The sequence below is a fragment of the Amphibalanus amphitrite genome, unplaced genomic scaffold (genome assembly GCF_019059575.1).
Source record: "Amphibalanus amphitrite isolate SeventyFive unplaced genomic scaffold, NRLGWU_Aamphi_draft 000286F_arrow, whole genome shotgun sequence".
NCBI classification, from domain to species: domain Eukaryota; kingdom Metazoa; phylum Arthropoda; class Thecostraca; order Balanomorpha; family Balanidae; genus Amphibalanus; species Amphibalanus amphitrite.
Window position 1 is genome coordinate 150,645 of NW_024881781.1, and position 121,896 is coordinate 272,540.

At 49.9% G+C, this 121,896-nt stretch overlaps 6 protein-coding genes across 20 annotated transcripts; 4 read left to right on the forward strand and 2 right to left on the reverse strand.

Annotated features, from left to right (window-relative positions):
• Positions 1 to 8,121: 8,121 nt before the first annotated feature.
• On the reverse strand, positions 8,122 to 9,640 carry LOC122387445 (zinc metalloproteinase nas-4-like). Its single transcript, XM_043377639.1, has one exon. The coding sequence runs from the start codon at positions 9,638 to 9,640 to the stop codon at positions 8,303 to 8,305; it is 1,338 nt and encodes a 445-aa protein (XP_043233574.1). The 3' UTR covers positions 8,122 to 8,302.
• A 3,069-nt stretch (positions 9,641 to 12,709) lies between these two features.
• On the forward strand, positions 12,710 to 28,299 carry LOC122387431 (neuropeptide F-like). Its single transcript, XM_043377615.1, has 3 exons — positions 12,710 to 12,819; positions 23,909 to 24,093; positions 26,903 to 28,299. The coding sequence occupies exons 1-3, from the start codon at positions 12,817 to 12,819 to the stop codon at positions 26,982 to 26,984; spliced, it is 270 nt and encodes an 89-aa protein (XP_043233550.1). The 5' UTR covers positions 12,710 to 12,816; the 3' UTR covers positions 26,985 to 28,299.
• A 17,117-nt stretch (positions 28,300 to 45,416) lies between these two features.
• LOC122387446 (nicotinamide N-methyltransferase-like) lies at positions 45,417 to 54,891 on the reverse strand. The gene is made up of 5 exons (XM_043377640.1): positions 54,690 to 54,891; positions 52,215 to 52,338; positions 51,749 to 51,943; positions 51,380 to 51,500; positions 45,417 to 45,838 (listed from the first exon to the last, which is right to left on the reverse strand). The coding sequence occupies exons 1-5, from the start codon at positions 54,811 to 54,813 to the stop codon at positions 45,638 to 45,640; spliced, it is 765 nt and encodes a 254-aa protein (XP_043233575.1). The 5' UTR covers positions 54,814 to 54,891; the 3' UTR covers positions 45,417 to 45,637.
• Positions 54,892 to 62,136: 7,245 nt separating this feature from the next.
• Positions 62,137 to 76,618, forward strand: LOC122387432 (dolichyl-diphosphooligosaccharide--protein glycosyltransferase subunit STT3B-like). Of its 2 annotated transcripts, none has more exons than XM_043377616.1 (15): positions 62,137 to 62,250; positions 64,117 to 64,335; positions 64,842 to 65,019; positions 67,111 to 67,176; positions 68,718 to 68,916; positions 69,905 to 70,076; positions 70,538 to 70,716; positions 71,107 to 71,309; positions 71,541 to 71,728; positions 72,294 to 72,465; positions 73,122 to 73,218; positions 73,722 to 73,912; positions 74,245 to 74,369; positions 74,726 to 74,813; positions 75,482 to 76,618. In XM_043377616.1, the coding sequence occupies exons 1-15, from the start codon at positions 62,204 to 62,206 to the stop codon at positions 75,557 to 75,559; spliced, it is 2,202 nt and encodes a 733-aa protein (XP_043233551.1). In that variant the 5' UTR covers positions 62,137 to 62,203; the 3' UTR covers positions 75,560 to 76,618. The 2 variants fall into 2 exon arrangements, with proteins under 2 accessions (XP_043233551.1, XP_043233552.1); XM_043377617.1 differs by lacking the exon at positions 62,137 to 62,250 and adding an exon at positions 62,874 to 63,072.
• A 793-nt stretch (positions 76,619 to 77,411) lies between these two features.
• Positions 77,412 to 113,869, forward strand: LOC122387433 (myc box-dependent-interacting protein 1-like). Of its 13 annotated transcripts, none has more exons than XR_006257587.1 (11): positions 77,416 to 77,813; positions 94,492 to 94,627; positions 95,249 to 95,439; positions 97,824 to 98,023; positions 98,361 to 98,445; positions 99,435 to 99,562; positions 101,963 to 102,840; positions 111,640 to 111,708; positions 112,110 to 112,252; positions 112,667 to 113,508; positions 113,717 to 113,869. XR_006257587.1 is itself a non-coding variant. In XM_043377618.1 (10 exons), exons 1-10 carry the CDS (start codon positions 77,664 to 77,666, stop codon positions 112,745 to 112,747), a joined length of 2,061 nt encoding a protein of 686 aa, XP_043233553.1. In that variant the 5' UTR covers positions 77,416 to 77,663; the 3' UTR covers positions 112,748 to 113,869. The 13 variants fall into 13 exon arrangements, 6 of the variants coding, with proteins under 6 accessions (XP_043233554.1, XP_043233553.1, XP_043233557.1 ...); XR_006257589.1 differs by having other exon boundaries at positions 77,424 to 77,813; positions 102,422 to 102,840; XR_006257590.1 differs by having other exon boundaries at positions 77,424 to 77,813; positions 102,422 to 102,840; positions 112,667 to 113,507; positions 113,720 to 113,869.
• A 306-nt stretch (positions 113,870 to 114,175) lies between these two features.
• Positions 114,176 to 120,210, forward strand: LOC122387435 (RING finger protein 145-like). 2 transcript variants are annotated; one of them, XM_043377624.1, is made up of 3 exons: positions 114,176 to 114,504; positions 115,997 to 116,282; positions 116,577 to 120,210. In XM_043377624.1, the coding sequence occupies exons 2-3, from the start codon at positions 116,066 to 116,068 to the stop codon at positions 118,550 to 118,552; spliced, it is 2,193 nt and encodes a 730-aa protein (XP_043233559.1). In that variant the 5' UTR covers positions 114,176 to 114,504; positions 115,997 to 116,065; the 3' UTR covers positions 118,553 to 120,210. The 2 variants fall into 2 exon arrangements, with proteins under 2 accessions (XP_043233559.1, XP_043233561.1); XM_043377626.1 differs by lacking the exon at positions 114,176 to 114,504 and adding an exon at positions 115,514 to 115,571.
• The last annotated feature ends 1,686 nt before the right edge of the window (positions 120,211 to 121,896 follow it).

Sequence of the window (121,896 nt, forward strand, 5' to 3'; positions counted from 1 at the left end):
GCCTCTTCTGCCTGGTGTGATTATAAGGGCCTCTCAGGTCATCAGTCTCAGGGGCCTCCTCTGACTACAGTGTAGATGGATAGGCCTCCCAGACCATCAGTCTCAGGGGCCTCTTCTGACTATTGAGGATAGAGGGGCCTCCTCTGACTAGTGAGGGTAGGGGGCCTCGGCTAGACCGCCAGTGTCGGGGGCCTATTCTGACTAGTGTGGATGGAGGGGCCACCCAGACCAGTGTGGATATTGGGGCCTCCTCAGATCCACTAGGGCCTCTCAGGCCATCAGTCTCAGGGGCTTCGACTGATAAGTATGAACAGAGGGCCTCCTTGGATCCATCACGGCCCCTTGGAGTCCGTGCGTGGGGGTTCGTGGAACTTATTTTTACCGAGTTTGTTTATTCTGGAAGGTGACGACGTCCTCTCAAATCGAGACGAGGGGCCTCGAGTAAAAAGTGGGTGGGCCAAAACACATGGTTGGCCCCCCCACCTCAAAAAGTGGGTGGGCACTTGCCCACCTGGCCCCCCCTGTTCCTACGCCTATGGCGAAACCCATTCATAATTAGACAGGAGGGTCTCACTCAGCAGTCGGTGAGGCTGGTCAGCGCTGAGGCAGAGGTGGCGCAGTCTGGTGTGCACCAGTGATAACCGAGGCTGCACAGTGCTCATCACCAGGTGTCGCTTGGAGTTCCTCAGCGCTGCACCCAAGGCTGCCGCATTGTCAGTGACTGGGTCATGGGTGAGTTATCGCCTACCTTTCGGCATGGACATACCCATTACCTAGTTTATCTTAACGTCCAGCCTCTCCCTTGGAGCGAATCTGTAAAGTAGCCAGAGGCTCGACTCATAGCTTTCGAAATGTCAACAAACCACTCTACGGCCTGTCGAAGGACTGACGTTTTGCAATGCACACTGGTGTGCGGTTGTCATTATGCTTCCAAGTTCCAATAATACCATGCGCCAGGAAGCTGGCATGTAGCATACACCATCAGCACATCGAAATGCTGATGATGGTATTACAATACTACGACGGACTTTCAGGGTGAATTTCATTCCACATCAATGCACACATTCAGTTGCAATTGTTTACAGGCTATCGAGCGCTACGTTATTTTACTATTTAGCATCATTTGTCCGTCAAGGGGCTGATCCTTCTATGCCCAGTGTGACATTTCTTAGTGAAAGTGAAAATCAAATGATCAGAAAATGCAAGCAAGCTCACTGCGATATCACTGTTCGAAGAACTATTGTATATTTGATATTTCTTTTTTAGAACAATAAAGACATTGAGCTGTTCGATACAAATCCGATCTCTCCCGACCGGTGGCTCGTAAAAGGCAGGGTCACAGCGCAGAGTGCTATGGCGTGGTCATCCGCGCCGTCTGACAGGCATGTTCTCGAAAAAGGCACTGTAGCGAAGTAGTGTCATCGCTGGTGCGCAGTGATGGGAGATCGATGCAGATCAAAGGGCTCGCACCGAGTGACACATGCGTCTCTATTCTGTTCACAGCTTGATTCATGCTGGTTTAGCTGGACTCCGACTTATAATGCATAGACACGTATTCTACGTAGTGCTGCATTCGGACTACGCAGTGCTACGAGACATTCGGGGATAATTTGGGGTACTTAATACCGTAATACGTCTACCGAATTAGCCCTTGCACAACTGTTTCTTAAAAGATGGAATTTACTTTAATATTTTCTCAGTGTTTTCAATCGGGGCTTCATTGCCTTCTTCATCATTTTCAATTTCCTTCACTCGGCTACGTATTATTTACCTTAAATGTTTGATGATTTATTTCTGCTGCGATGACATAAAAAGAGATAATATTCTGGTTGTGATAAATATTCAATGGACACGGCTGAGACTTAATAATCAATTACATATAGTCACTTTGCACAATTCCATATTGGTGCTGCACGCCTCCCGTGGCCCTGGCTTGTGCTATATAACGATGTCCACCGGTTGCTGCAAGAGGTGCCAGAATCAGTCGAAAAGCCGCAAGAAGAAAGTGGAATTCCAGGGATGTGTAGAATCCTGGTAAATATAATGCATAAATGTGTGGGTTTATTATAAAGGTAGCTCACTACCTACGTAGCTACTAACTAAGCACTTGATGTAAGATAAAGTGTTAAATATTTCAGGCACCTATACGTTGTTTTGTTCCCCGTTTCGCTGGCTGTAGCCAAAAAGCCCAATTTTGTGGACGTGAGCTGGGCGGCTATTTAAATTTCTTCGTTTAGTTAGTATGCCGCCTTTTACTTTTGTAAAGGCCGTGACAAGTACCGACTGTTCCGCATCAATCCATCTGTGACGTTTGTTCAGCGAACTTCCGCAGGTGAGCTATATACATAAAATTTGTCACGCAAACAAGCCGTTATTTAACTCTTCGTTAGTAGGTGGGCTATTGCTGACCGTTATAGTAAGAACATTACCCTGCATTGGGTGCGGTATAAATTAATTTTTCACGTCGAAGATAACTATGCAGAGTGAATTGCTATTGCTCAACAACTGCTCGAGACAGCGCAATCAAACAGACATGCATGACTTTGACTAGTACCTATGTCCATTCGCTGGCGTCCTGCAAACAGCGCGAGCAGCCTTTTCCCCAAATACATAGCGCGAGCAAACACACAAACGCTCACTGATGGGCGCAGAGCTGTGTGGGTGACTGAATTACAGGCCAGTGCCGCCCGACCGACTGGCACGTTCTGACGGCGTGGTCAGCACCTTGTGACTGACATATCAGTCGGTCTGATCGCTTCGGGCAGTCGCAGTCAACCGGCCGAGTTAGTCAACCAGTCCATCAGTCAATCATTCCACCCAGTCCATCAGACTGGGTCAGTCAATTCAGTCCATCAGTCACCAATCGGCAGTTTTACTCATCGGTACTGCCAGTTTTGTTGCCAGTTGACCCATTTTGATATTTTAGAAGCGAGTTTGCCGAATTGAAGAGTAACTAATAGCCCGGGTAAGTTTGCTTTCTATGGGAAAATGGCAACATTTTGACAATATCAGATTTCGAAGGAGGGGTAATGTCCCGCGTTTCCTTTGGATCAGCCAGTAAAAGAACCATCTGATGTAGATATCTGATGCTGAACACTGCTTGTCACATAAGGTTTTAAAGACGTCACGGAACCGGGGCTGCCGCCCCATTTGATTTCTCCGCAGATGAGCTCGATTGCCTTGCTGCGCTTGCTTGCTCATTAATGAAATAAAGAACCTTAGATACCTACATAAGTGTGTTCATTATACATGTCGCAAGGAAATATCATGACCTTCGGCACTTTTCCGGCACACCGAAAGAACACATTTTTGCAACGTGTTTGCAACGACGCAGATCCTACTTAGCAACTGCTTCAGATTGAGATCAACCAGTCGAACAGCATGCACGGCGCATAATAAAGAACTGGTAGTTTAGATTTTAACTAATTTAGAACTGGTAGTTGACGTCACAGAGTCTTGTGATTAAGCGATGGATGCTCAGATCTCAGCTAGGTGCAATCCCGGCAGTTTAGATATTCTCAGAACATGACACCGATACCATTGCGGGGTCTAGACGGCTGGAGTATCCCTAATCCTTGTTCCGGCCTACTGCACTCGCATGGAAATTGATAGTTCACTGCTACAGCGGTTGAATGAAGACTTACATAAATGCTTCCTAAAAAGATTCACCAAATCCGCATTAGGTTTTAAATGGCACAGCACTGAGCTAATGGCTGAGTCATTAATGTTTAATGGGATAGTGGGAATAGTCTAAGTCGTGGGGATGATAATACAGGTAGTTGAGGTCACTAAAGCGTTGTCCTCTCTCCGCGGTGTCCTTTATTCATACCTATATTTGTTATTTGAGCTGAGAGTTGTGACGTCAGAGTGCTTCTATTATTTCATTTATTGAGCTTTGATTAATGGGAAATCAATGAAACATGATGCACTTCCAGCTTTTCGGATATGATTTACTTCTTCATTAATACCATTCTTTCAATGGCTGAGGCATATTGACTGTCAGAAGCTGCAGGCCAACAGAAGAAAAGCGCGGACGCTTTCCTTCTGTTGGCTTAGCACAGTCCTCGCCTCACTGCGTGGTAGACTGGAAGATATTCTTTCCCAGACAAAACCGGGAATGGTGTCGGTTGATGGGAGATCATAAAACAGGGACTTGCGATGTTCCGCACTTTCGATTGGGCCCATTAACTTAATCATACGCCCTGCAGTGTGTCCGCAAAAAGCAAAAGGTTGTTTTTGTCGAAACATTAACATTTGCCATGCGCGTCTTAGTATTATGATTTCCGAATGACTGATAACATGAGGAGAGACAATGTACAGTTAACTACAGAATGATGTTCCACTTTTCGCAGGTTGCCTGGAGTGGTAGGTTGTGCCGCATCACACGAACTGATTTAACAGTTTAATGCTGTGACTCAGCGCTCACAATAGACAGTAGACAGCTTTAATTACGTGATAAGCGGCAGAACTTAGCGTTCCAGGTAACTGATAGCTTTTGGGGAGCGGAACATCATTCTGTAGTCAACTGTACAATTCATTGTACATTACGGGATTACATACACAATACACATTCATACACGCTTCTCACCTACGTAGCTGCAGCCTGATTTTCATTTCAGGCTCCAAACATATAACTCATCGCATCGCATCTCAGCATCCACAGAAAATTAAGCCTTGGCACAGTAGTCGGCACTACGTCACGGCATTTTGCGGTCGGCGCTCCAACCGCAAACAGTGGGAGTGTCACGACCGGCGCCGCGTCCGACCGTCACCGCCGAGTGCCAGCCTTCTGAGTTCTGACCGTCACCGCAGTGCAGTCCGTCTGCCCGTGTCCTGTAATCCAGGATCAGACGGCTGACCCGGCAGCCGGGTAAACGCTTCCTGCCGGCACAATTTGTGTGGTCAGAGGCCTGCTAGTCCGAAGATGAAGCATGAGGCATGCAGACGGGGTAAGCAGGGGTACCGCGGATTTGTTGTGTGCGTGAAACTGCAAGCGCGGAACGAGCCAGTGGTTGGTGTGGATCACGTCGCATTTCAACAAACCAGGTATAAAATGACGATAATAACTCAAGATTATTGTAAAAGACAAAGCTTCCGATACGTATAGTATCTTGATCACTGTCAATGAGATGAAGAATATGGCGAAGAATAAAACTTGAGCTATTATCGTCATTTTATATCTGTCATGGATTCGCTACAAAACCAGATATTCTCACTAGGCTGGTTGAAACGCACATGATTGCCGAGAAAATCGTGGGAGCGAAGTGGTGCTGAGGTGCTGAGATGTATATGTGGACCAGAATGTCAATGGATCCAAAGCTTGGATGAATGTCGTCTCAGTGGGTAGGTAGTGCGACTAAACTGCAGGTCGGATCGCCATAAATCTCGTTGGATTCCATGAATTGGAGAAGTATGGCCAATACATGTATGTGATGTATGTTTTGAATTATGATGTTGAGTTATGAATGGAATGCAGCGTTGCGTTTCCTCGCAAAGTCTATAAAATAACAGTAATCTTCGTCGACAGACATCACAAGCTGCGAAAGGGAGGATTGTCAACGATTACCTACAGAAATAGTCATGACAACATCAGTTGCATGCACCTTTTTCACGTCAATTTCACATTCGCACAACTGATTCGCTCATAATGCTGAAATAGGCTGCGCATGCATAAAAACGAATTATCTCGTAGTCCTAAATAGAGAACTAGTTATGATGGATGATCTCAGGAAACAGTAATCTTATCTTCAGATCTGAATATTGCTGTGTCTTAGTGGCTTACAGATATGAGCTTAGCCCTAAGCGCCACTTCAAAAACAATCCCTATGTCGTCATACTCATGGGTGTGTCGATATAGGAAAGCCTCTGTATCCGGAATTTAGACGAATATAAACAGCGGCCTACTCTTAACCCACTTATGCACAGCCCTGACACGTATGCACCCTATGCTGCCATGGAATCCCGAGTTTTTTTTACGCCAGGAGCGTGGCTGTTTGAGTTACGGTGGAGGCGGCAGTGTTGGCCGCGATCTTCGCCCGAATGAACCGCTTACGTCTTCATCAGGCCACCGGTAATCGGCCTATACACGGCTGCTAAGCAGGATCACGAGCCGCAGTGCCGGGTGTTTTTGTTTTCGATGACGTCATTGGTTTATTTTCGGTGTCCAGAGCTGATTTTTCGGAGCCATTATGCCGATGCAAAAGGTGAACGTATTTGGTTTGAATTCCGCATTAATCTATTAGGAGTATTTACTGTTTCTCGTCCTGCAGACGATATTTTAAACTTCTTACAAGTACTGTGGACGTAGGAGGCATCATTAAAATAATATATACCTTGTTTATCAATTATTCATTTATCTCTCCACAATTCTGCGAGAAGTCCCTTCATGTCACCAACAGACAGTCCTGATAATCTATATAAGCTAGTTCAATGATATTATTTTTCATTTCGCTAAAACCGACAGAATTGCACGTTTGCTGTAGCCCCCATGCGACCAATTATGTAACATAACTTGTGCTGATTGACAATTTGTCGGCCAGTCTGATGACCTGATTGGCAGGGCCGTTATTTTTGACCATAGTTAAGAAGTTTCACCGACCGGGGCCGAGTTTCCGGTACCAAGATGTATTCAGTATTCGTCTCATGTGGGTATTGAACGATAATTGTTCAATCTCCGCCAATAATGACGTGCGTCTAATTTCTCGCCCCTAATTGATCGTGATCATAAGAGGGAGCGTTCACGCACAAAGTTGGTTTGTATAAAGCATGCTTTTAGTTATTTATAAACTCGAATGAAGTCAATGCTACAACTTACGATGGCTTATCTAGAAAAAAAATTAAATGTGCATGTGTTCTGATTTGTATTTCTTATACGCCGCTTAAGAGCACTTGCATGTATTTGTTTTTCTAATGACATTTCAGAACATTTGCCCTTATACGGATCAAGACGACGGTACATGATAACTTCTGAATCATTTTCAAGCAATGTAAAATGAACGTCGATCGTCAGAGTTTAGTATACCAAGCATACCAATACGCAGGACAGGCGACAAATTTCCAAATGCTGGAGCTGTGGCTGGAGGCATCAGGAATGATTGCCGTCATCGGCCGGATATGTGTTGGATCATATAAAGAGACGTGTTTCGGAAGTGGCGTCCGATCCCACTGATACCTGCCGAAAGGTCTGGTGGCATTGAGCGCACGCATGGGAATCTGAGCTCCATGGAGGGGCTGCAGGTGCTCTGGTGACCTCAGCCGTCCCTCCAGGGAAATCTGGGCTCACCTCGTCTTCCGCCGTCCCAGAGGAGCGCGCCGAAAACAAGATACCGTGCCGGATCGCCGCACCGCTACTAGTGGGACGAAATAAGAAGCGGTCATGTTCATCAATAGATTACCATATATGACCAATTTGGACCAGCGTGCTGTGTAATGGTTGCACCCATGTGCGTTCTAATTCAGGTTTAATCGCGAGGGAATATGGGAAGCAGCGACATTGGCCCTTGTTACACGCTATGGCAGGGACGTCTTACGCACTAGTGTGTGTAGTAACTGTGTATGTGCATGTAAACCTTAATCGAATTAAATGAAGTACGAATACTTAACACGGAAGCTGAAACATAACTGTAACGGATTATGCAGCATGTCAAGCAAAGTCAAGTTAAAACCAGTTCTTCTCAAACCACATTTATGATGAAATCAAACACACTTTACATTGATATCAAAACACATTTGAAACTTGCAAAATAATCAGATGACTTGCAAGCATGTTAAAAGCGTTATATGCTTAGATCGCGCAGATCCATCGACTTCTCGCCCTGCTTCTGGTCTCGAGCAAGATATTCAAGAAAATGGGTGGTGTCGCATTGGCTTTTGATGTTTTTTTGCGATTACCTAAATGTGTCATGTTTATAGGAAGTTGTTCTAGTTGCATAAGTACTATGCTGTATTTTGTGTGTATTTTTAATCGCAGTCAAGAACACCGTCTGTATAAAAGTAGAAATAAACATTATGTACGAGTCACAGTAGCTGGGAATTGGGATACATTTGCACTAAGCCTGTCTCTGCGATATACGAAACCGTACCAAATATCCAATTATGCATGGAAAGTTTGGAAAAATTTGCGAAGTCCAAGTTACCACATAGTCATGACGTACCGTGAAGCATCGCGTTCAACAAGGTCACACATCAATACCCTGAGATAAGTGGTAGGTGACAGGGCTACCGCCCTCTGGAACATCTAAAGGAACTACTGCAATGCCTCTGAGGGCATCTGAGGAACAGTTGCGCCGATCCCATGGGCGTATCAGCAGGCGCCACAGGCCTTCTTGCAGTCCTGCAGCATGAAGTCGGGATTGTTGGTGCACTCGCCGATCTCGGCCCAGTCGGCGCAGTACTTGTTCTTGTCAGCGCAGTGGGCGAAGTCGCTACCCAGGCAGAGACCACACGAGTCGCGGCAGTAGATGCTCATGTAGCTCCAGTTGTTGGCGCACTCGCCGGACTTGGCCCACGAGAGACAGTAGGTGTTGTGGTCGGCGCAGGCTTTGCACGTGCCGCACGACTTGGCGCAGTGGACGTTCATCCAGGTGGGGTTTTTGGTGCACTCGCCGCGGGCGCTCCACTCGGAGCAGTACTCGTTGTTGTCCTGGCATGCAGAGGGCTCCGGCGCTTTGGTGGGGCCCACCGCGCCGCCGCCAGTGCCCTGGCACTTGTACAGCTTGTTGAGCTTCTTGATGTCGATCTCGGAGAAGCCGTTGCGCTGTCCCATCTGGTCGGTGGGCTTGATGGGAGTGATGGTGCGCAGCTTGCGGTTAGCGGCGAACGCGTACGGCCCGTAGTGCATGATTGAGGTCACGTCATACGGCTCGTCCAGGCTCTGGATCTTGGTCCACTCGTACTTGTGGAAGTTGTAGTCCATGCCGGAGATGATGTTGCCCCAGTTGATGATGACGTGGTCACCGCGGTCTGGACGGCTCTGCTCGTGCCAGAAGCCGGCTGCGTGCATGAACTCGTGCATCACGACTCCGGGGTAGACGCAGCCGTCGGCGAGCGAGAGCTCCTGGACGCCTCCTACCACACCGACGGCGCTGCTGCAGCCGGAGCCCTTCCGCACGTGGATGTAGTCCTTCTGCGTGGTGCGCGGCACGATCCGGATGCACGTGTTCTTCTCAAACGCCGCCACCGCCTTGGCGATGATGGCCCGCTCGCGCTGCGTGTAGCTTGAAGAGATCAGGTACGGGATCTCCGAGTCCGGCCAGAGGCTGCCCTCCTCGCGGATGGCGTTGCGGACGAACATGTCGTCGCCGTCAAAGGCGACGTCTCCATCTAGCAGCACCTTGGTCGACTCCATGTGCGAGATGTCGCCCTCGAACAGGCCGGCCAGCTCGATGGGGTCCTCGGCTCCCGGCCCGGACTGAGGCACGTCATCGGGGATGTCAGCCGCCGCAGCAAAATCCTCCGGCGAGAGAGGCAGGCCGAACACGTCGTCACTCATCGGAACGGCTCTCTTCTCCGCCGATCGGCGCCAGCTGAGCGGCACCGGCTCCCCCAGAGGCTCCAGCATTCTCTTTAGCATCGGCGGCACGATGAGGGCCGAGCTGGAGGCCAGCCAGGCGCACAGCAGCAGGGCTGTCAGGCGAGGCATGGTGTGAGGGGCACGAGAGGGGCGGGGCAACGCGTCGGTGGAGGGAGGGGAGGGCTCAGAGGGGAGCCGTGTCGAGCCGCGTCGACTGATGCCCCCAGCGTCGAACGGACGCCATTTATACTCACTTGAAGCCACCATGAGGGTCGGCATGTGGGTGGAAAAAGTGCCGAATGTGGAAATTATGCATCGGAAAGCGGTCGCGGCGGGCGATGAACTAATAGTGGATCGATGCCCGACAGACTAGCGCCTGCATTCGGATGATGACGGAGGATGACGCCATTGCCCTAACGGGATCATGTCACTAGCATTTCATTGATTATGCTGTGATTCAGCCCTCGCTCCACTCGAGTTTGGTCGGCCCAGTTAGAGATTTAAACACCGCTGTATAGTTATGTCAAATGTGTAAATTAAACTGCCTACATCCGCTGTGTGCTGATATATAAGTAAGTAGATAGACGCAATTATAAATGTTGTTGTTCAGCTGGGACATAGTTAATGTATGAAATGTTGTTTTGACACCAGCTTTATTATTATTTTAGTGTTTTGTGTAACTTGGCTGAAGAAGGGGGCCGAAGTGCTCTTGAAAGCTTCCATTAACCCGCGCACCGACGGGGGTCTGCGCCAACTTAGTACCGACGGGGGGGGGCGGATGACCGCCCCCCCCCTGAGATCTCGAGAACGAAGCAAGATAGCGACAAGCGGTAAACGGCATCGGATACGCACGGTCAAGATCTACAATTTTTACTAAGGTCATTTTCAGGTCAGGTCAAAGATGACGTCACAGGGGTCGAAAAAGTCAAAATAGCGGCGCTAAATATGGAGAGAGTTTTTCTCGAATAACTTTCGAATTAGTCAAGATAGGAACAAACTAAGGGCATCATCGTGATCCTCTCGTCAATCCGCATCGAATGATATATATGTTGACCTCGAAAGGTCAAGGTCAAAGGTTGACCTCAGGTCACGTGACCTCGAGGTCATCATGTATATCGTCTTGACGAGCTGAACACAATGAGACCATCCACGCGTCTGTATCTTGTTCCTGTACGGAGTTATTGGCCAAAAACCTTTGGTGACCTTTGATGACGTTACATGACCTCACAGCTGCCCAACAGCAAAACAGACCTCAAGGTAGTGAAGGTTGATCGTATATGAAGTCATGTATGGTATATGGGGCCATTCCGACCCGTTTTAGTGGTAAAAACAGGGAGTTGATTTTTCCCCCATTGACTTATAATGGGGAGGTCGCGAAATTGACCTGACCTTAGGTCACCGATATCAAAATTCCGAGATATACAAATTGTAGCTACTAATGACCTAATAACATCCTGCGACTTTCAAAGGCCTCCGACATCTACTGTAGCTCTGGCACGGTGACAAAGTTGCAAAAAAGTGACGAGGTTGGGTCATTCAAAGTGACCTGGTGACCTGACCTTGAAAGGTAGGAGGTTCAAACTTGCACACCATGTGTAAAATTGATAAGGGAATAGTCATACCAAATTTCGCGGCGCTACGCGCCGCGGTTTTTCCGCTATTCGCGAAAAACCTCAGGGGGGGGGGGGCGGATATCCGCCCCCCCCCGTCGGTGCGCGGGTTAAAATAATAAAGGTGGTGTCAAAACAACATTTTATACATAATAAGTACATAGATTCCTATACACCTGTGTACTTCACAGTTGGCACTGATACCTACCTGGATACATTCAAGACAAACAAACAGTGCAAAAATAACCCTAAGCTTTTAGCAACCGCCAGCAATAAAAGTGGTTTTCTATATAAATCTACAGCATATTAGGCTCGCCATTACTTTACTCGGGTAATGACGTCAAACCATGCAGTTCTTATGATGCCAACAAGCCAATTAACTAATATGTATCCACTTTTAGTCACTAGCTATTGGGATATACGTAAGTACCAAACAGCTATGTACGCCTGGTAAAAGTAAAGAAAGATAAAAGGTGACAATGAAGATATAAGGAACTGGAAGTCAGGATAGCAAAGTGCACCAAAAGGGAAAGCTGCGGGACCTTCTCATAACATATGAAATGGGTAGACGCATTCCTTTTATATCACGCAATCACAATTCAAATGTCTATTCTGCAATATTGAATAGCTGTTTCGCGCTATTAAAATTTAACACGGACAAATATTTCTCGCATCAGAAGAGTGAGACATTTTGTTTTTCTCACAGACAATAACAATATTTGCATTGTTATTGTATTGTCATTGTCTGTGACATAGATAACATGATTTATGTTATGCCTGTGAAAAAAACAACATTCCACGCACCTCGTTGATGAGACGAAACATTTCAAATTATGTACAGATGATATGTAAATACTCGTATATCAAATCATCAATTTGGTGTCTACATGTATGTCGTGCTAGTTAGGCGCAAATGCACCGTTTTGTAGACGTATTTTGCTAAATGGAGGAAAATCAGCTCGAACTGTTGCGGCCTGCAGTGCTCGTAGCGAATTGTTCATTGATTCGAATGTCATACCCAGTACCTAAATCAATATTTCGATTGCGACAGCGTGTTGGTAAATCTTTGGCGAAATTTTGCACCGAGCCTCAAATCAAGTCCTATCCCGAGTCCTTTACCGAGTAGTCTACCGAGTTCTCTATCGAGTCCTGTGCTGTAACCTGAACCGTTTGCCAAGTCTTGTGCGAGTCACAACTCCGTGTGTTATGTATGGGTCTGTTCCAGTCGCACTTCCTAAGACCTCTAAACTCCTCCAAGAGCAAGATAGAGGAGGTTAGAGCAGGGCCCTCCTTGGCTTGTAAGGGCTAGAGCTGCCACTGGAACAGGGAAGCAATCTTGGAGGAGTTTAGAGGTGTTAGGAAGTGCGACTGGAACAGACCCTATGAGTCCTCTGCTCGACCCTCGGCCAAGTTTGGTTCAGAGTTATTAGCCAGAGTCCGTTCTGGAGTTCGCTCTGGAGTCCAGTCCGGAGCAGCCCGCCCAGCCCGGCGCGCGCGGCGCGGTGAAGCGCGCAGGCCGTGGGCGGGGGCGGGGGCGGGGGCGGCGCGCCGCGTGCCACCATGAGGGCGGCGAGCGGCGGCCGACAGAACACCGGTACGTCTTGGCCCGGCCACAGGCGCAGAGGGTCGTCTCGAGCAGCGCCGTCTCGATCGGAGGACCCACGGCACCGGCACCGCTCAATCGCCCACACAGCCATGGTGAGTGGAAGGCGGACAGACTGGAGATGGGACCGGCACCGGCGGTGCATCGGGGCGGCTTTTTATTAATGGCATTGGTGGCAGCGTGCTGAATGACTTATGACGGTAAATGCAAGCGTGCTGAGTTGCTCGCGAAGATTTGTTAGATATTTGGACGTTCAATATTGAATCAAGAACGAAGTTGGCAGCCCTAATTGTGTTATTAGTTGCATTGATCGACGTTCAATTATTAGTTTTATTGTAACAATATGCTGGCTATCAAAATGTGTTTGAGATCAGTATCGTAGCTCAGAAACTTTCATAAGCTTTCAAATTTATCATACTGCTTGCTTGTGTAAGATCACTTGCTTGTGATTGCTTGCTTGCTGTAAGATTGCTTGTGTTGGGCTCTAATCAATTGTTTTCTTTCTCTCGGATTGAAAACTTGTATTCTCATTTATGATTGTCTGAGATAATGCATGGAATTCTTCCTATATATCTTTCCTTGTAACTGGCCGTTGGATGCGTTATTTTCGGTCCATTAGCGGCTCCGCCATCAACTTGTTTGTCTTCCAAACCATTCGCTCCGAAATATTTGGAATGAGCAGTGAAATAAGATTTGCTGGCAATTGAGGGGGAGGCTCAAGGTTGGTGTTTTGGCTGCATCATCAACAATTTAAGTCATGCTTGAAAACGCCAGCACTTATTCCGTGCATGGAAGCAAAGGCCAGCGTAACAACTAAGTAAAAACTGTGCTGATAGTTGTTGTTTTTAAGTTTATACAAAAAGGCGTTGAAAAGGAAAATTGGGAAAACACTTTTCGTCACTGTCGTCTAATTGCAATGACAAAACAGACCTTAGCCAGCTATTTAGTCATTTGATACGTCACTGCTTTTGCATTTAGAACAAACCATTCAATAAGTTGATCGGTAAGCACGCAAAGTAGGTAATCTATTTTCTGGGGATCGATGAAATATCCATCAGCCTATTTGGTGCAGCGATGTAACTATCACCTCAGCCAGAGCCTCTTTGACATTTGCCTCCTTGCAGTTCCAGTCCTCTGACAGGGTATCTGCAGCGATCTCTGACCGGTATCCAGTGACCAGTGACTTTCGCACAAAGCGGCGCTTAGTTCGGCGCATCGTCGGAAGTCATTTTCTCACGACGTCGCCCGTGTTTCACATCTCTGTGTGAAACGGCTCACCCGAATGTGTTTACGTAACCGCAGTGACGTCAGTAGCGAGCGTGATTTTTACGTGATTTTCAGCCGATATCAAAGATAGCGTTCTTTTTCGAGCAGGTGTAGACGGAGATCAGCCGCCCGGATGGATTCACCCTCGTGCTCACGTTAGCCAGGTACTTACGGACGTTACGTCACTGCAATCCGAGATCTCACACCTGATCGGCCGACAAAACTGGAGCACTCGTCACCGCCAGAGATCGCTCGACGGATGGTCTGACATCACTCATATCATTGCGATCACAAGCTCTTACACGCTTCGCCTCAGGTCGTGCAAAGCTTGTTGCACTGGCTGTGTCGCTTCCTACATCAGAGTGGCTCGTAAAAAGGCTAGTGACGTAACGAGGGGTTTTTTAATATTACCGTTTCATAATTTGGTGGTAATCCTGCGGTGGTGTGTTTCTAGGCGAGGTACCGGGTGGAGACGAGACTGAGATGAGATGATACTGAGGGTCAGTAAGCTGCGATAACATAACTAAACGATGTTATCATTCTTTTCACGATGTATAAACTCTTAAAGAGCGTGATCCGTAGGACAGTCAAAAAGCAGGAAGCATTTCACAACAAAAGCTGAGTCACGAAATATACATAAGGTCGCCATCATGCCAACAAATCTGATACAAACACAGACGCAATCGCATTCCCAAGGTGAACGGAGTCAATCTAAATAGCAGCTGTCATTATCATAGATTGCCTGGGCGTGCAATTTATGGCACATTCATCTTATGTGGCATCACCTCCTCTTATTCATCTGCTGGAGCACGGTATGTCTTTCCGGGAGGATGGCATCCGGGGAACCTCGCTGTTATGCAGCACCAAAGAGCAAAGAAATAAGCTCGCTGAAAGTTAACACCATTTGCCTGAAAGCTCTTTGTCATATACGCTGATGGGAAAGGCTGGCAATAGTATCACCCCTGATACCTACGACTTGACTTCTCTGATCTCTGTTATATGCCGTATAAGGTTGCATATACGTACACATATAGGTACTCTGTCGGTAAGTGCCTCGCTATGATTGCTGTCTGTACTGCGTAACACCTTATTTTTGTTTTTATGTACTGAGAGCGAACAAACACAAGCTTTTTGCATGCATACACAATACACATGTAAAACGTTCTTCCTAATCAGCTTGTGAAAACATACATAAAATATACACTTTAATATGCATATTGCATAGACGATTTTAGTCCCACTGTACATACATGGTCGGTATTTTTTCGTGCAAAATCCAGTCATGCAATAGTTTACACCTAAGGTTATGTTACAGTGACCGAAATAAAAATAAAGCTATGCCACAATATCGATCGAGTTCATTTGCATCCCAGTGACGGCCATGTCAGCGCGGTGTGATAAAACAACCGATTCCGCGAGGCTATTTCCGGGCCAATCGTGAGTTGAATGGCTCAGTCATGCAATGCTCATATGGGAAGAGTGCCGTTCATTCGTCCCACAGACCGACTTTGACCGACTTTCAAATGGAATGTGAATTGAAAGATAAGCTGGCAGGTATAGATCCACACAAATGTCGTCTTTCAATGCTCATAATTTCGCGTATTTTTCTCAGCATAATCGAACGCTCATGTTATTCATGATGTTAGCCTTGCTGAAAACACTGACCGCTGATATCCGACTTTTGCTTGTGATCTTTGAACCTAATGGTGTTTTAACCCGCGCGGGGCTGGGGGGGGGTAAATTTTACCCCCCCTCGCGAATTTTTGCGATATCTCAAAAACGGCGGCGCGCAGCGCCGCCAAACTTTCAGTACCTTTTCTTACATCAATTTGACACCTTCCCTGAAAATTTGAGCGAAATCCGTCGGAAAATTTTTGAGAAATTGACGTTTTAGTGACGTCATGTTCGCCATTTTCGCCTCAAAAACGGCAAAAGTTCAAACGCCGCTAACATCTTCATTTTTAAAGGAATCAAGACGTAACAAAAAAGGTTATACGTAATTTTACTTTGTCTATCAAATGGCTATCTCGGTTTTTTGAAAATTTTGGATTTTGGCCTAAATTTTTTCAAAAAACTGATTTTTTTGGGAAAATTATTATAAAATCCAAAATTTTGAGTCTATCGAAAAAACCGGAATATATGTCAGAGAAGTGGTCTATGTGCACCTACATACCAAATTTTAGAAGAATCGGTTCAAAAATGTGGGAGTTATTCAAAATTTTATGACGTCACGACACACAAATTTTTTGAAAAATGACTTTTTTGGAAGTTCTAGACCTCGTACGGAAACAAAAATAGCACCATTCGATTCGCCGTGAAAAACTGCATCAGATAGACACCTTTTTAGGCCTTAACAACCAACTTCAAAATTTGACCTCACTTGACCTGACCTTGACCTGACCTCGACCTGAAATTCATCCAGAGGTGGTCCATATCACTTATTGAGTGTGCCTATTGAATTCTATGAGTAAAATGACCCATAAAACATGTGTCGCACATGCCCTTTTCTATATTTTGCTTTTTGGTGACCTGACCTGACCTGACCTGACCTTGACCTTGAACTCTGAATGATATTGTATGCAACTAATATTGTCTTGGTAGCCTAAGAACACGTTTTGGGCGATCAGTCTCAGTCCATGACTCCATTCTTCGGCAACTACGGTGCAAGGCCGATACTGTAGAAACTTGCAATTTGTACCCTTGACCTGACCTTGACCTTGACCTCAAACTTTAAATTAAGTAAATGTTTTTAGTAGTTCGTGATGAGAGCTTTCGATTGGCGTTTGAATTTTCCAAATCTGACCATTAGTTCGGGAGATAACAGGGGGGGTAAAATTTACCCCCCCCCCCCCAGCCCCGCGCGTTCGGCTGGAGACCCCAGCCCCGCGCGGGTTAAAGAGCTCCTATAAAATGCATGTGTAGCCTTTCATCTAATTATTATATACATTGGTCTACGGCTTTTCAAAGTGCGACCGTGCATGAGCTTATGTATATCCCAATGAAAACGCTCTAACTTGGTGAAGTTTGGCTGTGCTCTTTAGCCAAGGAGCATACAACGCCAACACTAGAGCTAGTGATCCTCTTAGTACTCCCTTGCCCCTCACTAATCAAATTTGAACGTGCCGACTTTAAACACTTGAACGTGCTACAAGTGTTAGTGGTTGTTGTCACCATCAGTTAATTCCATACGCTGTCACTGGTCTGTATAGCTGAATGTTTTGAAACTCGTAAAAACTGGGAGTTAAAATCTAACAGATCTGGGGAGAGCAAGGCCTGACAGCATTCTCTACTGATTGCTTACTGGCTTTGAAGGCCCAGATCGCAATTTCGTAGTGTCGACAATTTTTATCTGACAATTTTGCAATCCATTTCGAAGTCATTTTACTTCGTTCCTCTCACGCCATTTGTAGTTTGAGTGAAAACAATATGGGAGAACAATATAAGTGTCTTAATCATTAAACATGCTAATGTTGGGATATTGTGACCGTGGACCGGCCGTGTAGGTGTACGTTACATTTTGTGTCAAATTTATATTCCGATGAAAGCTTAACATCAATGCAGAAGCATAAAATTATATCGATGCTCGTAATATATTCAACTGGCAGTATTTACTTCTAATCACCAGGTTTTCGCTAAATGCAAGCGTGTCATATCAAGGCCACAAAAAGAGACATTTGTTTTCCTCGACCTGTTTGGAAACCTTCTAGTTTTGCCGCTGATCAGACAGACTACACGGCATGTTGACCACAAACTGTGACATGTCACCGCGGTCGTACCAATGTGTTCGACACTATCACATCCAGTTATACACTTGTGGTGCAGAAAAACACAGACTTTCGTCCTTCCTGTCCATCAGAAGGCAAGTTGAGGCTAGGCATGACACGCTGTCAATCTGTGCTCAAAATAAAACGTTTCCGCCGGGTTCGTCCTCTAGAAGTTCAGCAGAGGCGATGTTATATCATCGAACAGTAGTCAGGCCGCCCTTGGAACAGATTGTTTTGATCGTTGGGATGTCACAAGGCATTGGAACATCTACGGATGTCACAATGCAGCTTTATAACGTATAGCGAGAATAATTGTCAACGAACTGGTATAGTCCTTATGTATGCTATTCTCCGTCGTCGCGTAATCCAACCAAAAATTCTAGCTTTCATTTATTATTAAGCTGCTTCGACAAGAGTACAGTAATGAACAATCCAGTGACGGCTTCTAAATATGATCCGTACAAATGGCGAGGTACGATACTGGGGATATCGGGTAAGGAGATAGCGAACGGTGGCGCGGAAGTGCGCTCGCTTCTGCCCCGCGGGCTCTGGGGAATGCCCAATTATGTGCTGAAGGGTGGCTGCACGGAGGTGTAATACCACCGGAATGGCGCTGTCCCTATCAGGTATCCTCCCATCCCAGATTGACGGCTCTCCTGCGTGGTCAGAAAAGTCTACGAATGTGCGGCTGAAATAAATCTAGGATTGCACAAGGGATAAGCGTGTGTTAGTGAATAAGTCTCGACCTTCTTTTTGTGCTAACTCGCCAGAAAACTAACGACTAAAATATCGCTAGAAAATAAGATAAGGGTTAAGTTTAAAGCACTCCAACATTTGCCCTGTCGTTAAATTTACCTGGATAGAGTCTTAAATAAATCATAACACCACCGCTTTGCCCGCCTAAAGCTGAGACTTGTATCCGAACTCGCTATACATACAGTGGACGGCAGTGTTATTTGCACGGCGTCCGGGGCATATTTACGGGTTCTGGCGCAACTGACTGTCATGTTGCAGTCGCTTCAGGCTGTCGATGGTGATGCACATTATGTTGATTTGTGCTGAACGTTTGCCACCCTGCTAATTGCCACTTACGGCCTGTTAATGAGCAAAAACAACTGACATAGGCCCTGTCTGCCGGAGTTTCTCGCCAAATGAGCGCCTGGTGCACACTGTACTAACATGACAATGAGAGTCCGGTGCACACTGCACTAGCATCGCATGCAGGGTTTGCACGTTGCACTAACACGACAAGGCAGGGTCCGATGCACACCGCACTAACACGACAAGTGCAGAGACCGATGCACACTGCACTAACATGGCAAGCAGAGACCGAAACACAATGCACAAACACGAACTGCAAGCAGAGACCGAGCACACAGTACAAATATGACAAGAAGGGCCGTTTTGGCGTACTAGTCGCAGAGCCCTGTTGGTGGCTGGTTTCCTAGACGTGTAACATTTCTTCTCAGCCACTGCGCTGCCTTCGCTCTGACAATGGTAAGGCCCAGACATTTTCCCTTGAAACTGGCTCAGGCGAGATGAAAGCGGCGTTGTCAATATTGTAACCTTGCAGTGCCGTCACGGGTCGCCTATTGATGGACGAATGTCCCGGATAATACAGCAATACCCCGCTCGGCTTTTGTTTGCCTGTGGTCTACATAATACACAGCGTGTCTTCAAAGATACGAGCCGGAGTCAGCCAGATAAAAGTAACGTGAAATGTAGGCACATAGACCTTGTTTTTTTCCTAAACGCTCTTGTCATAACCTTTGCATTCACTGCCTTTTGGCTTGCAAGTTTCGTAAGAGATTGTTTGCAAGTTGTTACATTGGAAATATACTATGAAAGGTATTTGTGAAAAAGGTAAGTTCTCGTACAAATTAGAGGTTGATTGATCTGTAATGATCTCTGGAGTCCAAAGCCTCGAGCAGACTTCAGCTGGAGCAGATACCTGAAAACTCAATGCGAGAAGATTAAGTTTTTTTAGCGCTGCTCTAGCTCTCAAAGTTTATGGTTTTAATCTGAAAGCAATAGTTCAACGGCTGACACTTTTATTGGCGTAACGTCACCGCACCAAGACTGACCCGAGTAGTGCTGCGGTGAGATGAAATGCGATTGCATCTAATAGATCAGCTCATGTCGGTCCTTCCTGCGCCGCCTCAGTCTAGTGAGAAGTGAAGTGCTCATACGTCAAACCTACTCCTAGAGAGGCATGAGAAGACAATTCCCCAAGCAAGACACAGATAAAGAACTAACAGAGACAGATTCTTCGGTCGCTGAAAACCAGGAAAAGGACCTCCACAGAACAAGAAAGATTGCAATCCTTTAATCGCCCCATACTAAACTTTCTGTAGTGTGACGCTTCAAAAGTTTGCCGAGAGCTGCAGTTCGATGGTTTTCATGGAAGATATATCGTCAAGAATAAGGTTATGACCGAACTTTTATTAGCTGTGGTGTCAATTTGACCGCAGCTCTGGATGCCTGCTTGGAAATCGTTTAAATTCATTGTTCTAAGATGACGAAATGTTTCAAAATACATTGGAAACCACATTAAGCTCTTCGAGATCGTCATCGTTTCATCGAGTACTCACTACCTCACCAAACACGGATCAATTTTCACGTCCTGTCAAAGTGCTCGCCAATCCTGTACGGCTTTCAACAAGCTCCTGCGGTCTGGCCGAGCCCCTGTGCGGAATTTTGACGGGCCCAGCATGCTCGGTAGGGTGTGGAAGACATCCGCATTCCCAGCTCAGATGGAGTCCGGCGGCCGTCCGTAGGTAGCGGGCCGCACGATGGATAGGTGACACGTGCCCGGTCACCTGCAACAAAGCGTGCCAGCGCGCCGGCAGCCACCCCCAGCCGGATTTGCAGGCGCAGAGGCCACAGATCGTCATAGGCGTCAGAGGAACAGGGTCTGACGTCGACAGTTGTGGCCCAATCGCGAAACTGAGAGGCAGAGCCGTGAGGCCAAATTGACGCACGAATGGTGTGATGAAGTCCATGAGTCAGGCATTTACACATTACGGCCTTCACGAAAGCCTCATCATGATCAGTGCTATGAAAGATGACTGCGGTCAGTGAGTCCACAGGATTCAAAATAATATCAGATAGCTGCTGGTTTCCCTGATGAGCGTTTGTCCCCATGAGCGATCAGCCAAACACCATAGCGATAGCTACTGAGCTGTCGTCAACGTTCGGGTGAGGTGAGATGGATTGTTGACCAAGCTTATGCCCGTATTTCGTCTTTTCATCAAGCGGTAGTCGCGGTTTGAACTCGACGTCTTTCAGATTCGCGTCTTAGTGAAAATATGGCCTGTGAGGCGTCTTGCAGTTCAACACCTGACAGTCCATTTTCACGTAGTATGGGCATATATAAAGGTCGGGGTGCCAAAGTGACAGGCTTCATCGTGTTCGCTGTGGTGCGGAGACATCCGTGATAGATGGTTGGGGACGGTCGATCTTCCAAGAAAAAGATTCAAAACCTCAAACATGGATTTGCTTTCTCGCTCTGTCTTAATGCCCCGAACTACTCGGTTTCTATTAAGACTACTACATTTATTTTTTCGTTCAAATGCGTATATGTACATCTTGTTCTAGATATTTTGGTTCGGCTCATTGCTAGGAGTTTTATACATATAAACGGATAGTGATAGGTTACAATCACCTTATTGCTAGCTACTCAAACTTGTAGAAAGTAGAAACCTTAGGATGATCCGGAGTTTTGATCAGGGAAATAACTTCGTTGTAAATTGACATCAACGATCTACTTTCCATGAAATTGGCGTTTTTCTGTGTTTGAAACTCCGTACCGAGTTCATCAAGGACGATGAGAATGACGTCAATCTTAATAACTAGTCGCCTGTCACGAACTAACAGGATTTGGCTTCTCCATCCTTGACACCTGTCTGTTACTGGTTATTGCACTATGTCGGTTTCTTTTCAAAAGCACGGACTTGTCCAGTTGCCACGAGCATTACTATGACAAGTTGAGAGACATGCCATCGACAATATAGAAATATGTGATCGTAATCATAATCAATACCAAATGGAGCTGTTCGTTGAACCCTTGACTCTTGAGCACTGCTAGAGGGCCGCTCGCACAACGCCGATTAATTTTACCGCTCAATAATCAATGTCCTCAGCGCTGAAACCACCCACAACATCCACCACAATATTTTCGTAAGGTTTGTAAAAGAAATACAGGGAACTGTGGGCCAAAGTTGACGAATCATTTCTTCATTGAACTCGATGCCGTTAACATATATATGTTTTCACTTTTCTCGAAGAGCGTACTGCTGCGACTTTATTCTCTCTGTTTTTGTGTGTGCTGGACCTCATACATGATATTTTTCTCAGCGTAGGTATGTTACTGGTGAAATAATCACTGTCATTTGTATCTGTTCAGTCTTCATCCCTTTTCAATAGCCATAGTCATCTAATGCCTTACTACTATTCGATTTATTCATTTCATATTTCGTGTGGAAATTATTTTCCGATGGCGCAAGTTTGTGAGTTTGGTAACTACGTGCATAATCAGCTTGGCGCAAATTAATCTCATGAAGCCAATTTCCTGATCGGATTAGCGGCATGGGCTTGGGGCTCGTGTTGCCAATGACATCGCCCACGAGCTACAAGCCTCAGTGACAGACAGTCCCACTGGCGCGAATAACTCCCTCAGCGGCAAATTCCCGCCCCACTGGCATAGTTAGTCCAGCAGGCAGCATCCATCAGCGCAGCCCCTCCTGTTGCTTCAACACTCCTCCCTCCCACACCCACACACATGCACATTGCACACGCACACATTAGGACACAACACAGCATCCATCGGAGTAGCCCATCTTCATCGTAACAGCGCTTTCCCTATGAGCCCTGTCAAGCGTAATGAATCATATTGAAAAATGGAAGATCATCTACGTCGATATCCTTTTGCGTGGCGTCTACCTCACGATCATTCGGTGGGACAGCGTCCACCACACGACCCTCGATAGTAATCCGTCGGCTGGCGACCTCGGAGAAAATGTGCGGTCTTTCCCTCCCCAGTAAAACTCCACGCATGACGCAGTTGGCAGCTTTCACTCCACCTACGTTTGTTGCGGTGGATAAATAAGGAGAACATTGACGTCAGAGAATCAACCTCTTTTATTTAAACCCTGCTGTTCTCTTTGCTTGGCTAGTTGTGAGAGAAACGAGTGAGGAGAAGAAACATTGGAGGAATCCTCAGATTTGCTGACAACGATTTTTGGTGAGCAGACTGCTCATTGACCACCATTATCCAAACAAATTATCTTTAGGCATAGGCGCGGGAGCCGGGGGGGCAGTGGGGGCAGCTTGCCCCCCCAACTCCGGGGCCGTGGGGGCGGTGCCCCCACAGCTTTGAGACGGAATACCACACTTTTTTTGCAAATGTTTTCTTTTTTTGTTGAAAAAGCCGAGGGGTGAAAAATAAGTGGCCTAAAACCGGTGAGAAAACTAGATTTGGGGGTACCCTAGGTTGATCTCTACTATGGTGTGCCCCCCCAGTCGGAAAGTAGTTCCCGCGCCCCTGTCTTTAGGTGTTGTATTGAAATAGTTGACGTCAGCTAGGCGTTCCCTATGGATTACCGCATACCGTTATTTCCGTGCTACCAATTTCTTTCCCCTTTGTCTTCGTTCTAATGGAGAGGAGCAGAGTTCCTCTGAACGCCCTGGCCTGTGCCGTGGCCCAACTATGCGTCTCTTTGAATATGTACTGGCACTGGCCTCGGCCGATGGCCATGGCCCTAGTCAGCTCTGTGTTGACTGTGTTGTGTCCCTCTCAGCGCACTGTCGTCTGTCCTTACTGTGCCCAATGCCTATGGTCCAATTCCATGCGTCCATCTATTCTGAACGCACTGGTCCATGCTGCGCCGCCGCGCTGCCGTGCATTGCGGAACAGTATCCAACGATTCGTTACCGCCTCTGAGGAGCGGCCGGCCATTAGCGTAGTGCTGACGGGAAGAAATGACACCATATAAAACTTGATCGTCTATATTGTTGGCATAATTGGAGAAGGTGATGGTGGTGGTGCTCTTCGGTTGGTAGTGCTGGTGCTCCCCAGTTGGTGCTGCTGGTGCTCCACAGTTCACGGTGCCATGGCATTTCTCAGTGCTCACAGTTCTCCTCCCTCGCTCCGCAGAGGGACAGCATGCGACTGGCACTGGCACTACTGCTCACGGCTCTGCTGGTGCTGCCCAGACATCACGTGACCGCCTCGGAGCCACGTGACCTGAGGTCAGCCGGCAGCGGCGAGATGCTATCCGGCGACATCGACAACTACCTCAGCGAGCTCAAGGATTTCTACACGAAAGTCGGCAGGCCCAGGTATGTGTCTGGCTAGAATAACTTCATGCATTGTGTTCGTGAAACACATATGAGTTGTTCTCACCACGGTTTCAAACTATGAAACGGCGGCCACTTGGTTTTTTGCGGCCACCACATTTTTGCGTTTTAAATTTAATCAAATAAGCGATGCACTTCTCATCAACGAAACGTTCATGGGTTATTTCTTTCATGTGTCTAGCTTATAAGTTATCTGTCACATGGAAACATTTATGAAAGACGTGCTTAGGTACGGCACATCATTTAAACATTTGATCGGTGCACTTAAATTAAGAATTTACTGTTTTTGCCACACTACGATATCCCCCACGCAAATATTATCGAGCGTCTAAACACGAAAGTGACACCAATTAGCCTGTTTCATAGAAAGTGGCAAATATGGACCCCCAGGCCATAAGCACAATTTATAGCGTAATGGCAAGCAATATTTTGCTTGTTTCAGTCAATTTCTAACGATTAAGTGGCAAACTCAGGATAATTATGAATGTTAATGAAAAGATGCACATTTGTTTGCACCTGCATGATGCATTGGCTTCAATCGAATGTACTCATAATTCTCAAGAAAGCGTTTGCTGTGGCTGTGCACACTTCTGGGTAATGTTGGCCGACATTGAATGATGGTCAGTAAATTTTGTTTCATTTGCTGCCTGAAAGAAGGTCTACCAGCATCTCTGACGTGGCCAGCAGCTCCCAGTCGCTGCTCAGTTCGATTGGGTCACCTGGTCAGCCAACTGATCTGTAGAGGACAGACGCGTAAAGTGCCACGACACGAAGTTAGCTCCCTTTACTGCCGAGAAGTTATTCGGCACCAAACCGATGCGACCGGTGCACGCTAATTTAAACATGGGCAGATGTAAATTTTGCACATGGTCACTGCTTTAGAGTGAATTAGAGCTGTGCTATTGTTTCTTGACAGATAGAATGTCGCTCGAATGGCCGCCATAGGCCCACTCTGACAGGATCGATCCCCACATCGGCTGATCCAATTTGTTTGTCTCTACTGGGACCACATTTCAGTCTTGAAACAAGTTTATTTTTTTCGATTAACACAAAGCTACAAAGCCGTTAGCAACAAAAATGCTGGTTAGTATAAGTTCGGTGTTATTATTTTTTTAAAGCTTCCACTGCTGAACGATACCTCTTTTTTCAAAATGGTGAAAACATAATGGTTTGATAAGCATAGCTTAGTCCTTCTTGATTTTCTTTTATAGATAGAAGTCCCTATAGCTGTTGCCCTTTGCCCTATGACGGAGCTGTCCGTTTCCTCGACTCTCAAGCTGCTATAATTTTTATGAGTCAGGGGCTTGGCAGGGGTGAAATTACCCTGGCAATGTCATAATGCGCACATTACCGTGGTCCAGACACGACAGCCAGGCCTGTCACAAAGGAAGTCGTGCGGAAAATAGATCTGCGTCTGTGTTAAACAGCCTTAAATGCCTTCCATTTTTCAGAGCATATTCATTATTTCTTTTTGTAGTCTGTTCTTACGTGTGCTATGCTAAACAAGCTCGTGACACTGATTCAACACTCGGTGTCTTCAACAACTAAATAATCCATTTAAAATGAGTGGAAGAGGGAGAAACACGAAAAGATGCATAAGATTCGAGATTTATAAAAAAAAAAAATGTCCAGTCACTCTCGGTGTCAATGACAACAAGGGACTGCTCTGCCTGAACTAATATGCATCAACATCAACCCTTTATTGATCTTTCAGTATACCTCATGGACTATAAAGCACAAAATGCGTGGTCCAGAATTCCTCATCTCGTGCCACATGTTCTGTTTATAACTGTCCACGCGTGCAGGGCATCCCTTGTCCTTATCCTTCCAGGCAGCCATCCAGTACGTCATTGTAATTGAAATGCCGCAGAATTCAGCGCCGCGCGGTGGAAGTATGATGACAGCGCCCTGATGGAAAGCCAGGGATTCCATCCAATAACTTAGTCGACATTTGTACGCTTACTGGTAAATCTAGCTGTACTGGTGGGCTCCTCTCGGCATATCATGAACTGCAAGCCACTGCGTGGGCTGTGCACCATCAGCCATCATTGTGCCACATATTTTCACAATGAAATTAACCAGCGTCACATGCTATAGGCCCTGGGCAGATGAAATGAACAGTTTTGATGAAAAGTCTTAGTCTATATCATCAGAAAATATTTCCGGGCGAAATGTCGCCCTTTTGCTCTGCCGCTCACCTTTCCTCCCTCTTTCCCTCCGGATTTGACCTCCGGATACCTCATCTCCGGGCAGTGGGCGGTGACAGCGTTACCCTGAGTGGGTCATCCAGATATAGTTCCGGTTCGCCTGATGTTGATAATTACCTGGGGATGACGCTCAGAATCGGCGGCCGTCCCCGTGGACTGACCCGATAGGTGTCTGATTAGCCCACCGCCTGCGGGCACCGACACTAGCCGTGCCCGTAGTGTATAGTCCCCAGCCCGGCAGCCACACTACAGGTCCGGCGAATCGCCGATTTGGGGAGGCAATTCGCCGGACTCCGCGCCGTGAGCATGGTTTCGTGCTCCACGGTGTCTGTTGGATGTCGTGGTTAGAATCGGCGATCAGTAGCGATCGGACTCGTCGCCGCCCACTGCCGCCCACTGCCATCACCCCTGACCCTCCTCCTCCATCCGCCCCCGCCAAGAGGCCTGCTCGTGCTCTCCTGCCTGTCCTTCACAATTAGCGCCGGGTATTTCGACTAACGCTAACACGCTCACCTCGGCTCCGCCGGAGCGCTTCTCCTTGCTCCGTGTCGGACGGCTAATGAACATCGCCCCCTCTGTTCCAGGTTCGGCAAACGCAGCACCCGCGTCCGGCGGTGGCGCACGGTGGCGTCACTCGGTGACGTCATACACGAGCTGCGCTTCTGAACGCGTGCCGGCATTGCGGGCGACCGCTCCTCGGCCGCGCGAACAGCTGTGAGCTGAGGACGACGCCGGTTCGAATCCCATCGAGTCGCCGCGACTTTAACGACGGACAGCCGCTGAGAGGGCTAAGGAGAGAAGATAAAAAGGAGGACGACTGAAGCGCAAGTCGGAAATGGTTGGGAGATTGGCCGCCAAAACCCAGCTACCCGTGAAAATCGCCACCGAACCGCGGTTTCAGCTACAACGGTCATGATCGGATACTGTATTGTCTGCCGCGTGAGAGAGGGAGAGAGAGAGAGAGAGAGAGAGAGAGAGAGAGAGAGAGAGAGAGAGAGAGAGAGAGAGAGAGAGAGAGAGAGAGAGAGAGAGAGAGAGAGAGAGAGAGAGAGAGACGCTTCATCGTCGATTTTGTCATCTTTGGATGTCGACACCGGTGACGTCTCGGTCGGGCCGACTGCTGAAATGTTCTCGATTTGGTCGGCGGCGCTGTGCGAATCCTCGTTCTCTCTGAGCTGTCGGCCGCCGAAAGGTCGACCATTCAGTGTCGGACTGATATAGTGGCGAGGCTTAATATCTGCACATATGAGCTGATGAGAGTATTCCAATGGCATTGTTCTCTTATTTGCATATGAATATGAGATTGAATGGCCTCATTCAGACCGCATTACTTACTTTGAATGACTCCTAATAGTTACCAGAAACGCACTGTTCTGAATCCAGAGGCTGGAGGAAGCATTAGTGGTATTTAGAAATGGTTATGGTTCACCTGGCTGGTCGTTAAGCGAACTTATCACATATGCTGCTGGATATTACTTAATGACATATTGTTTCTATATGTTGTATTTGCCTGTGTGATATAAGTCGTTATATTTATGCTATCCTGCTTTGTATTATTTGATATTGAAAGGAAAATATGTTTACCATGGTCATATGAGGTGCTTCGTTTGCTCGATGTGATATAGTCCAGTTTAAGACATGATCGCAATTAGGGCGCCCAAAGTTACCATAGTCATAGGAGAACAATGCTGTAGACATTTATTTGTTGTTAATTTTTTCGAAGTTTAGCATGTATAGCACGTTATGTACCTAGTAATGATTGATTGCTTATCTGTGTTTAAATAGCACACGTTATAATGCATTTTGCCATTTTATGAGCCACACGTCATGGCCAAAAGGTGTACGGTTATTGGGGTCAGCAATGCATCAGGTTCCCACCATCCAAACAACTTTTCTGACGATTGAAGATCAGCTTCGTACCAAATACAAATAATGCAAATGTTTCACCGTGACACATGAAACATCTGAGGCTGGCATGAAACATTAAGAGTTTAACCGGCTCTGTTCGGGAGCCCTATGTCGACCAGGATGTCCGTCTTCGCTCGAAAGACGTGCCAACTTCGGCACCAAGTTGCGGCGAGGTTTGATCGCTCGAGGCTGGAGCTTCTTTAGAAAGTATTTCTCGCCCCACTCAACCGTTCAGCTTTACGCTTTGATAGGTGTTGACTGTAAAATATACGTTGATTTTCATTTGATAAACAGTTGTTGCGGAGCTCCAGTCCAGCACGCAGGCACTGGGATAGTTAATCGCGTCTAAGTTGAATTAGCTTGGAACAATTTCCCATGGAATGTCGTGTAACGTTAGCATGCTAACTCTGATGCTTGAAACACAAACATATGCCGGAAACGAACTTCGGAGCATCTGCCTATACAGGGCGTCAGGCAAAATGACGCATCCGGGATGTAGGTATATGCATCTCAGACAGTTTTATGTAGGATGAGAAGTGTACACAGCAACTTCTTACTACAACTTCCACCCACCAAAAAAGATGGATTCATACAGGCGGCATGCAAAAACATTTTCAGAGATTCTGTTCCGCTCCGACTCAAACAAGTTGACAAGAAAAAATCATCAGGAGACCCTATGCAGTCTTTTTTCACGATGAAATCATGCATACGAGTATATGCGAAACTCCTACAGTTTACCAAGATTCAGAGGCTGGCACCACAGCGTAGCCCAACGGGGACAGTTGACCCCAACAGAGGCTGGTGGGCTCCATGCTAGCCGACGGCTCACTGGTCATTTGTATTGACACGTCTGACACTGACACAGGCAGAAATGACTGACACCGATAGAGGCTGATTCTCGGTGCCATCGTCGCGATTGAGTGCAGACTGCAGATTCTTAGAGGAGATATAAAATATCCCAAAACACCATGTCGTGGCAGACGTTACATGTCATGGCTGATGTCTTACCATATTACATTCCATACGTAGCATGACATACCTATCATATGTCATGAACTGACGTGGTCTGACGAAGACGCCACAGTGCAACACATGAACCTTGCACAGTGGAGCCTGGGAGGAGGCCACAACCACTTTAACACCGAATCTGACGTTATCGCTCTGTTTCCCCGTCGACACGAGCTCCGGACCTCAAGTCAACGGTGTGTAGTGGAAGTTAGTGGGCTGTCCATCGATGTTTGGGTCCGTCGATTATGGGCGAGAGAGAGAAAGAGAGAGAGAGAGAGAGAGAGAGAGAGAGAGAGAGAGAGAGAGAGAGAGAGAGAGAGAGAGAGAGGGAGAGGGAGAGAGAGAGAGAGAGAGAGAGAGAGAGAGAGAGAGAGAGAGAGAGAGAGAGAGAGAGAGAGAGAGAGAGAGAGAGATGTGTGCATTGTGTTGCGGTCAGAGGCTGGCTAGTGACGAACGGAGAATATCTCAAGGTAGTCGGGACTCTTCCCAGCTCCTCTTGATGGAACCCTAGCATTGCTGTAAACTGTGTGCATGTGTAAAGAAGAGAATATATTCCATTGTCATCTGAGCTGTTTTGCTCAACGGCTGGAGGTCGGTGTTCGATGTGAGACGGACGATTGTGAGATACGATCGGGTAGACTTGATATCGGGGACTGTCGAATGATGAGGCCGGCTACAGCCCGGGTTCTGAAACGTCAAACGAGACAAAAAAAAAAACGAGACGACTGAGACTGGATATTGTTATCACTGAAACATGACGGGTACATTTGAAGTTACTTTAGGATAAGTGTAGGAACACGAATAGCTAATCGGTGAAACATGAATCAATTAATAACTTTATTAGATAGTCAGGGTCATGAAATGTTTAGGGCTGGTGTAAAATTCATTAACCCTAGAACGCCTAGGGGGGGGGTTGTATCAACCCCCCCCCTGAGGTTTTTTAGAAGTGCACGCTAAACGGCTTGTCGTAGCGGGCTGAAATTTTCAATACGCTATGGGGCAACCTTTGCGCATCTTTTGCCGAAAAAAAATTGATCGGGTCATGTCAGGTCACGGAGTTATGACGTCATAAGAGGTACAGCCTCCGGCCGGATTTTCACAAACTGAGTGCCAACGCCCGAGGTTTCCTGCCGGTGGTACGGACATCGGTTGATGGATCGTGATGAAACTTCCCATGCATGTTGGGGCAAGTATTGGCTATCATATGCTATAAGAAATTTGACCGGGTCAGGTCAGGTCACGGAGCTATGACGTCACAAGAGGAACAGCGTCCGGTACTATTTTTGAAAAGCGCCCGAACCACTATTTTGCTAATTCTTGTCACCTCAATGGGAATATGCAGCAATATTAGCTTCTATAGGGAGCAAATGGACCTCCCAAATCCAAAAATACAATCAGATTTCAAAAATTTAAATTTTGATTTTTCGAATTTCTTCCGCCGACTGTAACCTTGCCGACTTCCGGCGCTCCCAACGCGCCATTTTTAGAGATAGGGAAACGAAATACATACCAAACGATAGAGAATTGATCAAGGAACACGATAGTGAAGGGTTCAAGTCGATATCTCCCACCGTTTTGCCGCAATCGCCGCCGAAAGTTGAAAAAAGTCTATTTTTCCGAAAATTTGACCTTTGACCGGTCAAAAGTAGGTCAAATGTTGACCTAGGACCAAAAAATATACCACCAATCGCGAGATCTCGTTGAGAGCAATCCGTTGGTTTTTTCCGCTAAGCTCTACGACCTTCCGTTTCGAAACGCCAGGGGGGGGGTCGTAACAACCCCCCCCCTGGTCGTTCGTGTTATGAGAAATGGCCTGGTCGTGCGAGGGTTAAATCAAGAGTACCGAAGCAATAGTTGAGATCTGCATCTTTTTAAGCGAATTGTTCGACTGGGGCCATTCAAATTCCGGCCCCCTGTAAGAGCAAGGCTTAGCTCACATAACTTTGCCTTGTGACCAGACTCGTGCATGGACCCGAGAAAATTGATCTGGGCACTGATCTCACGGATCCTGGATCTAGTATCTGAAGGGATCATAGATCAAGCTCTAAGATTTATCGATGGATATATTGTGATAATAGATCCGAGTCTCATTTTTTTTTATTTGAGATCCAGAGAAATCATAATGAATCCCCACTTACTTTTTTCAACACAGAAATCCTAAAGATTTACTAGCTGCAACTCACAGAAGTTCTGCTTGCGAAGTTGTATGTGATCGCACGTCATAGTTAATAGTTTTTTTAGCACATATTGACATAGAAACCCTTGGAAACATGCACAGCTTCAAATGTTTTGCATCGTGGTATCCACTCGGATCATAGATCCATGGGCTTGGTTATCGTCAGATATATAAGATCATAGATCGGGGATATATTTTTCACGTGGGGTCCGGTTGGATCATAAGATCTTGCTAAAAATTTAAATTTGAAAATGAAAATTTAAATTTCAGTTATAAAAATTGCTTTTATAACTGAAGTTTGCTTCGAGGTCCACAGAGATCATTCATCACTCGGACACATGCACATTGCACATGTCTGCTGTTGACTGACCTTTCAGTCGGACACCTTTCAGTCAGACCTTTCAGAACAGATTTCAGTCTATTCGTCACTCAGCTTCCCCCAAAGCAAAGCTAATTACCATCTTCTCAGCTCAGCGTCAAAAGCTGTTTTGTGGAGCCTGAGCTCCAGCACTTGGTGAGATTGGGCCCTGGGCCCAACCTCACCAAGCTAGTTTAACTAATTTCGGGGTAGTATTTTTGTAGTTACGGAGTAGGGTAGTTTGGTATTTTACCCCAAATTGAGTTTACCGCACTTGGTGAGATTGGGCGTGTCCAAAGAGCACATAAAATGGCTTTATGACGTCAGTAGTAGGTTTGTAAATGGACCATCCTTCAGATTTGTGCTCATGCTTAAGCTGAAATATTGTGTTTAATCGTGTCGTTGGTGTTAATCCGTGCCTTTCATGAAGGGTGGTAGTTTGGTTAGTGTAAGCGACCCGGTTAGCCAATATTCAAAAGCTGCTTGAGCCATTATCATTGAAATGACGTCAGATCAGCATGAAACCCCATTTAATCTCATTTAAAGCGGAATAAGACAGATATAGAAGTAGTGTAAATACCTGGTGATCTGATTACAAATGTAGCGTAGACCTGTTCCATGTTCATTCTTTGGTGAAGTTTTTTTCACGTGCGGTTTCTAAGGTTGCTCTAGATGTCAATCATTCATGAGTTCAGACGAGTCGAATCGTGTCGGATTGCACTGAAGCTATGACTGAAGGCAAACGGAGCTCCAAACATTCACAAAAACAGTAAAAGTAGCCATAGGAGTGGCCGATTTACATATACTCGTATCTTAGCCTCAATCACGCAGGCTGCACGAACAAGGTGGCTATCATCGTTAGTTATCACGAAAGTTTCTAAAAATATGTGTCGCAATAAGTGGCGCGCGTGTGCCATTCGTGCCACTTCGGTCTCCTGTGGGTTCCATTCTGGACAGAAACGAGCCCTGGGTGACCTGCAGGAACCCCTGCTCCCCGTTCAGCTACGAACGATCTGGGATCGTTGGTGACCTCGCCAGCATCCAGGGCGATAGACGCTCCCGTGCAGCCAGCTGGTCGAGCTCGTCACGCGAGATAAACACTGACGAGAAGAAAATAACCGCCCCGCACGGAAGCGAGATCTCGTGCAGACCAGAACGACACGAAAATGCTCCACGTGTTACGGTATAGGCACGTGTACGGAACAGCAACAACAACACCACAACAACAGCACCAAAAGCATTGATAAAAATGGCCGATAGCGTTGTCATGATTATCATCCAGGTGAACGCACAATGCCGCGACCAAGACCCTTTGTCGGGGCTTGTGAAGCTCATGGTCGCGCCACATCTTAACCCGGCAGTTGCTGGGGTATTTCGCCACCCACCGTTTGCTGGGGGGGGGGGGGCGTTAAACGCCCCCAGCCGATAACTCGAGAACCAATAGGCGCAGCGAAACGCACGAGGCGGCAAACGAAAGAACGCGACGAGACGCTTCAGATGAGTACTTTAAAGTTGAATTTTGAGGTCACAGGTAAGGTCAAGGTCAGGTCAAACACCTGAAATCGGGCTTTCAGTAGCATGGACTTCAGGACTTCGCAATGGGCGCCTCTCGTCATAAACTCTGTCAAAACGGTGCACAATCCATCATATAAGGCCTACAAGAGTGTCAGCTCCATGCAGGGGTCAGTCAAGCATAGGTCAGGGTCAAGGTCAGGTCAACCGGGCAGGCACATATCCCCGAAAATAAAAACTGATATTGGCAGCCTGTGACACATGTTTTATGGGTAATTTGGGGCGTAGAACACGATGGTGACATTCATTTTATCATATGTGTACGTGTTTGGCTAAAAAAGTTCAATTTAAGAAATTCATGTATCATGGTCGTGAAGTAGTCACGAGAAATTGCCAAGATTCAGTTCAAGATTTTGGAAAATGCGGAACGATAATCAATAATCGAAGATAGCCATTTGATTCTCCATGGTATTGGCAGTCTAATGGTGTTTACGTCATGTCTATATGTCTATTCTGTGATTTTATATGATTTTTTGAACATATGCCGTTTTTGGTCGAAAACTCAGAAATCATGACGTCACTAAAACCTCGATATCTCAAAAATTTGCAGACCGATTTTTTTGAAACTTTGTCACAATAAACTTCAATCAATTCCCTACAGGTACCCAAAATTTGGCGCGCCTGCGGCGCGCCGTTTTTATGCTATGGCCCGGCAAAAAAAGTGGGGGCGTTTAACGCCCCCCCCCCAGCAACTCGCGGGTTAATAGAGAAAATTATAAACGTTGCTTCAGAGAGAAAGTTCCTTGCGAGACAAAACAAGGAGCGTTTCCATCTCAAAACTGGGGAGCTCCTACCGCTGGCTTGTCTTGAAAATAACTATGTAGCCTTTTGCACGTCTTCTTGTATAGCACTCGTCGGCTTAGCTGGAGACCGGAGGAGATGACGCTCTGATTACAGGATATACTGCTTCGGAGCACGCTTTATTGAGTCAGATGATGTTCAAAAATTTGCTACAAAAATGCAACCAAAATCGATTTGACAATGCATAGCCAACTCGAGTTTTCAAAATTGTAACTTCCTATACAGTAGCACATGTGCACCAGCGGACGAACTACTTGCTTTCTCTTTCAATTTCCTGAGTCCGTGCTGCAGTGTGCCAGTCCTGGTGCAGTGTCCTTCCTCGGCCGCCGCCGCAGGTCACACCTGACGCGACAGACACCTCACGGGTGCGGCGCGCGGGCGTCAGATGCGTGTCAGGAACCTAATCACCTCTCCGGGGAGTCAGGGGAGAGTCAGCAGCGGCCAGATCCTCCGCTCTGTAGTGAGCCACCGGGGAAATGTCCGACCCTGTGTCCGACCCTGGCGGTGTCGACATACGGAAAGGAGAACCCAGAGGGACGACAGGGAGAGACAAGGAGAATGGAGGAGAAACAAGAGGTAGCTAAAACGAGTGAGATGATGGAGAGAGAAAGAGAAGCATCTATCTGCCCCAACCTCAAACTGCTCCGGTTGTTTTTCAATAGAAAAACACAATTCTAACGAATAGTATTTGTCTATTTCAAACAGCCTGCGGTTAAGTATACCTACCATTTGCTCAGTCTGCGTTTGTCACGTGTCATCGCGGGATGAAATTGTTGGCCGATATTCATATGGCGACGATGAGGAAAAGGCGATCTAAGATGTGTGTTAAAATCATTAAGCGTTAATGCATTCCCAACAAAACTGCCTTAATATTTTCGAAAACTGTTTATCACTGACGAGTTTGGCTCAGCTTTGCACTCCAGTCAGCACTCCAGGTCAGCACTCAGCGTGTCAGAAAAAGAAGCAAAGCCGTGCAACTGACTCCTTCCGCCGCAGCTACATGCAAGTTGCGTGTTGTAACCAGCGCCCCTGGCTTAACCAACTGGACCACCCGCGAAGCTAAGAGGGAGTTTTCGGTGAGCGCGAGGTCTTCACAACCACTTCAGAGACTTTAGCCGGGCTGCATATATATTTATTTTGGGTTTGTTTGCGTGTCGTCCGCCGCGCGTTTTAGGATCACCGGCACGATGCCGCCCCACCTGGCCGATAATCCGGATAATCTCAAAGGGCGGGTGCTCGGTAGCCGGTCAGCAGCCGTACCCCTGATCAGATTAGGCATACGTCAGCGCCACGAGTCTACAGCTTCCGGCCAGTCATGCTATCCATGGATCAGCTCACCATGAAGGTTACAGCAGTTTGGCAGTGAAAATCTTCCTCTTTCCTCTTTTCATTGGGACTATCATTAGATAATTTAACTCAAATTCCATCAGCATCGTCTGGTGGTAGCATCATGCAGTCGGCGTGCGAAATAACTTTGATGAGTATATACAAATATCAGAACACATAAGCTGTTTTTATTTTACTTAAATATACACTGTAAACCAAATCTACAAGTTGGCTCCTTGTTACAAGTTTGGTTCCAATTCGCATAGGCGTCACCTTGTCGATACCTTGTCGATTCACCAACCCCAGGCTTGTTGGCCAACAAACTAACAGTTTGTCTACAAGTTTGGTTCCAATTCGCATAGGCGTCACCTTGTCGATACCTTGTCGATTCACCAACCCCAGGCTTGTTGGCCAACAAACTAACAGTTTGTCTACAAGTTTGGTTCCAATTCGCATAGGCGTCACCTTGTTGAGTACTAGTCTGGGCCTTGTGGACCTACCAACTTCTTGATAGGCATAGTCGTTTCCTTGTCGGTTCACCAACCCCTGGTTTGTTGATGAACTAGCCTTTGACTGTGCATTGCTAGCTTACAAATTGTCATCAAGTAAGTGTACTAACGCTCTGTTCGAACTTGTTCTTCCTTACAATCGCTTTGTTTGCGTTGATAACCTCAAGAACTTACGATTCGCGTTCGTTTTCAATTGCCACGATACCGATTCAGGAAATAATTTCTATACGGACAGGTTATTTTTTGGCTGGAAGTGGTGCACAAAACCATGACTGGCATCAGTTATTGCTCAAAGGCTTGCGCTAACCAGAAACGAAATACTAATTGGTTATATAATCAATGAATGCATACACCACATCCATTCGGAAGTTTCTGGAATCATTAGTATTTATTACGGTCACGTAATTAATACTATTGACTGGAGACAATGCCGAGTGCATATTTTCGAATGTATGTGGTAAATGCATGAGGTAGGTATACCCAGCAGGTATACCTATCGTGCACCGTCAACATATAAGTCTTTGAAGCAAGAACTGCTGCGTATGTGGAAGAACATGGTTTTGTGCACCGCATCAAGCCAGAAGTATAACATGCCAGTATGACGAATATTTCCTGAACATTGACCATAACAATCATGGCAGTTGCACGACCACGCAGATAATTCGAATAAATCGTGATCACCAACCAGATTAGCTTTAACAGCCCATACATGTCCATCAGTTAAGTTAAAAATACAAAGAGTTGAATTAAAGGCAAATAAATGTATTTATATATATAAAAACACCGACCGCAAAACATCTGCTCACATGTGCATGCACAGGTCTGGCCCACTTACATTGCGCGCGCAGGGGAAGAGAGGCGTCTCGACCGCGGGTATATGGCACGATTAGTGCGTCCCGCAGGCCAGAGGGGGCCTCACTCACAGCACGAACACCACAGTTCACAGATTTCACTTTTTACTGCACAAATGCTGGAACAGCCCTCGTCGCTGCTCCAGGCTGCACGGCGGCCGCGCGACAACTGCTGGTTCGAAACCGCCGCGCCGGGGCCCGCTAACGGCTGGCGGCGACCGCTGATTGGTCCGCCAAGTCTGACGTCAGGCGCAGCTGACCATGTGTATGCTGACCAGCTGACCAGTACAAGTTAGGCGCCGGTTAAATAACCATGCGGCAACAAGTTTCCAAAACTGGTAAAGAAACAAACGTTGAAACGAATGTAGAGTTGGTCTGGATACTGAGAAGTTGGTGTGCATAGTAACTATTGACTCGTAGTTGTCACCTGACAAGCAATGCACCAGACAACGGCTTGTTTAAAAAGTATCAGTTGGTAAACATACCAAGAGATGATTGGTTATATTACACAAGACTTGTCAATTTGGTTTACAGTGTAGGCACGGCTCAAGACACACCACTGGACAGTGGACATTGGTCTAAGAGACAAAACTGCTGCTGCACTGAAAACAATTTAACCCAAGGCTGGCGAGTAAACCGGTGTTTTACGGGTACCCCTATCCGCAACCATTTTTAACCACCCTCCCAGGAGTAGTGCTAGGTCCCATTGCGGTGTAGTCGTACTTGCTCTGAGCGGATATAACCGCTGTCAGCGAACAAGTCCGCTGAGAGCAGGGACGACTACACTGCAATGGGACCTTACTGTACTCCTGGGAGGGTGGTTAAAAATGGTTGCGGATAGGGGTACCCGCAAAACACCGGTTTACTCGCGGGCCAATTGGGTTAAATTGTTTTCAGTGTGTGGGATTCTGGCTGTGAGCTAGGCTGTGCAACATACATCATTCCAAACGGCATAGTGCGTTATATCATTCGTCTGTTGCTTATTAGGTAATGTGGTTTCACTAACCGCGGTTACATGGTGAATGTAAATGCGCATTACCAGCAGATTTGAGACGAATCCTTACCACAAAATGCGTTTGAAATGCGCACTTATAATTACTCCTGTATGTATATAACATACGTGCTGTAGTTGATGACTGCCTTCCTTTCAGTCTTTGATTTTGGTAATTGTTATCGGGTAACTGCGTCATATTCCACCCAAATCAGGTTGCTAACCCCACAACTCTGACGAACGGCCCTAGCGACGCAAGCCTTGACGTCAGACGTCAGTGTAACTTACGATCCCGGCCGTCGGCGGCCGCCCGTCGGGTCACCGCGGTGGCGCCATCAGCTCAAAACCCGGGCTGCGGACGCCCATTTGTGAGCTGTGAGGGGCTCGACGGCAGCTCATCTGTCAGTCTGCACGGGAAGATCCAGACGATCTCAAGACGGTCTCCGTGCGGTCTCAAGGCGGTCTCCGGGTGGTCTCAGGACGGTCTCCGGGTGGTCTCACGACGGTCCTTGGCCGTCATCGGTTCGAACAGCGCGGCGGTTTGCAGAGTATCGCCGGCCAGGGTCAGTCAGCCCTTGTTACACTGCCGAATTTTGGTACACGAATGTGCACGAATATGCAAGTCATCCTATGTCGCGGACCGATTCGGGATCTTTCTTCCACGGTCTTGGCATTTCGCAGACTAGTCGGTGTCCACCGCGCGACTTTTACGGTTCGTCACGACCGCCACGAATATTTCATGAAAAAATGAAAATTTCGTGGCCGTTCGCCGAATTTATAATAAACGAACATGATCGCCAAACAGTCGCCGAGTCGCCGCCGACATGTCACTGCAGTGCGTCGACTTGTTGCCAAGGTATCGCCGACTATTCGCAACAGATTCGCCATTCATTCGCGATGTTCGCCGAATCATGGATCAGCTTCGACCCGCCCACAAAGGGGGGCCCCCACCCGTTTTCTGCAAACCGGGCTCTGTCGGCGAACTGTTCGCCTCTGTCGCTAAACTGTTCGCCGATTTCCTACACGACGTGATTCGGCGACAGGGTCGTGGCCAAAACTCGGCATTAAGGCCGTGTTACACTGCCGAATTTTGGTCACGACCCTGTCGCCGAATCACGTCGTGTAGGAAATCGGCGAACAGTTCACCGACAGAGGCGAACAGTTCGCCGACAGAGCCCAATTTGTAGAAAACGGGTGGGGGGACCCCCTAATCGTGTGCGGGTCGAAGCTGATCCATGATTTGGCGAACATCGCGAGTGAATGGCGAATCTGTTGCGAATAGTCGGCGATACCTTGGCAACAAGTCGGCGCACGCAGCGACATGTCGGCGGCGACTCGGCGACTGTTTGGCGATCATGTTCGTTTTTTATATGTTCGGCGAACGGCCACGAAATTTTCATTTTTCATGAAATATTCGTGGCGGTCATGACGAACCGTAAAAGTCGCGCGGTGGACACCGACTGATCTGCGAAATGCCAAGACCGTGGAAGAAAGATACCGAATCGGTCCGTGACATAGGATGACTTGCATATAACAAGGGCTTAACGGATCCCGGGAGAAAAGTCTATCACAGGCTCCATAGTTAGCATTCGAAGGTGCGAAGTGAACGATGCTAATCTCTACTGCAGAACAGTGTTCGCCACGGGCCCCAAAATCCCCAGCCCAGCCCGGCCCGGGCCCATGGGTTCAGAGCCCGGCCCGGCCCGTAGCCCGCTCTTGGCAAATATGTCCAAGCCCAGCCCGGCCCGGCCCGGCCCGTCAAAAATAGCAATCTAGTTATTGTCTTAGTCTATTGCTATAATAAGCATGATTGACTACACTGTTTTGAGAACAGTTCAAATTGCATGAATATTACCATGACAATCATGACTCCCTTCTTTTCAATGAATATAGTCATTTCAAGTACCTATGGCACAACTTTTAACAGTAACAGCAAGCACCTCAGTCAATTAGGTCATGATTACACACCTATAAAAAGTTTACATGATTATATTAACTACATTCTATGAGTAAAGTCATCTTGCAAGCTGATGTGTGTGAACATTATCATGCATAATTGGTGACTCTAATGCATACTTGAAGGAAGTATTTGCAACTTACTCTATACCTACTTCCCAGCACTTACCAGCAGAAAAAAAAACTTGACTTATGGGAATTGATGAATCTGTCTGGGATTGACCTTGCTGTTAAATTCACTCCATTGATGCTGCAATATTGATATCAAAAGCCTGAGAAAGCATACAAAATAGGTGACACTAGCTTTAGCACTGTCTTCCAAAGAAGAGAAAATCCATCCATTTATCAACAAAACTGATATAATCTATTTTCAATTCATGCCCACGTGTCAACCAAATCTCTGTGGACAACTATTATCTGCTGCTTTCCCTGCTATTTTATGTAAGGCTCTTTTCAAGATATGGATATCGCTAGCAGCGTAAGCAGAAAACATGGTAAACTTGAAATGTCATTGGGTACTTTTGCGACTTTTACGCATCATCATCATCAATTGAAAATGAGCGAACACTTCTTGATTGTCGCAGCTGCGGCTGGTAGCGATTCTGACCAATTGTATAATAAAATATATATGTTTAAGTTTTAATTTTGTTTTTCGTTCGAACTTTCAGACTTCGTGATTGAGGTTTTGTTTTTATTTGTTTTATTTTGTTTTTCACCTTGATATTTACTTAAAAAACGTATTTACTTGATATACTGTTGTGTATACTACCTAGATGCCGCCACATAAACATAGCGCCATGATCGCAAATTTTGTTGAGAAGGGGCTGGTGTGTTGTGATTTATTTTGACAGATTTATGGACATTTAAAGAAACTTTCATCGCGAAATACTCTGTAGAATTCCTCGTTACTTACAGTGTGTTTCGTGAGTATCCTTTTAAGGTTTTGTTCGTTAAAAAGCCGTCGGTGAAGGAAAAATGACTGTGTTGGAATTGTCTCACTATCGCCATATATAAGTGTTAAACTTAATGTAGCCCTGTAGCCCATCATTGTTGAGTGGCTTCTTAGTTCTTGGAGTTGTAGTGCTAAGTAAGCTATTCTGATAACTACATTTTAACTTTTATTAACAAACTAATGATGCTAGAGATTCTCTGATCTTTTTGGTTGCGGAATTTTTATGAAAACCCTCCTTAGTGTGACATGATGTGATATTGGATAATTCTCAAGATTCCCAAAATTCAATATCAAGTAGGTTTTCTTTCACATTGCTTAAATTTGGTTTAGTTTTAGTATTTTCCCAGTTGGTTTTGTATGCATCAGTTTCCAAATTTTCTTAAATTGACATTAGTCGCAAAACCCATAGTCCACAAAGCTCTTGGCCCGGCCCGTCCATAGCCCGTTAACTAATGATATTTGGGGGCCCGGCCCAGCCCGTAGCCCAGCCCGGCCCATGGCCCGTTGGGCTGGCCCGGCCCGTGGCGAACACTGCTGCAGAACTGCTTGCTATATCAGTGTTCTCAGTTTACGTGCCGAGCCCCGAAACGAGTATATGGTACCTAAGCCTCGGGCCTAGTGAATTGACGCCCTCATACTGAGAGAAAACAGGCCAGTACCGTAACCTGTTGACAGACATTAAACAGTTTGTTGGCAAAACAACGTTTAACATAAACATTAAACACATAGCCATGAACTAAAAGATCAGATGATACTTTACTCAAATATGACGTTATGTAAATGTCTAATTTAGATGGTTCATTATTTCAGCAGACTGGGACATGCAGATCCTGTTGGAGCTTTAAACTGAGATGAAAATGTAAGTCATTCATAAAAGCTCCGGAGCCTTCAATGTTATGCTAAAATAATGTGTTGAGTATGGTTGAGTCTATGCAAATTCGCTCCATTCGATTGCTCTGTTAAAACACATAAGACACGCCATTCAGCCAAAGTGTCAGCTTCAGTGTCAAATTCGGCTTCAGACTGTGGATTAAAAGTTTTCCGAAATTATTAAATCCCTCAGGAACAACTGGGAACTCCCTGGGAAAGGCATGCTGGGGCCTTTTTCGTCCCAGTACTTTCACCAATGCGCAGCGCCAGTGGCCCAAGCTGTCACCTCCACTGAGCAGCGGGTATTTGTGTCCCACCGTGCACACAATGCGCCACAGCGGATACACACCTGGTCGGGCGGGTCTGGGCGGGCCATTCTGCAGCCGACACCGACAGGGCCGCCGACGGCGTACGGGCGGACGCACCACCGCACAGTGGGCCGATATGCCATTCTAGCGCGACAGGGCCTGAATCTTCGAACGGAACCCTTGGTTTTTCGCGAGTAATTCGCGTAAAAAGCGGCCGATCGCAACGAAACTTTCAGTACCCTCGCGATAACTACTTTTACAGCTAACCTGAAAATTTCATGACCCTGACCTTAATGATCTTTGACATGTGACCTTCTTTCGAGACCATGTTTGGCCGGAATCGCGATTCAGCGTATGTCGGCTCGCATTAGCCGCGGGTTTGCAGTCTTTTCTTGGTTTACAGCGTTCAAACATGGGATATTATGTTGCTCCCATGCATTAGGGTGGGTGTCAAGGTCACCAGAAGGTCAGGTAAGGTCATTGACCTTTGATGACCTTGGTTCACTTTTTCGAGTTTTACATGTTTCTAGGCTAGTTTTTGGAGCTGAATTCGAATCTAGCAACCATTTGAACATTTACTATGTAGCTTTGGTGCCTTCGTAACATGTTACAAAGCTGTCAGAGGCGGTTGCCACCTACTGCAAATACCCGGCAAAACCCTTACTGGTTGACCTGACCTGACCTGACCCGACCTGGCCTAAATGTATGAAGACATCATCTATGATCGTAAATAACATTATATTCGTGATCAGCACCAAAAAAAAAACATAGCAGCCACCCTTTACGACGTTCTAACAGGTCCCGATTTTCCCGACTTTTGGGTCATTGACCTGACCTGGAAGGTCAACCGATGACCTAGGACATTACAATTGGGTATCATCAGCTTCCTCTTGTCACGGGCAACACGCTCGTCTTTTCCGCGAAGCTCTAGCTCGATCAGGGGCGAAACGGCGGGGGGGTCCAACGGACCCCTTCTATACGTTCGCGGCTGGAAAAACACCACTAGGGGCGAGGGTTAAGCCAAATCTGAGGGCTTAATTCAGAAAGACCGCTAAAAGAGCAATTGAATGCACTTTTCTGCGACGATGTAGCTCTATTGGTCCCCGAGGTAAGGGCCGATTTTCGAGTAATGTTGATATATGCAACCTTTTACCTTTGATGACCTCTGGTTACGTGACCTTTGACCTGACCTAGAAATGACTAATTACTCCATCTGGAATTTCGGGCGCTCTTTCGAATGCCACTTACTACGTGTCGCTATGTGGCCCAAGAGCCGAGTTAGAAGGGGAGTGTTCAATCAACACCTCCCGGCCCGGCGCGTTTGACGCCGAGCACCGGTCCGGCGCGGGTTGATGTTTGGCTGCTACATCCAAAGTCGCAAAAAGTCGCAAAAAATGACTGTTGGATCTTGTAGTGCAATGAATCATTGACATGTAGCGAGATTTTCGAAGCGGTACTCTGCGGTACTTTTTTTTAAAGTCTATTTGTGTGTGACATCAATTATGTGAAATTATATTTTCGTCTTTAAATCTTTGCGGTGCCAATACATCACCCCAAGTAAGAGTTTGCCATTTTCATGTGGTTATGTGTGTTCTGCAGACCCGGAGCTATCGTTTGATGTAGGTATATAAATGTGGAATGCCTCCTCAAATTGTGATTGTTTTCGTGGATCAAAGATACGTTGTCGAAGAGTGCGGGGGACGAGTTCGGTCAAAACGATTCCGAAGTTCGTGTTTAAGCTGGGTTTTCGCCATGAAATAGCAATTGTGTTGGAAAACAAAGACCACAGCAATGTAGTATGATCATTTTTGAACAAATTGGTATAGGTTTCATTGCACATCCACAAAGTTCGATTTTTTTACTCATGTCGTGCTAGACCTGGCGATCGGCCCAGTGTGCACCGCGCCCCTGGGACGCCGATTTACGTCAGATGCTGACGATGCCCGCATTGGACGTAATGTCTGCGTGCCAGCACGTCAATCGTACGCAGAGAACAGAGCTCTGCAGCTCGTTCGGGGATACAGTGTCATAGTAATTGGTCTATACGGAGATAAGGTGACGCAACTATTGGAACATTGGTTTCGTGCTTATAGCTAGGGCTCCTATAACGCAGTTCACTGCTGAGAATAACTAGGAAAAGGCTTTCGATTTTAATCATCGAAAATGTCACATTTCAACAGAACCTAATTTGCAATAAAAACCAACGAGCAAATCGTTGAAACGGCGTCCTTTTTAAAGAAAACGGCTTGCACCATCACCCTTCATGGTATGGTTGATTATTCATGCGATATTAGATTTCTTCTCATCTGAATCTGAAAATAATCAATATTACTCAAAAGTTTGATTAATGGCTTTTATTTGACTTTTCAGTAATTGACAACTAACTTCAAAGTTAGCAAGTAATTTAAGTTGGGAAACGATGTCTGTTTTATATGGAATAGTTAATCGTCATCTCATATAAAGTCATCGCCTTAACAGACAACTTTCCATTCCCGCATAGCGCCATATAAATCGCAACTCCATTTAGTGCATGTTGGCTGAGGCCGAGGCTCCACATATAAACGCACCTAATCATTATTTTCGTTTATTTATTGTAGACCACAAATAATGAGGGCATTTGCACATATCACCGTGACAAGATTCGACTCACGACGAACGGTAAATATAAACGTCGATGTGTTTATTATACCGTGAACAGTATCAGATACCACGCAATATTCGTCTCACTCGGAGAGTTTTGTTCCGAAAACTTGGAAGCTGGAGCAGTAAAGCGTCTGACATGGCGGTGGCCGTGCCGGCGACATTTTTCACCACTTATATCCATGGTCCAGTGATCCAGAGTGCACCTAAGTGTGCTAATTAGAGATGTGGCTAATTTCCACGGTACTGAGAAGGGAGACAGGTGTGCCTAAGCTGGGAACGACTCGATACTAGGACCGTGCCGCCACGTTTTCGCTAGATATCTTATCAAGGAAGGCGTTGAAGTGGCAGGCGGGGAACTTTGAAGATGGAAGCACTGGTCGTTTCCGGACAAAAAAAAAAGTTCTGTTTCATCTAGACTTCCTTGTCCTGTTTTTATTCGCTTTATTATTTAGGCACAATAACTTCTACGTAACTTTTCGGGATAGTTGTGGTAACTATCCTAAGTCTAGAGAAGGGTTTGGGTCTATTTTTACGTTTAGGTACAACTGCACCATCAACGCTCAGAAAAGATTTGCCGCCGGCGAACAGGGAGACCAGTGCATGGAAGGGAGCGTATGACCACACTCTTCCAGTTCCTTTACAGTCCATTGTCATTAGCTAAAGGCTAGTCCTGAAACATACATACGATATACCTGAAACATGGATGAGGCATACATCAACAAAAAGAGGAAACACATACCTACCACAAGAGGCTGACAACTGCATCTGATTGTAGGCATAGATGCATGTACCTATCGATTTTTTTTTTTATAAATTTAGCTCGAATGTTTGAATGGACGGATTGACAGAGCCGGAGCCCACGCTAAGCAGAGCTTGTTGCGTAGACCCCGACCCCTACCGTCCGATCGCGCAATTCCGGGTAACGGGAGAATTTTATCAGAGAAGATTATCAGATTATCAGAGAAGAAACTGAATTAAGTGTCATAACACATCTTCAGGTCCGGATGACATAGCGGGAGAACGGCTGCCTCCCTCCCCCACCCGCGCTCATCACTCGTCCTCAAACAGAGGACAGCCGTGTCACTGCCATTCATTCTTTCTTCCGGGCGACCACAAAGAAGCAGCCAGTGTGGTCCGCCATCTTGTCCAGAGGACACTGACGCGGGATCTGGTGCCACTGTTCCTCGCAGAGGCCGGTAGAACGGAGCGACTCGCTGATCATCGAGTGTGTAAGCGACACTGACGGAAAACGCGCCTCCTCTACCAGGTAGAATGAGTTTCCTAGCGCGCCCTGCCGGCCAATTATATAGTGTCACTCGGGCTAGCTGAAAATAATAATATTAATGTTCTAGAATTTATAATCGAGGATCTGAGGCCTGAGGGACAGTGAATATGATTGGACGAACACTCCATAACGGAAGCATTACTTTTTAATATTCGTCATCATTTCGTTTCTATTTTGCTATTTTCTATTTTACTATTTTCGTTTCTCATTGTACGCTTTGTTGACAAGAAACGAGAAACACGGATGTCGCATTTTAGTCATGCAAGAGTCGTGCACTGAAAACAATTTTACCCGAAGCTGGCGAATTAAGCGTTGCTCTGCGGGTGGTATATGTGTATTAACTCGCCATGTCCAGATTCTAGCTAGAGGGTAAGCAGACTTGCCTGCCTTATTACCGTAAACCGGGGTGAGTTGATATGGATTTTGAGGTTATTCTAGATTTCGTTAAAAGCCACATTCATTTACGGAATTCTTTTTGTGCCAGTTTCATGGCACATGCCTTGGGGAGGCAATCAGCAAAAATGAATAAAAAATGTATATATTAAGCCCCTTTTTTAAAACGCCAAAGTTCATATCAACTCACCACCCCACAGGGGGTGAGTTGATATGATTTTGGATTTTTCAAAATTTCTCGGCTAAAGAAGCTCAGAGGTGAGTTGATAAAATGCCAGTGTTTAAAAAAAGGATGAGAGAACACATCCTGAAAGAAACCATTAGAAAAATGCTAGTAGTTTGGCAGCAGACCTCACATTCATGAAAACGCAATCATGTCCAACACAGCGCGATCAAAATGGCTTGATTTTAGCAGCATCATTTTTTCGCTTTATGATACTTAGTTTTACTTAGAACATTCTGAACTTGGCTAGTCACGTGTCCTCAAGCCAACGGTATCAAAACTGGCAATATATTTTGGAATTACAAGTGTATTTTCTTGTAATTAAAACACATTGTCAGTTGCGGGTCAAGGTTGATATGCCTCTGACAGAAATAATGGATTGAAATGAAAGAATACATATACTTCTGAGCTTTTGTTGACTGGTAGTCAACAAAATATTAATGAAGTGAAGTGAAGCGAATCTAATTCGGACTGTATTCTAAGCGACATAAAACAGAATTCGGCATCAAAAGCCAAAATTAACCCTCGCACTTATAGGCGGGCGAACGGACCACCTCGGCTTTTCGCACATAACTCGCGCAAAAAGCGGCCGATCACGACGAAACTTTCAGTACCTCTCGAGTTTATCAATTTTACACATGTTCTAAAGATTTCATGACTCTGACTCAAATGGTTTTTGACTTGTGACCTGATTCTCGAGACCATGCTTGGCCGGAATCGCGATTTGGCGTAGTCGGCTCACATTATCCGCGCATTTCCAGTCTTTTTGTGATTGTAACGTCCAAACATGTAAATGATGTTGGTCCCACGCAGTATTTTGGGTGTCAACTGTCAAGGTCGCCTGAAGGTCAGGTCAGGTCATTGACCTTTGGTGATCTCGGTTCACTTTTTGGAGTTTTACATGTTTCTAGGGTAGTTTTTTTCGGGCCGATTTCGAATTTAACATGCATTTGATCATTTATGAAGTAGTTTTAGTGCCTTCGTAACATGTTACGACACCGTTAGTGGTAGCTGACACTTGACACTCCCTATGGATAGCCGGCAGGACACATACTGGTTGACCTGACCTGACCTGACCTGGCCTAAATGTACGAAGACATCTGTGAGCAAAACTAACATGACATTCGCCATCAGCAACAGCCAAAAAATAATAAACTCGCTTTACGAACTTCAAATAACCCCCTATTTTCCCGACTTCTGGGTAATTGACCTGGCCTGGAAGGTTAACCAATGACCAAGTTGGCTATCATCGGCTTCCTCGCGTCTCGGGCAACACGCTCATTTTTTCCGCGAAGCTCTAGCTCCACCAGGGGCCAAACGACGATGGGATTCCAACGGACCCCCCCCCCCCCATACGTTAAACGCTGCCAAAACACGAATACGGGCGAGGGCTAAACACCAGTCAATTTCTTTATATTGTTTGTTCCATTTCATTTTGCCTCTCATTCTCGGTTGGCAACTGCCAAGCAGGAAAACTAATCAGTTTCACGAGATCAGAATTCCCGCGCTGTTAGCCATACAGAAATGACAGTTCTGTCATTTTCGAAACTACGAATAAATATAACAGTTTTTTTAATCTGTATGTAATATAGGTGTTCTATAGTGTTCCTTTGTAGCTTGTAGGGAGCCATCTTGAGACTTGACAGGGAGCTGTGCTGTGCCTTTTTTCATGTTAGGTATGTCCACAGAAAAAAAAACTTTGGGGTTACTGATGTTAGTTGTCGGACCTTCGTCCCCGTCTTGAGTTGAGATTCAGTTTCATAACGTTTCGGCCAGTTACTCTCCGGCCGTCGTCACTCGTCAGGTGTTCTTTGACCCTCAAGGACCTGGATGTTGGTGGCGTTGCGCCGTACGCGTCAAACAGTTCGAAAGCTCCTGTAGTCAGCGGGAATCGAACTCGGGTTTCCCCGGTGATGGTCCACGGTTGTAACCACTCCACTATCGAGGCAGGCTTGACTACGGCCGGAGAAGCTACTGGCTGAAACGTTGTGAAACTAACATCTCAACTCAAGACGGGGACGAAAGTCCGACAACTAACATCAGTGATACTAACAGGCCTCGTCTCAAGCATTCAGAAAAAACTAAAGCTTTTGGGGTTGATGGAATGATGTGGGGAAAGAAAAGGAGAAGAGTTGGTCTAATTGACTTTGTCTTACCTGCAGACCCATATTTCATGCTAATTTGCATGCCTACCAGCCTGGTATCAGCTTTTATCATGCATATCAACTCACCACCTGATGGCATATCAACTCACCACCTGTCACTTTTCTTAAAATTATAAAAAAAGCGTTGTTATAGGTGAAACCCAAAACTACCTGGGATCAACAGTAAATTGATGGTAGTTTCTTTCCCAGTGCATGTTGTTTCATGAATATCCACCGTCTTTGCTGTAGGGTGGGGACTTTTCCTTAGTTTCAAAATCAGAAGAAAAAAAGGACTTTGAAAAAAGTAATGTGTTAAGAAGGCACTGCACCACATGCATGCCTTCCTCAGCTATATGCATCACTTATTGGTTGCTTCACTTCACAGAAAAATAAAACTAAAAATTGGTTTACAAATGGATGAGCAACACACATTTTAACATTTTTCGAGCAATTTATATCAACTCACCACCCCATATCAACTCACCCCGGTTTACGGTACTCGTAAATATGCACCGTACCCACAGTCTGCAGTAAGGTAGCTACTCAGCAGCGGATATTGTCCCCGCGGGTGTCGAGTCATTGGCATAGCCCTCACTTAAAGAGTTGGAACTACTCGAGGTATCGTAAACGCGTATCCGTGGATGGCGAACCTTTACATAACCTGCCCTGAAGGAGTTGGATCTACTGTTACAACTAGATGGCGTTGTCTCATACGGTTTTGAATTACAACAATTTTTTAACTTTTTTTGAACCAATGATATGTTGGCACATTGTTTGGCGGTTTTCAAGTGGGGGCGAAAGTACAATTGTTAGGGTGCATCTTTAAAACCTCTGCAATATTCATCACGGGACGATTGGCAACGCTTTTTCTTCCGAAACTACCAAGTGAGACCATTTTGATTCTTATATAGGTCACGAAAGCGGCGGCGCCACATCTCCTTGATTTCGGGCGGTCTGCATGGCTGCCGGTGACTGAGTCATGTCGAAATTCCTATGGGAATTCGATTTGACCTTTCCCACCGATGTAAAACTTTCTCACCGATGTTTTCTAGGTGTGAGATTGCTATAATATAGATATTTTCCCGCAAATATGTTCAAGCGTGGGAGTTTTTTTGGCACTCGTGATTTGGTCGGCGAAGGGTAGGCGTGGAGGGTAATCCCATCTCCTAGGGGTTTGTGGGGCGCTGCTGCCAGGTAGGCGTCGATGAATACCTTTCGATGGAGGGGTCGCGAGCCACTGGTGCGCGAATAGTCGTGGAGGGTTACTACTCTCCAGAGTGAATTGCGAAAGTGTTATGTCCTAAATTGACTCCTGGGAGGGTGGTTAAAAATGGTTGCGGATAGGGGTACCCGCGAAACACCGGTTTACTCGCCGGCCCTGGGTTAAACTGTTTTCAGTGTGGGCATCTCGAGTTTTTTTTTTTCTCTCGTCTTCTTACAGGTCCTAACACACCAGGGTTCGACATGCAAAACTGGTTCCCTGTAAAATGTTGATATCCTTATGAAGTTTATAGAGTATTTTCCAACCTAATATGCTTCTTAACCCGGCCGGGCCCGGGGGGTAATCCCAACCACCGCAGCCCGGGGGGGGGCGTTTTTCGCCCCCCCCCCCCTGTCTAACTCCGTAAATAAGGGAGCTACAGAAACAAAAGCGATACCAAACGAAAGGTCCTTACGAGACGATTCTAATGCACCTAAAATTTTTGACCTCAGGTCAATTTTCAAGGTCAGAGGTCAAGGTCAAAGGCCAAAACCGGCACATGTGTAGTGATCTCAAAGTAAGCCTTCTAGAGGACGGCAGGCTGCATCAAACCGGCAAAATTGGGTGTCAAACGAAAGAAGAGAATCTGAGGATTCTGAAAATGTGCTCCAAATCAAAGGTCAAGGTCAAGGTCACGCTCAAAATTGACCTCAAACTTGGCACTTTTTCGCACATCTTGCGTGCTAACTTCCAAGATGTTTTGAAATGTTTTGAGGCTTATCAGTTCCCTATTTGTGGTTCATCTTACGATACAAGGCTGCTCAAAGGTCAAGGTCACAGAAGAGTATCCCTGCTAGAGGCTATTTCACTGATTCAAGTTAGTAATAATAAATAAGACAATTTTGCCATCCGGAAGCTCTAAATGAAGGCTTAGAGGAAAATAGATGCCAGATTCGTGATCAGCGGGTACAAATCCATCATAAACGACCCTTCATGTGTCAAGGTCAACCAGAGGTCATTCGAGGTCACATGAGGTCAACATGAAACTTGACCTTTTCCGAACAAAATATATATCATTCGACGCGGCTTGACAAGGCGAATGCGATGGTACCACTGCCGTAGCTCTAGGACCATTTTTGTCGAAGTTACTTGCGAAAAACTAAAACCACATTTCGAGGTCGTTGACCTGACCTCTGACCTCAGGTCACCAAAACTATTTTTCTATTTTTCTCTAGGTGAAACGCTACACAGCCGTGCTCGTAATTTGTCTTTATCTCTAAAACTCTATTTTTAGCAGCTATTTGAAGTTTGCGTCTGTGACGCCGAAGTTTGCCGTGCAGGGGTCTAGAAAAATGGACCTTGTGACGTCATCAAGGGGGCTATGTCCAAATTTTTTACTTCAGAAGATGTCAAATTGATGGGAGAAAAGGTACTGAAAGTGTCGTCTTCCTATCCCTAAGCGTTCGGGAGTTATCGCAAATATTCGCCAGGGGGGGCGTTTTTCGCCCCCCCCCCCGGGCCCGCGAGGGTTAAACCAATTTTTGACTGCAGGTAAGCTCATTATTATAAGATATTAACCTGATTACCTGCATAATGAGGTAGCCTCCGGGCTTTAAAAGCGTCGTCACATTTCTCAGGGCCTGCTGATACTGCGTCAAGTCGGTGGCGGCAAACTCCAAACACAGGCTACTTAGCATCACATCAAACCTGAAACGGAGAGAAATTTAGTTAACTAATCAGTTATTTCATGTGCTGCCTGTCTCTGCCTCGGTTTCGTCAACGAGTCGAACAGCAATGCTGTGCAAAAGCATGGAGTCATGGATCACTATTGGAGCTTATCAGTTACTTCCAGTTACCACTGGTTAACCGAAGCAATGATTGCAGACCTTTCAGGCTTATTTGCATTTGATCAACTGGAACAGTCTGGTTCAGACGCTCTGCATTATACCACGTGCCTGTTCGGGACGGCGGCTCCCAGCGGCTCCTCCTGCAGAACATCTGCTGGAAGGACTCGGTTGACCTTGTGTCGGACCCGGTCGGCAAGCTGGGACGGGGTCAGCCCGCCTCCCTCCAGGGCAGCCACGTACTTCAGGTGGGGGCTCCAGTCCAGCTGATCTTCCCCCTTCTTCAGCCACTCCATAACCGCCTCTCTGAGAAACAGAAACAGCCAAACGGTGGTTACCACCGGATCCAAGAACACGAATAAATTGAGTAGCTCGCTATATTCGTATAAATTAGCCAACTTCATTAAAGTTGAACTCGTATCAGCTGACATACTCTCAGTGCTGTACCTTCTTACCTATACTTTGTACATTACTGCATTTAGCACATCATATGCATATGTCGCACATGGCATGTATCGATATGTTCTATGTATAGCTAAATTAACACAACACTCAAGTCCGGGATAGTATTTCTCACCGGTTGGCAGGCACGAGATCGGCCATTGTGATGGTGTCGGCCCACCGGGAGGCCGAGAGTACGGCAGTGATGGTCGGACCACAGCCAATGTCCAGAACTTCCCGACCCGGGCAGTCGGTCAGCCCTGCGCAGAACAGGGAGTCGTCTCACTGCCGTAGGAGGCACCAGCATGGCTTAAATACAACAAAATGCATCTGTGATGCAAGCAGAAACTTAAGCTATATGTGTTAATGGATTTATTGGGTTTTGAGTGCAATTATGCCGAATAATATGAGGTACAACGTATTCGGGTGGACTCATTTCGTCAGAGACGGATTCGACACCCTTTTCAGAAGCAGAAATAATACGAGACGCGTCCACACGAATGTGTTGTATACGTCTCATAAGATATGCTTCTCTTTTAGGTACTGCTCAGTTATACCGAATGTTTGTTTTGTTCTGTCCTTCAAAGGCTTGAGCACGGAATATATACCTAGTCTACGACTGTCGTATCCGTGGCTTGAGGATGGCTGTTCACTCTGTTCAGATTAGAATGAATTTTAGGTGGTAGCGGTAGGTTTTTTTTTGGAACCCCAACTCTCTGTCTACTGTCAACCCGAAGGTTAGTACATACATACCATTTTTTCATGCATATTCAAGGTGCAAAATAGAAACTGTGGCAAAGTCTAACCCGCGCACCGACGGGGGGGGGGCGGATATCCGCCCCCCCCTGAGGTTTTTCGCAAATAGCGGGAAAACCGCGGCGCGTAGCGCCGCGAAATTTGGTATGACTATTCCCTTATCAATTTTACACATGGTGTGCAAGTTTGAACCTCCTACCTTTCAAGGTCAGGTCACCAGGTCACTTTGAATGACCCAACCTCAAGTCACTTTTTTGCAACTTTGTCACCGTGCCAGAGCTACAGTAGATGTCGTAGGCCTTTGAAAGTCGCAGGATGTTATTAGGTCATTAGTAGCTACAATTTTTATATCTCGGAATTTTGATATCGGTGACCTAAGGTCAGGTCAATTTCGCGACCTCCCCATTATAAGTCAATGGGGGAAAAATCAACTCCCTGTTTTTACCACTAAAACGGGTCGGAATGGCCCCATATACCATACATGACTTCATATACGATCAACCTTCACTACCTTGAGGTCTGTTTTGCTGTTGGGCAGCTGTGAGGTCATGTGACGTCATCAAAGGTCACCAAAGGTTTTTGGCCAATAACTCCGTACAGGAACAAGATACAGACGCGTGGATGGTCTCATTGTGTTCAGCTCGTCAAGACGCATCGAATGATATACATGATGACCTCGAGGTCACGTGACCTGAGGTCAACCTTTGACCTTGACCTTTCGAGGTCAACATATATATCATTCGATGCGGATTGACGAGAGGATCACGATGATGCCCTTAGTTTGTTCCTATCTTGACTAATTCGAAAGTTATTCGAGAAAAACTCTCTCCATATTTAGCGCCGCCATTTTGACTTTTTCGACCCCTGTGACGTCATCTTTGACCTGACCTGAAAATGACCTTAGTAAAAATTGTAGATCTTGACCGTGCGTATCCGATGCCGTTTACCGCTTGTCGCTATCTTGCTTCGTTCTCGAGATCTCAGGGGGGGCGGTCATCCGCCCCCCCCCCCCGTCGGTACTAAGTTGGCGCAGACCCCCGTCGGTGCGCGGGCTAATCAGTCGAACTATCGTGTACTGCGGCACAGTCTAACCAGTCAGTCAAACTAGCGTGTACTGCGGCGCAATCTAACCAGTCAGTAAAGCTTGCGTGTACTGCGGCACAGTCTAACCAGTCAGGCAAACTAGCGTGTACTGCGGCGCAGTCTAACCAGTCAGTTAAACTAATGTGTACCTAATGCGGCACAGTCTCACCATGCACTCGAACTATCGTGTAATGCGGCGCAGTCTAACCAGGCAGTCAAACTTGTGTGTACTGCGGCACAGCCTAACCAGTCAGGCAAACTAGCGTGTACTGCGGCGCAGTCTAACCAGTCAGGCAAACTAGCGTGTACTGCGGCACAGTCTAACCAGTCAGTCAAACTAGCGTGTACTGCGGCACAGGCTAATCAGTCAGTGTAACTAGTGTGTACTGCGGCACAGTCTAACTATCGTTTTCTGCGCCACAGTTTAACCAGACAGTCAAACTAGCGTGTATTGCAGCACAGTTCAACTATCGTTTTCTGCGGCACATGTGCCGCAGAAAACGACAGGTCTAAGCAGGCAGTCAAACTAGCGTATATAGCGGCAGAGCCTAGCCAGTCAGTGTACTGCGGCACAGCCTAACCAGTCAGTCATCCCAGTTGAATAACATAAAGTGTGAGTGGAATTTGGAAAATATATTTCATTTATTTTTCTGTGCCTGGTAAGTAGAGCTTACATAATCCTTTAAACTAGTGATTCAACAGACTTAAATCAGCCACCGGATGTCAATCGTTAGGGATATTTAAATGTGTCACTCTTAGTAATCGTACCCACCTTCAGCGAATGTCTGGTGCAGCTGCTGGAGGAAGAACTGCACCTCGGGGTCCACCTCCGAGTAGTACTCACGGTGGTACCTGGCCGAGTCAAACGACGCGTACAGTTGCCTGGTTTCGGTCATCGTGGGGCCGTCACTGCGATACCACGTCTGTCTAAGTCCCGGGTGCTGAGCTAGATTGAATAAGACGACCGCCTTCCACCCTGACCAGCTGCGGAGATTATCTTTGACTATTCCAATCCAGCAGAGTCTACCAGGGGTTAACTGGAATCCTGCAGAGCTTTCCAGTACTCTGACACCTCAGCTGACCAGCGCTGTCGCCGTCCTCTGCGTCCTCCTGGAGCCCAGTGACCGCTCCGGTCCGTCGCGCCCCGTTTTATCCCTCTGCCGCTGACCGGACGGTCTGAGATGTCGGCCATCCGGAGCAGATACCGCCCCGGTCCGGTCCCCGAGGACCGTTTCAGGTCGCCTTATAGCGCGCTACATATGGAACAGGAGGTGTGGAGACCCGCGACAGCCCTGCCCGGGACGATAAGAGCTGTGGAGAGCTGGGCCAGCCTCGTCCCCTGCGAGCGTAGCAGAGCTGCGCTGGGGTGACCTGTCACCGCGGGTGCACGACCACTAGCCACCGGGCACGTCAGGCCCTGGGCAGCCGGACAGGCATGAACAACTAACCTGCAGGTGGACCAGATAAAAGGACTTGCACTTTGCAAGGTTAGGGAAATAAACGTTATCTTCTCTGGTCCATGTAGGCAATGAATAGCTCAATCTGCTAGGCCCAGGATTACATGTGTTATAATGTAGGTAATTGCACTGCACTAGCGTTTATATTTTGGAAAGAAGATACGTGCATGTAGACTGTAGAGCCTTCGATTCATGCCTTATCAGTCGTGCCAAATAAGAGGTTGCATTAAGATAAGTCAGGTCAGATCAGGACAGAAAGTCGGACGTTGGGGTAAAGGCTGGTTTGATTATAGTAATTATTAGGGTGGATAAAGTTGGGGGTAAAGGCTGGTTTAATTATAGTAATTATTAGGGTGGATAAAAGGACTTGCACTTACCAATGTCAGGGAGTTTCGTTCGTACCTAATATCGATGACAGTCATCGACATTCAGGTTCATATTCCTCCCGAATATCGCTGATCTAGAATGCGCATTTACTTTCACGTTCAGTGTCCAGTTTTGTCAACAGAAAAATAGCCGACTGCGGAATTTTTTGCCTCAAGACCTTTTCACATACGGCCAGCGTGAACGGTATGCCCTATCTATTTACGTGCCCATCGCGCTTAGCCGCTTACGTTCCGTATGTGAAGCGGTCTTTAGGCAAAAAAAAAAAAAAAATCCTGCAGGCGGCTATTTTTCTGTTGGTTAAAGTGGTCTCAGATCGATATTCGTAGATCACTTTAACATATGGCTTTCACAAAGTTAAGGATACCGAAATGTATCTCACCAGGGGTGAAATTTTCGTAAAATGATTGTGGGACTGGGTGCCCAGCTGTAGGGGCGCCAGGCCGTTTTGGGGCGTAAAGAATATTCTGTATGGAGCCTAAATTAACACCGAATTTGATAGCATTGCAAGCCGAAGGGAGCTTCAAGTGGCACTGTCTGACTAAGCAAATACGGTTAAAAGTGTAAAGTGACCGGAAGGGCGTCAAAACAAAACAAAAAATGTAGAGGGGGCTGGGGGAGGCGCCATCCAGTAGGAGGGGCACCAAATGTAAGGGCGCCAAACGGTTACGAGGGCGTCGTGAGACCATGAAAAGGGCCCATTCTCCTAAAAGGGCGCCGAGTGATTGAAAACGTTTTATGGTCCAAGGGCGCTGAGAAGCCAGAAGGGCTCCGCACATTTAGTAATGCTAAGTTGGTGGGGACGTAGGGGCGCCAGACGGTTACGAGGGTGCCGTGAGACGATGAAAAGGGCACCATTCTCCTATAGAAGGGCGCCGAGTGATTGAAAACGCTACGTGGTCCAGGGGCGCTGAGAGGCCAGAAGGCAGAAGGGCGCCGCACAGTCAGCAATGCTAAGTTGGTGGGGACGTAGTAAGTAGGAGCGCCAGACGGTTACGAGTGTGCCGTGAGACCATGAAAAGGGCGCCATTCTCCTAGAAGGGCGCCGAGTGATTGAAAACGCTATGTGGTCCATGGGCGCTGAAAGACCACAAGGGCGCCGAACAGTCGAGGGATGCACGGTGGACAGAGACCTACTAGGGCGCGAGACGGTTAGGCGCCGTTAGGCGTTAGACCATTAGAATGGCGCGGTCCTGTCAAAAGGGCGCCATTTTCCCAGAAGGGCGCCGAGTGACTAAAAAAAGCTATATTATCCAGGAACGCGGACGGTCAGGACGCCGTTAGAGCATGCGAAGGGCGCCGTGCTCTCGAAAGGACGCTTGTAAAAGACTTGTGGGTGCCCATCATTGTTGGGGCATAATTCAGGATTGTGGGTGCAATGTGCATCTGCCCCCACAAAGAAATATAAAATTACACCCCTGTTCCTCACAATGAGAATCATTTTCAAGCTTCAATTCTGACTTAACCCTCGCCGGACCTATTGGTTTTCTACATACGCGCCGGCCGAGGGGGGGGGGGGGCGGGTACGACCCCCCTCGCCGTTTCGCCCCTGGTGGAGCTAGCGCGTCGCGGAAAAAACGAGCGTGTGCGCCGTTACGAGACGCAGAGATTGGTACCCGATTTTAAGGTCCTAGGTCAACCGGTGACCTCTGAGGTCAGGTCAAGTGCCCCAGGGTACGGTTCAGTTTTTGGTGAATAACTTCGCAAAAAAAACGGCCGCAGAGCCGCGATTTTGGCAGCATCGTGTTCGCCTCGCTCAGGCGCGTCGAATGATATACTTTTTGTCCGGGTCAGGTCAACTTAGGGTGTTGACCTCAGGTCAAGGTCAGGTCAGCACCCCCAGGTCACGAAATTGGTCGAAAGAGGTCATGTCGCATATCATTCGATTTGGCAGGTCTTCCTGAGTCCATTGGTGGCTTTCTCGACTCGCTAGCTTAATTTGATCGGGAGTTATTGACGAAAAACTAATATGACCTTGATGACGTCATAAATGACGTCACGCAAGGTCAACATTGCAAAAGTGACGCATCTAACCTTGCAAGGAGTGCATCAAATCACGATTCTGTGTGCTTGAGACAGTTGGAGATCGTTCCCGGCGCCAGAATAGCAGTTTTCATTTTTCCCCATTGACTTATAATGGTGAGGTCACGAAAATGACCTGACCTCATATGACCTTTAGGAAAAATCCGAGATATACAAGTTGTGAGACTCATAATGGATACTAGATCCTGCAAGTTTCATTTCCCTGTGACATCTCCTCTGGCAGTGAGGGCGTTGCGAAGTTGCGAGTTGCGACATCTGAAGACCGTGCAGAGGTTCACTTATGACGTCATAGGTCAGTGACCTGACCTGACCCAAAAATGCGGTTGGTGTCAAAAGATGCGGCTTGGATCAAAGGTCAGGTATGCCAAGTTTCAGCTCTCTATTGCCAGCGTGTTCGGAGCTATCGCGAAAAAAACCCTATGGGGGGGGGCGGCACCCCCCCCCCCCTCGGCCGGCGAGGGTTAAGGCTTTATCGGAGTAAAGTCTTCATTCAATTGTTACATTAGCAAACTCCACATCATGTCCTTTAGTTCATTGATTTCGAAATTTAGCGTCAAATGTCGGGACACCGCATGAGTGCAGTGCCCTTAATTTTCGCCTCAACCTTCTTTAAGGGGTCTCTACGTGCTCCTCTACGTGCTCCTCTCTACGTCTCTACGTGCCCCTCGCCACGGCCTAATGGACCATCGGGGATGACCCGACCTGTGAAATCTAACTTGACCAGACCCTGGTCCTCGACCCTTTCGTCAAAAGTCCAAAGTCGGGGTACCACAAATGACGTAAATGCCCTTAACTTTTCTCTCGTCAGATCGTTTTTTAAAGGGACCCTCCCACCTTCAAAAAAGTTTATGAATTGGCATGAAAGTGATGTCGCTCGATTCAGAAAGAGCGAAAACGAATATCTACCAAATTTCACCGAAAAATATTCACCGGTTTTCAAGATATTTGACTTTTATTTTTGTTTACTTTTTGGGATCTCCGCTGTTCCTAGCGACTTTACTTGGAAGCAATAATTTGGCAGCTTAAAGTGCGGCACTTGTTGCTACAAAGCAGCATATACCACAGGCATATTTACGTCTGGACAACGAGTTGCGGGGAAAAGTGCTGATTTTGTTGCAGATTTAGGAGCCGGTGATTAGGCTGGATTTTTGGGTTACTTTTTCGTTCCGATTCATTTATTTCATAGTGTTTGGCTTTTGAATATTCTAGTTCTTTCAGATAAATATTACTTGCCTTACAACTTTTGTAAAAACGTTTCATTTTTTATAAGCCGACCTTTAGAGTCCTAAAAATATATCAGCACTACAATCATTGTAAACAAACAAATGGAGCACCACTTGGCTCAAACTTGGCTCTGTTCCAAGGCGCTTTATCTGGTGGCTTCCGTACTCTTGTACGTCGTTTTGTTGGATGTTTTGGATCCCTTAAGATTGACTTATATCATATTTAAGAAGCATGTGACTGAAAACAATCCGAAGTATCCAGGAGGATGACAGAGGCAGAGCAATATCAATATCAAGTTGAACTTGAAGTCATGAAATTTTGGTTGATAAACGCAAGTTGATCGGGCTCATATATCAGCAAAAAAAAAGTAAAATTAAAAGACCTTATTGGCCGAAAACAAGCTATAATATTGCAGATCTTGGAGCAATACTGAAGAGCACGCTGAGCAGGATCATGCCAGAAAATGTTGACTGATGAGCGCATATTGATGTATTGGTATGAATATTGAATGATAACAACAGCAAGATAAATTAGTGCTAACTATCAAGTTAAAAATCTAGAATGAATGGACTTTGGCAGCTTTACTATGCTTAGATGCTATGCAGATTGTATGTGCATCAGGTACTCAGTGTCTGGCAAATGAAACATGCGATCATTCCATTGCTACTGCAACTGGAGGAGAAAGCTTGGATCACGAAATCCACTTTATGTTGATTTTGATGTTAATCATTACTGTATTTCTTGAAAAAAGGATTGCTATAAAATTGTCAATGTGACAATCTACCTGTATGCAACGATGTGATCATATGATGTGTTCATAGTCATTCATGATAGTGATTCATGATTGTTGGTCCAATATACAATGGCAAAGCTCTCAGTCTCAGCGTTTCTTCCTGTGGATGGCCAGCAGTGACTCAGAGCTTAAAAGTATTAGTTTTCTTCACAGGGCTGGGATAAAAAGTACTGAGGGTAATTTTCCACCAAGGAACTCTACTTGAGTTTTGACATGGTATGAGATGTAGGCACAAGTAGGTAGGTGCTTAGTTCCAATAGGTCTGCAGTTGTGTAGGTTTAGTCAGGTTAGCTTAGATTAGGTTATGTTAGTTTTTTAATTTGCCAAGTGTCCATAAAAATGTGACCTGAGCAATGAGCATACCTGGATAACCTGACAGCTGACCTAACCTCAATCGTCACACATATTTGCAGCCTACCCAAGAGTCAAGACCTGCATAGCAGTAGCACCCAGTTATAGGTAGGTACTCACCCTAACTCAATCTTACCTGCTAACCTTCAACTTGCCTATAGTTAGCTCACCTTGCCAAGCTGCATCCAGGGAAACAGTCAACTGAGGAACTGGCTCATTGGGTGGCTGGTGTGACTGTGTGAGTCTGTGCATTTTAAGTGTTTCTTCTCTGAAGCTGCTCTGCACTTGTCATGTTAGATGCTCAGAAAATGTGGGAAATGATTACTTAACTACTCTAGTGCTTTGTTAATGCTCAAGACATGAACAAGTACAGATCCTGCAGGGTACAGCTATGAGTTAGGTGCTAGGTGAGTATGTTATGTGAATGTGCTGTTCCCTGTTTGACCATAGTAAGTATACAAACAAGCAAAGGGTCACAGTTATATTCAATCTCCACATAAACATACAACAAAAACGGCCATATAGCCTCACTCCGAACACACCACAAATAGCTTAAGCCTTTGCAGGCACAAAAATGCTTTGATTTACAGGACAGGTATACAATATAACCTCTGTCCATGGGGATCTTGCTGCCAAGTTGAGGTACGATGACTGAACTTCAGGATTGATCAACCTTTTCTTCTTAGCCACTGCTTATATACGAGAAAGACCAAATGCTTGTTTGTAAACTGCCTTGAAAATTTAATGATCCACCTTCAATTCTGACATGAAGGCACAAATAAAATAGTTCCCTCTCCTTTTGGAATACACAAAGCAAAATATTTAATAACTTCTAGTGGATGGACAAGAGCAATTAGCATAGCTTTCCCTCAAGCCCCTCACTGATAAACAACACTGACGCTTATTCGCTTCATATTTTGTAACAAACGCGCAAAAACTGCAATATAACAGCACTATATGCTTCTTGACAAAATGCAAAAGTAGTAAAAAAAATTAGCCCTGATGGCATTCATTCTTGATGGAAACGTAATGACAAAATATTTTGTAGTAACTATTAAATTTCGGCCGAAAACAGTGCACGGTTTCAAAAAGAATCATTCCAATGACGGTCCATTCTTGCGGTCCTGAAATCGCCACTATTTCCGGCCTCTCCAACGCAACTCGTTGTCCAGACGTAAATATGCATACCACAGCATGCTACAAAACGTTTTAGTCAAACGACAAACATTTAAAAATCGTTAGATATCTGCGCTGACGTCACACATTCAGAGGGGTATTCCTATGCATTAGCCCCTCTGAATCAAAATGCTGCAATTTTGAAATTCAATATTGCCGATTTAAAGGGACAGTATCATCGAAAAAAAAATCAATGTATGGAGCTGATTTTTTTTTTACTAGCATTTCTTATTTTTCTGAATCAGAAAAACATAGTTTGAGGACCGAACTTGGTGAAAAATATTGCAACCACATTTCATTTTCATGATTCATTTTCATGAGCGAACCACCACTATACAAGCATGGCCGCCAGTTTGGAAGCATGCAAAATTACTACAGAACTGGCGCAGATAATACATTATTGACGCTACGCTTACGGGGTCGTTCTTCTAATTGAGTTGTCCTTAGGGAGAGGTAGCCTTAGGTATTGCCTATAAAAATATCACGTGACAATTGGAGGGAGTGACAATTGGACGTGACAATTGACAATGGGAGAAAATATCACGTGACAATCACGTGATAAACGTCATACATTGGAGGGAGATTGTGATTCAAGCTGGAGGAATTCCTTTGTTGAGACGCTAGAATCCGAAGTGGAAGGAAACAGCGGAAATTGCCTACGACTATTTAATGAATTTAACGGTGATGAATAAGTGCGAAAAACGTTTTGGCTTTATAAAATTTGATGAAATGACCAGGGTAAAAGTTTTATTACTGGCGGTCAATTCAAAACGGCGCAAACATTTAAACAGTGAAGATAGTGAAGCACGATTCAAAGTGTGGTACACCTTTCGTACTTTGAGCGGCGATAGCGGGAAAATGGTGTGGAGCTTCGAGGATCGGTCTTCAGTTCCCGGACCAGAAAGGTGGGGTCTATGCAATGTCAAATTTCATCAAAATGGTGATACTGTCCCTTTAAGGCATTTCTCGATGTTGTGAGTGCCGAAACCAGTAATTGTGAGCCAGGGACCCCATTTTGGCTATCTCAACTCAAATCTAATGTTAAGGTGGGAGGGTCCTTAAGTGGTCTCTATGTGCTCCTCCGTCCTCGCCTAAAGCCCCTAAATTACCGCCGGGAGACCCTGACCTCATGACCCGTGACCTCTACCTTGACATTGACCTCCTAACCGAGGGTCAAGGATCGGGTACCGCATAAGTGGGGCGAGGGTTACCTGAAACTTCAAAGCATGCGTGCTCTTTGACAAAATACAACAAAGCTCATTTTTACCACATATGTCTTTATCGCTAACGTTTTGCAGCAAAATAAGGAAGCTACGTGGACTTTGCCGTCAAGGTGGCCAGCTGACTAGGAAGCTCAATATTTTATATCGATATAAAACGAAATAAACGCAAACTTGATGTAACTGTGGATTAAATATGCATTTTATATTTCAAAAATCTGAAAACATCGTCCGTAATGTTTTCAAAACAACTTAACATTTTTTTTCATTATAATGTTGTTTCCAATGTTCAAAGCCTCGAAATCGATACAGATCTCTTCGGCACCGTAAACAATCCAACATGGCGAAGAAAGCCGGTGCCTCCGTAAAAACAGCGTTAAATACCCCTTCTGGGGTATCAACGCTTCTAACTTTTGCAATATTAGCGTTAGCATGCGTGGCTGGTTTTTCAAGCCGGCTGTTTGCGGTTATTCGCTTTGAGAGTATCATCCATGAGTTTGATCCATGGTGAGGGTTCATTTGTGGCGCGCTGGGTTCGTTTACAATTACAGTGATTTTCGTTGAAACTTGGCTTTGTCTCATATATTTCTATTCAGTTTTTCTTGCTTTTAGGGCCAGCTAAATGAATTTCTTAAAGTCACATTGAAATATGCAGTTATGGGTGAAACCTAGTTCCGTAAATTGAGCCACTAACAGCTATAGATATGTCGGGTAAATATCTATGGAAATAAACAAATTTGTAGGGATCTTAACTGCTGGACAAAGATCATCATTTAAATTATTTTTTGATTTAGGTGGTGTGTAATTTGTTTGAATTTTCTGTTCATTTATTATCATTCAATTTTTTACTTGATCAAAGTAATTTGGATGTTTCATTAACTATTTATAGGATTATGTTAGCTATGTTTTCTTGGTAGCCATAAAGCAGGTGTTACACTTGTTTTTTTGCAACTAAGGAGAGGTGCTACACCCAGAGATGCTTTATAATCAAGCCAAACCAAGCCTAACTTATCCTGACCTAACCTTACCTAATACCTACAACCTAAAGCCTACAACCTACAGCCTAAAAACTACCACCGAAAACCCACTAACTACCTACAGTGCCTCTCCTTGGTTGCAAAAAAAAACAGTTGATGCCTGCTTTACTTCTACCATTTTCATCTTCTTGATAGTACCTACATGGACATAATCAGCTGGCAGTTGCTTGAAAATGTGTTGTTTTCCATAATCTTATGCAAATGCAGAGCATCAGTTATATTTAGCATGTTGATCAGAACAGAAAGGTCTTATCAAAATATTATAATAGTTGAAGTACATAATGACTTGCCTTTTTTGGGAAAATAAACTTTTATTTAAAGTTATATTTCATGGGAATTTTTCATTACCTTCCTCTGTCACTTCCTAACAACTTTTCAAAAGTATTTGCTTGATTTGGAAATTTTGAAGTTTGGTCATTGTTTTTTCTTGTCTTGCATGCCCATTCTTAGAGTGAATGGCAGCTTCTCTGCCACAGAGCAGGTGAAACATACAGTGAGTGTGTGCCTCCCACAGGTTCAACTACCGCTCCACAGCGTACATGGTGAAGCATGGATTCTACAACTTCCTCAACTGGTTCGACGAGCGTGCCTGGTACCCGCTGGGTCGGATTGTGGGCGGCACTGTCTACCCCGGGCTGATGCTGACCTCAGGTCTGATCCACCATGTACTTGACCTGCTCAACATCCCTGTCCACATCAGGGACATCTGTGTCTTCCTGGCACCCATCTTCAGGTGAGCAGTGTGGAGTGGTGGTGGTGTTTGTATGGAGGGTAACTGGGTGCTGGTTGCCTGTAATCAGGTACGGCGTTGCTGGATATGTAATATGTATGGACGTTCTGGTACATCAAGCTATGAAGTGTTGTTTTGTGTGTGTCTCTGCCTTTGTGTGCCATAATTGACTAAATGGGCTCAAAGTTAAGAAAAGACACTTCTCTTTCTTTATAAAATGAAAAACAATAAAAAATTATTTCCATCACCAACTGCAATCAGACAGCTGCAATTGTCACATTCCTCTGATTGAGTTTCCCCAACATAGCGTCTGACACTGATCGACGTGATCGTTACCTACGTTCCACCTGAGTGACCCCACCACACCCACCCATATTCCCTCTGACTGACCTCCCATGACCCCAGCAGGCTGACGGCGATCGCCACGCCCCTAACGGACTTATTTCCCCCATTCCAGCGGTCTGACGGCGATCGCCACGCCCCTAACTGACGTATTTCCCCCATTCCAGCGGTCTGACGGCGATCGCCACGTTCCTGCTGACGCGCGAGCTGTGGTCGACGGGCGCCGGCCTGTTCGCCGCCTGCTTCATCGCCATCGTGCCCGGATACATCAGTCGATCGGTGGCCGGCAGCTATGACAACGAGGGCATCGCCATCTTCGCGCTCATGTTCACCTACTTCCTCTGGGTAAGTGATCATGTTCACCTTGGTGAGTGACAATGATGGGTTAATGTCGCGCTGCAGGGTCTTCCTCGTGTTTGATACCTTCCTCTGAGTGAGGGACTGCGATGGATGGATCGATGATCGTACAGGGACGGAGTCGTGCGATTCTTCCTGGCGAGTGCCATGCCGATGGCAGTCGTGATGACGGTTGTACGGGACGTGTGGGGTCGGGGCGGGACCTTCGTCTTTGTGAGTGGCGGTGGCGATGGTATCTAGTCCAAGACGTGCCTGTGTTGCCTGTGTTGCCTGGCCAGTGTTGGGCTTTGCGTTCAGGTTCTGTAAGCCCCTATGTCGTCTACGCTGGTGCGAAACTTGAACTTACCGTCACACTGATTCTGTGGCGGATGTCACATCAACTCCGCATTTGTCCTTACGCGGCTCCGTCCTCCCCCTCTCCTTTTTCCGCTTCTTCCCATCTCTCTTTTCGCTGGCTCGGTTTCTATCGTCAGTGTCCACCGATCATCTCTGTTCTTGTCCTGTTTCGCACCTGCTGTCACTCGCCATTTACCGCCCGTCAAACACCCGCGGTCCCAAATGGCTGACGCCTGGCTGTTGGTGTTTTCCCTGTCCGCTTCCCGTTTTTCTCCGTTGTCCGTTATTCGTTCTCGGCTGTCCGTTACTGTCTTTTTCTGTCAACCGTAACATATCCCTGTTCCGTTCCTGTCTTTGTATGCACGTTCGGTCTGTTTTCCACCGCGTAGCCGGATACTCGTATCGAGCTGCAACTGACGTGGTCCGCACCCCGACAGCGAGCAAATGTGTGTGTGTATGCGGGGGAGGGAGGGGAGGGGGCTGTGATACCACGTCATACTACGGCATGTTTTGATTGTCACCTCATGCCTACCCTGAGTCACAAACCTCTTGATGCCATGTAGAAGTATATAATATAACGGTGGTCGAGGCCTGTGGTGGACTATTGCGGTGATTACTTTTTTGTATTGGTGACTCCAGCCTGTTTCGTAGTCAATATTTTACGCTAACCCGTGATGTCGCGATAACATTCATGGCCAAAAGTCAAGTCCTGAAGTCCTGAAGTCCTGAATGTAAATGAGTCGACGAAGCGCTCTGTCCGATTACCGTTTGAATTGAACAGTGAGCACTCTGCTGCATTGCTTTTGTCGAGGCTTTCTCTGTATGTGTGTTATTGATCAGTCTCGCTGCCCCTCCATATCGCGCAATCGATGAGTCGGTTAGCGCTGTAGTTGCAACAGGGCTGACGGTAGTCTCATCAATTCACGGGGACCTTACCGGCTTACCATTGTCCAGGTGTGGGGATTACCCGAGTACCCGTGCTGGTGTAAATATGGAAGTGCATTGTCATGGTCGACTGCCCCGGCCCCTTGAACGCCTCAGTGTCCGTAGTATGACAAAGTCCCACCTCTGTGCAGTGCGAATGTCAATTGCCCATCGGACGCACTTGGAACGGTTGTTTAACATCTTACACATGAATAACACTTTCCGCTTGTCTTCCCTGCGCGGTTGTTTATGAGCCATAAAAGTTGTGCTTATCGCCGATAATTACGGAATATTAGAGTTCGCATGGATATAAATTTATGCAGGAGCCGGTTGCCGCTCTTCAACGTTTGTCTATATCGCTATATTGTCACGTCAATCTTGTCCCGCCGATCTACCCCAATCTCATCACTCATGAATCACAGACTCTGACATCAAACAGTCCTTGTTCATTTCACGGTATTTCGATATGATTGAGCCCTGTTTGAATTATGAGTCCGCTTCACTGTACCGTGTCCGATCGGGTGGTTCCCCTTTTACCCGGGCTGATCAGCTGTCCATGTAAGTTATCCCTGGGCTGTACCGTTTTTTTTAACCCACACAATACGTTTATCTCTTAGCCTGATGTCATGTTGTACCGGGTTGTGTCATGTGTAACCTGTCCGATGGGTGTGCCGTTAAACCTAACACTAGGCCATACCATTTCCGATCGGTGTTCCTCAACTGAACCTGACCGATGTGACCTGACGTGGCGTCTTATTGTCTGATCAGTGTTTCATACCGCCGTGACCTGACGCCGGACCGGTGTGATGTGTGTTCCAGGTGCGCTCCGTGAAGACGGGATCAGTGTACTGGGCCTCATTGACTGCGCTCAGCTACTTCTACATGGTGAGACACCGGAAAGGGATGAGGTTGTGCCTAGACGTGAGTGGGGAGTTTATGCGAATGGCGAGAAAAACATGAGACAGTCTAATGCAAGATTAGAAGCATAGGCAATGCATTTTGGCACAACGCAGCATGCCAGCCCTCAACTTAGCTTCATGGTTTTATCTAGCATTTAAAGACTATGTCGGTATTGTTAAAATTGAAATTTGGGAGTGGACGCCGTGGCACCAAGTTCATCAAAATATCCTCTGTGATATCTAGAAGGTGTACACCTTCGCTCGAACGCGCGCCAACCCCATCACCATTCCCCGAGGTGCTCTGGTGTGACCCAGTGCAAACAGCGGCCGCCTGCCAGCCGCGGCGGGCGGCTGTTTCTTGCCACGCCTGGCGGCTATTTGGGCCGGACACAGGCGGGCCCACACACACAATGGACACACAGTCAACACACAGATACCCGCCCCCAGGACCGGCGCCCTGTCTTATCAGCCTGCATGCCGTCTCCGTCCCGCGGCCGGCGCTATTTGCTCAGTGTGATTGACGACTAAATTTGCGGGTCACCGGAGTCGCCGGACAGTTTTTGCGTAACACCGCTGGTTGGTTTGCGGTAAATGAAAGGCTGCATCGGCGTATGACGGGAAGTGAAAAGTATCGAGCTGGTAGGGCACGGTTGTATGAGGGAAGAAGGTGATGCTTGAAATGAGCGACCCGAAATTATTGTGTCGGAATGATCGATAGGGCTTGACTGTGCTGTCATTGAACGAGTGAAGTGATTTTAGCTGTTCAGTTTTACTTCTGCCAAAGGAAGCTAGAGTGACCTAGCTTTGGTCATAGACCTCGGTATACCGAAGCCTGTGCTCTGGGCTTATCGTACTGCGTAGCGAGCATGAATGTTTAATTATCGCTGCAAGTTATATCTCACGGAAGCTACCCAGACCTTATGGTTCGTTAGGTACTTCCTTTTCCGAGTTTGATATTTTTCTACATCGGTGCTACTGCAACGGTATAAGTTTGCGTGCACCTCTAGTGTCGTTCTTATTAGCAGTCGGATAACGTTTAATAGCCCTTCCTACCGCGGATGCGATCTCACCGAAATAGCTGTTGTCGGTCTCACCAGCCCTCACCGGTTATGAATGGCTGCCGGCGCAGCACCTACCCGGTACCGTCCGGTTCACCGAGAAGTTGGAATGGGAGAACCTGCAGCTGGCGTATTTTGAACCAATGCTTAGCAGTAGCACCGCCTGAAAGCCAGCTTCTTCCCAGCTATGTATTTCACACTCCTTTTGAACCAGCACACCGGGCTTCTTTCGATCGCCCTGACTGTAACCTCTCGAGATGAATTCCCCTGCCTGGCTCGTGGGGTGAGAGATCTTCTATCTTTCCGTTCGTAGTTTCTTTTTTTCTGAAAGACTCCACCTGTAGTGTGACCGACCCCTTTTGCCGGCGCTTAGAGGTAGTGCCGTTGCTGTAAGAGGTTTTCCGATCGGTCCGAATGTAGTACACTCATGTGAAAGCTCCAACACTGACTGACCGTTCCTCTGTGACAGGTGTCAGCCTGGGGTGGCTACGTGTTCATCATCAACCTGATCCCGCTGCACGTCTTCGCGCTGATGCTGATGGGGCGGTACTCGACGCGCCTCTACACGGCCTACACGACCTTCTTCATCCTGGGTCTGCTGTGCTCCATGCAGATTCCGTTTGTCGGCTTCCAACCGATCCGGACCAGCGAGCACATGGCTTCGGCCGGTAAGTACCGGACTAGCGAGTGCGCTATATTGTGTCCGTATTCCCTTCCGAACCAGCGAGCTTCGGCGTCGGCTTTTGGCCGGTAAGTGTTATAGCGTGCGTACCACCAGCGAACACATGGCTTCGGCCGGTGAAATTATTTGCGTACCAGTGAGCATAAATTGCTGGCTGGTGAGTTTCGTACTTTTTGGGGACGAAAATTACGTCTAGACTAACAAATTATTTATTGGACACGGCTGCAGGGCACTGTGGGTGTCAGCCGTCCGCTCAGCCGTGTAAGCTCGCTGATCAGAACGGTGTGGACTGTGGGTATCCCCCCGTCCCTAGCGTACGATTTCCCCAGGGGTGTCGGTGCCGGCCAGCCGACCCAAGGGACCCCGAGGGTGGCTTGCTCAGCACACAGCTCAGCATCCCTCTGTCACTGCTGACATTTACCCAATGTCGCAGCGGGAGGGGCGTGCCCGCCTGGATAGACTGTACACTGTTCGCGGGTAGTAAAAATGGGCGAAGACCGGTGCCCGCTTGGGGATAGGTGTGAAAGGTTGTGTTTAATTTTTGCCGCTCAGGGTGAAGTATGGTTGTGTAGGACGTTGTTGCATTCTTGGAGAGGTAGGTTGAACAAAGTGCCTCATTGTTTCGGTTGATATTGTCATAGTTTATGTTGTTTGAGGTGTCTGTTGGCAAACGTTTGTATTCGACGTCATGTAATGGCACACTTGGGGCCAGATGTGGGTGTAATTGTCATGTAAATTATGGTACCATCGCCCACTCGAAGACGTCGGTGACTGCACCTTTATTGCGACCTTTAAATCCTACGCACCCCTTGAAACTCGATACGACCATCATACCCATCCGGCAGTTGGAACTCCCACTGATTCAACGTCACTTCTGTTCGTTAACCATCCTCCCCTTCTCGACAGTCCGACTTTGTCCCCCTATTCTGGACCAGTATCACCACATTCACACTAATTTCTCGTTCCATTTCCAGGTGTGTTCGCGCTCATCAACGCGTTCGCGCTGCTCAAGTACCTGCAGCCGTTCGTGAGCAGGGCGCAGCTGCGGCACTTTTTCCTGGTGGCGGCCGCCGGCTCGGCGGCTCTGGTGTTCCTGGCCGTGGTGGGCCTGACGTACGCCGGAGTCATCGCCCCCTGGAGCGGCCGGTACGTGAGGGGGGGGGGGGGTCATCTGGGCTCCCTGACGCGAGTAATCAGTCATCGTGTTTGGGAATGGAGAGGTATAATGTGACACGTGACTTGGGAGGGGGATGTGTTTTGGAAATGGTTGTCAGGTCGGGAAATGGTTCGTCCCGGAGACGGAAATTTGGGTGACTAATGGTATCTGGTTAATAGGTCCGGGAGTCGAGCTGGAACTGTTTTTGAACTGACGAACACATTGTCCTGACAAACGCTTCCCGTCCTGACTAATTCCCAACCCGGATCCGAAGTTTCCTGTCAGGATGGTTTGTGCCGGCCAGGTCTGTAAATGATAGCAGCTGTGCACACTGCACAATCTGAATGTTTTCTTGATTGTCGTGCGCCGAATATGCCCTGACGTAAGCTGGTGTTCCGTCTGTTACACGCCGTCATGTGTAACATTTGTGCACTCTTCGCCTCTCCTCCAGGTTCTATTCGCTCTGGGACACGGGCTACGCCAAGATCCACATTCCTATCATCGCCTCTGTGTCGGAGCATCAGCCGACCACCTGGTTCAGCTTCTTCTTCGACCTGCACATCCTGGTGCTCACCTACCCGGTGGGACTGTGGTACTGCATCAAAAACATCAACGACGAACGCGTCTTCAGTGAGTTGGACGGTCGGGTGTAGAGCTTGGAAGAAGCTGTAATGTATAAGGCTAGTGTGGTTCAGTCTTGGTGGCTACTATTGAGGAACCGTTTATGCTAGCAGCTGCCGTGGTTCGGTAGCGGTTCCAGTTAGCTTCTCGTCACCTTCAACTTCCCACACACCATACCTGTCATGGCTTTCTGCCCATATATAATCACTCCTGGTCTCCCCACAGTCGTGCTGTACCTACGCCGTCCCCTTTCACTGTTTTCCCTGACCGCTATCTCCATCTGATCATTTCGACTGCTCTCCGTCTCCGCCGATAGCCGTATTGTACTCCGTCTCTTTGACAGCTAATGTCGTCCCTCTGCCCTTTAACCTGTCTGACCGCCCCCCTCCCCATCCACAGTCGTGCTGTACGCCGTCTCTGCCGTCTACTTTGCCGGCGTCATGGTGCGCCTGATGCTGACGCTGACGCCGGTCGTGTGCGTCCTCTCTGCCATCGCATTCAGCCAGTTCTTCAGTCTGTACCTGCGGGAGGAGCGGGACGGCTCGTCCGGGGACAGTGATGATGATGACCCGGCCAACGGCAACAAACAGCTCTACGATAAGGTGGGTGGACGGGGAACGAGGATTTTTGTGTGTTTGATTCCGTATTATTGTATTGGTGGATGTATTTCTTCCGTCTTCCACGCTGGCCTCTTGTCCTGTCGTGCGATGTTTACCCATGGGCCATGGCTGAGATTGATGGAGCAGTTAGACCGTGCGCGGCTCATGCAACATTCGTCCTCCACCCTGTGAACCCGCCCTTGACCCTGCCCCGTCGTCCCTCCATTCCACCAGGCCGGAAAGCTGCGCAAGATGCGCCACGAGCGGCAGTCAGCCGAGTCGGACGGCCTGGGCATGAACGTGCGGACCCTCAGCCTGGTGGCCGTCATCATGATGCTGATGATGTTCGCCGTGCACTGCACCTGGGTCACCAGCAACGCCTACAGCAGCCCCAGCATCGTGCTGGCCTCCTACAGCGGCGGGTAAGACTGTCGAGTTGGGATGAGGAGCAACGTCTGCCAGCTGGGGTGCGGTGGGGCAGACTTTGACGAGCAGGGCTTTGGCGTGCTCGGGGAAGATAGGATGGTGACCGGGATGGTGGTAGTTTGCTGTTCTAGGACGATGGATGATGTACTACAGAGAAGATTGGTCGGTATCGACTTTATCCTAGATTGCTAACTAGCAATCCAGGAATACATGAACTTACGTACATATGTGCTGATAGGAAGTTAGTTTTGAAGTTTACATACAGCGTTTAGATTCCGTTTTGTTTTGCCAAAAGTTAGTAATAGATACTATATTTAGGACTGATATGTGCTTTCTTCCTGGGTTAGTTTTGCGATGCCCCACTTACAGACTAGTTGCGCCTTACTACAGTAAATCATTCGCGAAGTCGGCTTGTCTGCCGCATTGCACCGTCCCAGTTCACTCTATGTGGAGTAGATCATAGCGTGACCTCGAGCCTGTAACTTCTCTCACCCCTCCAGATGAGGAAACAAACGGTCCGTCTTCCCGGTCCGTTCACTGACCCCTGACCCTCCGTTGCAGGGAGAGGAACATCCTGGACGATTTCCGCGAGGGCTACTACTGGCTGTGGCAGAACACGCCCGAGGACGCCCGCGTTATGTCCTGGTGGGACTACGGCTACCAGATAGCGGGCATGGCTAACCGCACCACGCTGGTCGATAACAACACGTGGAACAACAGCCACATCGCACTGGTGAGGATGACTGCTGTTACAGCCGCGCAGTTCCCCGCTCCTCCAACGGACGTAAAATGCGGTAACGGATGCAGAATGTAGTTACTAACGGATGTGGAATGTACTAACATCTGCTGAATAGCGAGCACTTGGCCAGCCATTGTTCAACGCAGTCAAACGGTCGCACAATATGGCACTTACCAACTCACATCAGTAAACACATCGTATGCTCACACCATTGTCTGCGTATTTGTAGTAGATGATGTCAGGAAGAAAGCTCAGTTATGTGTCAGGGAGTAGGGTTATGAGCTGGACCTCTCTCGAACGCCGCTGATTGTTCTATAGTTTACCGTTTGCGGCTTTCTGAAGTGTTTGACCTGTACTGGCTTTGTCGGTTTTCGTTACATTAATTTCGTCCTGTCTTTCAGCGCCGTGGAGTTGTGTCGTATTTATACAGTATATATCTTCAGGAGCGTATCAAATTGCCTCAGTCCGTTACACCTTACGGAAAACCACCCGTTTTGGAGGCTACACAGACTGTTCTCATCGAAAAAATTTTGACCATTATAGCGCTTGCTTATTAATTTGAAAAACGCTTGCGTTATGTGCATCCGTTATCTGTGACTGACCACCATGACGCCGGTCTGACCTGTGCCGTGTCTCTGCCCGTTCCTCAGGTGGGCAAGGCCATGTCGTCCAACGAGAGTGCCGCCTACGAGATTATGACGGCGCTCGACGTGGACTACGTGCTGGTCATCTTCGGTGGAGTGATCGGTGGGTGGGACGGTGGGCTCGAGATGAGTGGGCCGGGTCGGATGAGGGCCGGAGTAATCGGTGGTTGCAACGGTTGGACTAGCTGGCCTTACGGTGGAGCATTTACGGCTAAACTTGGTCTTTGAATGATACATACATAAAATGCTTGAAGAAGTCGACATTAAAGTGTTTTTTTTAAATTGTTTTAAAGTGTTTTTTAGTGTTATCGACATATTTAAAGTTGCACAGTGCTGAGTCAGTTTTCTCAAATATTATTATATTGATTTTTTTCCTAAATTGTGGGATTTCGAAGAGTTCTTATATCCCGCTAGCGAGACTAAATAATATCCTGTTAATTAGGCAGGTTAATATGCGGATCTATTTAAGGAGCTTTGCTGAGTCATGGCGCTTATTGATCTTGTATAATTGTATATGCATACAGCAATGCATATCACAACCGCACTATTATTTCACATTAACCGTGATCCTTCATCTCTCACCGCACCCACCTCTTCCTGCGGCAGGCTACTCCGGCGACGACATCAACAAGTTCCTGTGGATGGTGCGTATCGCCGAGGGCGAGCACCCGCAGGATATCAAGGAGAGCGACTTTTTCACCGAGCGCGGCGAGTTCCGCGTCGACTCGGGCGGATCGCGGACGCTGCTCAACTGTCTCATGTACAAACTGTCCTACTACAGATTCGGAGAGATGAAGGTGGGCGCTCAATGCTTTTTTCGTCAATTTATATTCCATTTTCTGGGCGCTACTGGTCAGTGATGCAGTAGGCGCCCGAAAGCTCAAATGTCCACCTGACCTATCACATACTTTTCTCTAGGGTGGTGTACATTTCTGCTGCCTGTTTGGCTACAAAATATGAAATACTTCTCTGAATATCGGTAGAGTAGTAATGTCGGTAAGAGTTATTGGTCATATCACTATTTGTTTTGGGAATTTACCGGTGTTTATCGGTACCTGCTGCCGCCTTTTTTTTGTTACGGACTACCGTGCGTCACCTGACTGACTGACCAACCCTGTCCGATCCACAGACTGACTACCGCGTGCCGGCCGGCTACGATCGCACCAGGAACGCCGAGATCGGCAACAAGAACATCGCGCTCACCTACCTGGAGGAGGCCTACACCACCGAGCATTGGCTGGTGCGGATATACAGGTGGGTACGATAGGATCATGATTATACAGTATACACCACCGAGCACTTGCTGGTGCGGATATACAGGTGAGTACGACACGATTACACCGTATACAGTATACACCACCGAGTTAATATTGGCTGGTACGGATATACAGGTGGGTACGATGCTTAAATCAGTGGCAACTGGCAGCTGATGTGGATACACAAACTATCATAAACTGGTGGATTGGTCGGACAGTTTGACTTACACTGCTTGCATTGTGCGTCTAAATGGTCACCGGACAGATTTAGGCTGTCGAGTACTTATTCCAGTCTTTTTACGAGTCATGTTGTGGAACCTAGTTGACTGACAGAGTGGTTCTCTCTTTGCACAGGGTGAAGAAGCCTGACGAGTTTAACCGTCCGAGTATACCAAAGAGGGAGAGGCGCATCAAGCGAGGCAAGGTGACACTCTCCAAGAAGGTAAGACATCAACTATCCGGCTTATATTAATTCTTCTTATTGTTACCCTTGTGCTTTCTCTAAGTACTTGATATATTCGTCTAAGATATTTACACGTCTTCAAACGTTGGTGGCCAATTTTGCTAATGCGTCTGTTTCCCTGCATATTGCCAGGATTCGGTGAGCCACTGAGTATGTTTTGGTGCCTTTTCTCTGCACGCGCTCCCGGCGCGTGGCTTTGTATCTGGCAGTGGAGCATGCTGGGTATTTGGTGGCACTGTGCCGGTTTCTAGTCCTTTTGTGTGATTTTTTCGCTGCTATGCTTTTGTTCTTCGTCATCCTGCTGGGTCTTGCGTGTGACGGTTCAATGCCACGTCAGGCCGGCGTGTGGCACTCAATACATATACCTACATATGCACGGTTGTTGCGCACTGAATACCACACTGCGGGTAACCCTTCGTGCATCCGCCAAGGTTGTGACCGAGTCCAGTCTTGTGTGCTTGGTTTGCCGCACGCCTGGTCCCCGAGTGTTAAGTTGTTTGTTCGACCAAGCAAATATGGGAATCAGCAATAATTATGCTTCCGTGTCGGTTTAGAGATGTCGTTTACTTGATGTTCACATTGTTTAGTTGTTGATTAATGTTTTTCTTTTTGCCTTCCCTATGCTGACCCATGCTCCTTTCCCTCAGACGGCAAAGAGGCGCCGCGGATCGCTGAAGGACCAGCCCGTGGTGGTCAAGGGCCGGAAGCCAGCTGCCAGGGCGTAGGTGGCGCTGCAGTCGCCATGATAGGTGGCGCCACAGTCATAGGTGACGCTCCTGCGGTGAGCGCCGTCCGAGTCCTGCCGGTAGAAACTTTCAGACGATAAAAGAGGAATGTCATTCGTTCGGTTCAGCTGTCCTGGTCAGTCTCTGTATCAAATTACGTAACATGTGATGCCGCTGTGTATCGAGTGTAGTTTAGGTGGACGACGCTATATCAGGGTGAGACTGTGGCTCGCTGGCAGTCTCTAGTTTTGTTTATTTGTGTGATCACTAAGCACTGTGCTGAACGTAAACCATCTACCACAACACTATTTGCATATGGTCGCGAGACTGCGCCGGCGTTGTGCCATGCACGGTCGGCTAAGGTCGAATTCCCGATGCAGTATCAGGCTGGCGCCACTTGGGCCCCCTGTCCAGTGACGATACCCGGGCCTCCTCGGTCTGTCTCCTGAAAACCGAAGGCACGGTACCCCCGGCCAGCGTCGGCCGGCGACAGACGCTGTTCCCCGGCGCTGCAGGGACCAGGGGACCTCCGTGATCAGTGTGTGGCCCGGTACGGGGTCTCACCCCAGCGGCCAGTGCAGGACGGCACGGGCGCACGGTTGTGAGGGACAGTGACGGACGGTAGACGGCGGTGGCGGCGACTGATTCGGCCCCGCTGACGGACGGGGGTGATCGGGAGTCACAACGGGCGCACGGCGCGCCAATTCCACCGCGGGGATCCGGCGCGCGCGCGCGCTGCGTGCCCCGCGGCACTGAGTGATGCCTTATTTTGTGGTAAACGTTCCGGGCGCGTCGGCCGAAAGTGCGCCGTTTGCTGTTGGGTTTTGCGCGATTGGGGGACAGGCACGTGACTGGATCCCGGTCCCGGGTCCCGGGCGGGAGGTGCAGTAGGCCGGTGGTGGGTGTCCGGATCCCGGGTCCTCGCCGGACCAGGGCACGTGTCTGACTGTGGTTTCTTTTGTCACGAAAAGTGCAACTGCCTGCAATCTGCGTGCGTGCGTGGGTGGGGAGTGTGGGCTCGTGCTCTTGTTGGTGTTAAATACATTTTATTAAATACCAGCTGCATTCGGTGATGCTATTTACTGGGCTAGTTAGAAGAGGTTGTTGGCGGCCCGGATGGCTGTCTGCGTCACTTGGTTTGCACATGTGTTTCCTGTCGAGTTTAGGGATGGGTGAGTCAGCGTCACACTCGCAGCTAAGTGGATCGATGCAGTGTACTGGGATAGAAAGGGTGTGAGTGAGTCTCCGTGCTGTGACAGCTCTGTTCTGTCAATTTTGAGGGAAATAATGTGCGCTCGTGCTTTGGTTTTGCTCGAAGACGTCCGTCTCCGCTGCTCGCACTGGTGGATCCAAGTGGGAAGTGGGAGCCGGGGGTTCAAGGGCTATGGCTTCCCCAAGAGTAGGCATGTGTTTGTTCGTGACCTCAAAGGACCCTCCCCTGGTCAAAATCGCTCGTGCCGGTCAACAATTTTCGGCAGTTGCCCTGTCATTCCTCTCAACTACGGACTCTTATAGCAAAAGATCCGTGCTTACTCCGTGATCGCTGCTTATCTTTTATTTGGCGGAAAATCAAATTAATTTAGGTATAGCTAAGTATTTGCGAGGTATTGAGCCTAAGCGTGTGCGATCGAAGCGAGGTGCAAATTTTACTCACTCTGCGCGTTGCAGCCTTGCAACTCTCGCATAGTATTCCGGCGCTTTTTACTAAATCGATATAAAATTTTGGTTGCCCAATGTTCATTTTCGTTATTGGTGACCACGAGACACCATATTGTTGTCGCGGTTGAGGACGAACGGGTCAGATGTGTCTATTTTTGCACCCATCTGTCCGCGGGCGGACCGGGCGAGAATGAGGACAAGCTGGCACGGCACCTCGCGGGCCCCGGGGGCTCTTGACGTTTTCGCGGCGGTCGCTCGCGGGCCGGCGGACGGGTCCGTGGCCAGTCTCGAATAACTGCTGGTGTGCGCGGTGTGGCTGCCGGGGCTCGCGCGTGGCCCGTGGACTGCATGGTTCTGTGAGCCGGGCTCGGGGAGCGGCGTGAGGTGGACGGTTCCCACGCTCGGTTTCCACCTGTTGGTCGTCGATAGAGAATTCCGTACCGTAATGTCAACAACTCGCTCGCAGCCGCAGTCTGGGCCCAATGGGAATAAGGCGTCGCAATCGCCGCCGCCTTCCCCGCTGAAGATGTCCGAGATAAAACCGGAATTTATTGCAAGATCAGTTCGAAAACATGCTGGAAGGGCGAAAGAAAGGGTGAGTACTCATTTATATTTGCTTAGTTCTAAGTTATTTTCGTAGTTATTGCCTTACATCGGTATTTAGAACGAACTGCCCGTTGTGAAATGTGGTTTCAACGTCGACGTGGTACCCCTGACAGTATTAGCAGGTATTTATGGGTAAAATTAATAAAGAAACAAATTTTTCACTCAATTATACAGTGAAATGTATGTTTTACACATGTCAGGGTTCTCAATCCCTAGTAGGCCTTGCTTTTTTAATTTCATGGTGGTGATCCGAAGCATGGTAATGCAATCTTGTGGTGGTGGAATAACGAGTGCCCAGAGGTCAGGAGCCAAGGTGAAGCTGCACATGTGATTCAACAGATGGTGCTAGCTCTGAGCTGTGCATGATGCCAAGATAAGCTGACCCAAAAATAAGCTGCCAGTCCAGGCCAACGGTGCTGTGGCTGCCCCTTCTCTTGAGTGTGGGTGTTATGCGAAACCATGGGTTTCATAGAGAAAGTGAAATCATACACTGCTGTCACCTCCAGAAGAATCAAGGAACAGGTTAGGCACTTGGTTGCTCAGTGACTTTGTCATTTTATCCTTTTGGCAGTGCTAATTGATCTTAGTTATTTATGCAGTGCTAGTCCCGAGATATGCAGTTCAATTTCTTGGCTCAATTTTTATACACCAACTTTTTAAGCAGCCTTTGTGTAGTTACCTGTCTCTAATCCAAAAAAAAAGAAATTTGTAAATTAACTTGAGATGTAAAAGATAAATTCCAATCCATAAAGTTTATCATATTTTCTTTCAAATGTTGTATGCTATGAATGTCTTGCTGAAATTATATGTCATGGTTTCAGGCTGAAAATTTTCAGCTTGAATAATGAATGAAAATAACATGAATGCTTCTTCAATTTCCTGACATAGCACAATATTATCTAGTCAGTATTTTAAAGACAGAAATGCATTAGACATAATAAATTTTCTTCACAGCTAAAAAAAAGAAAAGCAATTTGTCATCTTGCTTGTCAAATTTCCTCTTTGATCAGGTGGCTGAGTGCTGATTCTGGATACATGCTATCCAAAGAAATAAGCGCTGCTTTCTGGTTGGATGTTTTAATCGATCCCCAGCCTGGTTGGGACTTATTCTGGGTCTGCTGTTCATACCGACCTCCGGAGTCCGGAGGATCCGGAACCCGGACCCCGCTTCAGTGACACGGAGCACCTGCTCTCGACTGGCTCGCCTTGAGGCGCGTTCCATGTGCGTGAACTGACGGACAATCCTGAGGCGCAGGCACGCTCGCCTTTGTGCCGACATATGCCCTTACTTGGCTGGCTCGAGGACACTGGTGTCATTTTGTGCTGGTGTGTTTGCCCGTCATATACGTTTACCCGGCCGAACTTTGTATTCTGCTCACGAGTTTAGCACCGTCGTGGCCTTAGGGACAAGGTCTTAATCGCAGGAGGTTTGCTAGATGGTGTATGCTGTTTGAGATATCCATATGAAAAGTCGTGCAAGTTTTTCTGGTTAGGTATTCATTTGACCCTGAGAGATTGGACTTCACTTGTTCTTGAGCTGACGAGACCGACGAGATACTCTGGCGGCGTACCATACATCCACAGCGTGGGCTCCGCGGCCGGCCAGAACCGGTCTGCGACTCTCCGGTAAGCGAGGGTGTCGTAGTGGCCGGAATGCGGCTGTTTTCTCTATGCAAATGACCTCCGTGCAGCGGGTACAACTGACCCATGGCGGGCGCCGGTCGGGGCTCATTTGCACGAGATCGACCTCCACTGGACGCCGCCTCTCCCCTCGGGCTGACCGTTGCGGGACCAGCGCTGTGCGAGAGCTGACTACTGATGCCGTCGGGTATGGTCATCCCAAGGGATATGCAATATTGAGATAGGTGTTTGTTGGAGCGAGCTCGAATGCTGACCAACGTCTGTCTTGAGCGGAGCGGACAGGTGTTTGCTGTTGGGCTGAGACTTCAGCTTGATAATTAGTCACGAAGTTTCGTTTTAATCATCATTTTCATTTATTCCTCGAATTTCGCTACCAGTTATATTGGGAGAAAAATTTCCAATTTGACTCGAAGCCACCTGATCCCTGGCGTTTTTTCGTCACCTGACGCTGAGACAGCTGACACTTCAGCACGCCTGCGCTCGGCCGTTCCTGCCGACTGGCTGTGAAAGTCATTGGCAGCTATTTTATCACCGAATGACATCAGAGTCGCACTGTCGTCGCCCGGTCAGGTGCTGCCCGGCGGCTATATCGGGTCAGTGGCCCGTGGACGTCGAACTCCGGCCCCAGTGTCGGCGGCCGGCTGCAGGCCCTGGTCGGCCGGTGTGCTCTGTGAGCAGGCAGCGATGTCGAGCTCGAGGGCAGCAGGCGCCGGCGGTCGACAGGACTTCTGGCACACCGCTGGCCGGTCGGCCGCGGCCAGATTCTTGATGACCGTCCAACGACAACAGGCGGACGGACGAGGGTCGACCGGCGGCCGGCGGTGTCCCCGCACCGTCCTCCGTCCGCCACAGCCCGCCGGTCTGTCTACTCGGTGATCCGATCATCCTGACCCAGTGAGCCAACGGGGCGCCGATCTGACGGCAGATGAGTGACGGGTTAACCTGCCCGTCGGCGGCGCTGGCTGGGAGCGTCACGCCGCCGCCGGTAGCTCAGAGGCCCCCTGCCAGCGGCGCCGCCCCGTCCTGGCCCTACCGACGGGGCTGTGCCTGTGCCCCTGCCAGCGCCGCCGGCGTCCTGTCAGCCGGCCGGGCTCCCCCCGTGCCAGATCGGCCCGGTCAGCTGACTTGGCCGGTGCCGCCGGCGGCCCGGCTGCAGCCCCGTCGCTAAGGCGAGCGAAATCGAGCTTCGATACACGTGTAATGAATGACGGCGTTCGCTGTTGGAAATCGCTTGGCATCGGGCACAACGAGTTAATTTGGGGGTGATCAGCTGGTTGAGAAGCCTATCAGCTCGGCAGTTTTTGCCATGGAGCCCTGCTCAGAAAAAGTAAAGCAGTAAGGAAGCGATTGCTGCACATCGCTCGTGCTATGTGCTGATCGCGTAGCACACTTGTGCCAGCGGACTTATCGAGCGATTACTCAGTGGCGTTCCCCGGCTCAGTTTCCCATCCATCGGGGAGGGTTATTCCGGCAGCCGGCGAAGCTCTCCCTGTCGCCGTCTGGTCTCCATCGATCAGCTCTCGTTACGACAGGGCTGGTGGCAGTTCGAGGCGCCGCCAGGACTGCCATCGATCGGGCGTCGGCGCTGCCAATTCAGACGGCGGCCCCCAGTCAGGTGGGCGTTGGCCGGAGGCTGGCGTGTCGTCCTGTCTCTGTACCGGCCACAGTTTGATTCCTAGCTCTGTTCTGGTTCTGCCCTGGCCAATTTCCAGACCAGTGTGTTCAGATCGCTGCTCTTTGCCAATCGTGTCTCCTGTCCCGTCCTGGCTCCTGACCTGGAACCGACTCCTGCTCGTCTGGATTCCAGCTGACCCGGCCTACTCCTGGCCCGTCCTGACTCCTGGCCCGACCCTAGCTCCTGTCCTGACTCTTATCATGACTCCTGAATGTGGGCAGTGGCACAGTCTGGTTTGCGTATGGTTTATTCTGCGGAAATTACGCGAAAATCTGACATGGGATTTTTTTTGGCTTGTGAATTGTCTGGCACGCTTCTGTTGATCCAGTCAATGAGTGCAGGCTAGGTGCCGTTTTTATAGCAATGGTGAACGCTGAGCATTTTCATTGAATGGCTGGAAGCCGCACTTCCCTGGCTTCCGCTTTTATAACTGAAACTTTTTACGTCTTATGTTTTTCTACAACCCTCATGAGAATGACTATTCTGGCCACACTGTGCCGATCCGTTGACTGTGGTCTGTGCTGGCGGTTAGTGGCCGAAGCGCCACTGGGTCTGCCATCACACCAGCCGGCTCGATCCGGCTGTCCGACTGGCAGAGGTGACTGCCCTGTTTACTGGGGACTGCCCACCGGCCGGTCGGACCGGTGTCGCCGTTGTCGGCTGTCCGGCGGGTGTCGCGACTCATCCATCGTGTCGAATGCCACCGGCGGGGGAAGATAGTTACTTCCCGTATTCGCAGCTCAACCACCTGACTAGTCACCTCGCCGGTTGATGCCCAGGCTTGACTTCATACTCCGGCAGTTGACGGCTACTCTGCCTGAGCAGCGGACGGTCCGGGCGCCAGTGTCCGGTCGGGCGGGCCCCGCACGAGGCGGCGCGCGGGCCGCGGAACCGGTCCGACGGGCTGGTGTTTGGCTCCGGTCGGCTCCATGTACGGGCTGCCGCGCGGGCCGCTGCCGCCCTGCCCACGCGGCAGCGCGGTGCCGTGAGGAGGTGGGCTGAATGACTGGCCGAGCGGTCAGCGCGCACGACAGGCCGGCGCGTTCGCCCCTGAGCTGACTGCTGCATGGAGAGAGCGAGAGAGAAAGAGAGGGGTTCCATGATATGCAGCGGTAATAACTATCTGCCAACCTGCTCTCATCGCCCCGAATGCCAATATCTGTGTAGCGGCGTAACTATGACGATCGCCGGAAGCTGGGCCGGTTGCATTTTGACCCAGTCGAATCCTCATAGAGAGGCGAAGAGAGAGCGCCCGAGAAGCCCCGCTATGCAGGGCAGCCGGCGCTGGATGGATGCCGTCACGTCCCCGCGCCGTCATCGCTGCCGCCGCCGGGCCGCTCTGACCCACCACCGGCCACCTTTTCTCCTTCCCCCGACTGGACCAGGCGGCGGTGTCTGGCTCTGAACTCGGCCGTCGGGGGGCGGCGGTGCGAGTGAGTGCTGCCGCGGCTCACTGAGCGCCGATGGGCCGCAGCGGGGCCCGCAGAGCGGCGCAACTGTACGCGGGATGACCGCCCCACTGATGGACGTGTCCGCGCTCTGACGCACCCTGCCGCGCCGCACTGCGTGTCGGTCGCGCTCTAGAGGTGCGTGTGATGCGCCGCCATTGTATGACCGCTGACTGGGTGTCCCTCAGTGGTTGGTTAGACCGCTGGGCTCCGTCTGCGCCATGTGGGCCGTGGCGCGGGACGTGTTGTACAGTCTGTCTTAAAAGTACGGCGCAAAGTGACGATGTATCCATCAAGCCTGACCGTGGAAGGGCCTGCTATAATTTGAAAGTCACCCAACCAATTGACCAGGGGAATGGACGAGGATGTCAGTTGCTGCGGTGACTCAAATTTAGGAGGTTCTTCCTCGGTCAGGCTTGATGGATCCACCGTTACTTTGCGCGGTACTTTTAAGACAGACTGTACGTCCGGTGTCGCAGAGCAAAGCTGCTCCGAACTGCATCGGGTGGGAGATGGCCTGCTGGGGGCATGGGTCGTCGTCCCGGGAACCTGATAAGGGCTCAATTGGCATAAACTGGACACCCTTTGACGGATGGGAGGCTCATGAATTGTGATTCACGTATTGACTCATGAATCATGATCCCTCAGAGAAATTGAACGGTGATGATTCATGTGCATAAATAACGTCGTTTTCTGTACTAAGATGGACGGAGTTCTGTCAATAGAGGCTCTATATGCTACTGCTAAACTATGCAGCCTGCACTACCCTTCGATGTGCCAATGCATTCAGTTGTTCCCTCTCACGCTCGACCCAAACATGTCCCACGCGTGGGTCCCAGAATCGAGTCTGTCAGGTAGCAGCACGGCGGGGGTCGTGCGCGGCACGTCCCGTGTCGCACGTAGGGTGTCAGATGTCAGAGTGCGGTGGTTGGGTTAGGTCAGGAACCAAAGCCGCAGCTCCCCCTGCCCGCCTGCCGGTGTGCGTGAGGCACGGGGTGCGCAGAAATGGGCTGAAGGAGGAGGTGGATATATGGCTGCTGGTTGCGGATGTGATAAAAGGAAAACAGGGGCGGAAGGAAGAGACTCTGCTACATTTTGATCATGATTTGGTGTAACGCATCTGGAGGGTTAGAAGGACGTCAGCTCTTCAAAAAGCCCCAAAGACGCTTCCGTCGCTGTCGCTGATCTCGTCTCTCCCATTGACTAGCTGGCGTCTGCACCAACGTGCATATAACTGGTATAAGATGGGATAGCGACAGCCCTGGTGACACGAGTTGCATCGGCTGGCGATTTACTCTCCGCTGTCAAATGTCACAGGACAAACGTCACAATGTCCCACTTATCCCGCCGACTGACGCATCACTCCCGTGGTTGACGGTCCCTGTGCCCACACCAGAGCGCACCGACAGCATATTGTAGTGTGCCGCTGGTTTTCGATGATGTTTCCGTGCCGTAGTGTGGTTGTCCGCTCTGTCGATGAAGTGACCTTTGCTCTTTTTAAACAAGGGTAGACGGTAGGCAGTGGACCTGGAAGGACGTTAGACTGCAGGGCTAGAGGATTTGCGTCTGATAAGAGGGATTTTGGAGAGGGGACACCGGACACGTCAACCTGGATCCACGAGCTACATGTGTGTCGTACAAAAATAGGCCGACCTGTCTGAGAGCCTGCATTGTCTGCATTTCTTGGCGCTGGGTGGATGCAAAGTGGCAACTGTCTTGATTTGACGTGGACAGCTGGTCGTTCAGTGCATCTTACTGCGAGCACCAGCAGTGGAGCAGTGGCGAGCTGATTTAGCCATGGTGGTTTCACTGATCTATTTTTGGCTTGATGCGGTTTGGATTGTAATTAATTTTATGTTCACCAGGTCATGCAGGTCAGACGATTCAGTACCTCGACGCTGTGATCCTCGTAAATCATTGACCTCGTGAGAGCCTGGGCATTCCGCGTGATACGGCGAGCTCCTGCAGGTTCAGTCGATCATCGCGGCTAGTAACTGCCAGCCTGGCACTGAGACTGGATCAGGGGATCGGCATCTAAAACTAGTGTCACTTGCGGGGGCGGTACAGGTTTGCCGAGGCAGCCATGATTGCGCCGACCACCACCGCAGCGGCTGGGCGGTCGGCGGGCGGCGGCAGGCGACCCGCGCCGCCCCCGCCCCCGCCCCCGCCCAGCGGTAATTGATACCGCCCTGGGCGGCGGTGGCGGTGATCGGGTGTTTCCTGCCTCCACGGAGCGGGGGCGGCGGCGGCACGGCTTTCCCTGGTGATGGAAGGTGGCCGCGGCGGGCGGCAGCGGCGCCTATCTGCGTCTGGGGACCGATGGCCGAGCTTAGGACGGGCGATAGAGCTGGGGAGGAATGGCGGCGGGCGATAGAGCTGGGGAGGAATGGCGGCGATGTGGGGCAACAGGCTGTCTCCCTCAGGCCGGCACGTTTCTGGGTGGCTGGGGAGATTTGACGGCATTAGTGATATTCCTGTAGTGGGACTCAGGAAAAGGGCTACCAGCTGTAGCTTGTTATTTCAACACTTGTGAGGTCTTCAGGTTCCTATAAACAAACTGGTTGCGCAGCTACAAATGCACTGTAGCGTGTCACAGCTGCACTGCATGCAATGGGCGTAACATAAACATTTGACACTACCGAAACACCAGGACAAGGTCTTTGCTGTGTTTTCCTTTTAGCTAAAACTTTCAATGTCATTTATTTTCTTCCTTTCTACATTTGTATACGCTTATACTATCCACTCCGCCCACAACTCCCCATTGTTCCCATGCTGACCCTCGGCCCGTCTCACAACCACCCCGTGCCCCGCATGCTGATCGTTCTCGGTGGCCGCGGAGGGGTGTTGTGCTGTTATAGCCGCCGGTCAGTGACCCGTTGGTGGCTCCGCCGCTGCCTGCACCGATCGGCCGTCGGCCGGCCAATGATTTACATCTGCTGCCGGCGTGACGGACCGGTCGGTCGTGGCTGCGCACCGCACCGCGGTCCATTGGCCACGCATCGGTGCACGTGCGCGCGAGCGTCGGACCCCGCGCGATGGTGTGGAGAGAGGAGTAGATGATATCGCTGCACCAGGGAGAACACTGCCGGCTCTGGAGAAGAGACCACGGCCGCAGCGGGGGAGCAAATAGAGCTGCTGCTGCGTTATCCGGCATAGAGAGCACGGCTGCAGGAGGGGAGCCTCCTGCCCTACGCAGAGAGCAAAAACTCCCCGACGCTGCTTAGCGCTGAAGCAGAAAGCAGCTCCAGCTATGCGTTCTCATGGCCGCCACAGAGCTGATAAATTGCACGGCAGCAGAGAGAGCGTTGCTGGCCCTCCGGCGTTCGGGGAGAGCTGAGAGCGGTGCCATTGTTTGGTCTCGCGCGTGAGCGGCATGGAGGCGGTCGAGTGCGCTGCCGTGCTTGCCTGCTCCTCCCCTCTGAGAAGTGAGAGGTTTGTTTCTGGGTACTGATGGAAATGAATAGCCAGCTGGAGAGCGTTGGTGCGTGAGACGCCGCTGCTACTGTGGGTGGCGGAAACGGACCATCAATCGCTGCTCCCAGTAGGACTATGACACTTGTGTACGAGTGTTCAGTCTGCAGCTGGCTGGAATTGGTGGAAGGATCGCAGCTGTGCAGCGTTTAGCATCGTCACCAATTGTCTACTGGCGGTGGCTTCTGACGGAAATTAAGGTGGTGGAAGCTGACAGTCTTAGACCAGGAGATGCCCCTCGCCAAGGAGCAGCAGTGGGACAGCTTTATCACAAACCGTTCCGGCGCGGCGGATAGAACCGCTGAGGGCGCCTCTCTGGCCGTGTGTGGGAGGTGGCAAGGCCGACTGGTGTGCCGCCCTACCCAGGTGTACCTACGCCAACCAAGGACACCGGTCCTGTCTTCACTATCACCCGTGACCCACCCCGCCGCGGACGGTGAGACCCTGCTCACACCTGGCGCAGGGTCACATGAATATGGAGAGGGGAGGAACTGTTTGTGTACTGGCAATGTCGCGGCGGAGAATGGCGACGGCCAGGTGTCTTCAATGACGCCATCACTGTTTATGTTTATAGCTCAACGTTGCCAAATGTGGTGTGTTAGTTCAAACGAGTGTTTCTTGATACTATCACTCACTGTCTTCCGGGGTCCGCATTGTGTATGGGCTGATGACTTTTTAGGGATATTTTTATTCTTTGAGCGGCATTTAAATCCCGTGTCGGCGGTGGTCCAACGCGGACAGGTAAGCTCCATTGTTGGTGACGATTCCATCGTGGCCCGAAGACCTGGCGCCGGTCCGGTCCCGAACCGGGAGAAAAATCTCTATCGGCACCATTGTGTGAGTTACAAACGCTCGGCCTGTCACGGAACTGGAACGGGTGGCGCCGCGGCCATAGTGGGATGACACTGACACCACTACTGAGTGTCACAGGAAGACGGCATTAAGACGCCACAGCCGGGTGTCATTGCCAAATGCCACCGAGGCACCACAGCTGTTCAGCGTGTTCGCTACGGTCCCCAGGGATCGCTGTGCCAGTTTACCTGTCGAAAGCTGTTCGAAAATAGCTCAGGCGGCTGGGATGTTGCCTGTCATGTCACCACATGTAATCTGTCAGACCCAGGTGTGTGCTGTCCTTCCTCCCCTCCCCTCCCCTCTCCTCTCTTCAGCGACCCCTCCCCTCCCGTCCTGACCTTGTGGCCCGCCCTGGGTGTGACCCAATGGAGTCACGCCCTGGTAGTAGGCGAGTCATAGATAATCCGAGAGCGCGGCTGCCTTTTGTGACGGCCAGTTTCTGGGGCTACCTGTGGGCGCACAGTTAATGGCCAGCTCTGGAGGAAATGATCAAATGATCATGCCTCGATCTCGGGGATAGATTTCCTACCTTCCAGAAATATGCCTCATGGTAGCTCACGAGTGCTCCTATTTCCTTGTAGATTACTTCGCAGCATATCAACATTATATCAGCACTCGTTCGCTTTGCCACCCGTGTCTGTTCCTCAGCATGGCCAGCCCATGGTTTTTCAGCGTTGTTTCTTTTTATCTCTGCCGACGCCCGTTGGCCCTGTCGCCGTCACCTGACCCTAGTTCAACCATCACGACTCCTTGACGAGGTCCTACGCTCCCCCCCCCCCCTCCGGTGCTGGCCGGAAGCCGGGCCCAGTTTCAGTTTGATGCCGGGTCAGTGGGGAGACAGGAAGCCGGCGCTTACGCTCGGTCGAGCGGTCTGGGCCCGGGTGTGTTTGGAGAAAGGTGTAGTGAACTGCGCCAAAGGGGCGGCTTCTCGGTAACATACGTAGAACGGCTCAACGTTCGGTTTACCGTGAAATGGGTTGTGAAACAGCGGTCGGAACTTGTAAAACGAATTGGATCTCTTGGAAATGACGTTAGATGGAACCGGGCTACGTGTGGCAAGTGTGCGTGTGTAATAGATTTATGAGTGACGTTTGACCATCCTTTGGGTAACATCTGGTGCAGAATGAGTACGGATTTCAACAACGGCTGAACAGACTCGTTGATGCTCAACTTGATATGTGTTGTGAAGTCCAGTAAAGTGTCGGCTCGCCCCCTTCCTCTCCCTCCCAGTTCCCCTCGCGGTCTTGGCCGGGCTGTGGCGGCCAACCCGGCGGCGGCCGCCACAGCCGCCGCCTCGGCCAAGATTTAAAAATATTGTGAGGTTGACACGGCGGCGCGACGCCCTGCCGCCGGCTGACGCCGCCGGCGCCGTGTCAGCAGAGGCGGCCGGCCGTTCAATGGTCTCGACGGATTGGTGTGTTAGAGTATGTGGGGAGGGGCGCAAGACGTTGATTAGTGTGTAACTAATGTAGGGTGGGGCGTGGATCTGGCGTGGATCAGAATTCAAACCAGTGATGATTGACTAGCCTGTCATGACGGTGTGTAGAAGCGCACGTTAACGACACCGCTGTGATGCATAAATGCATCACCTGTCTCTAGCTGTCTGGTTGTGCATCAGCTGACTCCAGCTCCATTCAGTCTGTTGTTTTCTGCACAATGGAGTAGCAATGGCTGTTCATCCAAAGCAGCTGCACACAATTCGGCCATGAGTAGCTCAAGGCAGGTGGTAGCTATTCATAGTCTGTGCCGATGGAACCGTGTAACGGAGAATGACTAGAAGACTCTTGGGCCGTTCAGACACTGAGACCGTTTGAGACGCCTGGACTATGGGACCGTTTCAGAGGCAGAGACACTAGGCCTGCCTATTTTCTGTCTGTCCTGCGCCCGTGTCGCCCCGCTCTGATGCCCATACCAGCTCTGTGTCGTTGCCATAACCGGGCTGTGACGAGCTGTGACTGCCACTGTGATATCTGGTGTCAGGCCGGCCGGTGGCTGGTGCCGGCTGCCCGCTGGGCCGCTGTTTTTAGCCTGTTTTCCGCCGCTCCAAGGCCGGTAGAGGCGCGTGCCAGACGGCCGCGGGCCGTCCTCTGGTCTGCAGCCGGGTCGGACGGTCGCGCTGCGACTGCGTCACCTCTGTGGGACGGCATACCGGGCTGCTGACCGGTCGGCGGTGGCGCGGCGGGCCTGTCTGATCCCGGGCCCGGGGTATCGGTTTATGTAAATACCAGTGGCATGCTCTGCAGCATGCTGCTGATGTTTGGCGACCTGCAAACATCGAATGCCTTTTTCTATTCTGTTTTCCGCCAGCTGTCCAGTGACTGCTATTATAATGGCATTGAAGGAAAAGTGCGCAACAAAGTCCCGTTTACCATCTCCCTGGTCAATGTATTTTTATTATTTGTGAATACGAAGCTACCATGAAATCTGAGCAGCCAACTCTGCTTGTGTCGAGCTTCAACCAATATTGGACAATCGGCGTTTTAGTCGACGTTTGTTGGTTGCTGCATCATTCGGGCCATATTCTTCGTAACTTACAGAACACATTCCATTCGTGCTTGAATGGCTTGATAGCTCTCGTAATGCCGGCTCATCCACACTCGTTGCTGCATTCTTGGAGGCTGCGCCGCCAAACCAGCCCAGTGGCGACCTGTGCATGAGGTCATCCTGGGACCGTCCGACACCTCCGCTCATCTCAGTCAATCACACACCCTGTTGGTTTGTTCAGGAGCCGTGATTAGTCAATGGTCTATCATCGTGTGGCTGATGTTCGATCTGTCCCGATCCGACCCGGTCATACTGGTCCGGTTGACCCAGTGGTCAATAATGCACCTGCGTTATCGCCCCTGGCACTCAGTGGAGCTCTGTTCTGTCCCTCTGCACTGGCGAGCACCTACTGCTTCTCAGAGCCGCACTGAGCTATGGGGACTTGTGCGTCTAGTGCCTATCTCGTGCGGCCCGTGTCGACCCCGTGCCCAACCCGTGTCGGTTCTTTCCACCCTTGTCCGCCTTGTGCCGCCTGCCACCCACCCGACCACTGTCATGTTTTTCCTGCCTTGCGTTGGTCCAAGACTACGCCCAGCACACGAAGTCAGGCAGCAACAGCCGCGTGACCTGTCGCACCCACCCCTGCCACCTCTGTCTGATCGCTCAAACTGGGTGGGCCGTCTGACTGTCCATGGGCTCGACTCGCGGAACAGAGGGTGGGGTGATAGGCGTCTCATCTCTGCCGTTCACGACACGCTCCGCGTGAGTACGACCTGTCAGCGGGAGTGGCCGCGGCTCCGCCCAACGATTATAGACACACGGCGACGCCCGCTGTTTACTGATTCTTTTTGCTTCGACCCACGGCGCTAAACGTTAGGAAGACCGGTTCGGCCATGGCAGGGGATGAGGAGTGTTAACTCGAGTTGGTTGTAACGGCCCATGTTACGTCGGATCTCCGGCTCTATGACGCCGGGTCGTTCACTCCCACTTCGTGTGTGCTTGACTCAGTTACGGCTGTTTCGTAAACAGAGGCGGTCAGCTTTGCAAAGTTTGCAGCCAGCGAGCGTGATGCGGTTCAGAGCCCTTGCTCGTTGCGGGTGGAATGCTGGGTTCGCTGCGAAGTCTGTGGACTGTGCAGTGGGCATTGCTGCAAACTGTTGTGCCTTGTCGGTTTCTACAGCAGCGGACATTTGCCGAGTTGGTGCCTGATCAGAGTTTTGCGCGATTCGCTAAGACACTAGCTTTCCACGCTTGATTCGCGTCCGACAGGCGGGCAGACGGCCTTACACACTGCTCTGGAAACCGGCGACGGGTCTGAAGAGAGAGGAGGGGAGCGGTGGAGAGAGGGGAGGGGCCGAGCCGGGAGATGACTATCTCGCCCCGCCGGCGGCTGACCAGTTAGGGAAAGTCGTGCGCCGCCCGGCGAGCCGCCAAATTTGGGCGGGGCTATCGTGGGCTGCTGCGTCTCGGCCTACTCGAGAGAAAGTCTCGGTATGAGATAGTTCCATTCGGCGAGTCGCTGGGAGATGGAGCCAGGTTTCAACTGAGCTGTCCAGAAACGGCGACTGCCGGTCGCTGGTAGGCCGCCGACGGACAGCCCAGCCGGCCGCCCGTCAAACCAGTGCAGCGGCCCGGCCTTTTCAGGAAACTACGGAATGGTCTCTCCTCGCCAGACCGTTTGTATGTTTGGCGGTGACGCTGGTCAGCGACGTAGACGAGCTCAGGCTGTCGCGTGCCCTTACGTCGTCCCAGCGGTCGAAGTCTGCACGGCGGTGGTCTATCATGCACGTAAATAACAAGGGTGTCATGTTGCGAAAGTGCCGGCTGCCTGCCGGTAACGGCAGGGCCTGTGTAATGCGGAGGGGCTACAATGAGTCGATTAGCACTGAACTGTGCTACACAAAGTTCACCTAAATTAGCATGAAAGGACCTTTACTGACGCACCGGCCCGCCGGGTCGCCAGCCGTCGGTACCTAGCCGAGCAGTGCCGTTCCGGTGTGCTCTCAGCTCAGCGGTCCCGGGTGCCGGTCTTGGTCCGTGGCGCCGCATACACCGTGCAGCCCTCGGTGTGGTGCCGCTGACCGGCCGAACCGGTCTGTAGTGGACCTCACGGCCGGCACCCTGGCATGCGCTCACCAGTCGGTGACCGTACTATCGATCTAAGTCCTTGCGATTCTAGTTTCTATTCTACCCAGCTGCGTACAGCCGCGTCCTGCTAAGCATGTAAACTCTGTGCTTGGCGAAACCCTTGGCTCGCCTTAAAGCCGTCTGCTCGAAGCTTTTCCTTCTCCATGCTGGCGGGGTGGGCGACCAGACCAGGGCTCGTTTCAGACCAGCGTGCCTATCAGATCAGATGTGATGTCACCTGGAACCGTGGGAGGACCGAGTTACCGCGCTGGTCCGGCTCCCAGCACGGCGCCCGAATCATGTCCGACCTGAACGAGGGAATGACCTATGCTGAACGGACCCAGCTGAGTTTGAGTTTTGTTCTAACTATGGTGGCGTAGTTACGTTTTCGTGCGATCTCGTAGGCACTCCTGTCTGACACGGATTTTTTAGTCGTGTTACTCCGCCCTGTGGTTTGTATTCGGGTGTCCTTCAGTCTGTCTGCCTGTCTGTCTGTCCCTCTGTCTGTCTGTCTTTGTGCCTGTCTGCGTCAGCCTCACTGTGTGCGTGGGCTGGACCGTGGGCACAGGTGGGCGGTACCCATTCGATGCAAGGTCGACCGCCCCCTGCCCGTGACAGGTGGCTCCACCGGACTGGGGCCGTCTGCCCGTCCCTCCCTCTAACCCCAGTGACGTCAGCACTGAATGACGTCACTGGGGGGCAGAAGAACGCAGCGAAACTGAACTCCAGCCAACAGGCAGGGCGAGGAGAGGTCTGTGACTGGCTGACTGACGAAAAATGGCACTGGTGCGCACACTTTTGTGATCCAGTAGCGGAACATAACTGGCGGTATCACATCACCCGTTTGCTGGTGTCTAGGATTACCACAGAACCGCACACTCGCCTAGCGGCTGGCAACAGTGAGGGATTTGTGGAACAGGCAATCCGATTTAGCTGAATGTTTTGTTTTACTGGCTGTTTTTGTGACTTTTCCTCGCTAATAAACCGGTCACAAGCCACTACAGGAACGGAACAAGGCAAATGCCAACAACACATTTGACACTCGCTGATGACATGATTTGGACACAGCTGGCGCTTGCATAGTTTCCGTAAAGACACGTTCTGGTTGAAATTAGACGGACCCGCTGAGGAAAGAATACGGATATCGCAGTGTTTCGCCTTCTTATGACAGCTTCCACTCTGCAGCCCTGGACTGTCGCTCGCGTCTACCAAGCAGCGCGGGTGACCGTTTCCGTTTCCGTTTCGTTTTGTCCGCCGCCGGGCCGGGGGCGAGTAGCGGTGACCGACGCGCCTCCCCGTTGTCTCATCTCGGCCACAGAGGAGTAGCGGTGCCGCTGATGGGTTTCACGTGAGGTGGCCTCCTGGTGTCGCCATCTGTTGGTGGTTGACGTCACCAGCTGGACCGGGAGTGGGGACGTCAGTCAGGAGTTGGCACCGTCACCGTTGCCGCTCGGGCATGAAACTGTCACCTAATTATGAGTCGATGTGGTGGGATGAAGTAAATCTTGGGCTCTGGTAGGTACTGGAGATGGCTAAACGTTGGCATTCATAATCGGCTGTAATCCTGGTGTCAGTTGTCGCTAGCTTGCCTACCTGATTTTTTCCTCTTCTTCTTGGAAAGCATACCTAAGCAGTCCGAGTACTCCAAGCCACTCCTCATCATCACAATCATTTTTATCTTTTATGTGAATTTACTGGTGATGCAGACCGCAGGAGTCTGCTGTCTGGTAATATGAATTACCTTAGTAACAGTGCATTCTGTTATATTACCTGGCAGACTAGTCGGTGACTGTCATTCGGCTCCCGACATTAGCTGGCAGCGGAGAGTTGGCTACGCCGGCCTGCTGCCCGGTGGGCGATGGGAAGCCGTTTGTCGCTGCCACGGGTGACCGCCTTACCTCAGTGGAGCAGACGTCGCCATCAATTCCACTGTCGAGCACGCGCCGCATTCGCCGGACCTGCACTGCGACTGTCAGAATCCTGTGAAGACCGCTGGTGGGGCAAAGTCCGATAACTTCTGCTGTACCCCCGGACCTGATAAATGGCGGTGCTAGCGCCAACTGACAGACTGGTTGCGGCCGAGTCATTCGTCCTGGAAACAAATCTGGCAGCTCTGATGGAAACGTTTCTGGTTGATTGCCTCGTTTGGGACGGAGCTGTCAAATCATAGAGCCAGTGATCTGTCTGAAAACAAGCTCACGTTCGCCTGAGATAATGGATGTATTGGCAAGGCAGAGGGTACGGCGGGTGCGTGTTTGATTTACTGTCTGAGAATCTATATCAGGCTGTGATTTGCTGATCATGCGTCCATCATAAGCTCATGATCGTGCCAATCTGTACCACACGCACAGTGGTTTGATCGGTATGTGCGGCTGGGGAAGGGTGGTACGCTTGTCTGTTATCAGCTATTAGTCATCCGCTGTCAGTTGGCAAGGACTCCGCTGTGAGTTGTCAGCCGCGGACGGGCGATGATCTGAGAGAGACATCATGTCCTCTGGGACGCGGTCGGGCCTTGCGCTCAGTGATTCGGGGCATCGGGTCGCATCTCTGTCCTTTGGGACGCCATCTAATCTTGCACTCGGTAGTTCGGGTTGATGACGTGCCCCAACTCTGCTGTCTGCTCTAGCTTGTATCAGAGACTGGGTGGTCGGTTGTCGGTGGGGTGGAAGACTGATGACCGTTCGGCTGGCCAGCGTTGATTGAAGCTCCGATTAGTATCGAATAGGTCACTGACTGCAGTGAGCGCCACACGATCTGCACGTGCCAGTGTACACTTCTCACTGTGGGAGGGGGACCTCTTGATATGATGACTACGTGACGCCCTTTGTCTCTTGTACGATATAGCCGGTGCCTGTCGCTGTATTCGTAATTTCGTCGGCTGTACTTCCGTGTATATATGTAGCTGATTTTGCTGTGTACAAACTTAGGTTCGTCTGCCCCCTCACTGACACCACATCTCTGTCCGACAGATCCTCCAGAACCTCGGTAAGGCTGACCGGACCACAGATGAAGTGTTCGATGACTACGTCCACAACTTCGGCCGGCAACAGGGCCAGGCCAACCGGCTCCAGAAGGAGATGGCCAACTACGTCCGCTGTGCGAAAGGTGGGTGGTGGGAGGGCGCTGGCTGAAGTTGCAGCAACCCGCTCAGCGCCCGACCTCAGCACCCAGCGCTCACTGAACGGCGGGCGGCACCTGTGGTGCGGATCCGTGCTTCGAGGGGGTTTAGAATCTCCATCCCCGCCAGAGCTTCCATGTCTCAACCCTTCAACAACACCATGGCGTAACCCGTTCTGTCCGTTCCTGTCTCCATCCCTGGCCTTCCTTGCCTTTTCGGAACCGATGTCATCTGTCTGTAGATACACATCCGATAATGGTGTAAGCAGTCTCACCTGGGTCCGGCTTTTGGAACACTGGTGTGGGTAGAGTTACCTTATCAATACCAACGGGAGCTTTATATTCGTGGGTGTACAGTGGGTTCGTAGAGTTCGTATCTGTTGCTGTGCTACAGAGCTGATAGGATTACTGACTGGTGGCACGGAGGGTCTCGAGTCCGTTGTTGTGCTGTTGAGTATATATTTGATGTCCGTGATTGTATTGAAAAGCTGGCAGAACTGCTGACTGATACATTGAAGGTGGCTGTTTTCCGCGCGTCTCAAGTTTAACCCTCCGTCACATGGCGTTTTTTATCTTCATGCATCTGACGATCCTCTCCGCTTCTTACAGCGATGCAGGCGGCCAACAAATCCCTGATGGACACCATATACGACATGTACGAGCCAGAGTGGTCGGACCGAGACCGACTGGAGCGGCAGGCGCGTGAGCTCGAGCTGCTCTGGGCCGACTACTGTCACAAACTGTCCGACCAGGTGCTCGAGCCGCTCAACACCTACAGCTCACAGTTCCCAGAAGTGCGGGTACGTACCTCGCATCGACCGCCGTGTTCGGGTGGTATCGCGGGGATGTGGGAAGTCTGGGAAGGAGGAATTGGAATAGGATAAGGGCCTGAGGATAGGGGGCTGAATGTGTTTTACCCAATTGGATCAGATCCGTGGCAGTGTATTGGCATGATCGTGTTGGATTCCTGGTTGTAGAAGAAAACCCAACGACTGTTTCGCCTCACACACCGACGACTGGCCTCCCTGAGGTGGCGGCTGTGACCGTGTGCGACGTTTTCCTGCCGGCTACACCCCGCCCTTCTATCCGTCCCCGGTGTTGTGCTGGCTGAGCATAACCGTGTGTTGTGGCAACTGAGTGTGTGCTGTGTGGTTTGTGGTCGGGCTACGGTCGGAGGTGATAGTCGTATTGTGTACACAGAATGGGTGACGGTGTTCAAGTGTGTGTGCAGTGAATTCCCAAGTGTGAAGGGCTGTTGAGTGTTAGTGCCTTCTTCATTGATTATTCAGGCCTCTCATAGTAATCCTGATAGTAATGTTTGTTGCGGTTTGTGTTTAATTGGTCAAGTGTTTGAGGTGCATAGGCAAGGAACTATCGGGCTACAATCGTACAAATTCGCTCCATTTTTTTTTTTTTAGTTCAGTTGAACTGTGGGCTCCTTTGCTTGCCGATTTAACATTGCAAACATTCAGCCTGCAGTGCCTGGTTGGTGACCACATGCTACCTTTTATTTTGGCTTGATCACCTGAATTGCCATACAACTTGTAATTCACCATTCACTGTAAGCATTGCTATTGTTCTCATTCCCCAGTCAACCTTACTTGTCCACAATGACAGTGAATAGAAATGCATCAGTGGACCAGAACAAAACGGCTTTACTCGCCTGGGTTCGGCTGAAAGCTGTGATACAGAAGCTGGGCTAGTGAATTTAGTGGATGGCTCTTCGTTCCAGCATATCGACGACTTAATATGCAACTTGGCCTTGGGTATGTTTCTTTGAATGAATTCAATCCTAGTTCCTGCAAGTGCATAAGCTTCTGTCACACGCAGTTACATCTCGTATGCAGGTTAAACGGGGGCTTACCGCACATTTGAGGTCAACTCATGCTGTTGCGAAAGACCGGATTACTTGGTCCGAATATGTTGGCTCGGTGTGCCAGTGCATTCGCCAGGCTGGAATGCATTACGCGCCCCCCAGCTGATTATCCCGGTGACCGTCATTCCCCTCCCCCTTACCACCCCACACCTCTCTCGGTATTCCCATTCAGCAGAGTCCATTTACCGCGCGCGGCGGCTGCCCGGCTCCTTGAGCGCCCAGAATGCGGCTCAGCCGGGCGCCGACCGGCCCGGAAAAATTGAAACTGTCTCCGGGCCTACTGCCAGCTGGCGGCTGCTGTAGGGAGCGGCGGTGGCGTCCTTCCCTCCTTGCCAGCGCCGTTCGGCCTTCTTCCCGTCCTGAATCGCCGCCCTAAGCCGCTCGCGGGACTGGGGAGCAGTGACGAGCCCGGCGCCGTCTCGACCGGGGTTGATGGATAAATGCCGTGGTAACACCGCGGCTCGAAATCGCTGGTGGTTATGACTCCGCAAGGCTCTGACGCGGAGATGCTATGAATGGAACGAAATGTGGGCGGATGCAAGGAAGGATGGTTAGGGTATGGGTAGATTGTAGGCGAATCGACAAACAGGTTGTGTTGTATTTTGTAACATGCGTGATTTAACTCTGTCGTCTCATATTTCCAATGTTTCGCCGCTCACTTTCCCTTTCCTCGTCCCCCGCCAGTTTTTCCTTCCGATAATGTCAAGAATGATATGTGCAACGTCCATGAAGTGTATCGACTTGATATCCCATGTCTGGCGTTTATCTTGAGCAAAAACATCAGGAAACCTTAATGTTTTACTTGGAACCCTCGCGCTCTTATATTTGTCTTATCATACGAGTATGGGAAGCTGAAAAGATTGTTCGTTTGTCCGCTCCGCTTCCTTTCCTGTCACTGTCCCACTTCCCAGATGATAATAGAATTATTGTTGTGTGATTTATACGCTACCGTTCTCTTTCGAACGATGATATCCATAACCGAGGAAGGCTAAATCTCGACGTCCTCCTCTCAAGCTCCGTTGCTGAGCGGCATGTCCACGGGAGCTTGTCTGACATGACCCTCTTTTCTCCCCGGAGACAAGAAGGTGGACAGGGACGGGGACGGCATACTTTCTGTCCCTCTTTCCCTGGCAGGAACCAAAGTTTGATATACTGAGTGCTATCTGAAACGCATTCCTCTCTCCCCTCAAAAGCCAAAGACGTGGAGTGAACGTATTGTTATCTCACACAAACCTCTATCCTTTGGACAGAGGAAGGTTAGGAGCGTTTGACAGTTGTCTGACAGCTATCCCCGTCTCTCCTCTACAGAGGAAAGTCGAGAAGCGCGGCCGGAAGCTGGTTGACTACGACAGCCACCGGCACAACTACGAGGCGCTGCAGAACAACACCAAGAAGCGCGACCAGACCAAGATTGCCAAGCAGCACGAGGTGCTGGAGGAGGCGCGGCGCACCTTCGAGGTCATGAACAACGAGCTGTACGACGAGCTGCCGGCGCTCTACGACTCGAGGTACGCCGCCACGGACGGGACGGGAGGGGAGAGAGGCAACGGGGGGAGGGGATGTTTGGTGGTTGATATGGGGGGTAGGAATGGAGGATATAAGATAGTCATAGTCTTCACTTTTTGAAATTCTGAGCTGAAGTGTTTGTTTTACTTGTTTGTCTCTGGAAAGTTGTTTGGTGTTTTTATCTGAAGTGGATCCGAACGAGGATGATACCTTTTGTACCATTAGTCTGTAAGATCACACCAATAGGTAAGATCACCCGCCGCGCATAACGCCAACATTCCTCTGGTCTGGATAAGTGTCCTAATGATGTGCCCCCCCCCCCTCCCCGCTCTGTTTCAGGATACCATTCTTGGTGTCGAACATGCAAACGCTGTTCATGGCAGAGAATAACTTCCACACGGAGGCGGCCAAGGTATCGGAGCATGTGAGCTATTTCTTCCTCGGCTCTGTCGCTGTGCCGCGCCCGCCGACCGACTGCGCGCTGCTGTCTGTCGGACCATGTCTACTTACATCACCCTGACCCGCCCCTGGCCCCCGGCAACCCTGGATATAGTGCCCCTGGCCCCGACCCTCTGTGACCCCAGCCAACCCTGAAAATAGCATCTCCAGTCCCTAACATTTCACCTGACCCTTGCCAGCCCTGGATATAACTCCCGGTGTTCTCCAGTTTCTTAACCCCTAGAGATCATACCATGGATGTAACCCACCCCCGGTCTCTCCAGCTACTTGAGCCACAGGGGTATACCATGGAAATAGCCCCCCACCCCGCCCCTCCCTTCCCGTTTGTCTGTCTGTCTGCCCTCCAGCCGACTGGTGCCGGCCTGCCACCCTGTCTGCCGGCGGACAGGGCTACTACGGTGGTGCCTAGCTCGCGGTGACGGCGTCTCCCTCCCGCTGTGCCCGCTGTCGACAGCGTGTCTGCGGCGCTGATCGAACGGCCCGGCGGTGACCGACCGGTGGTCTGAGGTGGTACTCTACGGTGACGGTACTATCCCCAGTACTCTGACTGTGCTCTGCACTTTGTATCGCCCCCTGCACCGCGGCGGATGGCGCACTCTGTGTGTACCCCGGTGGACTAATATCTGTACGCCGTGAATGGGCTCAGCTGTGGGGTGTCACTGATGGCAGTGCGGGCTGGTAAGGCTTGGCTATCTTTACATATTGCTGTCTGCAGCTGTCTTGCTTCATCTCTGCGATCATCTTTGCCGTGCTAAACAAACGTTTCTTTGGATTAAAATCAGCAGCATTGGGAAATACAACTCGTAACCACATAACTATTACTGTGGATGTCAGCAATGCTTGGGGCCGTGAAGCCGAAAGCTTTCAAGCCTGGTGCGTCGCTTTCTGTTGGGGATACGGAGTCGCCGTCTCTCTGTCTGTCTGGTGCTGAACGGTACGGCGTCCTACCCACAGGTACAGTTGGAGCTCGAGTCTGTGATGGATGCACTACAGAAGGACTCCAACACGGGCAAGTATACGACCCGGCGCAACGTTCCCAAGTCGCCCAAATCGCCGACGGCGCCGACGCCCGCCTCGCCCACGTAAGTGTTCGCCCGACGCTGTGTGAATACTTCATGCGTGCGCGTCGCGTTTGCCACTGCGAGCGTAAACACTGATTAACGTTAGACCGCAGGCTCAGATTCAGTTGTTAGGCTCTTGTTTCTCACTGGCTGGCTCACTCACTCAATTGCATGGTCTTGCCGCGCGCTGTTTTAATTTTCATTACGACCTGGAATGGTTCGCTGGACCATCACCGTCGCGGTGGTGTGTATTTGTGTGCACTACCCTTGAATGTTAGGCAGTAGGCACCCTGTTAGTCACTGCCCTCCCTGCACTGTCTATATGTGTTCCGACCCTTTGTGGTAGTGACCCGGTTGGCACCTCGAACTGGCTCTCCGCGCTCCTTCCTCTCCAAACCCTCTCTGTATCTCTCCCTGGCCGTCCTCTCGTCCCCTACCTACCGGCCCTCTCTCCTCCCCGCTCCCGTCCCTTCGTGTCCTCTCTCCGCTGGGGTGTGTGCCGGCGCCCGGCCGGCGCCGCTGTCTGGGAACGTCCGTCCGTCCGGCCCGTCTCCGTCTCCGTCTCCGTCAGTCTTGGCCTGCGTCTTCGTCCGTCTGCGTTTTGGCCAACCGTCCGGACGATGGTTTAACACTTGGTGTGCCTCGGCTACCGCGCACAACACTTTGGTGGCGTGTTTTGTGTCTCAGGGCGTATGCAATGTGAGCTGACACATTTCAAATAATACTTGGATAAAATTTATTTCTTTTTTAATTAAATTTTCACAGTTCAGTGTGTTCATAAATGTTATGAAATGTGGCAGCTCGCATGCATCTTGACCTGTTCTTAATTTCTACCTAGAGCGTTTCGAAGATGAGTCGTTCCTGGACGTTCGGATTGCGAACACTCACTTGCATGTCTTGCCTAGCTTTCGTTCTTTGTCTATCGTCTGTCTCTCAGCGATGTGATTGGTGTTGACTGATATGTTTGTTAGTTAATGCTTTAGCGCTGACTGAATCTTGTCTGCATCTGAACTTGTTTCGCATGAACCCTGACGCGCTGTTCTAATGTCTCGTGCTTTTTTGTACCTTTCACCTAGCATGGTTTTTAATAATTTAGCATCTCATTTCTTTTAACCCTCTTGGGCGGTGTGCTTCATAGATTTTAGCATAAATTATTTCCAGTGATTAAATGATATATGGTATTTGCTGACGATGGTGTATTTTCACAAGTAATTTCTCATTTGATGTTATCGTTAAATGCATTTTCACCTTCAATGCTGTTACGTTTTCTAAGTGACGAAGATTTTAACGGGCAGTGGAAGTCGCTGGATGCGTATTCATTAAAAATGTGTGCTTATGTAATATTCTGCACTGTTTTGCGTCATGAAGCAGGAACTGCTCAGTTTCAATCGGATACTCGCGTGTTTACCTACAGGAGCTGATTTTGTTATATCTGGCTTGTGACTGTCTGGTCTAAGCGTAAATGAAGGCAGCTGAATATCTGCTGTATTTATCACCAAAGTTTTCTTTGAGCAGCCCGATTCGCTTATGTCATGGTTGTTCATATCTGGTGTTATTGCACAGATGCGTTGCGTGCAGATCGTTAAGATATGAATATCTCAAGCAGATTCGATACACTTCCCCTTGCGATAAAATGATTATATCAATCCAGGGCCATTGTCTGTCGCATGCACCATATGTATTGTCTTCCCGGGCAGTTGAGTTGTTCAAACATCGGCTATCGCAGTAGCCGGCTCTGCGGTTCTCGCTTCAATCCAAGGCTGTCGCGTGTCGCATGCTGCCGGAGTAGGTTATGATCAGCAATGGCCGTTTCTGCTGGGTCTGGGTCCGCCGGGCGGCAGTCTATGACAGTATGCGGTAGTAGTGAATGCAGCTGCGACTCCTATGCATCTGTGACTGGATAGGTGATATGGTGGCTTTTCGGCGCTGGGTATTGGCAACTTCTTTCTGCATGCGCGGTCTTTTCTAACCAGCTGGCTTGTCTTGTTGTTGAGAAGTAACTTCAAACTAGAAACGTCAGGGACCAAGCGAGCTGCTGAGCGCCTTGGAATGCCGGTCAGGCGGTGCTTTTCGAGCAGCTAGCCATTTGTGTTTGTAGCGGGGCAATCGGTGTAGTGGTGTTGTGTGTAGCTAGCTAGCGCCGCCTGTCTTCTCCGCTTCTATCCTGTCCGTATCCGGCATCTATAATATTCTGTCTCTCCCTGCCCTGTCCCGCGCCTACCTGCATGGCCTCAGTCCACGCCAGTTGGTGTCAGCCCCCCCCCCCCTCCCTGCCAGCTCGCTGTCGCCAGTTGTACGGTGTGCGCGCCCCTCTGCGACTCGAGGCCGGCGCGGCCCGCTCGCTGCATGTCCGGCTAACGCCCGCCCCCCTCGTGTGCCTGTGTGTCTCCCTCTCTGTCTGCCGGCGGCGTGCGCACGCAGCGGTCAGGACGACGTACGGCTGGTGCGGCCTGGCGCCAGCTCGGCCGGCGGCTCCGGCGGCTCGGCGGGGATCCGGCAGACGCTGACGGCGCTCACCAAGCGGCTCTCTGTGCGGCATCAGGAGCGGCCGCCGGTGCGGCCCACCGTGGCGCGCGCCGCCACCTTCCACGTGTCGTCACCGTCAGCGCCGCACGAGCCGGGCGCGGCGGACGGCGGGGACGGCACCGGACCGGACACGAACCCGTTCCGTCAGCCGGCGGCCGGCGCGTCACCGCACCGCCAGCGGCGCCGGCACAATCCCTTCCTGGAGAGTCCGCGGCCGGGCGCGCCCACGCCGCCGCCGCCGCCGATCCCCTCCTCACCGCCGCCGCCCTACGACAGTGGCGAGCAGATCCTCGAGGTGTCGCCCGCGCCGCCCCCGCCGCCGCATGCCGCGCTGACCGAGGCCGCTCGTTCCAGCGAAGGTGACTCGTCCGGCGCCGAGCAGGCGTCGCCCTCTCCGGCGGCCGCGGAGGCGGACCGCTCGTCCGGTGAGGTAGCGGCCAGCGCTCGCTCCTCTGCTGACGGGCCGGCGCTCGGCACGCAGACCGAGCCGCCGCCCAAGCCGCCGCGCACACCCGAGGCGGGCGAGGAGCCGGCCGAGCGGTCGGCGCCGGTGGCCGAGCCCGAGCCGTCCACGGTATCAGGAGTGTACCCCTCCCTCCCCAGCGTGCCGGAGACGGACGCCTCGCCGCCGGCCGCCCGCGCTGGAGGCTCGCCAGCGGCTGACGCGGACGGCTCTCTTGACAGGAACAAGTCAAACAGGGAGGACCCGCGACCCTACGAGGAGATCTCCTATAAGAAGGAGAACGGCGACTTCAACGGAGACGTGCCGTCCGGTGAGTGTGCTGACTGACCCGGGCCGGCTGACAGGGCTGCGCGGCGTCCGGGCTCCGGTCCAGTCCGGTGTGGTCCCGGGTGGTCACGAGTGGTCCCGGGTGGTCTGATAGCTGTGGTTTGATGTGGTCCCGAGTGGTCCCGAGTGGTCCGATGTGGTCTGCTCTGGTCCTGAGTGGTTTGTTGTGATCCTTGCAGCGTGAACCCCTGCTGTTGGCTAACGTGTGGTTTGGTAGCGGTAGATTTATAATTGCTTTATGACAGGGCTACCGCCCCTGTGGTGTTTTTTTTTTTTTAGTGTTATGGCAGTATCCCGATTCCTGACCATGAGTGACCACTCAGGCCTGTATATAGTGATACCCGGACCTGTGTGTATAGCGTGGTACTCGTATGGATGTGATATAGAATGCAGACTGCATTTCACCCCATTTGTTTTAGAAATGCATGGAGATCGTCCTCATACGGCGGTGACTTGAATGTAATTGATAATGACGGATAATGCCGTGATTGTAGTTTAGTCGTTTAGAGCAGCAGAAGCTGAAGTTTTCAATTTGACTGTAGCTTTACGAATTCGTAACGAACTTGGATTAATGCAGCTGCCGGACATTGGTCACGTGACCACATTTTCCGTTTGACCTTGAGTTGGCACCAGATTTTGTCGACAGATGTGGCGCAGCTTATTTTACTGCATTATTTTAGATACTAAATATTTAGGGTAGGCAGACAACTGAACCAGTGACAACTGAACCAGGGACAACTGAACCAGTAAAACTGAACCAGGGACAACTGAACCAGTGACAACTGAACCAGCGACAACTGAACCAGCGACAACTGAACCAGTGACAACTGAACCAGCGACAACTGAACCAGGGACAACTGAACCAGTGATAACTGAACCAGTGACAACTGAACCAGTATGACAACTGAACCAGTGGACAACTGAACCAGTAGACAACTGAACCAGTGACAACTGAGCCAGTGACAACCGAACCAGTGACAACTGAACCAGTGGACAACTGAACCAGTAGACAACTGAACCAGTGACAACTGAACCAGTGACAACTGAACCAGTGTACAACTGAACCAGTGGACAACTGAACCAGTGGACAACTGAACCAGTGACGACTGAACCAGCGAACAACTGAACCAGTGACAACTGAGCCAGTGGACATGACATGACTGAACCAGTGGACAACTGAACCAGTGGACAACTGAACCAGTGGACAGCTGAACCAGTGGACAACTGAACCAGTGGACAACTGAACCAGTGGACAACTGAACCAGTGGACAACTGAACCAGTGGACAACTGAACCAGTGGACAACTGAACCAGAAACAGTTCTAATGTCGAACTGCACTGTATAGGTATAAGGTAGCGCGTGGCTGGACGGACGGACTGTACCAATCTGCCGGTCTGGCAATTGATCTGTGTCCGATCTATTAAAGTGTCCGTTCGAGAGCCGTACGATGGCTGACAGGGCTGACAGAGCCTGGTGTTCGCGAACTGGTGTGGTAGCCGTTACGCCCATGCCTGGGACGCCCGAATAGTTAGCAACGTATAAATAATATTCACTTTGATGGCGTAACTCGGGACAGACAGGGCATGTAGCGTGGGCTTGGCAGAGTTCAGCCAGCCTGGGCCCAGAGGAATCTCCGGTATGTCGCACAACTAGGGCATAACTACGGCTGTCCTGAGCTCGCCGAGCGCGATACCTCCGGCGGAGCATTGGCTTTAGTCGGCGTTTTTGAGTCATACGCCGACTGCCCAAACGCTAGCCGGCTTTAGCCCAAGCGCTAGCCGACTTTCGCCCGACTAAAAATATCTGGCAAGCCTCACTTCAGCCTGTTAGGGCCCGGAGTAAAATTGCTGGCTGGGCTATTGGTTCAGTTGTCACTGGTTCAATTGTCACTGGTTCAGATGTCTCTGGTTCAGATGTCTCTGGTTCAGTTGTCACTGGTCCAGTTGTCATACTGGTTCAGTTGTCACTGGTTCAGTTGTCACTGGTTTAGTTGTCACTGGTTCAGTTGTCACTGGTTCAGTTGTCACTGGTTCAGTTGTCCACTGGTTCAGTTGTCCACTGGTTCAGTTGTCACTGGTTCAGTTGACACTGGTTCAGTTGTCACTGGTTCAGTTGTCACTGGTTCAGTTGTCACTGGTTCAGTTGTCTACCGGTTCGGTTGTCTACTGGTTCAGTTGTCCACTGGTTCGGTTGTCCACTGGTTCAGTTGTCCCTGGTTCAGTTGTCACTGGTTCAGTTGACACTGGTTCAGTTGTCCCTGGTTCAGTTGTCACTGGTTCAGTTGTCACTGGTTCAGTTGTCACTGGTTCAGTTGTCACTGGTTCAGTTGTCACTGGTTCAGTTGTCACTGGTTCAGTTGTCCTGGTTCAGTTGTCACTGGTTCAGTTGTCATGGAACCAATATTTAGACGTGTGGTGGTAAATGATACCATGCAAATGATATTGAATCATCGGTGATATAGTTAGGTACCATTGAAACTTGAATAGCATCAATAAAATACAATAAAACTATTATTAGGTACTCTTCCATTGATTTTATCGTGTTTGCAGCCTGCAGGCATAGGTAGAAACTGAAGAGCTGAGCCTGCAGCTTACAGTTGTTCTATAACTCTTAATGAATAAATCAAGGCTACTGAGGGCTGCAAATTTGTTTCACTTATCTTTAATAAGTTATACCCTACCTTCATCAACCATTATCTGTAAGAATCTTGCATCAACCATCACCAGACTTATTAGTTTTTTACATACCTACGCCCCGGCCGCGAGAGTGGGCGGGTACGACTCCCTCGCCCTAATTGAGCTTAGCCTCGCGGGAAAAACGAGCATGTGTTCCGTTACGGGACCGGGGACGCAGCGATTGATGCACGGTTTAAAAGTCTCAGGTCAACTGGTGGCCTCTGAGGGTCAGGTCAAGTGCCCCGAGGGCCAAAATACGATTTCGGGTTTTGAGAAATAACTTTGCCAAAAAACGGCGCAGCGTCGCGATTTTAGTACCATCATGTTTGTAATGCTCAGGTGCGTCAAATGGTACACTTTTGTTTGGGTGGGGTCAACATAAGGTGTTCACATCGGGTCAAAGTCAGGTCAGAGGCACTCAGGTCACGAAGTTGGTCGGAGGAGGTTATATCGTATATCATTCGATTCGGTAGGTCTTCCCGAGTCCATTGGCGACTTTTCCGACTTGCCAGTTCAATTTTATCAGGAGTTATTGACGAAAAAACTTGTGACATTTGTTGTGACCTAACCTAACCTAACCTAACCTAACCTAACCAAGTGGTTCACACGGCCTTCGAGGCGTTCGAGGCAAGAGAGCACACCCTCATCGTCGGTCTAGACCTGCAGGACGCCTACAATCTGGTCTCGGTGCCCAAGCTGGCAAGGCTTCTCATGGACTTGGGAGTCAATCCCTACCTGGTCAGGTGGCTGCTGAGCGCCTTCCAATCTCGGCGCTGTGCCCTCAAGTGCGGACGGTGGCTGTCGGAGTGGACTAGTTTGATGATGGCTCTCCCACAAGGGTCTCCGCTGTCTCCGATATGTTTCAATGCTTATACACTGCCCATCGCGACGATGTCTCTCCCTAGCAAGTTTCATGTCCTGACCTTTGCCGACGACGTTCTGGTGGTCGGCACGGGAAAAGACATGGCCGTTCTCGAGCGTCACATGCAAGAGGCCTTGGATGATATTCTAACAATCTGCCAGAACGCCAGCATGGAAATAAATCCTGCGAAGGCCACAGCCTGCGTGCTATCTCTGAGTAAGCACTGCCCACCTCCATGTCGACTTCGCTACGACGGTCAGCCTATACCCGACACCGAGACTATCACTCATCTCGGCGTTACGCTGGACAGGCGCCTCACCTTCGGCGCACACATCGAGAAGGTCGTCTCTCGATGCACCAGGGCACTCGGCACGCTGAAGATGGCTCAGAAGAGGGGCGTCTGCCAGCGGCGCATCGTCGAACTCTACCGCTCCCTCATCTTGAGCCGTCTAACGTACGGTGGAGAGGTGATTACGGCCAGCCCATCCTCCCTCGAGAGGCTCGACCGCATACAAAACGCCGCGCTGAGAATCGCAACAGGATGCACTCGCGACACGGCACGACCCACTCTTCGCTATATGGTCGACGTGCGGTCAGTGCCCCAGAAGATCGAGACACTCAGGGTGACGGCCGTCGCCAAGATCTTGGAAACGCCGGGGCACCCTCTCCGCACCGCTGTCCAGTCCATGACTGACCGAGCCCCTCTGCGTCGTCTTCAGAAGAGCGGCTGGATCCGTCAGGCATGCGCGACCCTGCGAGACATCAAGGGGCGCCACAGCTTGAGAGCGGGTCCTCAATTCGCAGCGACTCCGGACTGCGTGTCGGACGCTTGGAATATCATGGCCTGTCACTCACTTGACAGATCATGCCGCGAGTGGCCCCCTGGAGTCGCCAACGCGGCGTTCGAGGAACTTCTCGACGAGATCCACGACCGGGACACTGCCACTCTGGTTCTCGCCACCGACGGATCGGTCACTCGTGACCCACCTCGCAGCGGCTGGGGCTGTTTCCTCAGGTACGGCGAGTCGACGCGCTGCACATCCGGGGCATGTCGACTGACCCTGTCGAGCATGCGCGCGGAAATGGAGGCGGTCACCCTCGGCCTGTGCGCCGCTCGCGAGCTCGCCCCAGACGCGGAGCACATAATCATCGCCACCGACTCACAATCTCTCCTCCGGAAACTGGAAACTGGCTGGTCGCCTCCCGAGTGGCAACAGGTTCCCCAAAGGATAACCTGGCTCTACTGCCCTGGCCACTCCGGGATCTCCATGAATGAAAAGGCCGACCGCTTGGCGGGAGAGGGCTCCTCGGCAACCAGCAGGATCGTCCTCTCGGCCTCCGACATCAGGCACATCGTGAACGACTACCAAAGAGAAGCGGAAGCGCAAGAAGCACTGCATCGAGGAAGCCGGGAGGTCGAGAGGATGGTCGAGCGCGGCCTTCGTCGAGGATGGGTCGCCAAGTCGCATCGTCGTGGCGCCGTGGGTAGACTCGCCTGTCAGCTGGCCTGCGGCACCATCTCTCGCAGGACACTGGCCGACGTGCAGTCGGTGGGAGGCGCAGAGGCGGCATGGACTCGTATCTTCGGGTCCCGCTCCGCCAGTGAAGCTGCCGCCGAGGAGTAAGTAAGTAAGTAAGTAAGTAAGACATTTGTGACGTCATAAATGACGTCACGCCAGGTTAAAGATGCAAAAGTGAGGCATTGGACATTGCAAGAAGTGCATGAAATTGCGATTCCATGTGCTTGAGCTAGGTTTAGATCATTCTCGGCGTCAAAATTACAGTTTCCATATTTTCCCCATTGACTTGTAATGGTGACGTCACGCGATCGGCCTGACCTCGTGTGACCTCTAGGAGAAATCCGAGATATACAAGTTTTGGGACTTCTAGAGGATACTAGGTCCTGTAAGTATCATCTCGCTGTGACAGCTCCTCTGGACCGAGGGCATTGCGAAGTTTCGGTATTTTGGGACTATTGCAGAGGTTCACGTGTGACGTCATAAGTCAGTGATCTGACCTGTGACGGAAATGCAATTGGTTTCCAAAGATGCGTATGGAAGCAAAGATAAGGTGTGCCAAATAGCAGCCCTCTAGCTGTAAGGTGTTTTGAGCTATCGCCAAAAGTCGTGAGTGGAGCGCTACTGACTCCTCCGGTCGGCCGCCGGGGGTTAGGAGGCGTGCAGGGTATCGGAAAACCACCTGGTACTTAGCGAATTTTGCCGATAAAAATACGTTTCTTATGCCGACGTATAGCCAAAAGACGTATCTCAAACCAGCCGTATCCTTGCACTAAATGGCTTGGTTTAGACACGATAGGTCTGAAAAGAAAAGGTCCCATGTATTATCTATGGGCGCCGCGAGGTCGTTGGCACCAGAGTTTCGGGAAGTGCCCTCGCCACAACCGCACGTGCAGATTTGGTCACGTGACCAAGCGCATTTGCCGCCACTGTATTTATATACATTGTGGATTAATGCTCAAGATGGCATGCTACTTAGTTTATAGAAATACCTTTTTATAGGAAGTATTTCTTGCGTCTTCTATCATTTGCATGCTCTGTGCTACCTATTTTGCGTAGTGTGCTATCATCGGACCAAGGCCCTATATAGATCATCGGACTACGTCTCGCACCGCCTTTGCCCCTCATTTGCCAGTAATATGCCTGTTTTGGTATTTTGTTTTTTCATTTTGATTTCTGTCCGTGTAGCATTAATTATAATGCGTGTACATGGGAGCTTAACATTTAGTCTAAATTTCTAACTATATAAACGTTACTTGTTTAAAATACTGAAATATTTGTTTGTGCTATTCATTTTTGTTTCGTTTCTCGCCAACCACCAAGTGACGCGGCAGCATTTTTTCGATGGCGCTCGAAAGTTCGGAAGCTCGAAATTTCAATAGATGATTTGGTCATTTTGTAAGGTGGTTCAGCGTTTTCAGAAATACGTAAAATTGATCTCCAGTTTGTTACAAATGTAGACGTTTTCTGTTGCGGGCGAACTTCGTCGAAACGCTACATTCCGATGTAGCATCTTGATTGGGTCACGCGCGCGAGCTTGTGATGTCTACGGGAACGGTCCCTAGCCAGACTGCAAAGTATGGCACGCAGGTCGACGAGGCGCACCGGCCCAAGTTCAAAATCCGCACCAACCCTTCAAACTGAGCCGGAAAATCCGCACCAAAGCGGACCGAGAGCCCAAAAAATCCGCACCAGCACCGAACCCACAGGCAATTATAATGCAAGGGACTTAAATCATCTCACTTTAATTATTTCCCATCCAATTTCAGTTTCACTTACCGCTTGAGCAACGCTCACCACCACGGGACCGCGCCGCGCACTTATACCGGATGTTTGAAATAGAGCAAATAGACGGACGCCGGTGAAAATAGGGCGCCGGAGGGCATATTGGGTCACGTGACATTCGGAACTTCTCCCCCTCTATACGCCTCTGTGGGCCTTCTACATGCTAAATGTCACGTGTGAATTTCACGAGCCTTGATCAAATAGCCCCAACAAACTTTCGTATAAGTGAAACCAATGACGTCATTCCCAAGTAGCGTGCTGATTGGCAATCCAAACCAGCTGCTCGCTAATGTGACATACCAGTCACCACCGCAACCAGTCTTCGTTCTAATGACGTCGTCATCACGATAATTCCCGAGGCGAGAATGGATTTGTTCTGCCGCAATTGTTAGTTCGTAGAGTAAATTTAAAACCTTGGTCAGTCACCGTGCGTCACCGTGGCTGGCACGCATTTGTAGGGCTTTCCAAAGAACAGTCAACAAGGGAACCTGGCCGGGTAAGAAGACCACACGAAGTCCGTAGTCTGCACCGCACCAAGGTCCAAGTGTTGGTCCAAGCCAAATCCGCACCGCACCAGGCCAAATCCGCACCGCACCACTCCAAAATCCGCACCAGCCGAACAAGCCCGCACCGACGAGATCTCGTCGAAATTGCCATGCTTTGCAGTCTGGGACTCCCTAGTCATCCAAATTTGCTGGCGGTCAACCCTGAGTGACCCCAGCCGTGGTTTCTCCTCTGTATCCAAAATATGGTTTGTCTCACGCCCACACGATAATTCCACGCCCCTTATACGGCGCCATGAAGCGGGGAAGTGTGCTGATATGTTGGCTGTTGGAAATGGGCACGCACGGGACCCGAGTGTCGTCATCAAATCGCATGACTCGTCCGCTATCCCTTTGTACTCGTAGTGTGAAAAACGGAATGCCGACTTATTTTTCATGTTTTCTTTGAATGCATGAAAGACATCAAGGCACACATTTACATAAACGTTTGCCGTTTTGGGTGGATCTCTGAGTGAGTGTTTGTTTTGTTTTACCCCGCCTAACCGTGTATTCGTGCACTAGCTAGCATGCCCGTCAACCAGTACGCTGGCAGACTGCCCAGTGCCCAGTGTCCAAGGCGTTTGTCTTACACCTTTTTGCATTTGAATTCAACCATTCGCCATAACTGTTTGAGGAGCCATTTCGACAATCGGCATTGAGCACAACTATTCCGGCGTGGTGTGTTTCATTTCAGCCATTCAGCAAAAGTTACAGATTGAACACTGAAATGAGCGATCCGCAAAACAGTTTAACACTTCGCCAGAATTCGGCATTGAGCGAGCTCGCTCGGCATATGACGAATAGTTTCGACCATTGACGATTTGTTTTGCACAATGTTGAACCATTTGTCCAATGTCGAGTTATACGGGAAGATCGCCGAATAGTTTTGCACAATGGTGATTCTTTGTGACCAACCGACCATTTGTAGCGCCACCTATATGGCGGATGTGTACAAATGTTTTGCCCAATGGTCAAAGGCTAACGCAAAAAGGTGTAGTATGTGCGTGTCTGCTTCGCTGCCCTGCCCTGTATTGGCCGATATTCTGCTTACCCTGCTTCGTGTCTCGTAGCCCCACTACCCACTGTCTGTAGTCCCCACCGAGCATGCTACGGTTGTTAGCGCCTCATTGAGCGCTGTGTGCTAATTTTTTGTCATTTGCGTTTTAACCCACCCTGCCTTATTCACATTGCGTTCACCCTGCACATGCGCGGTTGTTGTCAGCACCGCTCACCTTGAGATATCAGTCCTTCGGTAACCTATAACCCCTCGCCATTGACCCGAGCGTTGTGTGCTGATCGCCCCGACAGTTCCCTTAGCTCCCACGGCGGCGCCCCTCCCTCCCCTCCCCCTCCCGGCCCGGTGGGCGCCCTAGTGAGCGGCCGGCTCTGTGCTCCCGTCAGGTGCGGCGCGCGCCTCTCTCAACGGGGGCGCCAAGGTGCGCCCGGAGGAGCTCTACGACATTCCCGTCGGTAGGTGGCGGAGGGGAGGGGACGGGAGGGGGCGCCGCCGGTCATCGTGGGTGGGGGTGGGGACCCTGTAGTGGATCTGCTTTTAGTTCTGCTGTAACCCCTTGTTGCTTCTGATGTAGACTTTCTGCTTTTTTCGTTGAATACAAGGCCACGCAGAGCTAATTCAAATGAAAAGTGGACGAAAAAAAACTTGTTCCTGTATTTCTGATCTCCAGCCTCACCGTATTATAGAATGTCCGCCTTTACCTGTATTCTCTCTTCTCGGTTCTATCAGTCTTCGACATAGATTCCTCGCTGCTCCCCTCATTAGCTTCCTCTATTCAGGCCTCTCTTCGCTCATTGCTGACCCGTCTCTCATTCACCACCAGTCTCACTAACCCCTCTCCCTTCCACTCGTGCAGGGGCCACCACGGATAACCTGCCGCCGGGAGTGCTGTACCGGGTGAAGGCCGCCTACAAGTACCAGGCCGAGGACGCCGACGAGCTCAGTTTCGAGGTGGCCGAGTGTATTCAGGTGGTGGAGTATGACGATCAGGAGGAACAGGTGAGGTCAACGGGACGCCGGAGGAGAGAGCGAGAGAGAGAGAGAGGGAGAGAGAGAGGGGGAGGGAGAGAGAGAGAGGCCGTGTGGTGGGTGAGGTGTTACTGCGAGGAGGGATGAGGTGCCGTGAGACGGCGAGAAGTAAGAAGAACCATCTGATGGGCAGTATGTTTGGGGGTTGGTAAGGTAGTGCTGGCATCCTGTTTTGTGGGCTTAACATGTGAGGCTTGATCTCGAATATCAAAGAGTTATTGTATGACATGAGTGACAGGGATACTTACGAACAAATGCAGTTTGCTCGTGTTCTCGTCCGTGTAAAATAATTGCGTCTAGGAAATTAATTGAGGCCTCGCTTGTTTGTACATTGCTGCGCTCAGCTGACGGCCGGTGCTCCCACTCTTTCTCTCTGTCTTTCAGGAGGAGGGCTGGCTGATGGGGGTGAAGGAGTCCACCGGTCAGAAGGGTCTGTTCCCCGCCAACTTCACCCGCCCCATCTAACGGGAGTGCCGCGTGCCACCAGCAGTGCCTCGACTCGCCGCCGCAGTGCCGCGGCGCTAGTGTCGCCCCGCGCCGCCGCGCCGGCTGCGCTGAACGATAGGTCACAGACGAGACAATCCGCCGAGCCGCCGCCGCCGGCTCTGTGAGCGAACAGTGTGCAGACAGCTCGCCGCGCCGCGCCCGCTGCGCTCTCCTGACCCGATCTGACCCGACCTGACCTCTGTCCGACTGAGCGGCTGCTGACGAGGGCCGCCCGTCTTGGGCGTGCCGAGTGTGATGTGTGTGCGACTGCCTCCCGCGACTAAACGAAAGACAGGCGGGGGACGGTGGCTGCTGCGTCTTCCAAGCCAAACTGACCGCGTAGTCGCCCTTAGCTACGGCTCGGCAGTAGGCGTAGGACCCACTCACAATCACGCATGCGGCGCCGCGAGGCCCTAGCATCGTTACGGGAGCCGCGGAGTTCGGCCCAGCCTTGTTACGATTTTCGCCCAGGGCAGCGAGCCGCTAATCAGATGGTCGTACCGCGCCGCGTCGCCCTTTTGCAGGTAACTTTATATTATGTAGCGTAGTGCGTTGAAGCGTGATCCGCCTTGAAACTAACGTGCTCAACAGGGGAGAGAACGGAATGCGAGCGTGGACCGGTCGGCTAGTGGCCGTGTCCTGTGTGTATGTGTGTGTGAGCGTCCCCGCCATGTCTGTACATACTACATAGGAAGTGTGCAAACCGCTCTGTTGTGGGCCCCGCCGCGCCGCCACCGCCCGGGCTGCGGCCGACCGCCCCCGCCCCCGCCCCCGCCAGGCGACTCTGAATGTGACTGCGAAACTGCTGCTAACTTGTTCTGTTGCTGGATGGAGATTTATTTGATATCGTGGCGCGCCAGTGGACCCCTGTCCTCCGCGGCTGGTCACCCGCTCGGGGTCCTCGCGCCGTGCCCGGCGTGAAGCCCGGAGGACTGCGGACCGGGGCGGGGGCGGTCGGCCGTTCGCTGTCGGGCGTGGCGTGTGTGATCTGGATTGTTGCTTCTTTTATACGCTGCGGCGGTGGCGGAGGCCAGCTCGGGGCGGCCCCATCGCGGCCGGCGTGGAGACCGGGCCCGGCCAATAAACCAACCTGTGAATACCGTGCCGGTGTTTTCTAATATGAAGGGGTGTTGGTCTGTATAGGGCGGGCCGGGATGAGAGTCAGGTAAAATATGATATAGTTATTGGTTAAGTACAAGAGAAGAGATGATGACTGAGGCAGTGCAGATAAATCGAGGAAACCCGGAGGCTGCAATGACATCTTGGCAATGACAGCGGGAGCAGGGCGTGAAGGGGTGAGAAGAGGGCTGTGAAAGGGGTGAAGGGAAGCCACCCGAGCGCAAAGGTTTCCCTTCGCTAAGGGGCTGCCAATTTTACACACAGGAACCAGCCCAAAATATTCCAATCAATCCGTGTCAAATTCGATTTATTGATGGTTTGTTCGGCTTTTCCGATTCACTTTATTTCAGGAAACTTCATTTTCAACCCCCAATTATCACCAAAGGTGCATTACAACCAAATTACAACTTGAACTTCGGTCTGATGAACGTCTCACCTGCGTCAGAATTGCAAGTAAAAAATTGCTACCATATTTTGACCACACGACTCGGACGACTCGGACTCTAAAAAAGGACTCAAAACATTTGAACATTAGGTGTATTTGTACATAATGAACCTGTATAAATAATACTTTTCGTGTATTTTGTTCGTTTTCACGCAATTTTCAGCCCAAAACGGTAAGGAAATAACTAGGTACCTATTCTTTCAGGTTAGGGGCTTACTTTGACCTTGGGTTGGAGATTGGGTGTTAAGGTTTCAGTTTACATTTTTAGTCTTGATTTTTTTTAAATGGCAGTGGATGGTATGATTTGAAAGTATGTAATATGAATAAAAAGGTGCAGTTAATATTCAAGCGGCCTAATGCCTCTAACCTCACATGTTCCTGCACCGATAGTATGTTTGCGAGTTGTGACATACCTAGTCACATTAAACTGGTGGCCGTCTCAAGGTCACAGCCCGTCACCGGACCTCTGGCTGTTAACGCGAAATTGTGAGGCCTACATATATGCACAGATTTTCAAAGCATCTTTTCTTCACACTTCTTAACTTGACACCTAGAGCATGTGCTTTCCTTAAAACGAGGCATGCCATGGCATCAGGGGCATGTAGGCATTCCGTGTGAGATCAGCCCAAATAGGATTGTATTTTGTAGCTTTCTGTGAAACTTGTGCCCATGGGCAATTACCTGACTGCATTCTACTTTTGTGTGTGCAGCCATGCCCAGTGTTATTTTTCCACTTGCATGACACAGTGCCTGATTGGCTGGAATGGCCATGAGTGTAGTAGGTGTGTTCCCTATCTTGAACTGAGCCTGGCACAGAGCATTCTGGCCCCAGTGGTTGTGCCTGACTTTAATTTGTATTTGCCCTAGTGCCCCAGCTGCCTCCAATCCATTTACAGTCCAAGCTTAGCTCTATTTCTTGACCCAGGCCTGGTTCAATATCCTGCCCCAATAATTCACTCCTTCCCTGTGCTGACAAGTATTCCTCCCAGCTGTATGGTGTCCACACCTCTAATTCCTAATGCTCTTGCTCATACCAGTGCTAAGTCCTGGTGCGTTGCTTGATGCCCAAGTAGCCAGAACCCTGTCCTGACACCACACCCCAGTATGCAAAGTTATGCCCTATTGTGTCACCCACCAAACACCTAACTATAACTGTACCAGCACTGCCCAAGGATTGTGCATGAATAGTGTCCTAACTTTTTATCTGGTGCCTTGGCTAGTCTTCACTGGCTTGTTCTGGTAATTACCTACTGCCCTGTCCTAGTAAGCAGTGTCTTTTCCTGGTACCTAACCATGGCCCTATTCTGGTTACATCTGCCTTTTACCAGGCTGTCATCATGAGTGCTCCACCTCAGGTATCTTGTCTTGGTGTCTGGTACCAACTGCTCCAATACCAATGTCTCTTGGGGGCTGCTCAGATCTTTGATGTCTGTTATACTGTTTAGTAACCACTCACCAGTGTCTGATGCTCTTTTATCATTTCCTATTGCCCATCCCCCCTGCCCTCCCAAGTCCCATCACAACTTCCAGTGCAGTGTGCCTGTCTTTGACATTATGACTATAGCCTATGTTACAAGGAGGTACCCAAAGCTTGCTTGCTGTGTAGGTAAAACATGAACATTTCCCTGTTGGCTGGCAGCTTACACTTTCTTCCCTGTCCTCAGGTGAGGGCCTCTTCCCGCTGACGGGCCGGTGCCGCCGGTCCGCTCTGCCGGTGTGACCACTCTGCCACCATGTGGTCGGTGCTCAGCAAGGCCGGCACTGTGGGACACACCGTGCTCACGGCCACCGAGCGCTACTTCGAGCCGGCGGCCGATGTGATCCTGCGTGTGCCCAGCCTGGTGCTGCTCGACTACCTGTGGCGCTTTGAGGTCGATAAGACGCTGCTCTGGGGCGCCGCGCAAGTTGACGACAAGTTTGGCGTCTTCAACACAATCATCGTCATCTCGCGTGAGTATGGAATATGGATACGAGGATGGTTTAGGGAAGAACGAAGATGGGGATTGTAACTATTGCTCTCTTCCGTGCGCTGAGAATGACTTTTTATATCGGAGCTTTTATGGCCACCTTAGGCGTAATTTATGGTTGTTATTAACGTTCTGTTTACGGTATTTTGTCTCCCAGATAAGTAATTGTTCCCAGTTTCCCTACTCGCTCATCTCGCTCCCTCTCTCACTCTGTCCCTCTCCCTTTCCACCCCTCCCTCCCCAACTCTGACTCTGATCTGCGCCGTGTGTCTCTCAGTGCTGCTGCAAGCTGCGGCCGTTCTACTGCTGCCCCTCGAGTACGTGGTCCGGCTGTACATGCACTACATCAGCGCCGCCGTACTGGTACTGGCCAACCAGTTCTCGTTCTACCACGTGAGTAGCGAGGCGGCGCTGCCGGCCGCGCCCGGCCTGACCGCCTACTTCCGGCTGGTGCCTGTCTGGCAGATCTGGGCGGGCGCCGGCGGCGGCGCGGCGGTCGGCGCCGACGCGGCCGCCGCCGCCGCCCAGGTGGAGTTCCTGCGCCGTCAGATGGCGGCCATCGCGGTCCACCTGACGGCCGCCGTCACCGTCATCGTGCTGCTAGACGTGGAGGACACGCGGCGCCGGGTGTCTCTGCTGGCCAACGCGCTGCCCGTGGTGGCTCTGATGGCCAGCATGGCGTCCGGCTCGGAGCTACTGCTGCTGCACAACTGCGCCTGCGCCGTCACCATCATCAACTGCCTGACGTGGCTGCTGGGCTGCGCGCCGGCCTGTCTGGCCTACTACCAGCAGCTCTACCTCAAGTACTACTTTCACGCCACCCAGGTGTACGGCGCCGCCGGCACGCTGCGACAGCTGATCGCGACGGTGTTCGTGCCGCGTCTCCAGCTCGCCTACTGGCTCTGTCTGGTTCTCACACAAGGATACTACTTCGCCTACGTACCCGAGAGCGTACCGAGCGTACGGGGCGAGTGGTACATCGTACTGCTCAGCGCCGTTGCCAGCGCTACTGCCTCTCCCATCAGCCTGGCAGGCTTCTGCGCGGCGGTGGCGTACGGCTCGTGGTGGGCAGTGCGCGCGCTGGCCTGGCTCCTCCGCGTGCGGCCGGCCGAACACAGCGGTTGGGTGGAGGCGGCTACAGCTCTGGTCCTGGCCTGCTATGTGGATCTGATTCACCTGGCCGTGCCGGCGCGGCTGGCCGTCATGGCTGTACTGCTGTTCGTCGCCCTCACATCTACTGCCCAGGTAGCCTATGACGTGGCCGAGGCTGCTGTCCTGTCACTGAGCGCGTCAGGCAGTCGGCGGGTTGGCCGCCACGCCCGGGTGGTGCTCGTCTGTCTCCTACTGGCCGCTCTGCCCGTATGGCTGACGGTTCTACTCTGTCGTCTGTTCGAGCGCGACCTGTGGATCCTGCTGGTGACGTCGTCAGCGCTGACGCTTGCCGTCCAGGCGCTCGGTCTGCTCACCGTTTACGCTGTGTTCCTGTACGACGCCCTGCGTCGCGAGCCGTGGCGTCATCTGGATGATGTCGTTTACTGTACCCGCGCGGCGGCCGGCGCTGCCCAGACCCTGGTGGCTCTACTGGTGGTGGCTGCCGGCGTCTGGGAGACTTCTCGCGGCGGAGGATCGTGGGGTAACGCGGCTGTGCTCCTGGCGCACTGCTACTTCCACATCTGGCGCCGGCTGCGGGACGGATGGGGCCAGCTCGCGCTGCGTCGGACGGTGGCGCGCACGGCGGCCGCCCTGCCCGAGGCCAGTCCCGAGCTGCTGCGCCGGTACGGAGACGTGTGCGCCATATGCTACTGCGCTATGAGCGAGGCGCGCCGGCTGCCCTGCCGCCACCTGTTCCACGCCGCCTGTCTGCGCCGCTGGCTTTTCGTCCAGGTCAAGTGTCCGCTGTGCCAAGCGGAGATAGTGGAAGCCGAGAAACCTCCCCAGGAGCCAGCTCCGGCGCAGGGACAGACGCAGACCGCTGCTGACGAACCTGTACCAGCGGAGGGTACGGAGAAGGAGACAACTGAGGCAGTAGCTGAGGCGGCAGCTGAGGTGACCGCCGGTCGACCTGGACCCGTTGCAGCCGGAGACGCCGCTGCCTCGCTGGCAGACATGCCACGCTGTCCGGTCAACTGCCCGCGAGTGCCGGTGCAGGAGGGACCACGGCCGGCCGGCGGGGCGGCGGTATGTCCTGTCGGAGCTGTGAGGAGGGCGACTGAGGTATCACGGAGGAGCCCAGCGGCTGGCGAAGGACATTAGTGTGAGTTGGATATGCGGCAAGTGTGATATGAATCAGACGTTACTGGAAGAGCTTCTGCGCAGTGCAAGTCATTAGAAACGGACGCCCGATTGGGAATGGTGATAAAAAGAGGCTCGCTATCAGTGGGTGGTGAAACGGTGATTAACTTTGAACTTTGAGATTGACATTAGTCAGTCTGTGTAGCGAACTTTGAGGCAGTTACTCTCATTTATGTTAGATGCAAATAGTGATGTTTAACCGGCGTCACATATGGCTAAGACGTGCTCCAATGAGGTATCTCATTTCACTGTATACGTGTACTTAGTCATCTCATATCAACCCGCGGACTTGTGGAGGCCTAGCTGCCCTCGCTTTGTCCGTTTTCTAGTATTGCGCTTCTCGTAAAAAGTGGGCGCTGCGTCGTCCGCTAGGCTTGCCATCAGGACTTGTTTAGTGACACGCGCTGTACTGGATTGTCATTGGTAGTGATGAGACAAGCAAGGATCATCATTGGTAGTGATGAAAAAGATTGTGCGATGTTTTCATGTAATGGCTGTGGGGAGCAGCTGCCATCACTGACGAATTGAACTCTGCTTATCTGAAACAGTCAGAGCCGGTGAGCGGCGCTTTACTGAATTGTCTCCCTGAAGTCAGGTGTTGGGACCAGAACTTGTCTTTGAAATTTTTGTGGAGGGCGGGATCTTGGGCAGGATGAAGTGAACTGATTGAGTGATGTAACACTCATTCGATAGCTAGTGAGGTTTGTCCGATTAACACTCAGAACCTCAGCTCAGGGCTAGTTCAATTGAACTGTGACCTCCATGGTACTTCGTTCTGGATGTGATATTGTCATTCCCTATCTTTGCTGTTTTGAAATCGTCTTCTGGTTGTTCATAGGAAGGACCTAAATTATCGACTATCGTATGCATTCCATCACGCTGAGTACCTGCTCTCGATACTGTACTATAAATTACAAGCCGAATCTGTGAGCCACTGTACCATACGAATTACAAGCAGTCGTTCCGAGCGTTTCCTCCGCTCGTCTGTGATTGACCGTCTCTGGAATGGTGCGGTCAACTGTGAACGTTACCGATGGATGGCGCGGCATTTGTTCCCGTTCAAGGACTGTTACCCAGTGGACTGGGGTCCTGTGTATTCAGTGTGGATATCTCATGCGGCTCGGCTCACTGATGCCAGACCGTATGGCGTATAGTTGCTCTGCCGTGAGCGAACGGTACCCCTGTTGCCGCGTGAGAGAGGCGTTATTGTAGCCCCCAACAGCCTGGCAGGAGCAGCGCTCGATCGAAATAGGGCGAGTGATTTCACCGTTAGGAATTCCAATGTTGTACTTACGAAACATGATTAAATGATTAAGATGTTGGTTTCATGTGATCAGAATCTCCGGTAATGGCTTGCCACGAAGAGTCATTTGGATATTCTGGCTTCACTGCTATTTCACTTTCATTCGTTTTTTCAGATTAGTTAATGTGTTTGAGCTTTGCGAGATCGGCATTTGGACTCTCTGAAAGGTGTTCTTACAGTCATGGCTGGCTGGCTGGCTGACTTATTTACTGGTGTACCATTGTTACTCGTTTAGGTATTCTTTCAGTTGTGTAGTCGTTCCTAGTCAAGAAACCCGCCAAGCTTCGGGTAACTGTAAAATACATTTTAATATGATGCCGCTGTTGTTTATCCTCACTTCATTATCTTACGAGTTTTATTTAACCCTCGCCGGACCTATTGGTTTTCTACATACGCGCCGGCCGAGGGGGGGGGGGCGGGTACGACCCCCCTCGCCGTTTCGCCCCTGGTGGAGCTAGCGCGTCGCGGAAAAAACGAGCGTGTGCGCCGTTACGAGACGCAGAGATTGGTACCCGATTTTAAGGTTCTAGGTCAACCGGTGACCTCTGAGGTCAGGTCAAGTGCCCCAAGGTACGGTTCAGTTTTTGGTGAATTGCTTCGCAAAATACGGCTGCAGAGCCGCGATTTTGGCAGCATCGTGTTCGTCTCGCTCAGGCGCGTCGAATGATATACTTTTTGTCCGGGTCAGGTCAACTTGGGGTGTTGACCTCAGGTCAAGGTCAGGTCAGCACCCCCAGGTCACGAAGTTGGTCGAAAGAGGTCATGTCGCATATCATTCGATTCGGCAGGTCTTCCTGAGTCCATTGGTGGCTTTCCTGACTCGCTAGCTCAATTTGATCAAGAGTTATTGACGAAAAACTAATTTGACCTTGATGACGTCATAAATGACGTCACGCAAGGTCAACATTGCAAAAGTGACGCATCTAATTCCTTGCAAGGAGTGCAGTAAATCACGATTCTGTGTGCTTGAGCTAGTTGGAGATCGTTCCCGGCGCCAGAATAGCAGTTTTCATTTTTCCCCATTGACTTATAATGGTGAGGTCACGAAAATGACCTGACCTCATATGACCTTTAGGAAAAATGCGAGATATACAAGTTGTGAGACTCATAATGGATACTAGATCCTGCAAGCTTCATTTCCCTGTGACATCTCCTCTGGCAGTGAGGCGTTGCGAAGTTGCGACATCTGAAGACCATGCAGAGGTTCACTTATGACGTCATAGGTCAGTGACCTGACCTGACCCAAAAATGCGGTTGGTGTCAAAAGATCCGGCTTGAATCAAAGATCAGGTATACCAAGTTTCAGCTCTCTATCGCCAGCGTGTTCGGAGCTATCGCGAAAAAACCTATGGGGGGGGCGGCACCCCCCCCCCCCTCGGCCGGCGAGGGTTAAGACTGCTGTCTGGTCAATGGTAATGCTTATTATGTGTTTCACTATTCAGAAAGTTACCAGTTGGGTAGCTCTGCTCGGACCGGGTCGGGAATCATAACGGTGCCAGTAAAAGTACCTGGATTATGAAATCCCTCGACCCAGCCTGAGGAGGTCCATTTTAGATTCTGGCACGCAGGGACAAAGTGTGCGATAGGTGTAAGGTGTGAGGCATGAGCTCTGCGAGAGAATAGCGTCGGTGCGATTATAATCGCATTCAGTCTGCCGATGTCTCCCTCGACTTGGTCCTGGCGGCGGATCGCGTACCTGCAGTATATGCTCCAGTTCATAGATGGCGCTACATGTAAACCCCTGGAAGGTTATGTTGTACCGCATGGCTTCAGCACGGCCTGGGGAAAGCCAATGCTATAGTACTATGGCTGGTGACCCGTGTGCACGTCGTCATTGTGAAAGTTGAAATTCGACTTATTTAACGTTTATTTTACTTGATAACTTATGTGATGATGTCAATTGTCATCAGTAATGCATGCATTGGTAGCCACTCTGCTAAAATTACTAAGCAATCGCTTCATATTTTACCTACCATCAAAGAATTGCAGCCATTCATGCGGT

Excerpts from the sequence above, each read along its gene's own strand:
- LOC122387445 (XM_043377639.1), bottom strand. The coding sequence starts at position 9,640 with ATGCCTCGCCTGACAGCCCTGCTGCTGTGCGCCTGGCTGGCCTCCAGC.
- LOC122387435 (XM_043377624.1), top strand. The coding sequence starts at position 116,066 with ATGTGGTCGGTGCTCAGCAAGGCCGGCACTGTGGGACACACCGTGCTC. Across the intron at positions 116,283-116,576 it reads CACAATCATCGTCATCTCGC|TGCTGCTGCAAGCTGCGGCC; the intron begins GTGAGTATGGAA and ends TGTGTCTCTCAG.
- LOC122387432 (XM_043377617.1), top strand. The coding sequence starts at position 62,906 with ATGGCGAAGAAAGCCGGTGCCTCCGTAAAAACAGCGTTAAATACCCCT. Across the intron at positions 63,073-64,116 it reads ATCCATGAGTTTGATCCATG|GTTCAACTACCGCTCCACAG; the intron begins GTGAGGGTTCAT and ends TGCCTCCCACAG. Across the intron at positions 70,717-71,106 it reads CAACGACGAACGCGTCTTCA|TCGTGCTGTACGCCGTCTCT; the intron begins GTGAGTTGGACG and ends CCCCATCCACAG.
- LOC122387431 (XM_043377615.1), top strand. Across the intron at positions 24,094-26,902 it reads ACGAAAGTCGGCAGGCCCAG|GTTCGGCAAACGCAGCACCC; the intron begins GTATGTGTCTGG and ends CCTCTGTTCCAG.
- LOC122387433 (XM_043377618.1), top strand. The coding sequence starts at position 77,664 with ATGTCAACAACTCGCTCGCAGCCGCAGTCTGGGCCCAATGGGAATAAG. Across the intron at positions 98,446-99,434 it reads CGGCCAAGGTATCGGAGCAT|GTACAGTTGGAGCTCGAGTC; the intron begins GTGAGCTATTTC and ends TCCTACCCACAG. Across the intron at positions 102,841-111,639 it reads CAACGGAGACGTGCCGTCCG|GTGCGGCGCGCGCCTCTCTC; the intron begins GTGAGTGTGCTG and ends TGCTCCCGTCAG.
- LOC122387446 (XM_043377640.1), bottom strand. The coding sequence starts at position 54,813 with ATGACCGAAACCAGGCAACTGTACGCGTCGTTTGACTCGGCCAGGTAC. Across the intron at positions 51,944-52,214 it reads GATCTCGTGCCTGCCAACCG|AGAGGCGGTTATGGAGTGGC; the intron begins GTGAGAAATACT and ends TCTGTTTCTCAG. Across the intron at positions 51,501-51,748 it reads GGAGCCGCCGTCCCGAACAG|GTTTGATGTGATGCTAAGTA; the intron begins GCACGTGGTATA and ends TCTCCGTTTCAG.